At 31.6% G+C, this 133,603-nt stretch overlaps 10 protein-coding genes, 1 long non-coding RNA gene and 1 pseudogene across 21 annotated transcripts; 4 read left to right on the forward strand and 8 right to left on the reverse strand.

Moving 5' to 3' along the window:
- Positions 1-1,481, reverse strand: part of LOC100776398 (bifunctional dTDP-4-dehydrorhamnose 3,5-epimerase/dTDP-4-dehydrorhamnose reductase-like) — a 1,700-nt pseudogene extending 219 nt beyond the window's left edge.
- Positions 1,269-1,794, reverse strand: LOC106798762 (trifunctional UDP-glucose 4,6-dehydratase/UDP-4-keto-6-deoxy-D-glucose 3,5-epimerase/UDP-4-keto-L-rhamnose-reductase RHM3-like). The gene is made up of 2 exons (XM_014775931.1): positions 1,667-1,794; positions 1,269-1,527 (listed from the first exon to the last, which is right to left on the reverse strand). Exons 1-2 carry the CDS (start codon positions 1,792-1,794, stop codon positions 1,269-1,271), a joined length of 387 nt encoding a protein of 128 aa, XP_014631417.1.
- A 7,877-nt stretch (positions 1,795-9,671) lies between these two features.
- LOC102665571 (uncharacterized) lies at positions 9,672-10,079 on the reverse strand. The gene has a single exon (XM_006580593.1). It carries the CDS (start codon positions 10,077-10,079, stop codon positions 9,672-9,674), a length of 408 nt encoding a protein of 135 aa, XP_006580656.1.
- Positions 10,080-19,768: 9,689 nt separating this feature from the next.
- On the forward strand, positions 19,769-20,359 carry LOC100527130 (uncharacterized). The gene is made up of 2 exons (XM_006579576.4): positions 19,769-19,923; positions 20,096-20,359. Exons 1-2 carry the CDS (start codon positions 19,769-19,771, stop codon positions 20,112-20,114), a joined length of 174 nt encoding a protein of 57 aa, XP_006579639.1. The 3' UTR covers positions 20,115-20,359.
- A 4,569-nt stretch (positions 20,360-24,928) lies between these two features.
- Positions 24,929-29,357, forward strand: LOC100791851 (inositol 2-dehydrogenase 2). 3 transcript variants are annotated; one of them, XR_001388262.2, is made up of 8 exons: positions 24,931-25,240; positions 25,760-25,930; positions 26,814-26,978; positions 27,061-27,225; positions 27,848-27,982; positions 28,227-28,324; positions 28,469-28,775; positions 29,221-29,357. XR_001388262.2 is itself a non-coding variant. In XM_003525830.4 (7 exons), exons 1-7 carry the CDS (start codon positions 25,061-25,063, stop codon positions 28,668-28,670), a joined length of 1,116 nt encoding a protein of 371 aa, XP_003525878.1. In that variant the 5' UTR covers positions 24,929-25,060; the 3' UTR covers positions 28,671-28,912. The 3 variants fall into 3 exon arrangements, 2 of the variants coding, with proteins under 2 accessions (XP_003525878.1, XP_006579641.1); XM_003525830.4 differs by lacking the exon at positions 29,221-29,357 and having other exon boundaries at positions 24,929-25,240; positions 28,469-28,912; XM_006579578.4 differs by lacking the exon at positions 29,221-29,357 and having other exon boundaries at positions 24,929-25,240; positions 28,260-28,324; positions 28,469-28,912.
- Positions 29,358-30,677: 1,320 nt separating this feature from the next.
- Positions 30,678-33,239, reverse strand: LOC100306052 (putative 60S ribosomal protein L15). Its single transcript, NM_001249875.2, has 4 exons — positions 33,182-33,239; positions 32,459-32,625; positions 31,285-31,482; positions 30,678-31,197 (listed from the first exon to the last, which is right to left on the reverse strand). Exons 1-4 carry the CDS (start codon positions 33,183-33,185, stop codon positions 30,952-30,954), a joined length of 615 nt encoding a protein of 204 aa, NP_001236804.2. The 5' UTR covers positions 33,186-33,239; the 3' UTR covers positions 30,678-30,951.
- Positions 33,240-34,836: 1,597 nt separating this feature from the next.
- LOC106794965 (uncharacterized) lies at positions 34,837-37,766 on the forward strand. Its single transcript, XM_041015805.1, has 4 exons — positions 34,837-34,857; positions 35,452-35,709; positions 35,853-35,908; positions 37,733-37,766. Exons 1-4 carry the CDS (start codon positions 34,837-34,839, stop codon positions 37,764-37,766), a joined length of 369 nt encoding a protein of 122 aa, XP_040871739.1.
- Positions 37,767-40,017: 2,251 nt separating this feature from the next.
- LOC106798763 (uncharacterized) lies at positions 40,018-40,534 on the forward strand. Its single transcript, XR_005891749.1, has 3 exons — positions 40,018-40,080; positions 40,168-40,406; positions 40,489-40,534. It is a non-coding gene; the product is annotated as an uncharacterized lncRNA (long non-coding RNA).
- Positions 40,535-50,075: 9,541 nt separating this feature from the next.
- LOC100798536 (E3 ubiquitin ligase PQT3-like) lies at positions 50,076-58,245 on the reverse strand. Of its 3 annotated transcripts, none has more exons than XM_003525837.5 (16): positions 57,418-58,245; positions 57,096-57,280; positions 56,559-56,655; positions 56,283-56,364; positions 56,033-56,199; positions 55,284-55,360; positions 55,131-55,187; positions 54,874-55,030; positions 54,646-54,794; positions 54,271-54,435; positions 53,877-54,176; positions 53,686-53,727; positions 53,281-53,524; positions 52,899-53,018; positions 52,345-52,420; positions 50,076-50,976 (listed from the first exon to the last, which is right to left on the reverse strand). In XM_003525837.5, exons 2-16 carry the CDS (start codon positions 57,259-57,261, stop codon positions 50,338-50,340), a joined length of 2,538 nt encoding a protein of 845 aa, XP_003525885.1. In that variant the 5' UTR covers positions 57,262-57,280; positions 57,418-58,245; the 3' UTR covers positions 50,076-50,337. The 3 variants fall into 3 exon arrangements, with proteins under 3 accessions (XP_003525885.1, XP_006579642.1, XP_014630991.1); XM_006579579.4 differs by having other exon boundaries at positions 57,455-58,185; XM_014775505.3 differs by lacking the exon at positions 57,096-57,280 and having other exon boundaries at positions 57,455-58,185.
- A 4,788-nt stretch (positions 58,246-63,033) lies between these two features.
- On the reverse strand, positions 63,034-69,744 carry LOC100799063 (AIM24 domain-containing protein). 7 transcript variants are annotated; one of them, XM_041015213.1, is made up of 13 exons: positions 69,598-69,744; positions 69,357-69,405; positions 68,251-69,206; positions 67,498-67,587; positions 66,633-66,692; positions 66,487-66,526; positions 65,473-65,651; positions 65,280-65,318; positions 65,051-65,137; positions 64,813-64,873; positions 64,504-64,628; positions 63,473-63,564; positions 63,034-63,331 (listed from the first exon to the last, which is right to left on the reverse strand). In XM_041015213.1, exons 4-13 carry the CDS (start codon positions 67,543-67,545, stop codon positions 63,217-63,219), a joined length of 846 nt encoding a protein of 281 aa, XP_040871147.1. In that variant the 5' UTR covers positions 67,546-67,587; positions 68,251-69,206; positions 69,357-69,405; positions 69,598-69,744; the 3' UTR covers positions 63,034-63,216. The 7 variants fall into 7 exon arrangements, with proteins under 7 accessions (XP_040871147.1, XP_014630827.1, XP_040871146.1 ...); XM_014775341.3 differs by lacking the exon at positions 68,251-69,206 and having other exon boundaries at positions 67,498-67,583; XM_041015212.1 differs by having other exon boundaries at positions 67,498-69,206.
- A 12,652-nt stretch (positions 69,745-82,396) lies between these two features.
- MYB58 (transcription factor MYB58) lies at positions 82,397-84,825 on the reverse strand. Its single transcript, XM_003525839.5, has 3 exons — positions 84,618-84,825; positions 84,380-84,509; positions 82,397-82,929 (listed from the first exon to the last, which is right to left on the reverse strand). Exons 1-3 carry the CDS (start codon positions 84,760-84,762, stop codon positions 82,599-82,601), a joined length of 606 nt encoding a protein of 201 aa, XP_003525887.1. The 5' UTR covers positions 84,763-84,825; the 3' UTR covers positions 82,397-82,598.
- Positions 84,826-88,375: 3,550 nt separating this feature from the next.
- Positions 88,376-93,727, reverse strand: LOC100778532 (uncharacterized). The gene is made up of 4 exons (XM_003525528.5): positions 92,173-93,727; positions 90,424-90,570; positions 89,652-89,768; positions 88,376-89,364 (listed from the first exon to the last, which is right to left on the reverse strand). The coding sequence occupies exons 1-4, from the start codon at positions 93,610-93,612 to the stop codon at positions 88,738-88,740; spliced, it is 2,331 nt and encodes a 776-aa protein (XP_003525576.1). The 5' UTR covers positions 93,613-93,727; the 3' UTR covers positions 88,376-88,737.
- Positions 93,728-133,603: the final 39,876 nt, after the last annotated feature.

Below are 133,603 nucleotides of genomic sequence, written 5' to 3' on the forward strand. Positions count from 1 at the left end.
ATTCCTTGATGGAAAGCAATTCTGGGAATTCTGTCTTCAATTTTGATGCGTCTATCTCATTGTTGCTTCGAGGAGCAACAACCAACTTCGCTTGCTCTTCGAGGGTGAAGTTAGATCACTTGAAGTTGGGGTCAATGTAATCCCTGTACATCTCAAGGATCTCATTGTGGCTCACAACCCCTGGATTTGTGAAGTTCCAGATTCCCTTCAAGTTCCTCTTTGCCATCTCAATTGAGATAGGCAGAAGTTCATCCAAAATAGTCATACTGTTTGGAATGTTGACTACTTTGTTATAACGAGAAATCTTTGTTATGAAGTTGCGCGGGTTGCTCAGGTCCGACGAAATTGGCATGCAAACCCTGAGTGTGCATACATTGTCATAGTCTTTCAAGAGCTCCTCAACCTGTCAATGTTCACATAAAAATTATTATGATAATTCAATAATTCATTATGAACAGATATAATTAATCCATAACATGTAAGAAACTTACCATAGCTTTAGTTTTGGAATAGAAAGAGCCAATGAAATTGGGCTTGCTTCCTCCTTAAAACCAATGCCAGAGCCCTCAGGATGTGTTGCATTATACTCGAATATGCACCCAGTAGCATAATTTATCATCAAGATCCCATGCTCTCTGCAGACATCAGCCATTGTTAAGGTACCAGCAACATTGGTGCGGATGGTTTCTGTTTTATGGGATTCACACCAATCAACATTGGGTCTGCCGGTCACTCCTGCAGCATTAATAACATGTGTAGGCTTCACATTCTGAAGATTAGCCAAGAGTGAGGAGCGGTCCTCCAGGCGACCCTTTCCATATTCATACGGAATTCCTTGCTTTTCACACAATTTCCCCAGCAAACCCCCAATCCACCCTGTTCTACCATAGATCAAGAACATAAAAGGATGTTTCTGTTGAGAGCTGGTGTTCTTGGATGATGGAACCACCATCCTGGTATTACTTGAGCCAAAAGATGCAGGTTTTTCCTCTTCAGATCCCTCGAAATGACTCTCCAACCCGCCAGGCATCATCAGCATCCTAGGATGAGGAAGCAATGCCCCAGTGACATCACCCCACCAATTAGGGTTGTTGATATACCAATCCATGGTTTTCTTCAATCCTTCTTCCCAAGTGGTCCTCTCAGACCAACCAAGTCCTTCAGCTTTTGATCATCAAGAAAGTATCTTTGGTCGTTAAATGGTCTGTTCTCTACAAATTTTATACAAGTTTCTGGGTCCATTGAGAAAAGTCTGCATATATCTTTGGCTACACCGACAACTCTCCTTTCCTTCTTTGTCCCGATATTGTAAACATGGCCAACCTCACCTTGTGCATGACAACTTCAAAAGCCTCAGCAACATCTTCACAATATAAATAACTCCTCACATTTGAACCATCCCCATGAATTGGAAGATTCTTTCCCTGCATAGCCAGGAGGATGAACTTTGGAATTAACTTCTCAGGAAACTGGTTGGGCCCATAAACATTGTTTCCACGAGTTGTAATAACAGGTAGCCCATATGACCTACTGATGTAAGCACAAGCAATTAACTCTAGGATTATGAGGCCTAGAACCTCTAGAGCAACGTAAAAGAAGAAAAGGAAATTGTATTATTGTCTGTCATTTGAATTACATCATATCCTATTTATAGATATTCTCATACATTTCTGGATGAAATTCTCTAACAGATTTTGGCAGCTTGTGCCTTGGAGGAAAATCTAATAAGAATGCTATTAAGGGAACAATATCTAACGGCCCCTTGATTCTGCTTCTAGAAGACTGCCAGCGCATCCTTAATTCATTGTGTAATCCTTCAGGTACTGAGGCTTGTTCAATTCTCTTTTTGTCCTTCTACGTTCTTCCTTGTTTGGTCCTTTTACTTGCTCTGTCTTTGCTGCTGCTTCTGCATCTTTTAATTATGTTGCTGCATAATGCTCCCTGTTCTGTTCTTCTTCCATATCATCCCCACAAGCTTCCAAAACAACCTTGTCCTCAAGGTTGTAGTTCTGCCTTAGCTCATCCCACTTCTCCCATGAGCTATCTTCAAGAAATAGTCCTCTCCACTGAACCAGTACTAATAATTGCTTTCTCGAGGCTGTCGTCTCCCACTTAGAATCGAGGATAGTGAGTGGTGTAATGAGTTGTTGATTATCTTTAGATGAAGCTGGTAGTTCCAATGGAATGGCTGTCGTGTCTAAACGAAATGGCTTTAATAAGGAGCAATGGAATACTGGGTGAATCTTCGAGGTTGCTGGTAAGTCTAGCTTATAAGCAACTTCGCCTATACATTGGGTCACTTGAAAGGGACCATAAAATCGCTTTGCCAACTTCGAGTAGCTACTGTTGGTAGCTGTTATCTGCCGTCGAGGACGTAACTTGACCAGCACTATGTCTCCAACTTCAAAACTCACATCGCGACGCTTCTGATCTGCGAGTTCCTTCATTCGTTGTTAAGCCTTGTTCAATTTTCTTGCTAAACTAGCGAAAACTTGATCGCGATTGGTTAAGCATTCTTCCACGGCCTCTATCGTCGAAGTTCCAGCTAGATACTGGGGTAAGCTTGGAGGTTTCTTGCCAAAAGTGACTTCGTATGGTGACATTCCAGTGGCGTAATGCACCAAGGTATTGTATGACCATTCTGCCCAAATCAGATGATGTCCCCATGTCAACAGTCGTTGATGAACGAATGCCCTGAGGTACTGTTCAATTACGTGATTCATGACTTCGGTTTGACCATCTGTTTGGGGATGGTAAGCCGAACTCATGCAAAGCTTTGTACCACTTAGCTTGAATAGTTCCTGCCAGAATCGGCTGATAAAGAGAGGATCTCTACCTGAAACCAGACTTTGAGGTATGTCGTGAAGCTTGCCGGCGATCTCCATGAACGTTGTTACGACATTGGCAGCTGTGTAATGAGTTGACAACATTCCGAGATGAACCCCTTTGGAGAAACGGTCCACCACTACAAGGATAACCGAGTGCCCTCTGAAGTTTGATAGACCCACAATAAAGTCGAGAGAAAGGTCCTCCCAGGGTCGCGCCGGAATAGGCAAAGGACAGAGGAGGCCTGATTGACACCGGTGATCATATTTAGTTTGTTGACAAGGAACGCAGTTAGCAATATACTTGTGGACATCTTGTTGCATATTGGCCCAGGTGAAGTTGTCGCGAACTCTGGCTAAGGTCTTTGTCATCCCCATGTGGCCTCCTGTTGGCGTAGAATGAAATTCAGCAAGGATTGTTGGGATTGACGGTGCATTCCGGGGTAGCCAAATGCAATCAGGATGAGTTTGGGGATCATCCAGAATGCGCTGTTTGAAATTAAAAAAATCTTGATTTGCTCTCAGCTCGTCCTTCAAGTCCTGCAAAAAAATACAACTAGGAATTGTTAGCATTAAAAGTTCGCCGGAAAGAGCATCAGCTGCTGAATTCGCTGTGCCGGCGTGATATTGGATGTTGAAATCATAGCCCAATAAACGTGCGAGATAAGTCTGTTGCTCTGGGGTTTGGATTGCTTGTGCCATAAGTTCTTTAAGGCTTTGATGGTCTGTTAAGATGGTGAAAGGGTGGCCCAACAAGTATTAACGCCACTTCTTCACTGCCACCGTGATTGCTGCCAGCTCACGGACGTATGTGGAGGCGCGAAGCAACTTCGGGCAGAAGGACTTGCTAAAAAATGCAATTGGATGGTGTTGTTGGGAGAGGACAACGCCCATACCAGTCCCTAATGCATCTGTTTCAAGTACAAAGGGTAAGGAAAAATCTGGCAGCCTCAAGACTAGTGTTGTGCAAAAAGCTTCCTTAAGTTTGCGGAAAGCCTGGTCCGCCGCTTGCGTCCAGTGGAATGAATCCTTGGCCAACAGGGCAATGAGTGGTGCAATGAGTGTAGCATAGCCTTTAATAAAACGGTGATAAAACCCGGAGAGTCCCAGAAAGCCGCGTAAAGCTCTGACAGACATTGGTGGCGGCCATTGATGCACTGATGTTACTTTGGTTGGGACAGGTTCGACCCCCTGTTCTGAAACAATATGTCCTAAATATTCAACTTGTTGGGTTGCAAAGGAACATTTGGGTAATTTAAGGAAGAAGCTATGGTCTTTCAAAGTCTGAAAAGCAATTTGCAGGTGCTTGATATGCTCCGAAAAGGTCTTGTTGTAGATCAAAATATCGTCGAAGAAGACGATGATGAACTTTCGCAAAATGGGACCGAAAGTCAAATTCATAGTAGCCTGGAAGGACAATGGCACGTTATAGAGGCCAAATGGCATCACCAAGAATTCATAGTGGCCATGGTGGGTTCTAAACGCCGTTTTGCTTACATCCTCCGTAGCCATTCGAATTTGGTGATACCCCTGTAGCAAGTCTAACTTGGAAAACCAGCGTGCACCCCCCAGCTCGTCTAACAACTCATCAATTGTGGGGATTGGAAAACGATCTTTAATGGTGATCACATTCAAGGCCCTGTAATCAACGCAAAATCGTCATGTTCCATCACGTTTTTTGACCAATAGCACTGGTGAGGAAAATGGGCTAGTGCTTGGCCGGATAATGCCATCTTGAGAATTGAGTGGTTGGTGGGTCTGGAAAGAGGAAGGGATGTCGGTGTTTGGAAGAGGGAGGAAAATTGGTTGGTCAATTGGAGAATATTTGGGTGGGTAGGCGTTGGGTGTGTGTCTTGGGAGCAAACTCGAATGTGAAAATACTCACTGGCGCCCCGTGTTTAGGTTAAACGGTGAAGCTGAGGCGGGGAGATGGCTGTGAGGGGAACATCAGAGTCACCTTTTAGTTCAATTAAGGTGCCATCGTAAATGAACTTCATGGTCAAAATGTTGTAATTAGTCAGCACGGGGCCAAGGGATTTAAACCATTGAACCCCTAAGACCACGTCAGCGCCGCAAAGAGGAAGTACGTGAAGGTCCACCATGAAAACTCTGCCCTGAACCTGCACCACGACATCGCGACAAACATGAGAACTTTGAACTTCTTTACCATTACCAACGAGGACACGCAAGGTTGGGGTGTCTTGAGCTAACAGGCCAAAGGATTTAACCAAATGTTGCTGCACGAAGTTATGCATGCTTCCACCATCGACGAGGATTACGACAGGATGATAAGCAATCCGGCCAACCATACGCAGGGTCTCGGGTGCTGTCTGGCCAAAGAGGGCGTGAAAACTGATTTGGGCCGGAAGTGGGTCGGGTTGTGTTTAGGTATTGTTTAGATTAATTAATGGGTCCGTGTGGGTCGGGTCAGCTGAAAGTGGGTATCGTGTGGCTATTTTAGGGTTTGGGGAATCACTTGGTTGTTCTTCATCGGCGATGAGGAGAGAAAATCACGAAGCACAGTGATGGCCTCGTGTAAATCTCTCGTCACAGTAGAAGCATAAGCCTCGTTCACGACGGCTTGCAAGTTCTTCTGGGGTGAGGCGCCGTACTGGGAGGGGTGAGGGTTTAGGTGGAGAGGGTGAAAGAGAAAGATTAGGGCTGGGTAAGGGCACAGGGGTGGGTGAGGGTGAGTAAGGGTTGAGCACCGGAGAGACTCGATTGCGCGGAGCTCTACGACCCTCCAAGAGCTTTTCCTCCTACAAGCGAGCCAGCCCCGCGGCGTGCACCAGTGACATGGGCTGAAGCGCTTTCACTTCACGATGGATATCGAGATCAAGACCTGAGACAAAGCAGCTCAAAAGGAAGGAAGGAGGCAACCCTACGACACAGTTGGCGAGGGCTTCAAATTGGTTCAGGTAATCTCTGACAGACCCTGTCTGTGTGAGTTTGCAGAGGAGTCTTATAGGATCCTCGTATGGGGAGTGGGTGAAACGAGCCTCTATGGCTTGTAGGAAACCAGGCCAAGTGGTGAGTTGGTGATTTCGCATCATCCATTGAAACCACGCCAAGGCCGGCCCCTCCATGTAAAACGAGGCGATGGTAAGCCTTTCAGGTTTAGGTGTAGCATGATATTCGAAAAATTGGGTAATCTTGAATACCCAACCTGAAGGGTCTGAACCATCAAATCGTGGGACATCAAGCTTCATTTGAGAATGGCTAAGTGTGTGTGGGTTTGGTACAGGTATGGCTGAGGAAGATGACGGAGATGGTGAATGCTGAGCATGGGTTTCAGGGCAGCAACATGAAGGAGCAAGTCATCAATTTTCTGAGTAACATGTGAAGCTAATTTGGTAAAAGCTTCCTCCAAACAGTCCATGGCTGATTTGGAACAAATGGAGTCGGCCATTAATTCAATGAAAGCACCAGTTAATGTAAGCACAAGTGAGGGGGTGTTGCTAGGTGCACCCAGCAACATTGCTGGTGCACCCAACAATTAGGGTGAATGGACAAAATTGTCCTTGGCTTTATTTTAAATAAAAAAAAGGCACACCAGCACCCCACTTCTTCCATTTCCTCTTCTTCTCGTTTCTCCTTCTTCCACGAGCTCCTCCTTCAGGCTCCTTCTTCCTCGCGTAGCTTCTTCTTTCACCTCCTCCCGCAGCTCCTTCTTCTGCCATTTTGTTCGTCGCGTAGCTCTTTCTTTTGCCATTTCCTTTGAGGTTAGTTCACTTCGAGGTTAGCTCCTTCTTCCGCCATTTCCTTGGTTGTAGGGTAGACGACATTTTTGAGGTTCTGTTGAATATGAAAAGCCTCAACACATACGGAAGAACTTCTTCCGTATGTGTTACTAAGTTTTTAACGTGAATACGGAAGAAGTTCTTCCGTATGAACATTTGATTTTTTTTAATTAATTTAGTTTATTTTTTAAAATTTAATTGTATTTGTTTGATTTGTATTAAAAATAGGTATGTTTTGTTTTTTAATGAAAAAAATATGTATCATTGCAAGGTGTATGAATTAAATTTTGATGTTTAATATAATTCCATGAAAATAGTATATATTAGGTAACATTTATGTTTTTGATGTTTAAATATTTGCATCAAAATAGAAATTAGGGTTAGTGGCTAGGGTTTGGTTAAGGGCCTAAGACTAACTATGTGGTTAGGGCATAGGGGGTACATGAGTGTTTATGTTAGGGGTAGGGTCTAGCGTAGGGGTTAGTTGAGATGTTAGGGATTAATATATTTGATAGTATGTAGTTAGGGTTGGGTGTTAGGGTTTAGTTTAGCGGTTAGGGGTGGCATTAGGGTTTGGTGTGGGGCTTAGGGTTTAATATATGTTGGTAGGTAGTTTTAAAAATGATAGATATGTAAAAGGGTAGGGTTGGTGGTTAGGGTTTATTCTAGTGCCAAGGGTTAAGGTTGGGGTTAGGGTTAGGGTTGAGGATTTATTAAAAAGTGGTTATGGTTAAGCTAATGGTTTAGTTTAGTCGTTAGGGTTTAATATTTATGTTGGTATGTTATTGAGTGTTTTAGAAATGGTAGATATGTATTGGTAGGGATAGTGGTTAGGGTTTATTGTAGTGGCTAGGGTTGAGCTTTGGGCTTATCTTAGTTGTTAGGTTGTATTTTATTTGTTAGGGTTTAGGTTATGGTTTAGGTGTAGGGTTAGGTTTTCATATATATATATATATATATATATATATGGTGGTTAGGGTTAGTTTTAGAAATGGTAGATATGTATTGGTTAGGGTTGAGGTTTGGGTTTAGTTTAGTTGGTTGGGATTTATTTAGTTGATAGGGTTGGGCTTAGGGTTAGTTTCGTGATTAGGATTTAGGTTAGGGATTAGGTGCACCTTTAGTGTTTCATCGGTTTATAAATATATGAATATTGAATTTGACCCAAAAAAATACGTGTTTATCATGATTTGTAGATCATGATTAGAACCAGAGGTTTTGGGCGTGCATTAGGTAGGGGTATAGGCAGAGGCTTGGTTAGAAAGGATGAGTATCATGCAGATGATGTTCCCCGGCGGCGTAGGCCTACCGCATCTGCCCGTAGGCAAAGGGTACATGTTACAGTTGCTGAGGATGTTCCTCATATGGCTGAGGATGCACCTCAGATGACCACCGAGGATGTAGCTGCGGCTGTTGCTGAAGGCTTGGCTGGTGATGGTGCTGAGGGGTCACCTGCTGATGATGCTGAGGGATTTCCTGGTGAGCCAAAATTGTTTCCAATAGTTAGACTGTATTAAGACCTTTAGCACGTCATCATTAGTTTTCAGCTCAATAATTTCAAATTTGATAATTTTGTCTGAATACTCAAAATGACCTAGTTGTCGAAAAAACAATCGCCTTACCGCTTGTGATTAATGAATTCCATGAGGGGGAATCCCTTAAGGTGGAACTTGTTTTATCAAATCCTTTAGTTCATTGATGGTACATCCTGAAGGAATGTCAAATTTTTTTTTGGATTTTTTCCTGTGAACGCGTAACCTACAAAGTTGTTTTGGTGTGGCATGTTCCACCTCCTGTTGTAATACAGAAGCGCATCATGAGTACGGGTCATAGTGCCTTCAAGTAAGTTTAATATTCTATCTGGTGTTCTACCAATGTTGCATAATAACTCAATCGGACCAACACACAAAAATTTATGATTACACATTAACATTGTGTTGACATCGTCATCATTTTTCAATTGCATACATTGAAAGCGAATTTGGTTACCTATATCTGTGAATGACTGCCGGTAGTAAATTTCATCCAAGAATTGTTTGTCGTTTAATTGAAGGGTATTGTGTATTCTGGTTTTTAGCGTTGCAAAATCACAAGTGTTTGATACTCGAATGGGTACTAGAGTGGAAGTATTAAAGTAAACACCACTATCATCGTGAATAATCAATCCATTTGGAAAAATGAAACCCGAACTTGAGTTCACAATTGTCTGACTGCTAGTTTCTCCTAAAAATGTCATACTTTCTTATAAGAATTATGAGAGAATGTCTGATTTTTTAGTGTGTTGTCCTATCTCATATATATAGATGGTTTTCACCCATGTTGCTTCACTTTTAAAAAAAACGTGTGCAAATGTTTCGTGTTTGTGATTCCAACTAAACCAATGTGTTATCATGTCAAGCTGTCAATGTGTTGTCAAGTCATTCAATGTCGTGTCACACTCAAACTTGAATACGCATGCATTTGACTATGTGTTGTCAATTCTGACAACGATGTATCGCATAATGAATAAAATTATATAAACAAGTGTCACGATCCATAACAACCATGCATGCTCAGTCTTCATTTAGGTCGACATACTCTCTTTTGAACACCATGAAGCTACTGTACTACTGCATTCTACTAATATATGGAGTTGCCTGGGGATGACAATTCCTAGACCACAACAATGCTAGAGGCGGTAAAGGACAACGGTCTTGCAAATAAACTTGTTGTACGTGAACAAACATTATTAACTCAAATGAACACAAATGATTGCATAAATCTAAAAATCAGACTAACTATATTCAATGTACCTGAACAAAATGATTTTCAAACACATGGCCAACACATATCATGCGGTGCACAGAACAATCTCGTGATGGTTGACCTCTAAGAGGAAAAAAAATGTCATGCTTTGTTGTCGGGACAACGATACAAGGATTACATTATACATTGATGCAATGGCATATCCCATCTTCATTATATCCATCCACTTATCCATACTAACCTGAATCAAACAAACATACACATGTAAGTTATTTAAAGTTTGTTCTTAAAAATAATTACCTAAACAACATACCATGGAAAACCCATCAACAAGTAGGGACAGCCTTAATTCTTCAAATTTCTATGTGCCACCGAAGAGCTTGATGTAGTCATCCGACCATTTGCCAAGTTCTTTCATCAATTCGTGGCGCACCAACGACCAAGAATCTTCACCCATACCTAATAAACCGGCAATGGACTGATATCCACATTTACCGTCCACTTTGACATCCACAATGTCGTCAATGAAACCCTGTATAAATGACTCAAATTGATCCAACATCGGGATGATCCTTGTTGGCTTCGGTGGCTTTGGCGAGTCAGGAAAAGATGATGCACTATGTTTCACTGAAGAGTTGCTGCTCTGAACAGAATGAAAAGTATCAACATACTCCCAATAAGACAGATCACGCTTCGTGGATCTTTGGCTTCTGTGCATTGGTTTCTTCGGTGCACCTTTAGTGTTGACGTTTGACGGAGGAGGACACATAGAGTTTTGATCAGGGTATGCAAATTCTCGAAGTTTACTCTTGAAAGTAACTTTACCAAAAACATCAAGTTCCTCAAATCTTTTACATATGGTCTCGATCTCTTCCTTGATGGTGACTTCAGCCTCACATAACCCTTGGTCTGAAAAACTAAGTCTCCTCCAAAACATATGAATTGAATCCAGTAGGATGTTGCCAGTTGTATACCTAGATAGCTCACATGCACACGAAAGACCGTGCGTGACTTTCATCGCACAATCACAAGAAGAGAGATTATTGCTAACATAACATACACGCTCAAACTCAGCAGCAATCTCATTTAAAGCGTACCTTGAAACCATTCCAAGAAGTCTCTTGTATATGATTTTTTTAAATACATGTCCAACCACATGTGTACTTGTTTCAAAGGATGTTTTAATTTCGATGTGTTGTAGCATGACCATGTTGTTCATCGCATCCCAAACACTACACAGGTCTTCAAGGCTATTATGTAACACTCTTTTTAAAGCCCAACTAGCCAGTTAGCCCGTGCCAATGCACGGGCTGATACTCCTATTTGAGTATTGAAAAGTTAGAATAATTAATGTTATGATTTTAAGGTAACGTGTTAATATTATATATTGTTTGATATTGTTTGGAATAAAAGAAAGGATGTACAATAAAAATATGTGAATCAAACGATTACATGATTGGATAATATGTACCTCACTAAGTCATGAAACATCAAGAGGCAGAAAAAAGATATGAGAAAAATATAAGTCAACGAATTAAGTTCATAATTAATCAAAACAAACCATAAACTATTCAGTCAAAATTAAAAAAAAATTGAAAAATTGTTTGATACCCAAAGGTATTGAACTTACAACATTAATAAAAATATGAGAAGAAGACACATGAAAGAATCTTTGGGATGCACATAACTAAAATCAGATATTAGTAGTGTTAGTTCGTGCCTTCAAATTTTTGGCTGCATTTTTTTTTCTTTTTTTTGATTGAAGAACCTTTGAAATGCACATGACTAAAATTAGATATTAGTGGTGTTAGTCCGTGCCTTTAAATTGTTGACTACATTTTTTTATTGAAGAACCTTTGGGATGTACATGACTAAAATCAGATATTATTAGTGTTAGCCCGTGCCTTCAAATTGTTGACTGCATTTTTTTTCTTCTTTTTGATTGAAAAACCTTTGGGATGCACATGACTAAAATCAGTTATTAGTAGTGTTAACTCATGCCTTTAAATTATTGATTGCATTTTTTTCTTCTTTTTGATTGAATCCCCTCCACCATAAATTAAAGAAAACAATACACACAAAAATTATAGGGCATAACCCTTTCGTCCACGATTAATCTATAATTAAAATTTATAGAACATTACAGATGGTAACCGAAATAAGGTTGCACAAAGAAAAGAATGGAGATCTTAGCAGAAAATACGACAGAAAAATCAAGAACACTAAGTCATGAAACATCAAGAGGCGGAAAAAAATAACTACATAATTGATTTGTTAACAAACAAATATTAGGAATAGATATTAGTGTTAGTTCGTGCTTTCAAATAACCTAAGTACAAAGTCTAACAAAATATAATATTTAAACCCTCTGCTCACGATTACCTCTAATCTCCTTTTTTGTCTTCATTAGAAAAGAGCAATAAACAAAATTTGTTGGTGATCTTCTGCGTTGAGTGTGTGAGTTTCAAAAGGCATAAGCAACTGGGTATAAATATTTCTTACTCATGGCAGAGTAATTCACTAATTATTTCGATATCCTAACAGAATATGCTTATTAATTCGAAAATTATGATAATTTTTATATCCTAACAAAATATTTAAAATTCATTGTTTAGTACCTATTAATTTGGAATGAAAACTAACAAAAATACAAATAAAATATGCTTATTAATTAAACGTTAATGAATTAACAATGATTACGGTAAAAACAAATACAAAATTGAAGCTGATTTGAATAATAAGTTAAAATTGATAGTGTAATATTTAAAATTGATTGTCAAGTACCTACTAATTAGGAATAAGTCAACGTCTAAATTATGATTATTTTGATATATGATTATTAATTTGAAAATTATGATTATTTGTTGTTAAGTACCTATTAATTTAAAATGAAAACTAACAAAAATATGAATAAATATGCTAATTAATTAAACGTTAATAAATTGACAATCATTACGACAAAAACAAATACAAAATTGAAGTTGATTTGAATAATATGTTAAAATTGATAGTGTAATATTTAAAATTGATTGTTAAGTACCTACTAATTAGGAATAAGTCAACGTTTAAATTGTCATCATTTTGATATCCTAACCGAATATTCTTATTAATTTTAAAATTATGATTATTTTCATATCCTAACAGAATATTTAAAATTAATTGTTAAGTACCTATCAATTTGAAATGAAAACTAACAAAAATACGAATAAAACATGTTTATTAATTAAATGTTAATAAATCAGTGTAAAATTCATATTGAGCTACATATAAGTAATAAAGTATGATTTTAAGGTTGTCATGGAATTTGAGATAAAAATCACATGTACCTAATTTTATTATTATTTATTACTCCTCTATTCGTTTACTCCTTTTGAAAATCACATGCACCTAATGTTGAGCCTTTTTTTATTTTAAAAAAATTAGTTTCTTATTCTTTAAAATTATTATAAAGTCTCCTAAAATATTAGGATTAATGAAAATATTTCAAACAAACATTCTCTAAAAAATACTATTTGTAACTAAAATTATTAAAATTAATTTAGAGAGTATGCATGGATTAATAATAGAATTTTCTTTTAATTAGAGGATGAAGAGTTTGTTTGTTTAGTATTTGTATATATTTCTATTAAAGTTTATAAACTTACGTCTAACTTTTTGGAAAAGCAATCGAAGTCTTGTTTATATAAAATTAAAATTTCATGTGCAAATGAATTTTTAGAGGTGATCAAACATTTTGTTAGAAGGATGAATGATGTTTTTTATTTTTTTTAATCTGACTATTTATCTTTTTTAAATAATTTATTTTATTTGAAAGTTTCAAAATCATTCATCTTTAAAAGATTCATATTGGTAACTCATTTTATTTAAAGTATTTAAAATAATCATTTAATTATTTGAATATATTTAAAATGGTCTTTAATTCAAGTGTTATTCAAAATATAAAATTAAATATATTTAAATAATTGAAGGATCATTTTAAAAATAAAATAAGATATCAAAACCAATTTTTGAAAAGATGATAAATTATTTAAAAACTTTTAAATAAGATGAAGTTAATTTCTTAACTGAATCTGAAACTCTCCAAATAAAGTAAAGATCATAGTTTAATGATTTTTCACTTGTCAGTATGTCGAATGAAAATCTTACCCACAATTGATTCTAACTTTGAAGAGGGAAAACTGTTAGAAGTAGATAAAATGAGAGAGTTTATAATATTGGAATCAATTTTTGTAACTTCGATATTATCAAAACGAAAAAATCATATCATAGTTTTAATGGAAAAAATATTTGTATACGAAAGTGAAATGAATAAAATTATTAATATTAAATAAGTCAGTGTAACTATTATCAAAAATGTGTTTTCAATTTACGTTTTTCAGCAAATTGTAAACAATAAAATACATTGTCTAGAAACCATAATTATTAAATTACAACTTTAAACTGTTAAAATAAAGTAACATAAAAATTTCTCCATCAATTAAAATGGGGTCATCACCATTTTAATTTTCTCAAAACATGGTAACTCTTTTTCACCTTCTCAGTTGCAGTTTCATCATCTTGTCAAAACAAAAATACTGAATGATATAAGAAACAAAAATCCAAATCCAAATTCCCCACAAACTATCACACTGTAGAATCTAGAATCTGAAACAGAACCAAAAATCCAACCCTCTCAAAAAATTCTTGTTAAATTCACAACCAACAATATCTACCTCATGAAACAAAAAAAAGGGGTCACAAATCACAAAAACTAACCAATTCAAAACACTACAACTATGACAGCAACATTAACAAATTCACAAAGGCATAGAATAGAGTGTAAGAAAGAAGGTACCGCTAAAGGTTATGCCAGAGGATGCCACAACACAGGTTTGGATGATAGTGTTCTCTTACCTTGTGAAGGGTTGCCTCAACATGTTAGATTTCTCCAAATACCCTCCCAAGATTTTAAGGTAACCATGCTGATAAAAGAATCACATGCCAAAGCACAGGAAGTTTTTTTTTATTTTTTTTATGAGCAAATCAAAAAGTGTTAATTATATAAATATATATATATATATATATATATATATATATATATATATATATATATATTTATAGACAATGTATTTTACATGCGATAACACTAAGTATAAATATTTCTTAATCATGGCATAGTAATTCACTAAAGGTATGATAGTTGCATAACTATAATAAATTAATTATGTAAAACCAATCTTGAAACTTACTTCAGGAAAGAATATGATAATTTTCCATACACGATAAGCTGGCAAAACATACAGAACATAAACTAAATATTTAGGGACTTGAAGAGAAACTAAAAATCAGTGGAAGAAGAAGAATATGACTACACAAATATTTAAACCTGAAAAATGAATAGCCATCCTTAGGGGTGGAAAAAAAACATTTTTTTCTCATAGACGTTTTCAAACCAAATAATCTTTTTCAGAACAATTCGAAACAATTTAGAATGGTTCAAAGCAGTTCAAAATAATTTAGAATAATTTGAAACAATTCAAAGAAGTTCAAAAAACAATTCAATTTTAATCAGTTCAGTTTCTTTCAAACTATCTCTAAAATAGTTCAATTCATTTCACTCGAGCAGAGACATTGAATGAAGGAATAATACCAGTGGTGAGGTTGAGCTTCATCACAATGAAGTTGAAGAGTATGTTGAGTGCAAAGTTGACCACAAAGGCTCTTATTGTCACCAGCATAGTAGTTAAAACAACCAATAACATCATCCTACATGATAAAGTCAAAGATAAAAATAAGCAAAAAAAGCTAATGGTAACATCAGTAGTTGTTTTGCCAAAATTAAATGTCACCACTCACCATGTTTGTTAGTGCTTCATCTTTTTTCTTTGTTAGCTATGATAAAGAAAAGCACAATAAGGTCAAAAAGCATGGATAACACCTTGGTAACAAAAGTCATTAGCACAAAGAAATAATAGCCGCTTAATTTAAACCCGATAGAAATGGGAACACCACAAAGGTTAGCAGAACCTAAGAAAAAGGAAGTAAAAAAAACGCAGATATAAAGTAATAGTCACTATCTTCATTTCTTTTTAAAATGAAAAACAACGTATCAAGAATGTATAGAAGAGGGTCATTATATGCAGCCATGCACTTGAATATGTAAAGATATTGTTTTTGCATTCGAACCAAAAAAAGGACAAAAACACAAAAAGGTGGAGATGGCTGAGGAGCACAAAAAAATTTAAGATTTTGTGTTGCGAGAACTCAGAAAACAAAATAAAGGCAAAATACCCCAAAAAATTGAAGCTTTTGGGTTGCGAAAAATCAAAAAACAAAAAAAAAGTTACCCAATGATACACATATAAACCCAAAATGCAACGCAAGGTGTAGAAGGCTCAGGAACACAAAAAAATTTAAACTTTTTGTAGTGCGAGAACTCAGAAAACAAAAAATAAGTCCTTTTAAAAAAATCAACAACAACTCTTGTAGCAAAAATGGCAAAAGATAATTTAAAAAAGAAACGAAAAAGAACAGAGCAGTAACCTCAAGTCGGCATCGACGGATGAGCCCCCGAAGATGATCACCGCGAAAATCTTGATTTCTGATATGGAAAACATCAAGACAACAAAAAATCAGACAAAAAAAAAGGAAAGAAAAGATAAAAATGACACCTTTATTCTTCAACACTGCTCTGTGAATCCTATTGTTGCAACCCTTGCATGGGCAAAACGTCGTAACCTTCAGCAGCGCCGTTAGCCTGTCCCAAAAATCAAACCACAAAAAATTAGACAAAAAAAGGGAAAATAGATAAAAAAAAAATATCACCTTTACGATTAGATTTCGGGAAAAATAGAAAAAATAGTGTGCTTGGAATAGATTCATGGTGGAAGATAAAAATGGCACCTTTATTCTTCTAGAAAAGAAGAGTTTCCGGGAAAAAAAGAAAAATCACAAATTTTCTCAGAAATAAAGAACAAATCCATACCTACAATGAACCTAACAAAGTGAAAACGACCCAAAATAAATTGCTTGTTCTTCGAACCTCTGCCATAGAATATATCAGTACATCGTCTGAGGAAATCAATTAGGATTTTGAGCATGTGAGTAGAAGAGAAGAAAAAAGAATGAGAGAGATACATACCTGCGGCGGGGTCGAGTGGAGAAACCAGAGAAGAAAAGAGGAGAAGTTGAGGAAGAGGGAGAAACAGATAGAGACACAAAAGAAATGGAGGAGAGAGAAGAAAGTGAGAAACAGACGGACGCAAAAGAAATGGAGGAGAGAGAAGAAAGTTCTGGAATCAAGTGGAATTAAATGGGAAGTTGAAATTCGTCATTCAGGGAGTGACACATGGCGAGGGCAATAAATGTAGTTGGAAACGTAAATGTAGTAATAAATAAAATATTTTTAAAAACGCACCTGTGAGTAAAATTTTTTGGGTGGGAAGAAGGATTGCTGGTAGGACGACACGTGGCAAAAAAAGTTTGTCAGGGGCCTTGTTTGTATATATATAATAGATGAGCAGATTCAACACTACATTTGAAATACACAAAAAACAATAAACATATACAACAATTAAATTCCACGAATTAATAGACATTACTATAAAAAATGAAACATTTTAATACTTGTTTGTTGTTGTGTTGCCTAGGTGCATGACTTTATTCGTCCAAGCTGTAATAAATTTTTCCTTGTGTGGGATAACTCATGTTTCGTTAACATAGTCAACGAACATTGGCCAAGGTGAACAAGTCATTTCAAACTTCTAAAGGCACACAGGGAACTCCTGTTCAGAAGGACAATCAACCAGATAACCCCAGTTATCCATGGCATACTCCCAAGCATTTTTTTGACTGATTAAAGATTTGTATTTGGCCTTGACGTTCTTGTTGATGTGAAACCTGCACAACAAATTTGTACACTCGGGAAATACAATTTTTACTGCATTCATCAATGCTAGGTCTCTGTCAGTAACAATAACTACAAGGAGGCGACCACGTCTTAAAAATAGACCTCGAAACCGTTCCAAAGCCCACACAACATTATTAACACGTTCACTCTCCAAATATGCAAATCCAGCAAAGAATGTCATCCCCGTTGGTGTCACCCCAACAAAGTTAAGTAGTGGAAGTCTGTACCTATTTGTTTTGTAGGTACTATTTATGAAAAATACCAAATGACATGCATTGCATAACTTCACTGTATCAGGGTGACACCAAAACAGATCACGTACCACAACTTCATCCTTCAATCTATGCCTATGAATATATTGATCATGTTCAAAAAGCTTCATTAGATGTTACATATGAGTATCACTTCCTCTGACTGAAGAACGATATGCACTTCTTGCATTGTAAATTTATTTGATTGTGGTGCAACTGTTGGCATTGTGCTCCTTCAACGTTAGCAGAATGTTTCTTGGTTTCACCATCGACTTTATCATATCAACAATAATATTCTTCTCATCCTTAGTCAATCGCCCAACATATGGATGTCCAACTAAGGACTTGGCCAATTCATGATTGTGAATCCCCCATATCAACTTCACCATCCAACCTTCCCCTCCATGCATTGGTTTCCCATGAAGCCTAAAAGGACAACCACATTTCCTACTCCCAGTGTCTCTTCTAACAAATTCTTTCTTCCTACACTTATACTGACCGCTCCTTTCACATCCAATTAACACAAATGAACTTCTTCCTCTACTACCAGTATGTGTGTCAGACCTCATAATGATTGCAACAAATCCATTTTCATGAGCAACCGATCGAGCCCACAACAAAACATCATCTCGGGTACCAAAGACCTACAACGCAACCCCAACATATTAATTTTTATACAAAACATACATTCAACCAAATGATTCAACCTATATGAACATCATTACCTGTGAAGTATTAAAAGCATCCGAACAATCAACATGCGATTCATTCACACCACATTCTTGTTCATTTTCTTAATCCATATCAACTTCTTCAAATATCTTATTGTCATACGTCCATTGATCTTCGTTCATCTTAACGACAAATAAATAAATTATACATCATTAGCAAGTACATTCAAAATTTACAACTACATATGAATTACCATATTAGCAAAACTAAAAATAGACTAAATAATAACTACATACATATTAACAACTAATACAACTACATTCAAAATTTAAAACTAAATAATTGACTTAAACTAAATACAAATTTTGGACCTAAATAATTTCAATTTTGACTTATCATATATTAAATTTGTAATAACTAACTAATTTTAAATTTCTACAACAAATTACCCAATACGTACTACAAAAACACAATAATAATAAATTTTACGAAACATCTAATTCAAAAAAAAAATACTTCAAAAAAATACAAAATCTAGTCTATTACAATAAATTTTACAAAACATCTCATTTCACCCTAATTAACAATTACAATATATAAAACTATAACTAACAACTAATTAAACGTTTTACTACTACAACAAAACACAATTTTTTATACCTAACTTATTTAATATTATACCTAAATTAATATACCTAATTATGAAATACAAAAATTAAAATATTAATAATATTCATAAATATTAATTTTTAAAAAAAACAAAAATAGCAAGCCTATTACGAAAGAACTTCTTTCGTAAGCTTCTTACGGAAGAAGTTCTTCCGTCAAAAGCATTTTACAATTAAGGAAGAGGTTCTTCCATAAAAAGGTTAACCAAGACCTTCTTTCATAACTCGACAAATATCTACTAGTTACCCAGAAAAGCAATAAAATGTGTACCTCCGCCGGAAAAAAAAACCATAGGTACGAGTTTCGTCTTCACCCAACCGCTACCTCTCTCAACACTTATAAAAACAATCACCAACGATAGCAACCGGACCACAATGAAAAAAACACAGGTTGAAACATAAAAGAAAAAGCAAAGCACTGGCAATTTAAAGAAAAAACAGGCAGGGGCAGAATTGCCATTTTCAAAAAGTATTGGGTGCACCTAACAATTCCCCATGAACGACCATGATGCAAGGCTTCTACTTCCTGTATTTTATGTTTTGCTTCCTGCACCATTCAGGTCTTTATGGGGGTTCAGGAAGGAAAAAGGCGTGTAGGAAGTAAAAACTATGATGCTATAGAATTGGGTTAGAGAAAGCAAGGCCCACACATGAGTATGTATTCGAATCCGTATCCGTATACGTATTTGGCGTAGGGAGTTTCGAAGCCAAGGTTAATAATATACGGAAAATGCGCGTGTAAAATAAAATAAAATCGATGATGATTCATTTATTCCATTACAGAAGAAGAAGAAGAAGAAAAGAGAAGAAGCTTCTTCTTGGTTACCTTGACAGACAGAGAGTGGAGCAAACGACAAATCAGCGAGTTGGAACATTTTGTGTTTGGTGGAGATGCCTGTAAGTAGATCATGTAAATGTTATTTTTTAGGGTTTTCAATTTCAATTTTGGATCTCTCTCTCTAATCATAACGTTGTTGCGATGCAGATTCGGAGCTTGGTAGAAGTGGAGCCACCAAGCCCACTGAGATACTTGATCGGCGCCGCCGTTATGATGATCGGAGTTGTGTTACCAGTCGGTTACATGATGTTCCGTAACAAGCGCGTCCCCTCCTCTTCCTCCTACTCCAAACAGACGTAGGTGTGCCTGCCCTTTTTTTTTCAATTTTATATTCTTATTTCATGAAAACCACTGAATCCATTGTAATTTGGATAATTGAAATGAAAAAAAAGAAGTGGAGTTGAACTTGTTTTTAAATTAGAGTTTGTAGATCCAATTGGGTGCGACTAATCTTGATTGCTATTTCAGGAACAAGGTTTTGATTTGATATAGAGAATTGGAGATGTGCTGCTGATGGTGGTGGTGGTTATGATGTGAGAAGCCTCTGGTTTAGTGGATTTGGATTGATTAGCTTAGAGGCCTCAACAGATCTACCATTATTTGTTCAATTGTAAATGCATTTTGACATCCCAAATCTGAACTCCTATACATGCTGCTTGTCTTTCCATTAAGATACTCCTGACTCAATATTGTGTAGCACAACAAATTTTCAATGCACGTTATTTGCTTTTATTTATTTATTCCCTTTAAGCAAGAAGAAAAATCTGACTGTTGCTGCTTGCCTTGACTTTTTGATCTCTTGGTTTTGTTCTATGAGAATACTGGTGTCGTGAATTTATATTGGTTTTTGGAATTAGGAACTTGAAGTTGCCCAGTATTCTTTCAAATATATAAATCCTCTAGTAACTGCCCTGTTAGCTGAAAGATTTATGGGTGAAAAGTAATATGTTTAGTTTGATAAGGCTAGTAACTATTTTTCATTCATGTAGAGACTGTTATAGTGGTGTATGGCATACAAGAATAGTTATGATAATTTTAGTAGAATCATGTGCGTATGGGTTATGCATCACCCATCTAAATTGATCAGATCTTGTCCCTATAAACTTTTACATTGAGGTGTTGGGGGAAAAACTGTGGAAGGCATAATAGTGGGAAGCAATGTAGTTGTTGGTTTTCGAGATGATGAAAGAGTACGTTTGGTGATAAAATGACTTAAGAGGTTTGACCCTTTAGTGATTAGCTCAATAATATTTTGCCTTTGAGCTTCATTTAAGTACAGCATGTGAATATGTTAGCTGCTGTTATAGAGAAACCACTGCTGCTCATGCTGGACCTCTAAGGCATGACCCCTCCTCTCCCCCAACAAAATATATTGCTGTGTGCATATGGTCTCTATCAAGCATTGGTACATTTTTGGTTGTAGGTAGTTCTTGGTTATCAGCATTAACCAAGTCAAGATTTTTTATTTATTAATAAAAACATTATGAAAGTTTAGGCAAAAATACCGGATGCACTTATGTGGAAGAATTCATGACAAAGAAATGAATCATATGGGCTGTTACTATCATGTATCATTTATGAACTTTTGATCTGCTAAATACTCAAACCCTTAACGAGCAATCACTGAGAAGTGAGAAGCATTAAGGCCTAGTTAACGAAACCAGACACGGTTTGTAAAGAACTAAGTTTTGTTTCTTCATGTCTTAATTTTGAACCCAAATTTGACTAGAGCTCCTTTAAATTCTTCATGGTAGAATATTGTTATTTTTATTGGAAATAGAATAAAGCTTTTTCCCTGTATAAGTCAGCATGACATCATCTGCCCCATTTACTAGTTAGTGAAATGGATTTAATTTAGTGCCGGTTTATAAGATCTCACGTTTATATAATTTCGAATGGATGTTTTTGGTGCAATCTGGAATAATTTTAAGCCATTCAAGGCCACCTTAAATATTCAAATGATGGTAAATATCGATTATATCATATGTTCGTGGATATTGACTTAAACATGGGAAAGCAGTTGCATTGCCGACTCTATTTCTATTTTAGATCCGTTTATTAATTTTATAAAAATAGTGCCGCATAATTATTTTCTTTTAACTATTGTTTATAATGTAATCAATATTATTGTGTATAGTGATTATTTCCTTAATATTTTTACTACATGTTTTTTCAATGAAAAATGAGTATTTACAATATATAATCTTTCTATAATTTATTGAAAAATGAAATAATAAAAAACCATAATAAATAAGATAATCTTGTCTTGATGCAAAATATTTTTTTCTTAAAAAAAAATCCTTAGTTGTTAAAGGTGTTGCAATTGGACGGAATCATTATAGAAGAAACCCAACATTTATAAGGTAAATATTTTGATCATTTAGGCTCAAAGTTGGCTTAGCCTAGGTGCTCAGTGAATTACTTTGCCCACCTGCCCACCTAGCAAATTTCTTATGCACCCAGTAATTTTTCATTTTTTTCTAAAATTATATCCAGCAAACTTACAGATTCGTAATCTATAAACTTGCGAATTCGTAATCCGAAGGCTTACGGATTGGTACAAAATTTATTATGTAAATTTACATGTATATTAATATACATTAAAAATTTTAGTATTATATATAACGACATTAATTATTCTATAACATAATTGTTTATTAACTCAGTTGGTTAGAACATCGTGTTAATATCGTTCAAATCCATGAAAATCTTAAACCTACAAGAGTTAAGGTGTCTTCAACTAGAATATAATTCAAAGACTCCTACTATTTGGCGAGAAGATAATCACTTTGTCTTAACCTATCTTATATCTTATCAAGAGAGGTTTATAAAAGTCAATAATATTATATATTTGGGGTACATGTAATCCTTAGTTAGTAATTCTCTTACCTTTATGGCTTATTCTTGTTTAAGCATCAAAGTCTTTTTAGTCGTAAGCGATCTCGTTGACTGGGAATAAAAACATAAAAATAAAAGTATCAAATCGAAAGCAAACTAATCTCAACAACTTGCTCAATGGTCTGTGTGAGGAGCATGTGAAAGCTCCCTTTGTTCACATTGGAATAAATCCCAAAATAAGAAGGAAGAACTATTGTTATTTATAGGCTATTATCAAAAATAGTTTGTATAGAATAATTTATAGGCTATCATCAAAATGCATGAATCAATTAGGATGAAATTATTTTAACTTAACGAATGATAAGTCAAAATCATATGTGTATAATTGCATTAAATTAAATACTCGGAGAGAAAATTAATTGTCCATAGTATTTCTATAAGAATTACAGAATAGTTTTAGTTAAAGTCCCATTTTTTCGATGAACTAGAGGTTAAAACCAAAAAAAGAAAAAATAATAATAATGTATATAAGTTCAAATTATTCATACCTCTAATATAGTATTTTTAATATTAGTGGTTTCAGATTTTAAAAAAAATACCACATTATGCATTATTTCCCTTACCCGAAAAAAATTAAAAATTAAAAAAAAATCTGAAAACTCAATAACTTCATTTTGTTTTTTTTTTAAAGAAACAAAATATTTTTAAATTATAAAATACGTATGTCATAAATTGTAATAACTTAAAATATATTTAAATTTATGTTAAATATTATGGATGTGACACTTATATGTGAAAAAAATATATAAAAAATTAAATATATTTTTCATACTTGTACTTTTTTTTATTAATTTATTGGTTTAATTATCCATTTAGTCTCTATAGTTTATAAACTTATCTATTTTAATCCCTATAGTTAATAAGTGATTTTTTAGTCTCTCTAGTTTATCTTTTAATTTTCAATAGGTCTCTACTGGTACTTGTCCAGACCTTTTTGTTACTCTTCTCGCATTGCACCACTGATGACAAGTGTGTTTGCTCTTCTCGCACCACACCGCAAAACTTCCTTTGCATTTTCAATTAGAAAATCCTGTTGTCAGCTTGCTTGTCATACCTCGAAAGAATTTGGTCATGAGCAGAAGTGGGTCTTCATTTCTTTAAACGAAAGAAAATCAATCGAGTTGTAGCAAAAATCAGCGACAACTTACTTTCCTGAACTGCTGACAGAAAGAATTGAATACGAATCATGTGGAACAGGAGTACTAATGTGCTTCTTCCCTTGCTTGACAGGTAATGGTTCAAAAAAATCTCTCTTGGGTCTTCTTGTTTTTGACAAGGAGTTGTTATTTCCAAGAGATGGATTTGCAGAGTTGTTTAATTGAAAATTTAATAGCTTCAATTCCCTTTCAATTACAAATATGGCAAAATGCTCTCTACTGTCTAATGGAGTTGGTAGAGGAACAACAAAAGGAAAAGATCTAGCATCAAACTCACAGATAATAACACTATTGTTGGTTCCAACAGCTACAAGATATGGCTGCAAAGTATGTACAACCATACAATACACCTGCCCCAAAAGTTAGAGGCAAAATTAAGTTTGACCAAACTCATTACTAGGTAGAGTCAACAAAAAGAATGGGAAATTGGGCATGGAATAATAAGGGCTGGGCTCAAAATTCAGCTTCTTCTTTGTTAAAGAGGATTTATTGGGCTGAGGAATGATAAGCATATTATACAACATACAAAAACTGATTGAAGTAAAGTTTTCCACACATTTTCTTATAGGATTTTCTAATTGAAAATGAAGAGGGAGTTTTGCGGTGTCGTGCGAGAAGAACAAATACACTTATCATTGATGCAGTGCAAAAAGAGCAACGAAAAGGTCCTGAGAAATATTATTTAACGGTATTCAACAATTTAACGGTAAGGACCTATTGGAAATTAAAAGATAAACGACACGGACGAAGATTAAAATGGATAAGTTTAAAAACTATAGGAACTAAATGAATAATAAAACCTAATTTGTTTTATTTAACTACCAAAATTTGAAATTTGTTAATGTTTAACTTTTTACCCTCGCATGTGTCAAAAGATAACATGAGAGTCTAATATAGTGTCACACTTACAAAGTATAAACTTAAAACAAACAACAGTGAAAAAAGAAACTATTTTAAATTCATATCATTCAATAATTTTTTTTTTCAAAAACATTAGTTCATTTTTTTAATTAATTTATTATTTTTTTATTACAATAAGTAATATTATAAATTAAATGATGATAATAAAACATATTTTAAATATTGTTATCATAAAATTCAATAAATTTCTCATTCATGAAAAGATGAACTTGCATTTTGTCACTGTATTCTAAACTTCTAACTAATTTCTTTTCAAAAACAGATCAAATTAAATAAATAAATTAAAAACAAATAAAGAGAACACAATGTCAGATAGATGCGAACTGACATGGGTGATTTTGTTGGATAAGGAATAACCATTGGATGAAATAAGATCTCTTCTATAACTCTAATTAGCACATTTTGTACTAACGAAAAACAAACCCAAGAGTTGAAGAAGAATCAGAGTTCAGAATCCATGGCAGGTGCTATAGTAAAGTACGGAATCATAGGAGTAGGAATGATGGGTAGAGAGCATCTTGTGAATTTGTACCATCTTCGCACCCAAGGCGTGGCAGTTGTTGCTATTGCTGACCCTCATCTTCCCTCTCAACAACTCGCTCTTGACTTAGCACACTCCTTTACTTGGCCTCTCAAGGTATTATGTCTTTTCTTTTATTAATATAACAAATTCATCTCTTGATTAAATTTCTCTGGATATATTATATTATTATTATTATTATTTTGACTTGGATATAGAGATACTATTGATGAGGTTTCATTTATAAACATCTAAGTTCTATCTGCAGTTATCTGGGCAGTATTTGTAGTTTGCTGATAGTTTAATTAAAAATTAACCATCAATTTAGTCCCTCGAGTATTACCCTCTCTCCTTAGTAATCCTTAAAGTAATAAAAACTATATAAGTAATCCTTCAAGTATTACATATCTTTCAGTTTAGTCCCCAATTTGAAGGGTTTTTCAATATTTAGGGGGACTACTAGGCATTATTTCTAATACTTGGGAGATTACTTATTAAAATTATTTTAAGAACCATTCAGGAGAGAGGGTAGTGCTTCAAGGATGAAATTTAAGTTTATTACGTTTAATTAAGCGGACAGTGCTACATAGTTAGGTGAATGAATGAATAAATGACCTTGAGTTGAAAGTTGTGAAGGTTTTCTCAGGTCACCAGGAGCTGTTGGACAGTGGACTATGTGATGTTTTGGTGGTATCCACTCCTAACATGACCCATCATAGGATTCTTATGGACATTATCAATCATTCCAAACCCCATCATGTACTGGTAGAGAAGCCCTTGTGCACCACAATCTCACACTGCAAAGAGGTTTGTCATTCCTTCCATGAAATTGGCCTAACTGTTAGAATGTAATTTTATAAGGGTTTGTAAATATTTAATTCTCTTTCTTTGCGCTCTCTATCAGGATGGAGGTACCAACTATACTTGTGTCATTTCCTTTACTGTTATCATGTGAAAGCGCAATTTTGATATTAGATGTATTACTTCATAAACAAGTAATGTGTGCTTGGCATAAACTGTTTTTCCTTTGACAAATGAGTATTGTTATAGTTGGATGCCTTACAATTAGCTGGGGAAGGTAATGAGTGCCCTTCTGTTAGGAACCAAGAATTGAAATAAGAAAAGAAAGGATTTTATTGACCAGTAAGAAAAGAACCCAAAATAAGAGAGAAAACTCTACTTCAACCCTTCACAAAGGATCACAAAGTGCTAATGCTCAATCTACAAATGATCAGATCTCCCTCTCTCCTATCCTTCTTCCCCTATTTATATCTAATAAACCCCTCTAACTAACTAACTAGCTCATTAACAAACTAACTTTCCCTTCTCCTTATATCCTAACACCTTCAGTAGCTTGTACTCTTTCTGCACTGAAGAAGAAATAGAAGAAAGAATAAATAGTGATAGTTTGGTTCTTTGTTGTCATGGTAAATACTAAAGAAAATAGAATTTGCTTCTTGATCTTTACAAAAAAAGGAGTAACTAACTGATTGTATTGTGTTGTGTGCAGTGTGTGTGTTTTTCATTTAGTTAAGGTAGACTGGATTAAATGTGTTGTAAATTATTTTGGAAAATATATAATTGGAAATCTTGATTAGGTAGCAGGGTATTGAATTATGCCAATTTTTATCCTCTAATGAGTATTTGATAGTGCACTAATTTATTGTCCTTGTGTGTTACTTTGGATTAGGTTGTCAATGCTGCTAGAAAGAGACCTGATATATTGGTACAAGTTGGACTGGAATATAGATACATGCCACCTGTTGCAAAGCTGATAGAAATAGTTAAGGGAGGAAACCTTGGACATGTCAAAATGGTAGCAATTCGGGAGCATCGGTTTCCTTTTCTGGTTAAGGTTAGATTTTATACAAACTGAAACTACATTACATGTTTTTTTGTTCTCATAGTGAGAAGCTGAAAAGTGATACTCGTTATAGGTGAACAATTGGAACCGGTTCAATATTAACTCAGGGGGCACTCTGGTAGAGAAGTGTTGCCACTTCTTTGATCTGATGAGACTGTTTGTTGGTGCAAATCCTGTTCGTGTGATGGCTTCTGGAGCTATTGATGTTAATCACAAGGATGAAGTATATGATGGAAAGGTAGATTAGATGCTGCACTTGAGTTACAATAATTCAATGACCAAGCTTCAAACATTAATCTTTCTATTAATCTGTATGATGCCTTGACTAGTTGATTAGTACTGATTATAATCTCTGTATAATGTTCTTCAATCCTAAAAAGGAAATATGCACTGAGTTTGGTTTCATTTGTTCTATAAAATGCATTTAAAACCAGATAGTCTTCTTGAATAGTGAATGTAATAATCCTGAAGAACCATTAAATTAAAATCTGAACATGTTTTGGGGGAAAAATATATATTATGTATCTTTGTGCACCCATCACTCACAGGCTAGGGAGAATTTTAGAACTTGATATGCGATTATTTGAAAGATTTGGTTAGAGAGAATTGAGGTTCCGTGTTATTTGTCCTTTGTTGGTGAGGATATAGAGATTATGACTTTTTCCTATATGAAGATTAAGGTATATTCTGTTTTACAATGTTCACAATTAAGGACTTCAGTTCTTAAATTGTCACAGTTCTAAGTGGAATATATATCATCATATATGAGCTTCTGTGCGACAATAGTAATTAGCATGGGGTTTTCTCTAAACATTGTTGTTTCATATTATTATTCCTATTCAGTAGTTTGCTTTGGGCAGGTGCCAGATATCATTGACAATGCATATGTTATAGTTGAATTTGACAATGGTTCTCGAGGAATGCTTGACCTTTGTATGTTTGCTGAAGGGAGTAAAAATGAGCAAGAAATATCTGTTGTCGGTGATATTGGAAAGGTAAAATTCTCTCCCTATAATCCATTCACTGTTATCTTCAATTGTATTTCTTGTGGTAAGTTCTTGATTAAGATACAATTAAGCTTGATGAATTATGCTTCAGTGCAACTTTTCAATGATAGGGTGCATGATTTAAAACTATAATAAACAGACAACCAGTCTTTCTTGCACGAGTTTCTTTCATACGTAAATGTTATCAAGATGTTATCATGCTTTGCATCTCAGCTTAAACCATTCATAACAGGGAGAAGCCTTTGTTCCTGAGAGTGTTGTGCAGTTTGGTACCCGAGAGGCGGGGCGAGATGGTGTCCAGACTTTGAAAGCTGAGGATCACAGGATAAAGTGGGTAGCTTCTCTGTTAAATATTTCATCAATTAACTAAGCTTTGAGATGGTGAAATGAAATTAAAATGGTTCTTAATTCTTATTATTATGAAAAAAAACTTTTGTTGTCTGGATTTTCATTTTGTTCTTTTGGTTGCTACAGATATGATGGGTTACACCATGGGTCTAGCTATCTGGAACACCTTAACTTCTTGTCTGCAATCAGAGCAAAAGGAGAAAAGGCTCCTAGTGTAGATCTCCAAGATGGATTAATATCTGTTGCTATGGGAGTTGCAGCACAGCTCTCTATAGAATATGGTCGATTTGTTTCTATTCAGGAAGTTATGAATGAGTGCAAAATTTGAGTGTTGCAACTTGGAAGTGAGAGTAATGGTTGTCTCTGCTGTTATGTGTTCTTTGACAAAGGGATGCTGTATTGTTGCTATCACTGCCTCAAGAAAAAGTGCAAAATGATTTGTGAAATTTACATTTCTTCCACCTAAACTTTAGTCAATTGGTAACTTTAGCTCCTATGTTTTCTGCAACTCATTTTCTGTAAACTGAAACAGTGGAATGTTAGGAATCAGAGCTGAAAATTTTAGCCAAATACACGAGCTAGAATCTTTTCTTGGGAAGATGTGATGCATATACATGTTTAAACCGTTGCCTTGATGTTTTAGCCACACAAAAAAAATGCTAGAATGTTTCAGCAAACGAAGTTAAATCCATTCTTCTGTAATGTATGGTATCGGTATGATGAAAAAAGAGAATTAAATCCATTCTATGGTAATGTTCATTTCATTATCCATGAAATAAAGGAAAAGTTCATCTTTGATTGTCACCCTCTGCTGTTATGTGTTCTTTGACAAAGGGATGCTGTATTGTTGCTATCACTGCCTCAAGAAAAAGTGCAAAATGATTTGTGAAATTTACATTTCTTCCACCTAAACTTTAGTCAATTGGTAACTTTAGCTCCTATGTTTTCTGCAACTCATTTTCTGTAAACTGAAACAGTGGAATGTTAGGAATCAGAGCTGAAAATTTTAGCCAAATACACGAGCTAGAATCTTTTCTTGGGAAGATGTGATGCATATACATGTTTAAACCGTTGCCCTGATGTTTTAGCCACACAAAAAATGCTAGAATGTTTCAGCAAACGAAGTTAAATCCATTCTTCTGTAATGTATGGTATCGGTATGATGAAAAAAGAGAAATTAAATCCATTCTATGGTAATGTTCATTTCATTATCCATGAAATAAAGGAAAAGTTCATCTTTGATTGTCACCCTCTCTTTCAGCAAAATATAGCATCTAAATCTTCCGTGTCAGTTTTTTTAGAATGTGTGTTATGGAGAGCTGATGGAAGTCAAAGCTTTCTACAAATTTATGAACTAAAATAAAAAGGTTTATAACTTTTCACATAATAGCTTTAAACTCTTCGTAATAACCTCTATATACATGGAATGTATGGATATACCACGTGTGTTGTGCAAGCAATTAACATGTAATATAGGAATGTAGGATGCTTCGTGATTTAACGAAAGGACTAACATGAATGACGAATTACTAATTTAGGAACTAATATTTTCATTTCGTTAAATTTACGAAATAAAGTGACAATGCTTGTCAAATTCAAGGACCAAGAAGGAGGTTTATTCATTTAATTGATAGCCCTATTAATAATGACCTCCACCTAAAGCTTGCCATTGGAACCGTGAATAGCACACGCAATGAAGAGCACATGAAATCTAGGTCAAATTTGATAGCCTAAAACAAAATTACCCTCGACCATATTCTTGAATACATGTCCTAATCTACACCCAAGTAGAAAAATAAAAGAAAATGTAAAAAGTATTTGATGTAACAAGAAAAAAAAAACAAATAAAAGTTGTTAATGAAGCACTTAAAAACGCTAGGGTGTTGACATATCATTATTCTTGAAAAAAAGTTTACCACACTTAAATTTTTCTGAGTGATTCTATATTTCAAAATACACAATAACCTTGATTAATATAGAGAGAGCATATGTGAGAACATGTTTTCATTATAGAGAATAATTAATCATACTTTCAAGATGATTTGACAAGATATCGTTGGCCAAATCATCGCCACTCAATTAAGGAAATACCAGCACATTAATTCATTATGAAATCAAACATCCAAAATGACACATTAAGAAAATAGTTAAAATTTTATGAAAACTACAAAAACATTTTAAAACATGCATTACGATTTTCAACTTATTTATTATACTATACCATTTACCACTTAAATAAAATAGGAACGAAAAAAAAAATCATGCTCATGGTTTTCTTTAATTTTTCATCTCGCTCAAAGCTCATGGTCAAATTACCCACACCAACGCAGGGAGATTGCCAAACAACAGACCAGAACATAAACGGATTCTAAAATAATAATAGCACGATATTTGCCGTGATGAAAAAGTCGACGAAAAAAATAAATAACAATTCCGGCACATAGTAAAAAAACTCACATCATTAATCTCAGCTGTTCTTAGTACTAAGACAAGATTTGGGGGGAAAAAGCATGATTCAGGCGTTCAAAACTGACGATTTTCCTAAAGTCTACATATAATGCACTCCAAATACTTGGAAAATGAAGCAACATACGATAACTGCAACAAAATCAACGGTAGCGACGAAGGGAAAGAGTGTTGTTTCTCTTCCAGGTTGCCCTGCGGGATGGACGATTTTTGTGGTAGAGATGTCCTCTGCCCCGTAAACCCCTGTTACTTTTCCCAGCAGAAGTGAGGCCACGCAGTTCCCTGTGTTTATGGACTGGGTTGCAGAGCCAGTTGATTCTTGGATCATTTCTAACAGCGCTGTGGGCAACATCCACCAGAATGACCTCAAAATATTTGTAAGTCGAGTCCTGTAACAACACATAACAATAGAATCAGTCCAACCAGTCAGCAATTCATATCCAGGTTTCACTTTCAACAATGCAAAGATAACATACCTCATTCACCCAGTATGAATTGAGAACCCTGAGGCCACCCAACTTCCTTCCAGCTCGCTCCTCGGCAACAGACCTCTTGCTGCGCTGAAATTTCAGTTGAGTAACACCTTGGTTGGTGGGCTTACCATAAACAATACCTTTTGGAACTGGTCTCTTCCGGCCACCCCTTCGTACACGAACACGGTAAATCACATAACCCTGGAATGTTACAAGATCATAATCAAAATCAAGATTCAAATGAAGCAAGGTGCAAATACTCTACCAGGACTGGCCCAGTTGATAGTAATGGACAAAGGCATAAGCAAGGTGCAACTCAACCATGCATTACTTACAAGGTTTCTGCCTGTTACAGGAGCAAATTTGATAAAAAGAAAACTTGCTTGATCTAATGATGTACAGCTCATTCTACTGTGGCTGGTCTCAGGAAGCATCCAATCATTTGTACATATGCAATTTCCAAAAGACAAAATACACATGCCTCTGTAAACCGCTTAACCAGCACTCTAGTGTCTTCCACTAAATTATAAATATTATTTTACCAAACTCAACTATGCATTACTGACAAGGTTTGTTTTTTCATAATTCCAATAGAGCTAAGCAGTCATGTCACATTTTCACAAACAATTTAAACAGGATAGGAACTACATACAATTCTTGCTGCTTTGGTGAAAAACTGTACCAATTGTTACATAATTTTTTTAATAAGGAAATTTGCTTAGTCTAATGATGGGCAGCTTGTTCTACTGCAGCTGGTCTCAGGAAGCATCCAATCATTTATACACATGCAATTTCCAAATGAGAAAATACATATGCTTCTGGCCACCACTTGACCAGCACGCTATTATCTTCCAGTCTCAGAAATTTACCTAACTCAATTATGCATTATTCAAATGATTTGTTTACCCTGAATACTAATGTCACAATTTCACAAACAATTAGAAAAAATAAAAAATGAATTACACGCAACTCCCACTGCTTCGGCTGTTGGAGGATTGGGGCAAAACCATCCAGCTAAGAATGAAATTTATTTATAGGTAAACACTTCCAACAAATTTCCACCAGGATTTTTTTACAGAAAACAGTTTAAATATTACTCTCGCAAAACCAAATGGAAATAAATTTATCAGGTGAATAAACCCCAAAAATCATGTCAAACAAATAAAAATTTCTTCACCTGCTTAGCCTTGAAACCCAAGCGGCGAGCCTTGTCTGGGCGAGTAGACCTTGTCAAACGGACAATAGAAGGTTGCTGGCGGTACTCCCAGCACCTCACCCGCTGCAAGAATCTCATAACATCAGACTGCTTCTTGCGCCATAGCTCCGAAACATACTTGTAAGCACCTATTGCAACATATTCCAATAAAATAATCAATTTTCACTCATTCCAAAACAAACAATGCCTAATTTCACTTGAATAGCAAAAATGCTATGAAAGAAAGGCTCAACCAGCATAACCAATAGAAATCAGCCTTACAAAAAACTAAATAGGAACAGGTGACAACGCCTCCACACAAAACATGAACCTTACATATATCATTAACCATTAATTCCATTTAGATTGATAGAGAAAAAGTTAAGGCTAAACTTGACGCAAGCACTATAAAATTGCATAGTAATTTAAATCTCGTAAGTGCAATCAACCAAAATGATATGAACACCAAAACCAAATATGAAAAGGAAACACTAAATTCATGAATAAATCTCACATTCCATAGACAGATTTTCAACTACTTAACGTTCCTCACTATCAAATTATAAGCATCCAAAATGAAACGAAAGGAGTGCATCTTAGCATGCACAACTTGACCGTGAATACTACGAACAAAAGATCGAAGCAACACATTGATCAGAAAACCAATATAAAAGAAAGTAATGAAGGGATGTGGAGAGGAAATACCCATCGTGAAGCGCAGTCGCAGTAGCGAAAAACTAGGGTTTTGATAAAGTGTTGCTCTAAGTTTTATAGACGCCACCCCTTGCTTAACCCTAGATCAATAGATCTGAGCCGTCCGTGAAATTTGCATAACCTAAGTGCGTTAGAACCGGGTCGAGCCCGTTAGTTTTGCATGACCTAAGATCCGTAAGAAGCGGGTTGAACGTATTGGGTCGACCCATTTAACTGCATGAGTGTCATTTGTTAGTTTACTTATTGTATTTTCATAATTTTAATTTTGAATATTTTTTAAATGTATATTTTAACTAATCATAAATTCAAATTCAGGTTATGGCACATTTTTTTAAATATATATCTTAACTAATCATTTTGAATATTTTTTAATGTATATCTTAAGTTTCTTTTGACAAACTTTTAAGAAAAAAAGTGAAAGCTTCTTTCTAAACTAAAATTAATTCTCCCATAACTAATCATTAGTTAGTTGGTGAATACTCTCATACAATTTTTCTAAAAGATAAGAAGACATCTACAAATTTAACCGTGATTAATTAATAAAAATTATTTTTAATTTATGAAGAAGCTTATTTTATTTTATTTTTCTTCTTATTTTTTCCTTCTAAAAGTATTCTAGAAAAATTTACCCAAACAGACTTAAAATAAATTTTAGATGATAAATAAATAAACACTAACTCATAAACAAGGGTTAAATGAGATAATAATGAATTATTTAGACTCAATTTCAACAGTGGCTCATTTTTGTTTAAATTTTAGATGAGTCCAAATTATATTGGATTGATTGATGTGAATGCCATGAAGAGACAAACACTACTAAAAAAATGAGTTTTAACATCGTCCTATTAACATCGGTTATTTGAAAACCGATGTCGTTAAGCACTTACAACATCGGTTTTCAAATAACTGATGTTAATATAATTTTTTAAATTATTTATATATTTTAAAAAAAATCATATATTGCGTTATTAATTATATTTTAATTAAAAAAATATAATAATTAATAAACAATAATAAATTCAAAAGGTAAACATTTAAAAATTAAACTAAATTTTTAAAATGAATTTCGTAATTTTAATTTTATTATTTCATGATTATCATTTAAATATAACACATATTTATATAAATTATTTGATATTAGTTAATTTGAAAAAAAAAATGTTTTTAATAATAGAGTTTAACTTTTATAGAATTTTTATAGAATGTTAGTAAAAATAATTATATAGTAAAAAAATTAAAATTTATTATTAATATATTATTATTTAATTATTATATTTGAAAAAAATGATATTTTTATTATTTTTAAACAAATTTTTCAGAACAAAAATAAAATTATTTTCATGAGACATGGAAATTATGTTTTAAGTCTTTAAATATAGAGTTAATTATAATCCACATGTAATTTATTTTTATTATATTTGTCATTTTTTTATTATTTTTAACTTCATTTGTTAATTATGTGATTTTTTTGTTAATAAATTTTATAAAAAAATTATTTAGGAAAGAAGAAACAAAGAAAAAAAAATTATATTTAAATAGTGATGAATATTTTTGTCAAAAGTTATTTTAATACTCAATTAAATATTTTTTTTTTAGATTTACTTAATAAAACTTTAAATTTTAATTCACGAACTAAGTTTGAAAACATGAATAACATATTTGGTCTGGTATGAATTTTATTAAACTTGGGGAATATACTATTGGGATTTGAAATGTTAAAAATGCTTATTTGATATTTGAAATTAATCATAAAATTGAAATTAGATTTATTAATTTAAATTTATATAGTTGAAACTTGAAAGTCTTTAAAAATCAAAATTATAATTTAATATCACGATTTTATCAATTAATAAAAAAATATTAATTTTAATTATCTAGCTGAAAGTCTTTAAAATCAAAGTTATAATTTAATATCATGATTTATCAAATAATAAAATAATTTTTTCACGTTCTTTCTAATTCTTACTTATGTTTGTTTCAGATTATCAAGAATTGATTTTGAAGAAATATATATTACATTAAAAATTCTTGTAAACATTTTACTAATTTTTAAAAAGTTTTTAAAATTTAAAAAAGGTTATCCTATATTAGGTTCAGTTGGGTCTACGTTAAATAAGACCCGAAACCAATTATAAAAATCATGGTGTCCAATTTTTGTCAAACCAAATTCTTAAATTGGGCCTATACGTCATTTCTCCTGTAAAACCCTAAACCCTCAAATTGGTCCCACAATTACTCCCACAATTACTGCAAGAACTCAGGTGTGTATTCGCTGCTCTCTCACAATTGCCGCCATAGAACAACCTTCTTCAAGCCAACATTCCATTTCCAAGAAAAGAAAAACCACCGCTTCCTTCCAGTTACGCTCTTCCGATACGCAGTTTCCCGACACTACCGTCTCGCCGGAAGCTTCCGTCAGTTCTACCGGCACGGTTGTTTCCGGCGATTTTTGCTCCGATCGCTCTTGCTGCAGCTCCAGCCACTTTAAGGACCTCCACTCCGTGCCGTCAGATCTGCAGGTTCGCTCCTCGAAATTCTGAATTATTATTATGAATTGTTAATTTACTTTCGTAATTTTCCGAGTTATAACCTGTCCAAATTTTCCTGTGTTTAATTTCTTTATATCTATTTATTTATTGATATTCCTCGCCGATTAATGCAGACCAAGGGTTTCCAAACGGTAGAGGACTCAACCAACCGCTACTTCAAACCGTTCAGGTTTTTATTCTACTTATTTTTTGTTCGAGTTCTTTCTCATGTACGCGCACACGATCAATCTTCTAACGAAACGTTGCCACCGAAACACTGCGTATACATACATTTATTTTATTTTATTTTATTTATTTATTTGCTTCGGTTTTGGTTGTTCAGTGAAAGTAGAGTAAATAATGTCATTTGTAGATAGAAAAAAAAGGTCAATATCCTATTATAATTATAATTTGACATATACGTGATATGGTGCAGTAAAAAAATTTTCCCCATTTTTTTTTTTTTGGTGCTGATATATATGATGCTGATATATTCTTTAGTTCTTTGAAAAAGTGTGGCACTTGCGTACATATTTACAAAATCTTTTATGGAAGTCTATCCTGTAAAAATCACATCTTGAGTTTTTTATTGCTTAATTAATGTAAAAAGTCACATCTTTAGTTTTCTTTATTTAATAAAATCTATTTGACTTAACTATCAAGCACGATCAACTAGCATGACACATAATTTCTCATTTTAACGAGTGATTTCAAGCAAAATTATCTTCCAAAGATACACGTAGGAAAATTATATTTAACTCTGACAAAAAATAATTTACTTAGAATTACATTAATATTTAAATTATTAATGAAAATAAACTTCTTTAATTTATTGTTATAACAATTTAAATAAAAAAATTTCTTGCTTGTTAACATGAGATTAAGTAATTTATTGAATATGTTATTTTATTTATCACGAAATAAATATTTTCTTATGAAATAAAATAAGAATTTTTTTCTTCTTCTTAATTTCTTCAAAAGAATGGTCAACCATCAATCTCAGCCAAAGATGTGTGGGATTTTATAGTTCTTGGACACTAATCGAAATATTATGTTAGCCACGTAAGTAAGAGTTTGGGTGCAAACAACACTGTATCATTTCCGCCATATTATCCTTTATTCTTCTTCAAAGTTTGAGTGTAGCATTCATATTGATATCTGTTTTTCGGAATGATGATTGATGTAGGTGTTCATTCAGTTATTTATTTGATTCTTGCTTTCATTTTGGATCGTGCTGCTCATCATCACAGGTACAAATGTTTGTTACCAATGAATATTTTTATTACGTGTTCACTGCCATTAATGACAATTGATATATGCTATATAAATTGTGTTCATGATGAGTGAACCTTAGATTCCCGTTTGAGATTGGATGCAATGATTCTTGCGGATAGTTTGCATTAATCATTGTATTTAATCTTGAATTGTCCGTTTGGACAGTTTGGGGAGACTGATATTTTTATGGTAGATTCATGTGTTAAGGTTAAAATTATTTTGTTTAATTTGATGAAATTTCGGTAATGCATTTCTAGTTGTTCTCTGGGTGCATACTTGATTATCGGAAAATTAATTTCACCGATTTCATGTTGTGTACTTGGAGACCAATGCGAAATGCTGCCAAAATTTTGTCAAATTTAACAAAATAGAATTAACCCTGATGTATGAAGCTACCATAAAAGACGGTCTTCCCAAATGGGATAGGGCCACACCTATAATAAAAAAGTGAGATTTTCATGCATCGAATAACTTTGAGAGTATGACCGAGTTATTACTTAGATGGATCGAAGTTGGATGAATGAAAGTCGCATCAGCCCAGAATATGAGGAAGGCGTCGAGCAATTCTTACAATTTGCTTCAGAAAGAGGTCAACCGGATGAAGATGGAAAATATTATTGTCCTTGCATCAATTGTTTGAATGGAAGACGACAAATACTGGATGACATACGAGAGCATCTGTTGTGTGATGGAATTAAGAGGAATTATACGACGTGGATATGGCATGGTGAAATGACAGACATGCAGAGTGGGCAACAATCCGAACCGTTTGATGTAGAAATGGGAGATCGCTTGGAGGATATGATTCGTGACCTTGGACAAGAGTCTTTTCAGCAAGCACATGCCCCTATGTATGATACATTACAAACTGATTCAAAGAAACCTTTGTATCCGGGGTGCAAGAATTCGTTGACGCTGTTGTCGACAGTTTTAAGTCTGGTTAATATCAAACCCAGATATGGGTGGAGTGACAAAAGCTTTAGTTCACTGCTTCAAGTAGTGCACGACATGCTTCCAGAGGAAAACACATTGCCTAAAAGTTACTATCAAGCAAAGAAAATATTGTGTCCCATGGGTATGGAGTATCAGAAGATTCATGCTTGCCCGAATGATTGCATATTATACAGACATCAATTTCAAGAAATGTCGAAATGCCCTAGGTGTAGGGTATCACGGTACAAACTCAAGGATGATGAGGAGTGTAGTAGTGATGAAAACTCAAACAAGGGCCCCCCAGCGAAGGTGTTGTGGTATCTTCCGATCATTCCAAGGTTTAAGCGTATGTTTGCTAATGGAGACGACGCAAAAGACCTTACATGACATGCAAATGAGAGAAACTGTGATGGAATGCTTCGTCATCCGGCTGATTCCTTGCAATGGAAGAAGATAGACCGTTTGTATCCGGATTTTGGCAAAGAGGCAAGAAATCTTAGGCTTGGACTAGCCACTGATGGAATGAATCCATATGGCAGTTTAAGCACGCAACACAGTTCGTGGCCAGTTTTGCTAGTGATTTACAATTTGCCTCCTTGGTTGTGTATGAAACGAAAATACATGATGTTGTCTATGATGATAACGGGCCCAAGACAGCCAGGAAATGACATCGATGTTTATCTCAATCCCTTGATTGAAGACCTTACAAAGTTGTGGGACGAAGGAGTTTTAGTGTTTGATGGGTTTCGAAATGAGACATTTAATTTACGTGCAATGCTTTTTTGTACCATTAATGATTTTCCAGCATATGGGAATTTGAGCGGTTACAGTGTTAAAGGCCATCGTGCATGCCCCATCTGTGAAGAAGACACAAGCTACATACAACTGAAACATGGAAGAAAAACAGTTTACACTAGGCATCGACGTTTTCTTAAACCTCATCATCCTTACCGACGATTGAAAAAAGCATTTAATGGAAGTCAAGAGCATGAAAATGCACCGGTACCGTTGACTGGTGACCAGATTTTCCAGCGGGTTCAACACCTAAATACAATATTTGGAAAGGTCCAAAAGAAAGACAAAAATAAGACTTGCATATGGAAGAAAAGGTCGATTTTGTTTGATCTTCCGTACTGGGTTGATCTAGATGTTAGACATTGTATTGATGTTATGCATGTGGAGAAAAATGTATGTGATAGTCTCATTGGGACGCTCCTTAACATTCACGGCAAGACAAAAGATGGTTTGAATACTCGTCAAGATCTAGCTGAGATGGGTATTCGAGCGTCGTTACATCCAAGGTCTGATGGTAGAAAAATATACTTGCCTCCAGCTTGTCATACTTTGTCCAGAAAGGAAAAGTTCAGTTTTTGTCAATGCCTACGACGGGTCAAAGTTCCACAAGGATACTCTTCAAATATTAAGAGCCTTGTGCATTTGAAGGATCTTAAGTTGGTAGGCTTAAAGTCTCATGATTGTCACGTCTTGATGCAACAATTGTTATCGGTGGCCATACGAGAAATTTTGCCTAACAAAGTCAGGCTTGCCATAACTCGGCTGTGCTTTTTCTTCAATTCTATATGTAGCAAAGTTCTTGATCCTGTGAAGTTAGACGAACTGGAAAATGAGGCTGCTATTATATTGTGTGAGTTGGAGATGTATTTTCCGCCTGCATTTTTTGACATCATGGTTCACTTAATTATTCATCTAGTCAGAGAAATCAAGGACCAACTAGAGGATTCAATCACAGAAAAAGTCACTCGACGGCTAATGTTATCCCTCAGCCAAATGCAATCACAGGGACTCGCACTGCCTCCTGAACCTGATGTTGGTCCTTCAGCTGCTCGTGTCAGCACAAAGGAGAGTTGTGTTGATCCCTCAGGGAACGATCTAGACACCGGTGACTCATACAAATGTGGGTTGTATATTGAAGAATATCCTTCTCGCCTGGTTGCCCTGGGAAGAGTTTATGAGGGATCTACAACAATTCACAACATTCCTTTGCTGCATGATCAAGTTAAGGTTGGTGTTGAGGAGATTAGAGATGTAGATGCTCCCATTCCTGTACCCACTAAAGAGGTTAAGGTCGTGGGACAGACTCTTAACACATTCCTTGCTTGGCCGACACATCTAGTCAAGCGTTTATCAGAACAGGTATTTTAGTGTCATTAAATGCTTATTTTTCCAATTAAAATGTTTACTGTGATTAAATTATGTCAATTAATTATGTTGGATAAACAGGGAGCTGTGAGACCCGCGAAACCTGCAGATAGGCCGGATGATGAGGTCGATGATCCGCTATATCTAATGACATTGACCATTCCACAGCTTTTTCTGAAGCCATTGCAGGTTATGTGGGATGCTACCTTGTTTGGCCTATTTAATGAAAACTTTCCCTTGTACATAAAGCATGAAGATCTGTCTGAAATTGCACATGGTGGTCAATGTCTCAGCATATCTGTTATACAGTTGTGGATTCTGTAAGTCAATTTAGATTATTGTTAGTTACCTAATTTATTGTTTTACCTTCATGCATAATTTACTTTGTGTTAACAATAATAGGCATATGACTGAGACAAGTATGCGAGCTGGGAATATCGATGTGTATGGATTCCTCGAGCCACAGTCTATCCAGAGATCTGGCCAATCACAATTTGAATCAGAAAATTACATTAAGAACTGGATGCAAAATTCAAAACGAGATGTGTACCTAGGAGCCTACTTGAATGGGTAACTTAAACTCAACAAATGAATTTAAATAATGTATAATAGTATAATAACATATATTGGTCTCCACTGCAGTGCACATTGGCAAATGGTCGTCATTTTGCCTAAGGAAAATGTTGTCATTTGGTTTTGTTCGTTGCATAATAAGCCAGACAACTACCTCAAAGGCATAATTAATAGGTCAGTGTTGTTTTTTAATATATTTGCATTAGCATTAGTCAGGTAAATCAAAATTTTAAATGTACAATAAGAATCTATGTTTGTATTCAATAGTGCTTTGAAAGGACTTGACGATACTCAACAAAGTAAATCCAAGACTCCTGCTAGGTGGATTGTTGTTAAAGTAAGTTATTTAAACAATATGTTTTCACTTATATTTTAGTATTGTGTAGACTAATTTGTACTGAACGTTGCATATCTAAATTTCATAATGTATTTAGTGTAATAGACAAAAAGGAAGCACTGAGTGTGGGTATTACGTCATGCATTGGATGTCAACTATAATCTTAGGAAATTTCCAGAATAATTGGGAAATGGTAATTTTTAATTCACCAAATTTCATATTATTATGATTGCTAATATATTATTAACTTATGTTTTATTATATCATGCAGTATTTCACTGATCCTAGACCATTGGAACCAGAAAGATTGAAGGCGCTTCGCAACCAGTGGGCAAAGTACTATTTGAAAGTGAAAAATGAAACTTAGGACGTTTAGACAATCTTGTAATTGTAGTTTATATTTACTTACTTAATTTACAATTCATGTCTCAACATTAAATATGTTTTAAATTCATAGTAATTAGTAAATTTCTTATTGAATTTTCTGGTAAAAACTGTTTCAAAACAGAATGAAAATTATATGTTGTGTGGTCTGATTTTAAAATTTGCAGGTTATTTTTGGGATTTATTGAAAAAACAGACATCATGTTAAAAATAAATTTCTAAAACAACATCGGTCTTTAAAAAAACTGATGTGAAATGTTACTTACAACATCAGTTTTTTTAAAAACTGATGTTAAATGTCACTTACCTCAACATTTTTTAACATCGGTTTTTAAAAAAACTGATGTTGTAAGTAACATTTCACATCAGTTTTTTTAAAAACCGATGTGAAATGTCACCTACAACATCAGTTTTTTAAAAATCGATGTCAAATATCACATTTAACATCGGTTATTTTAAAAACCGATGTTACATGTCACTAACAACATCAATTTTTTTAAAAATCGATGTTGATTTATAGATTTATAACTTTTTTTTCTTCATAATTCATATCATATAACATCGCCTATTTAAATAACCGATGTTAAATATCACTTACAACATCAGATTTTTAAAAAACTGATGTGAAATGTTACTTACAACATCAGTTTTTAAAAAACCGATGTCACATGTCACATTTAACATTGGTTATTTAAAAAACCGATGTTAAATGTCACTTACAACATCAGTTTTTTAAAAAACCGATGTTGATTTATAGATTTGTAATTTTTTTTCCATAATTCGTATCATATAACATCGCCTATTTAAAAAACCGATGTTAAATGTCACTTACAACATCAGTTTTTTAAAAAACCGATGTTAATTTATAGATTTATAATTTTTTTTTTCATAATTCGTATCATATAACATCGCTTATTTAAATAACCGATGTTGTATTTATTAGTTAACATCGGTTTTGAAAAACCGATGTTAATGATACTACTTTCCACATCGGTACTTTCAACATCAACTAATAACCGATGTTGAAAGTCTTAAATAACCGATGTTAAAACCTTATTTTCTAGTAGTGAAAATTCCTAAAGTATATTTCTACAAAGTGAAATATATATTTGTCTAAAAGTAAAGTTACCAAATCGTTATACTAGAATATCATAACAATACATCTAAAAAATCTTGAGTTTTGTGTAAAGCAATCATCCAATCCATCTTAGAATCTAATGAATACAATCAACGTCTTTATGATAAGTGAACATCATTTACATATTGTGCCCGTTTGTTTAAGTTAAAAAAAAATACTTTTAATAAAATAATATTTTTTTATGTATTTGTCTAAATTATTTTTTCTTTAAAACGAAACAACTTTGTATTTTTCTCAAGAAGAAAAACTTATTTACTTTTTAAAAAACATTTTTAAAAAAAAAAGAATTATTTACAAAAATATTTTTTAAAATTTAAACAAACTCGTTTGATTATCAATTAGGTGCAATCATTACTTATTTAAGTGTTAGAATGCCTTTTACGGATTTATTGGCAATGCATTTGCCGTTCTAGAGAGTTATGCCACTCTCAATAGATCTCGGACCTCAATCCACAAAAAGTGCACTTTGGTCTACAATACTTGAAGTTGGATATAAGTCAACTGTCTTCCTTCAAACGCATCATTGGTGTCATATGTGAGAATATGATAAATTTAATTCCAACTTTGCAGGGTCAATTCTCAACTTAAGGCCACTTTGGATGAACATTTGTAGGAAGTGAAATTACCTCACAATATCCATGTTGCTCTTGCTCCATCGTGGCCTCCACCACTAGTTGTACGTACAACTTGTGAAGCCATAGTCAAGAATGGGGTCTCACTGGTTGATCCCAAGGACAAACTCACACACTAGCTTCAAGAGCATATAGTTGACTTACAACAACCTCCAAAATCACCTGAACTACTTGGGAATGAAATTGAGCGACGTATGAGGAAGTTAGAGCATACAATGTCCCATAATCAAATGCCTCATCCACAATATTGGCCACATTGTGAGTTATCTTATAGTATAATGTTGCAGCTCTCAATTAGCACACATTAGTTTTGTCTAGATGGAAGATGGAAGATTAAAAATAAAAAATAAAAAAACTAACTAGAAGCTACTATTAAGGGATTCTCAAAGATTATAACTTGTTGTTGGGTGGAATACTACCACACTCTTAATTTTACAAGGAGAGCATGAAACAATGTTGCACATGCACTAACATCTTTAGCTTTCGTTTATAATGTGATATGTACTTGATAAAAGAAATCCTATACCTGGTGGACCATTTAGCGCAAATGATGTAGAGTGTTTAATTTCATTTCTTGAACCACTTGACATGCATCCATCCTAAGCTACAATGAGTAGCTTTCACGTTACTTTGTTACAATAATATGTATTGAATTGAAGAGATCCCATATAAATGGACCTTTTAGTGACAAATGATGTTAGTATTTCACTTCTTCAACCACATGATGCACATCCATCCAAAACTACAAAGAATAGTTTCCACATTATGACATTATTTAGCCATTTGACGTGACAATCTGAGAAAAATGTATGTAATTGATGACAAAACAAATACGTTGGTCGAATTTGTATTAAAACTTTATTAGAATAAAATAATCCAATATTCTCCCAAAAAGACTGCACGAGAATAATAAAATAGTTGTTGATTTTGAAACCGTGATAAGGGGTAGAGAAAAGAGAGGAAAAAAGAGCCAATAACACCGTATTTGTTTGGATGATTGTTATATTTGAATATTTTTATTTTAAATAAATTGATAGAAAAATTAGCTATAAATTTTAATCAACACAAGAATTATTTAAAATTGCTTCTAAATCAATTCTTCAACATAAAATTAAATCTATTCAAAATTTATTTTTTTCATAAGCAAATATGTAAATATTTTTATTTGAAATCTCATCAATTGATATTTTTAAGTGATTATTTAAAAGACTTAATGACACTTGGTACATTAAATTTTACTTTAGTTTCAATTTAATATATTGAGTTTAAAAATTTTCATTTTAATTATTTATATTTTTTAATTGTATTATTTTAATACTTTCTAAGTTTTCATTTAAAAAATTAATATTATATTAACATTTAAATTTTGAAATAACTTTTAATATTGCGGTGATTTTTAATATTCATTATTTTATTTTTTTTGCACACAAAATATTGATATTGATAAAGATATGAGTTTGACACACAAGTTGTGAGCTAACACCCCCACATCATATGTAATACAATAAACCCATTTGCCACCAGCAAACACAAAGAACCCCAAGCTTACAAGAATCGTGGCCAAGATGAAGCAACACGCGCAAGATCTGAGCATTTTTTTTTCAAATCTGAGTTTTTTTGTTTCAGATCTGAGCTTTTCTCCCACGCACATCCCCATTTGAACTTCAACCGCTCATCCTTCCGCAACTTTGATGTTGTGTTCATTGTTGTTCTTGTTGGCGAAAATTGCAGCGAAAACGAAAAACAGAGTTTCAGGAGTTAGTTCAGAAGTTAGTCTATTTCATTGAGATTATTGAAAACAATGATTACAACAAGTATTTATAGCCTAAAGTTAAGTAACTAACTTTCCTAACTTCTAGGCCAAGTAACTAACAAACTAGTTACTCTAACAAACTTGTCCTAACTATACGGTTAAGACTAACACATGAGTAATTATGGATTAATCTCAACACACCTCCCTAATCCATAATCTCTACACCAGTCAGACCCAGCTTCCTTCTGAGTTCTTCAAATCTGTCCAGCTTCAGAGCTTTTGTAAAACCATCTGCAAGCTGATCCTGAGTAGGGCAATACACCAATTCAATCCTCCCACTCATCACCTGTTCTCTTATGAAATGAAACCTTGTTTCAATATGTTTTGACCTTCCATGTGACACTGGATTCTTGGCTAGATTGATTGCAGATCTGTTATCAATTAACAACTTCTGAGGCTTCTGCAACTTACACTTCAACTCCAAGCATAATGATTCTAACCATACCAGCTGACAAGCTGCATAAGTTCCTGCAATGTACTCAGCCTCACATGATGATAATGCTGTCACTGGTTGCTTCTTTGATGACCAACATATGGCTACACCATTAAGCATGAACACATATCCAGATGTGCTTCTTCTGTCTACTCTGTCACCACACCAATCAGAGTCTGAGTAACCAATGAGATCCAGCTGATCCTCACCTCTGTTTGCAGGAAATACCAAACCATAGTTTGCAGTGCCCTTCACATATCTCAATATCCTCTTGGCAGCTATCAGATGTGATTTTCTAGGCTCATTCATAAATCTACTGATGACACCTACTGCATAGCAAATGTCAGGTCTGCTATTGCATAAGTATCTGAGTGAACCTACCAGTTGTTTGTACATGGTTGCATCAACTTTCTCCTCTTCACTACATTCTTCCAGTTTTGAACTAGTTTCACAAGGATTTGAGATTGACTTACACTCCATCAACCCAAATCTGTCCAGTATCTCAAGCACATACTTCTGTTGATGCATGATCATCCCTTTCTCTGTCTTCACAAACTCCAGACCCAAGAAGTATGACAATTCACCTAGATCAGTCATCTCAAATTCTTGGTTTAGGGTAAGCTTGAATTCCTTTATTTCTTCAGGATCACTTCCTGTTATCAGCAAATCATCTACATACAAACAGATGATCAACATTCCTGAATCCTTTGAATTCATCACATATACACCATATTCAACTGTACACTTCTTAAACCCCAGTTGAATTAGGAATTCATCAATCCTCTTATTCCAGGCTCTGGGTGCCTGCTTCAAACCATATAAGGCCTTATGCAACCTGTACACCATACCCTCCTTTCCAGCTATCTCAAACCCTGGTGGTTGAGTTACAAACACTGTTTCTTCTAAAGGACCATTTAGGAATGCAGATTTCACATCTAAATGGTATAAAGGCCAATTCCTCAAGTTTGCTAGTGCCATTACTAGCCTCACTGTCTCATGTCTGGCTACAGGTGCAAATACTTCGTTATAATCAATTCCTTGCTTCTGAAGAAACCCTCTTGCAACCAGCCTTGCCTTGTGCTTTGACACACTTCCATCTGGATTCAATTTGGTTTTGAACACCCACTTTAGATCAATTGTTTTCTTATTCTCTGGTAGTTTTACTAGCTCCCAGGTCTGATTCTTCTCAATTGAACTGAGTTCTTCCATCATTGCCTTCTTCCAGACTTTGTTCTTCAAAGCATCTCTGTACTCAACAGGCTCAGCATCTGCTAACAATGCAAAATGAATGAGATCACCCTCATCACTCACTGTATTTTCCAGTGCTCTTTCACAATCATCCAGCCTCCTAGGAACTTGTCTAATCCTCTGAGGCCTCACAGAAGCTTCATTCTCCTGTGGTACATTACCATCCACTTCATTATCACCTTCATCTTCTGATTCATCACTCGAATCAGGGTATATGAAGCCTTGTTGAATCTCACTGCTGTACACTGGTGTCACCTGCCATTTCCAGCTTTCAGATTCATTCACTATCACATCTCTGCTAATATGCACCTTCTGAGTTGTAGGATCATATAGCTTATAAGCACCAGTTGGGTGGTAACCTATAAGTATCATGATCTCACTCTTATCCTACTCGTCTGAGCCGGTCATCAACTTGAACCATTGGCTCTGCAGAAGAAATTGCCACATCAGTTTTGGGGTGAAGCAGTTTCCACACCAAGCTTCCTCTGGAACCTTCTCCAGCTTCTTTGTGGGACACTTATTGAGGATGTATGCAGCTGTGGTAACTGCTTCACCCCAAAACTGATGTGGCAATTTCTTCTGCTTGATCATGCTTTTGGCCATGTCAAGTAAAGTTCTGTTTCTTCTCTCAGCAAGCCCATTATGCTGTGTTGTATATGGAGCTGTCACCTCATGCACAATACCCTGACTTGTGCAGAATGCTTCAAAATCTTTTGAGGTATATTCACCTCCACCATCTGTTCTTAAGATTTTAATTGACTTATCACTCTCCTTCTCAATTAAAACCTTAAACCTCTTGAACACATCCAAAGCTTCACTCTTCAGCTTTAGAGTATACAACCACAACATCCGAGTAAACTCATCTACAAAAGTGATAAAGTACTTGCTGCCACCTAAGGAGGGCACTTCAAATGGACCACAGATGTCAGAGTGTACCACTTGTAATGCAACACTGGCTCTCTTAGGTGCTTCAGTCACAAATGGTAGCCTACTCTGCTTGCTCTTCACACAAATTTCACAAATTTCCCTTCTAGCGTTCAACTTAGGCAGGCCATAAACTAAATCTTTAGAATTCAATTCACTCAGACTTCTAAAGTTTAGATGACCATACCTCATATGCCACAAAGCCTCAGTTTCTTCGCTTGTAACTCCAGACATGCACATCATCTTATCACTGGAGATGCTGCACTTGTAGGTCCTGTTATTTGACAGATTAGACTTCAGCACCAGATTCTTCTCTGCATCAAACAGTTTCAGTGAATCACCATCCATGGTTACTGAAAAACCCTTCTCCACCAGCTGACCTATGCTCATCAAGTTGCAATTCATTTCTGGAACATACAAGACTTTTTCAATTATCACCCTCTTCCCATCATTCCCTCTGATGACAATATTTCCAATTCCTTCAGCTGCAAGCTTTCTATTGTCAGCAAGCTTGATACTGGTTTTCTTGCTATTATCAAAGCTTGTTAACCATTCTCTATGTGCAGTCATATGATTGGAACATCCAGAATCAAGATACCATTCTTCATTCTGCACCTTATCTTCACAAGTTGTAGCCATCATCAACACAGTATGAGGATCTTTGCCCTGAGCCACATTAGCTTCTTCATTATTCTGTTGATCCTTCTTGAACCAACACTCATCAGCAAAATGTCCAGACTTCTCACAGTTGTAGCACTGCACTTTACTCTTATCAAACTCCTTCTTCTTGTTATGACCTCTGTCAGAGCCTCCTCTTTTAGAAGATTCAGCTTTGTCATCAGTCTTGGCCTTCCCATTATTAGACCAATTTCCTTTGCCTTTTCCCTTCTTCTTGGAGTTCTTTGAATTTCCTTCCTTCTTTGAAATTTGTGCTTGCAGTGCTTGTTGTACTGATCTCTCAGTACCTCTATCAATTACCATGAGCTCATGTGCTTCTAATGAACTCTGCAGCTCCTCAATCTTCATGGCTTTCACATCTTTTGCTTCTTGAATAGCTACAACTATGAAATCAAATTTAGAGGTCAAGGATCTTAATACCTTTTCCACCACCATTTGATCAGTAATGACTTCACCACAAGTCTGCATCTGGTTCACTAAAGATGTCAGTTTTGAGAAATAATCCCCAATTTTCTGACCTTCCTCCATCTGCATCATCTCATACTTCCTTCTGAATGACTGAAGCTTCACTTGCTTCACCTTTTCACCACCATCATGATATTTTTCAAGAATATCCCACGCTTCTTTGGATCTTGTGGCCTTTGCAATCTTCTCAAAATGATAAGAATCTACATTCTGCTGAATGTAAAACAGAGCCTTACAATCTTTCTTCTTTGCTTCTTTGAACACCAGTCTTTGTGCTTCAGTAGGATTCGCACCCAAATCCTCATAGCTATTCTGCACAAGATCACTCACTTCTTGCGCACCAAAGAGAGACTTCATCAAAGCACTCCACCTATCCCAGTTCTTTCCATCAAGAACCAAGATATTGGATGAAAAACCACCGTTGTTGTTCATTTTACTCGCCAAAGGTCAAATCACACCTCACTCAGTGTTTCCCAATGTGTTTTCCCTTCACAAATTCACTCGTGTTTCCCTAGATTTCAACCCAACGCTCTGGATACCAATTGTTGGCGAAAATTGCAGCGAAAACGAAAAACAGAGTTTCAGGAGTTAGTTCAAAAGTTAGTCTATTTCATTGAGATTATTGAAAACAATGATTACAACAAGTATTTATAGCCTAAAGTTAAGTAACTAACTTTCCTAACTTCTAGGCCAAGTAACTAACAAACTAGTTACTCTAACAAACTTGTCCTAACTATACGATTAAGACTAACACATGAGTAATTATGGATTAATCTCAACAGTTCTTGTGTTCATAGCTGTTGGTGAGTATAGGGGGTTAGGTAGCTGTGAACTGTGGTGGGGATCATGATTAGGGTGTGGCTGTTGGTGTTCAAGGAAGGAGAAAGATTAGGGATCATGATTTTTAAATAAAATAAAGATAATGATAATTTTTATTTTTAGTATGTCATTATATTAAATTAATTATTTTAAAATTTAAAAAACTAACAGAGTTAAATATCTTAAATGAAAAAATATTAAAATAATACATTTTGAAAACATAAAAAATTAAAATAAAACTAAAGTTAAAGAAAAAATTAATAAATTAAAAGTGACATTAAGTGATTTAAAAAATGTATCCAGTGTTAATTGCTTCAATATGTTGTTAAAAACGTGATTTAGATATATTAAATGACATTATGTGGTTGGAGAAAGTCTTCTATACTATAGACAGGACCAACATGTCATATTTTGTTGATAATGTAGAATTAATAGTGCAGCCAAATTTTGAAATTCTTATCCGTCTTAATCACTAGACAAGGAGAAAAAAGAAACATAAAACATGCATATGCATTCCCAAAGTAATTAACCAACCAAAAATCATAGAAACAAAAAGGAATTCATTAGATTTGAATAAAAGTTATAATTTTACATGGCGAAATTATTGAAAATTGAGGGGATTGAGTGACAGCAGCAAAGTTACATTCCAAGAAGGTCGGTTGGGAAGAGAGAGCAATGTAATAAAGACCATCATAGCATCGTCTCTCTGAGCAAAGTAAGCACAGCAGCACCGCTTAGCAGTTACAGTGTCCGTTCCCTTCGTCGTTGGCAAAATGGCTGCCGGCACAACTCTATCAAAATTGCAAGTCACCTATGCTTCCGCTCCCTCGTTCCTCTCGAATGCCTCCCTTCCTCCTCCCACTCCGCCGGCTGCGGCGGGGGCGACGGCTCGTACCTCGACGGCCTCCGTTTGAAGTGCCGCTCGTCGTCGCTAGATTCGTAGTCCGCGACGGCGCTGCTGCTCTTCCTCCCTTCGTAGTACCCGTTCGACATTGTCTTCAGGTGTGCCGAAGAGGCAGTGGGAGCGGCGGCGGCAGCGGCAGCGGCAGCGGCAGGTTCTGTTGTGGAAGAAGCGGTGACTTTTCTCTTCTTAGGAAGTTCCTCTTCAGCGGGGAAGCTTATGCGGGAGAACACGCTGGCCTTCTGCTTGCGATCCGCGGCGGCGGCTGCGGCAGCGGCTGATGCGGTGGATGAAGCTTTGGCGACCGGTTCCGATGACCTTCTGGATGAGGATTCTGATCGTTGATGGCGGTTGTGGTGGTGACGCTCGTGCTCGTAGTCGCGATCTCTGTCTTCGCGTTCGCGATCGGAGTTGTGGTCGGACTTTCTCTTGGTAGGGCGTGGAGGTGGAGGCTCCACCTCGCGCGGAGATCTATCAGGCGAGTGCCGCTCCGAACGGAAACGGGGGTGATGGTAATCGCTACCCGAGGACGGTGGAATTGACCTCTGCACCAAAATCAATGTTAGGACCATTTTTTTTTAAAACAAAAGAAAACTACTGTTAAATATATTTGACTCATTAAAATAAATAAAAATACTATCATAGCGAGCAGCAATTGGACCCAAATAAAATGCATTTCTTTGGAAGGGACAACTTTGAAATTACTAAGTAGACCTTTTATTTTCAAGAGCTAATGCATGCCTTTCATAGATTTTGTTGCTATGACGACAATTTTTTCAAGATTACCCTTTTTTGGAACTTCAATTCATTTGGGAAAATCATATGAGCAACCAAACAAAATAATCAAGGTGTAACCATAATAGATAACCAAGACAACGCCAAGTACAACCCCTACGATTCGTTCGTTTTATCAGTTACATAGATAAAAAATAAACATTACAACCGTAATTATTTAGGGTTCATTTTATTTTTGAGCATGATGGTAAATGGCCCAACCGAAGCCCACTCTTTCACCATAGCCAATTATACCAATCGGGCTAAAGAATCATCAGCATAACACTTGTCCAGTTTCCAGACCGAACCAAAAATAACTTCGGTTTTTCTCTTTCAAAAATTATAATTAACTTCAGTTTTTTTCTTTAAAAAAACCGAACCAAAAAAAGTTTGTTTTAAAAAAGGAAAATAAAAAAGGTTCTTCTACCAAATATTACGACCATTCTTTGCCCAAAAAAGGAGGATTTATGATGTGTTATGAATTATGCACATCTAAAAATTCGCAGGGCAACCTGAATCCATGCCAAGGGAATAAAGGAACCCCACTTGAATTATTCACCCACGGTAAGCCCATTAAATATTAATGACAAGACATAATAGTTGACACTCCATACATTAATAGACACATGCTACACAACTTTTACGTTCAAAATAAATGAATAATACATCCAAAATATAGGAATCTCAACTTGATATATGAACCAATTTATTCCATCCTCATCAGTAAACACTGATTACCAACAGGAAAGCCAGATGCAGAAAAATCAGCCATTACTTTGCATGAATCAAGAAAAACTTGACAGCCCACCCAATCACAGCCTAAAGAAAAGCTTCACATTGCAAAAATAAAATTAAAAATTAAGGTTTTAAATTATGTCCATAAGTCTGGATAAAATGACCGCGAGAGATGCTCTGACACTGTGATCATGAAAATTTAATAACACCAATGCACCATTATCATGTAGTGCAAAAGATTACTATGATTTATGGAACATAAATAACAAGTGGGATTATCTTGTGCAATCAGTGCTCTTTTGCAGGCTTGAGGTTTCTGGCCAAAGTTCCGGTAGAAAAACCCAAAAAATTGAATGGCACATAAAACTCCAAGGAAAAAGAGAGCAAAATAAAAAAGCACATACAGTTTTTGATTTCATTGAAGAAACATCCCCAACACTGCTCACTTCCCTACCAAAGTCTCGATCTTTAGAGAAGTCCCTGTTCAGAGAAGAAAATAAACTCATTAAAAACAATGAGAAACAAAATTAGGGGATAAGTCCAGACTCCAGAAAACTACATTAAAAAATTTGGCAACTAAATTCATGAAACAATGACCAGTATATATCCCATGCAAGGTTTTTGCCAATTATTTTAGCAAAGCATAGCGACCCCTGTTCTTTATTTTGGAGGCCAGACAGTAATAATAAATTCACTCCGGAATAAAAAAAATGTCTAAAAAAATCTTTGTTTCTTTGGTCAAGAATCAATATGAAAAATGTTAATGTGAAACACTGATGAAATATTAAATATATGCAGGAGGTTGAATTTTCTTATGAAAAAATAACCAGGATTTGATGATAATGTCTTAAACTTGCTATGTCAAGTGGTTGACTTATAAGTTAAATGTGAATATCAAACTTCTCAACCACATATATCAGAACATGACAGCCAGCCATCAAAGAGAGATTCTGTGTACCTTTCAGGACGTCTATCATTTTCACGCTTCCTCCTCATATCAGCTTTACGGGCTTCAAACTCCTCTCTACTCATTACTGGGGCTGGAGCATTCATTCCCATACTGAAGTCAGCAAGATCCCTGAACATGGTCGTAACACTATCTATTTATCTTACAATTAGACATTCTAAAAAACAATGTATCGACATAGGGTCAGACAAACATGCAACCAAATTCACCAGAAGAGTTCAATCTGCAACTCTCAAATCCCTCCTCCTTCAGCATCAACAAGACAAAGTGTCCATCATATGTGTTGTGTGTGTAAGAGGGGGCAGCAGGAAAGCACTGAATTTCAATCTTAAAAGAACATACTAATTTCCAAAAAAAAAAAAAAAAAATGTACCTATGAGGTGGGAAACCAGGCATCATGTAACCTTGCATGCCAAATGGGTCTTGTGGCATACCACCAAATGGCATGTCCAAGGGGCCCAGGCCGTAACCCATCATTTGCATTGGATTACCATACGGTGCCATAAATCCATCCATGGGTTGCATGCCATTCCAGTACGAATTATAGCCAGCAGGTGGAACCATTGGCATCATATAGTTCTCTGCCCCGAAGTCATGTGGGGTTTTCCACTGCAAATCTGCAACATAAATTAAAAAATATATATATTTCAAATTATTAAAAACAGGCAAAAGCCTCAGTATGCCCCCTCAAGCTCGACCACTAAATGTTATCATGATACTGAATCTAAAAGAAAAATTTACAAATACTAATATTCATGTCATAGAACTGCAGATTTACCATTTGGCAGCAAACGGACTTTCTTCTTTTTCTTTTTCTTTCCTACAAAGTTTAAAAAACAAATGAGATCACCCTCAACAGAATCAACAAAAAAGAGAGATTTTTGCAGGTCCGAGCAATGTTGCGCCATTATCTCCCAATTTTATGACAAATCATATTCAAGAAAAATAGTGTGTATGAATCCATATTACCAGCCTCAGTAGGAACCAACTTTTGCTGCACTTCTTCCTCAACCTGCTGAGCACTCCATTGTGAGGCTGGCTCCTTCACACTCATAGACTCGTGAGTAGCTTCAGATATATCAGCAGCTCTGGGGTTCCTTACTTGCTCGGATGTCTGCTGTGGAGCAGAAACAGCCTTTCTATCATCAGTTGTTTCCTGTATATTTGTTGTTTTTTCATTAACAGGTGAAACCTTTAGTTCTCCCTTGGATGCAGCAGATGAGGTTGGGGATGGAATCTTAGGCTGCGGACAGCGAGCAGACTCCATATCTGAAAACTCAAAATCAGAAGTAAAAAAATGTAAACATTGACAAAAATGATAATCAATAATAGCCAAGTAAGAGACATCAATAGTTTCAATAACCTTGAGCTTGGAAAGTGCTCCCAGCATTTTCAGCACTGCTATTGCCCGACTCCAATATACGATTAATGGTATCTCGTAATGTCTTATTCGGTAAGAGATCATCTGCAAGAATATTTGTTGCACCACATACACAGATAGACTTGGAGATAATATAGTCCCTAATACCTGAAGAATTTTTTAAATAACAATACATGGCTTCAAGAAAGGATTTTTACACAATAGATCAGAGCAAGAACAAGCAGAGAAGTATAAAACATCTAAACTGTTCTTTGCTTGCATAATGAGGAAGAACTACAAACCAGATCGACATTAGCATAAATGCATAATATTCAAATTCTGAAAACCCTAAATACAACATATGAATGAAAAACATACATCTGTCACAAAAGCTTTTAAAGCAACACTTGCTTGTCAGTACAGCATCTTTCATAACATCATTACACAAGGGACAGCGGAGCTCAGGTGGTAGGTCCCCAACGGAACGTGTTGATGGCATCCCTTCTATTTCTTTCTCAAAAGCGGCCCTGTTTGCAAGGAAAAGATTAAATTCAACTTCATGCCTACATATGACCAAATGGACAAGCATAAGCAAGGTGAACTCACTCATTTGGCTTCAAGACAGCTACTGAACCATTTGGTAAAGCATAGGAACCTTGTGGATTTACCATCAGCATGGATCTTGGAATACCGGTGGGTTGCTTGACTTTTCTCATGTCAAAATTCGGGTCACCATTTGTAGGACAGTGCTGAATAAAATGTCCTAGACAAAAGTGGGGGGGATGTAAGCAGAGAAAACTCACATTGCTATGCAGCAATTTGCAAGCAGAGGGTGATTAGAAAGTTCAGAAACATCAACATACCAGGCACCTTGCATCTGTGACATACATAGCCTTGTGGGGGTGTTTTCCGCTCCATCCCTGCCAGACCTCAGCATCAGTTGTGATCAACATATTTGTATTAAAAACAGCAATTAACTAAAAATATATAGATATAGAATAGACAAAGAAAATCACCAAAACCACGTCCACCACCCATCCGTCCCCCTGTACCCCTTCCAAAGCCTCTACCAGTGCCAAAGTCTGAACCTTGACTGCATGCCAAAATTGAAAATAAAATAATATCATAAATATCATGAATCCAAAATGAGAATGTTTTCACCAAAACAAGAACACATCTGGCTGCGTGGAAAGAAATCTTCGATAGAAATGGGGATGCCTTAGGCTACGTAGGAATTTATGGAATGGTGGGAAACGGAATGGCATTATTTGCCATTGATTTGTTTTTAAAAGGGGTGAAATGGAATGGAACCTGATGGGGTTTATTCCATCCCATTCCATTGGATACCTTTATTTTTCTCTTCCCTCACCTAATCTTTCTTACAATTCCATTCACTTTTGATTCCTCAAATGATAAATAAAAACTTTCTTGATTCCATCTTAAAATATCCATACATTGATATGGTAATGTTATTCCATTATAAGTTTATAACCATTCCAATCTCATCCCATTCCACCCATCATTAGATCTCCTAACATAGTATTAGTCTAGTAGTAAAAAAACTTAGAATAACTATTCCAATACAGGTTTTTCTGAGTTAAGGAATCACCATTCCCTGTTGAAGAGATGGAAACACCCTTTCTTGCAGGTGGGAAAGAATTAGTAATTTCTGTTTAATTGTTTATTATCATTATACTTATTTCCATTCTGTGATGACTCCATGCACCAAACACCACAACTAAGGAAAGGAGGATACTTCACCCACCGTTGCCAATCCAAGGCTGGAGTATCAAGAAAGGCTTTAATCTTACTGTCTTCATCAGCTTTGCTAGGAGGAGGAGCCTCTGGAATTAAGTTGCTTGATTGAACAGGCACTTGATCAGGAATTGAATACAAATCATTGCCAAATTCATCCCAATCTGAATCTTCAGGCTGTCAAGTGGTATGAAGAGCTCAATTTCCAAGGGTTTGCATCTCAATTGTTCATAAAAGACAGAAAAAGAAAAGAGACTCACATATTTCATGGCAGATGTATCTTCAGCTGGTAGGCTTCCATTTTCAGGTTCAGATTCCACCACCTTATTTTCCACCTTTTGTCTGCAAAAAAACAAAAGACAGTTGCAACTCAAGAACAGAATTCATCTAAAAAACAAACATTGCAGTTTCTGGTTGTGGCCTTATACACAAATTGGTGACTGCCCATTTTAAAAAAAAAAAAATCCAAAACACAATACATGATTAATTCTGAAATTTTCAACTGCAGTAATGAGATTAAAGGTTTGAGATAGTACTCTATTTCAGTAACAATTGGTAAACGTGGCCTTCCTGGAACCCGACGAATTAACACTGAGGTATTTTTAGGAATCAACATTTCTTCATCAAGATATTCTGAAATTCCAAACAGACAACTATAAAATAATGTAAATATGCTATTCATCAAAAGCCTACCATATGAACTACCATACTAATTTTGCAAAGTTGGCACTTGTAATTGCAGCCAAACTTCATCTTACTTAATACCCAGGTCAACAGTCTATGCTCTTTTAATTTTAAGCATTTTCTTTTTATTTATTATTATCTTTTGTAGGGGGAGTGAGAGGTAAAATTCAACTCAAACTTATAATAACAGATAGACTCATAGTAGTAAAAAAACTGTACTTAGAGAGGTACAGGATAAACACCGTGAGTTTATCCAAGGAAACCCCTCCTTAAAGCTAAAGAAGAATATTGCAGAAGGTTCATTGTTTAAATTTAAAATTAAGCCCCGAATTAAAAGCCTAAAACCCAGTCATTAAAAACAATAGTTTAATCAAAAAATCAGAACCAACCTTCATTGGTCTGGGCGTTGGTGACCACAAGGTCGAAATCAGTACCCCTCCCTAAATGCTTGGATTCAAATATTTTTTCTTTCAATGTACCAACAGAGATGAAAGGACCGTCCATGGGAATTGAATCATAATCTCTTGCACTCTTAAATTTATAATACACCGCCATGGTATATTTCTCTTTCTATCTATAAAAAAAAAGGTTTTTTTTTTATCTTAGAACCAATAATAACAAAGGACGATGATGATAACCAAAGGGCCTCTGAAATAATATAAAAAAAAAAGGGCCCTGTTATTAAAACTAAAAAAAGAAATCAAACAGTACAATATATCAAATCTCTTTTTCTTTCTCTTCTCTTTACTTTTTCTGATGTTTTTTCCCCTCAACTTGCAGATTACTAAGGTTAAGATCGAACAAATCGAACCGCCGCGATGACAACGAGATTTCACTTCCAGAATTCTTCTTCACAAGCAACCTGATGCCGAATCTTCTTCAATTCGTCGCAAAAAATTTGAGCGCAGTCAGAATCCAGAGAAAATAGAGATTCCTTCCAGAGACTTTGTAAATCAAAGCAACAAGATCGTTATCAGACGATTGACGATGATGAAAATGCGACGAATCCGAATCAAGCGCAGCAAAGCCCTCTCAAATCAGAAATCCGAAGAAGCCACAGCAACAGTTAGGGCAAAACAGAGCAATCCAATCGAATCGAAGAAGAACAACAACAGGATTTGTTACTTCGGCGAAAAACTTGACGGCAGGGCGTTGGGATTCGGAGCGAATCTCTTCGATCGGCGGCAACGGAAGCTTCGAGCGCGAATCGCGAAAAACTCCTCCTCCTGGTGGAAGCAGCGGAGAATCTGAAGCGATTCAAAGGAACGGCGGTGCGGATCGAAGATCGGTGATGGAGAGAGGGAGTTAGGGTTAGAGCGATTGGAACCGCATGGTGAAAGCTAGGGTTTGGGGGGGAGAGAGTGAGAAAAAGAGAAAGATGGGTTGGGATTGGATGTTTTAGGGGATTCTCCCAGACAAACCTAGATTGAAATAATGCCTAGTTTTTATAACTTGAATGAATGAATGGCTCGCTTTGCTTGCTCTTCACGAGTCATGTTTTTATTTTTTGCGCGATTGGGTTTGGAAATTACACGCTGTTACCGCCTTTTTTTACAATAATTTCCTTCTGGTGTATTATTCCCTTCCCACCAAAACAAGTTTAATCTTAAGTAACAAAAGAAAAATTAAATAGAAAAACGAATGTAATAATTTTATAAAATTAATCTTATTAACTAAATAAAATAATAATAAAAATATTAAATTCAAAATTTAAAATAATATTTATTAAGAATAATAATAAAAATAATTAATATTACATTAAAAAATTAAATATTGTATTTATTTTAAAATAATTTTTTTCTCAAATATAACATTTATTTTAAGATGAAAAAATATCAGATTTTCATAATTATTCGTAATCTTATATCAGTAATAAGATATTTTAATTGGTCCAAAATCTTCTGAATCATGGACATTAATTAAAAGATATTTTCTTGGTTCAACAAAGCAGATTCACTAAGGAAAGGATTTTATGTGGGTGTATTAACCTTATCAAATCTTCTTACTTACTTATTTCAAATAAATTTTCAAATTTAAATATTAGTATTTTTTGTCTAGAACACGTATAAAATTATTATGAGCAATAAATTTAAGTCAAATTCTTATTCACATGTTGGATGGTTTTCGAATTTAAATATATATATAAAAGATCCATACTTTATATGAAAAATAAATCGTAAAAAAGTGCGTTCCTTCGCATTAAGATATTTGGTTTATTGTATAGTTTCTTTTTCATTGGTATTTTTCTTAGTTTTTTTTTTTCTTTTAGCCGGTTTTTTTTTTTTTTACTTTGATATATTTGGTTATTCAATTCATTTTTTTTTAAGAAACCATCTTTTTAATTTCTTTTATCATTATTCACTAAGTTAAGTTTATTACTTTTTCATTGTCATTCAATTGTTTTCTAACATTCAACATTGAAAATTTGTTTGCACCATTATCGTTTAATTAGTGTCTACCTTGCAAGCAGAATTTGGAACTTATTAATTAGCTCCCAAAATTCAGAATGCAGATGGAACCAATGAGCTTATTTTTTATATGCTTACTACAATGCCAAACCACATTAAACAAAAATTTGCAGTTACTCTATGGTGCATTTGGAGATGTAGGAACGAAATGATATGGGAAGATAAGGAAGTGAATCCGATAACTGCATTTTCCTTGGCATATCAATACTTTGCAGAATGGTGTATAGAGTGCGTTAGTGCAACAATCATCCTCATGATCAACATCACTCAACTCAGCAGGTTCGTTCTTGGAAGAAACCTGAAGCTGTCAGGTTAAAATGCAATGTTGATGCCGTCATTTTCAACGATCATCAAAGCTTCGGGTTGGGTGTGGTGCTACGAGATGAGCATGGGAGTTTCATATCAGTAAAAACGAGTGCACATACAGGCATTCTAGAACCCATAGTAGTCGAGGCATGAGGTCTCCTTCAAGCAATTAGTTGGGCAACAGAAATGAATCTTTAAAATGCCACGTTTGAATTGGATTGCAAGACAGTAATAGATGACATTTTAAACTTCTCTAATGGTGTATCAGATTTTCATGTCATTTTAGGAAAATGTAGAGAAGCTTTAAGATTAGTTACAAATTAATTCTATGGTGAGTTTTGTGGGAGACAAGCCAAATCATATTGCTCACACCTTGGCTAGGGCAACAAGATTGAATGCTAGCTCCAAAGTTCTCAATCATATTCCTTATTGTATTCAAACTGTTATCTTGAATGAAATGAGTTAATTTTGTGTTTTTAAAAAAATGATAAATAGTCATTTTTATTTCTAAATGTGTAGAATGCTTATAAATTTGTTTCCAAAAGATAAAAATTCAAATTTTAATCTCCAAAAGTGAAAAAAAAAATACGACAAATTCATTCATCCATTAACTTTCGTCTGTTACCGTTAATAAAAGAGTCTACTTGGCATAAAGAAACGAAAATGTCACAAAAATCATTGCCCAACATAGTTGCTGAGTAGATTGGACCAAAATATCAGTAAGTTTTCATTAAACCAAAATGTCAAACCCCAAATTTTATTTCATTTAAGGGTAAAATATAACTTAATATTCATCTTCACTCTCCTTTTTTTTATCATTATAAGTATAAAATTATAATAAACATTAAAAAAATAAGAAAGCAAGTAATAAGTTAAAACAAACATAATAATAAGTATAATATTAATTAATAAACATAATCTATCTGTTGTTCTAAAATTTCTAAAATGACAATACCTTACCCAAAATATGAGACTTAAACAAAAATACACAATCATTAAGTTAATTTTTTAAAAAAATGAGACTCAACTTGATTTTATTACTACCTAATACTGTCACAATAGAAATTTTAGAACAACAGATAGATTATACTTATTAATCAATATTATATTTATTATTATGTTTGTTCTAACTTATGTTTGATTTTCTATTTTTTTAATTATTTATTGTAATGTTATGCTTGCAACGATAAAAAAAAAAGAAAAAAAATTATATTATATTTTATCCTTAAATGAAATGAAATTTGGGGTCTAACAAATTAGTCCAATGGAAACCCATTGACATTTTGGTCAAATCTATTCAACAACCATGTTGGCAATCATTTGTGTGACATTTATGTCCCTTTGTATCACGTAAGCTCTTTCATTAACGATAATAAATGAAAGTTAATGGATGAATAAATTTGTTCTATTTTTCTTTTACTTTTGAAGACTAAAATTTGAATTTTTTTTTTGGGAAAGAATTAGTTAATACTTTATACATTTAAAGACGAAAATGACTATTTATCCTAAAAAAACTACTATTATGTTTAGGATATTGTTTATATGTTATACTGATCATTTCAACCATCACACACCAATAAAAATTGGTCCAATTGGAAACAAACTCATGATTCTCATAAGAACGTGGGTTTGCTTTTGCTTCTAATGAGAAAACCTTGTTAGTAATTTATAAATACATAGGTAAGGGTTCATTGAGTCTTGTAAGACATGCCCTAATCCTAATAACTCTTTGAGACTTAACTCACATGATTATTTTTCATAAAAAAAATAGTCATCGCACTAGTTTATCATAATATATATATATTTTTTAAATTACTCCCTGTAGTCCTTTTTATAAAAAATAAATAAATATATTGTTTTGGTTCTAATTATAAGAAACTTTAACTCACTATAAGATGTATAAATTGCTAAATTTCTTTCATACCCTTAATTTGTTGTGCAAGATGTTTATTCATTTTCCATGCAAGTGAATACATTTATTGACCTATTACCAATATAAGTACATTAATTGGTGGGAAAAACATCACAGTATCATTAAATATTATCACTTTTTTCTATGAGTATTTTTGAAATAAGATTTAAATTTATGATATTATTAATTAAATTAATTAACTTACCTATTCTTATAAATTTTGATGAAATAGTTATTTGTTTCTTATGTAAAATAACAAAAGGAATAACATGCAGTGATATTTAAAAATACACAATAATATCACTAACCCAATCAATAGTATAATAAAAGTATGATATTTAGTTAAGAAGATAGTTTTATTTTATTTCATACTTGATTACAAGCATTTTAAGATTTAATAAGAGATTAATAGTTGAATACATAATATATGAAAAAATAAATAAACAATCAAAATTAAATATCTGGTTTCAGCTTAAATAATGTATATTTAACCACCAAGCACATGGATCAAGCAGGTTGTTTCAGCTTAATTAGAAGTGTTGGATTTAAGTTTTAGATATGAAGTTATGTAAATACTTGGAAGAAGAAGTATGCCACCAATAAAGATTCAGATTGCTCCTCTGATCCAAGTAACATATCTAAAAGTTTTTTTTTTTTTTTTTAATCAAGAGCGAAAGAGAACAAATTGATCTAGTTGAAAAAACCCCGTTTTCTATGACCCAAGTGTAACATAACCCCTCAATTTATTTTTTTATTTGTTGCAAAATTAAAGACCTTTTAATTGGAATGTATCAATCTACAAAAGTCTTTCATCAATTTTTTATAGAACTTCGTAATCAATTCTAAGATTCATGCAGCCATATGAAAGAAAATTGAGCACACAAATTTTAACATTGTTTGCAAAGGGAGTTTTAATATTTATAACTTTTAAACATTATTGTAACAATTAAAAATTCTCATTTTGTTCATTACATGAATAAGGAAAACGTTTAGGTCCATAATTTTGTGATAATTAAGTGTCATTATATTAAAATTATTAGCATCATTATTTCTAAATTGACAGAGAATCAAATTGAACCAATAAATAAATTATTCTTTTAAAAATATAAAGAACCAAATTTACAGGTTGCAGTGCTTTAACAATGCTTTTTCATAAAAGAAACAATTCTAAATTTCTAATTCTTTGTCTGGGATCTCTTAGTCACTTGTTACCATTCTCCATGACCATGACTAAAATATAAATGCCTGTGAAATATTTTCTTTGTATAAAGGAAGAATTATATGAATAATATATTTTTAGAAACTAATTTAATTGCAGTATTTCCAATCTTAAGAAAAACAGTTGTCTTATAGTAACTTTGAAAAGTTTTATGATCACCACCTTAAAATATTATAGTGATCTTTAATTAATTAACAGTATAAAATTTGACAATACATTGATATTAAACTCTTCAAAGAATGTTTTTTTGTTTACGGAATTAAAAGAATGTAGTTGTTTTGTTATCGTGTGATGCAATATATTTCAATTTTATACATCCACCAGATTGTGTTTTTTAATTCTTCCAAATAATAAAATTAAAAAGCTGAAAATAATCCACAACGTCATAAGAACGACAAAGTTGTTCAAATCGACTAGTCTACTAAAAAAATCAAATAAATCCTATTTTATTGATAGACATAATGACATTACTAGGATGTTTTTTTAATTGGCATAAAGATCTGCCAACAAAAAATCTGAACCCCACCCCCTCTCCCTCATTCCTGTACTACATATGGTAAGATAAGAGAAAAGTAAAAACTACTAAAGAAAAACCAAACTGAATTTCATACATCTGTTAATATTAACGAAGATACAATGACAACATACGCCAGAAAAAAGAAAACTGCAATCTGTATGAAAAACTTGGGATTTTCCCTCATGTTGGGTGATGTCACCGCCCTGAAAAGCAGAAAATGAACTATGTTACAAAATCGCTTGAAAATTCAAAAGGGGGTAAAAATGAAAGCATGCAAGCAGAAGAGGAGGAAGAGAAAGTCCATGACAGTTATTCAACTGATATTGTAACTTTCGCTTTGTTACCTAGCAATTCGTTGAGAGAATCGATGAAAAGGTAAACTTTGTATGAACACAATGCCTGGTCCTGTTAGAACGGCTGTGACAGCATTGTCACCCTGCAATTTCGAGATAGTAATCACATATACCACATTCTAGAGAAAATTATGGGTGTTGGAAGATGCATGTTAGGAGAAAGCTATGCACGAAGATCAAGGGTTGCATGGTGGTCCCCATATGGAAAATGCTAGTACAGTGTATGATAAAAGGGGGCTATAGCCTGTATCATCATTATTATTATAGCATATAATTTGCCAACTACCGAGGATCTAGTTGATCCATGTGGATTAGAATTTTTATAGACGGGTTGGATTCATTGTGTGGCCAAGGAAGGGCATAAAAAAGGGTAGTATAGTGCTACAAAGCTCCTAGAATGCTCGGAGTCCAAGGAAGGGTTGGATCCATTGTGTTTCCTATAAAAAAACTTCGTACCCCATTGCCCAGAGACTCTTCGCTATGCGAAGGTATGGGGGAGGGATATTGTGTTTCCTATATGGTAACAAATTATGATTATGAAAAAGTTACTCCCTTGATTTTCTCTAAAGTGAGCAGGTGTAACTACACCCCAATCTAGAAGCTGTGAATCCATGGTTGGTTTAGAAATGTAAACAGTAAACTCTCAATTTTTGTCAGCTAACATGCTCAAATGATTAAGGAGGCTTGCAGGGAGAAAGAGATAGGAAGAGGTCATGGTTTCGAATCCTCCCACTAACAAACACTAGCAATTAGCATTTGTCGGGAAAAAAAATGCTCAAATGATTATTACTAAGTTTACTACTGAAGTTGTCAGCAGGTAAAGTCTTTAGCAATGAGCGTAGAAGACTTGAAAATTGGAAGCAAATCCTGCCATTATCAGGGGAGAAGGGAGACACCAAACATGAATACTTCATGAGCCATCACAACCAAAAAAATACCAAAGAAAAATCTTCAAGATAACAGAGTGTTGATTGGGAACATAAAATTATAATAAAAAGGCTTGAGACACAGAAGCTACTTACCCCAAACATTGTCCTTCTTGCAGGACCATTATATTTTATTTGGATATTGACTGCACTTGTCACAGCAACAATGGAAGAAACATCAACAGCTAGAACTTCACCGATCTCAAGATTTTTCTGTACAACTAACAATAAACAGAATCCAATAGAGCACCCCAGTGAGAAATAACAAAGGAATATGGTGGAAAAGAAAATAGAAAATACTCGCAAGATCTTAATCAAGTTGACATAAAATGAATTCAGGAGGTATAAGTTGAAATGGAAAAAAAAAACTTTATTAGCATGTATCAATCTAGAAGAAAAGAATACCAGATCCCCCAGCTAATATGAATGCAAGCCCTTGGCCAGATAGCTTTTGCCTCAAGAATCCCTACAAAAAGAACATGGTCTTAGACAAATGATATGGAGATATGCATGACAAGGAGATCTGCGGATCTGGTTTGAGAAAACATTGCAAAAAATGTTTTCTCAAGCTAAAGGAACCCCTAACTTCCCAAGTTAGTAACAAAGACAATACTAATAATGGGAAACATCCCAATTATCTCACCTCAGCACTAGCAACAGCATTCCGTCCCCTTTGATCAACTATGTTGCTAACCTTCACATCATTGACAGAGCAAAGAAAAGCATCTGGCTACAAAAAATTCAAAACGAGGTTATTTTGTATTTTCTGTTTCAGATATAAAAGAAAATTGAAGAAAACAGTAAACCTATAGAAATCTATTTTTAATATTTAAAATCAAATCAAACAACAATTGCAAACAAATTAGTTATACCTGACACAAAATCTCTCCATTGAACATTGCCAAATCAATCTGTATTTGAATAAGTAACAGACACATAACCAAATATGAAGAGAAATTCAGTCAGATGGATACAAATATGTGTTTCAGATGATGAATTTTGAGAATTAAAACAAGAGTAACAATGAATTATTTAACTAATTTGGAGAGGCATGTCAGTACAAACCGGAAGAATTCTTGCAAAATAAGGTGCAGCAATTCCAACAAATCCATCACTTGGTCCAGAATTGCGAAGTACAATGCTAGTTATAGTTTTGCCAAATAACCACTGCCATATGCCTACTTCATTTTCTGGAAGGTAGGCATTTTCCATTTCAACGGATCCAGACATAAAGCACATAGAACCTACAATTAAATAGCACAGAGATTCCATTAAAATATTGATAGGTGTGATTAACAAATACCAACTTGTACAAGTTATGTATGCATAGACACAGATGTGGGTGAATTTATTGGTATCAATATACATCAAAAGATATCACAATGAGGACTACTAGGAAAAGAAAATAAATTATCAGCACAGCTCCACTCCAACTAAAATTTACTTCCAGGTAACTCATACCTTATGATACTTCCCCATTTAAGAATTAGGGAGAGATAAAAAAGTCACAAACATGCTTTTCGGCAACCAACAGGTCATAAATCAATTTAAGAACTAGGGACTCATTATCCATTTTTCTATACACCTTTCGACCTTACAAAATTGTGCGGGTCTCACTCGTGATTTTGTAGTTTTCAGCACTTACTCATTATTTATTCTCTTTATATCAGGTACTTCTCAAACTATTTTAGAGAAATGCTAACAACATACTCTCTTCTATCAACTGGAATTTATTGGAAATAACAAAAAATTTGGGTTTCATGCCTTATTTAATGACCACTGGGGTGGGGATAAATATAGGAAGCCTTATCCCCACAATCAAAGAGGTTGTTTCCAGGATTTGAATCCATGACCTCCAAGTCAAAAGGCAGCAACCTTACTGTTACGCCAAGGCTCACCCTCCATGGCAATGTTCATTATTATCTATAAAATATTTTTGGATCAGTTTCATATTCAAGCATGCACTTGATATTTAAAATTCAAAATGACAGCACAAAATTTTCATTTGAAACTTTGTGAAGAAAGATCATCAAGGAAAAAATTCAAGAACCATGAATTAAAAAGTGCACAACAACTTACCAGGCTTTGCGATGATTTTTTCTTGTGGCTTCAACATTATCTGTGTCGCAAGAACCAAATGAAGAATGATATTACTGTCATAGAGACAATATAAAAGAAAAAGTTACAAAAAATTGACATTTTAAACTTAAGATGATCACACATACCTGAACCACTTGAGCTTCACCCCCTAAAATCTGAAAAGGTATAATTGCATCTTGCGGACTCTAAACAGCATAACATGAAAAAATCACCGAAAGATTATAAGGATAATAGGTATAATGTTAGGCATTTCCTTTTATGATAGAAATACTACTCCATAATAAGTTGAGGGGCATTGAAACACCCTTGATAGTTGATAAATAATGCTTACAAGCAAAGATATGAACAAACACACTGAGAAACTTTCCTTTTTCTTAAATTTGTGTGTTAGGATATCTAGTCAGCTTTTTCCATTTTCTAGCATCTGCCATGCAGGCTTTTTGTGAGGTTAACTTCTCCTTACCTCTTATCCAGTTACCCCCCCCCCCCTCCCATCAAGATTCACAGCTATCTTACCGAGAACAGTATGCGTGAATCATGATAATAAAAGCATACCAAATTATCAATTTTAACATTTCTTAAAACTGCACCAAACATTAAAAAAAAAAAGTTTTTTATTACACAATATCACTTTGCACATTCCAGAGGAGATATGTAAGTTTCATGAAGGCATGGGACAAAGGAGCAAATTATCATGATCCTGAACTCAAGTAAATTTTGTCAATCATACAATGAAGCCATCCTGTCAAATCATTGAAATCAACAAAACAGCAACTTCAATTGCAAAAACTTAGCAATATTTAAAAGAAACACAAATTGATCTTCTGGAGTACTTCAATTTCACAAATTACAATCCTAGCTGAGAAGCCATCGATGCATCTAACATATTCTAGAATCAAGATTAACAGAAAGCAATTGATTGGAGCCAAGACAAGCTCAAAAAAGGAAGAAAAAGAAATTGCTGTTAAGGGTGAGAATTGATGCAAGTACCTGATAAACATAAGGCTGAAAGGGCGTTGAGAAAAACGGTGCAGCCATGGCTGGGGCACAGGGATTACTTTTACGTTACTGACAGCCTATCTGGAGCCATATACATGAAGAAATTAATTGAGTTATTATTGAAGAATTTATTTGATTTCTATCATGTAATAAATTCTCATGTCTAGATGTTACAAGTTTATGACTGACAATTAATACAAGGATTCAACCCATCACTCAAAAATTCAATATTATTAACTGGGCATTCGTCTCACCATTATTTTATAAATGAGTAGACAGATTTAATTGTAAAGACCAAGGCTGTCAAACTCAAGTTTATGTAAATTTGACTCACAAACTTAACTTGAGTAAAGTTTACCTATTATAAAAATAATATAAAAAAACTATAAATAACATATTACTCCTAAAATAATAACAATTAGCATTAGAAAAATATATTATAATAGAACAAAATAATATAGTTCTAACAGCCAACAAAATAAAATTATAACAGAAAGAAGCCATAATATACTATAACAGAGAACACAGACAAAACAGAGAAAAGCCACTCAATCGTCAACGAGTCAACATGGGTGGAAGAGAAAGATGGACTCAAAAATGAAGTAGTCAACTGGGGGATAAGGGAGACGATTTTGAAATTGTGAACAGGAGCATGAAATTCTGAATGGATGATCTTGACGAACTTTTTACAAGAATGGGTGAAATCATGCGAGATAAAATTCAACCCATTGTGCTGCACCTTGCCTTCTAATTCAATTTGCGACTGGGTCGTCGTCTTCAACTTCGTGTCTGATAATGGGTGCTCTTGATTGAAGACATGGGTGACTTCTAGAGAAAATTGCAAGCCTAAGTTTCTGATTTAGTGTTGCCTTAAAACAGAGCCACAACAAGTGTTGTTTGGGACAAATCAAATGGTGCCCAAATGAAATCATGAAATCACCCCTGAACTGCGAGCTTGAGCAAGTCTGAGCGAGCCTGCACATAAAGAATTCTGGAAGCATGTTGGCTAAATGGAGGCTGCTTGGATCATAAACTCGTACAGTTCTGGAGTTAACACTCAATTTTGATAACCTTGATAATGACAGTCATCATCTTTCTATTAACAATATTTAGAGCAATAAAGAGGTAAAACTTATCCTCCTCATTATCATTCCCTGTGCATCAGGAGCTTTTGCACACAAACAAACATCTTACAGTTTCTTATTTTTGAACACTAAACAAAGCAAAAAAGGCTCTCGTTTTTTTTAATCTCCGAACAACTCCAAAGGTGAAATCTTCACAAATTAATTTTGAGCTATTGATATCTTGAAAGATTAAGCTACCCAATGGAATCAGAAATATGAAGTAAATTATAGCTTCAATAGCAAAGCATCGTGCTGATGACCTCGGAAGATAAGAAGCACAAAAGGAAACATAACCAAGATTCATTCAAATTCAAAATCCCATGCAAGATTTTTGCAGACGACATCACGTGATGTGGCCACCATAATGGTGGCCACTGCAACCACATCAAGCTATTATTGCATCACGTGATAACATATACAAGCCCAGCCTGCTAGGTTGTGAACTAACACAAACAGTTCCGTATTCGAGTGAAAACCCTAGATCCCCAAAAATACTTCCCTGCATTCGTATTTTTAATATATGATGATCTAGTCCACTGATCCACCCACTTGAGCATTTTCATCTCACTCTCCTTTCTGTTAATTCATGTTCAGAACCAACAAACAAACCCATAAGAATTAAGAAGTACCCATTAACATACAGCACACGAACCCACACTTATCCTTTGTGGTGGAAAAAAAAATTAAACCCTGATACACAACAAAAATAATATGCTGAAAACAAACCTGATTCAACTAAAAGCTTAATGTTGTGCCACAGTAGTAGCTGCAGCACCTTCAAATGAAAAAACCCACTCTAAATTAAATCCTTGAGAAAAAAATCGTAAAAGTATAAAACAAAACGCCCATTGAAATTTGTTGTTAATGGAGGGTCACGGGCAACTAAAAAATTGAAGAAATTAATATATGCAATTGAATATTGCAGAGATAAATCTCAAATTGCAAATTCGATTGCGAGGGGACTTACTGAATAATAGTTGGTACCCAATCGAACACAGTCACAGATCTGGTTGATGCTGGTCAATAAATTCCCATGTGCGAGCGAGTTGAATTCAGAGGATGATGATACATTGGGTTATTCGGTTTCGTTTTCGTTATGATTTTATTTTCTGTATTTTTTTTAACTAAAAAAAACTTTTCAAACCCATGCTTGTGACTGTTGTTGCAATATGTGGGGTACACGTGTCTTCCATTCTGATATGGCTTGTTTCTATTGGCTAAAGTGGTCAATCTTGATGTATGGTCAATTCCTATTGGCTAGCGTGATCAACATCTCACACGGTGCATCGCATGTTTTTACTTTTTATGGGGTAATTATGATTACGGATAATTATAAGTAGGGATGTTAAAAAAATTGATTTTGATTGAATTGCATTGTAATAGAATTTAATTTAAATTGGTTTTTTTCTCGAATTGATTTGAGAAAAAATAGTATACTATCTTATAAAATCAAGTCGGTTAATCCAATTGTTTTATAAAATCGATTATTTGAAAAAAAATAATTTAAAATTGATTTGATTTTTAAAATCAGTTAATTTTAAATTAGTTTCTAAATCAGTTTAAATATTTAGATATAAAATCAAACCGATTAAAATAATTCATAATCAATTTGGTTTGATTTTTTTTTTACTAAACTAATTTTTTAGCACCCCTAATCTTAAGGAGATAAGAAGATGATTTTGGTTTTTTTTTTCTTATTTTGAACGAGGTCCAAAGGCCTGAAAATAAAAAATAAAAATAAAATAAAATGACTACAAACTATCGTAAGAGTAGAAACTCCTACAAGATCAGCTAGAAGCAATGGGGACGACTATTTTAGTATGTATCGTGTTAGATTAGTATAAATAGCCTTGGATTGGATATTGTAAAGGAACTCCATTCGATCGATCAATCAAACAGATTTATTATCTTTCAGCATTTTTATGTTTTTAGTTTATCTTTTCATCCATTGTTCTTTTGATATTTTCGTTTTCATCTTATCTAGATGTCAAACCCTCTTTAGATTGTAAACAAAAATTAATCCAATTAGTAAAAAACAAACTCATGTTCCAAGAGGATGTGGGTTCCTAATATAATGACCTTTATTTTTAACTTGTTTTATTTTTTTTAAAACCATTTTTAACTTATTTTATATTTTTTTATTCTACTAAATATACTCTTCTATTATATGAGATGACAATTTTTAAATAAATTTAAAACTTTTACTAAACAAATTCTAACTTTAAAAAAATTAAGTTAATGACAAAATAAAAGATTTTAAACATTTTATATGTTGTACTTAATATTTAAATTTCTTCAATTAATATTATTATGATAAACTATTTTCAAGTCGTCGTTACAATATTTTTTTTATTAATTAGAGTATTTTTACATTTTAAAAATTAAAAGTTTTAACTATCTATTTTAATATATTTACTATCATTAAAATAATTTTATATAAATAAACTTAATTTTCCATTATTTAATTTTATAAATATACTTCTCATTACACAATTTTTTTTTTTATTTTTTAAATAGTCGGGTCAAATTTAAGTTGTCAATTTTATGATTACAATCATTTGTCATAAAAAGACAAAAAATAAATTAATAATATATATGTATTTTGTATCAAAAGTAGTAGTATATATTACATGTCTTTGATAAAATTTAATACTTTATTTATTGAAAAACGATAAATATTTATAAATCAAAGAAAAATAGTTGTCATCTTCATGATAAGAGAAGGAATAATCATAAATTATTATTCTGAAATAATTAATAATAATACATTTCATAAATCTAAGATGAGAGGGGTAAGATAATTTAAATAAATTAGTGATGAAGAAATATGACATCATAGACTAATTCTATGGTACTTTAGAAAGATAAAAAACAATGAGATGATTTTCTAAAATATTAGTGTAATAACTTGTGTATTGTACCAGCGTTAAATTTATAATTTATACTTTTAATGTATTTTTTAATTATTTTAAAATTTATATATAGATATATTAGTATATGTGTATATAAACATTTAAAAGATATATTGACATAGTAAAAAATGTTCATATACATTATTTTGATTTATATAAATATTTATTTTTAAAAATGTTATCTTTATAAAATGTATTTGCATTTGTATCTAATTTAATTAGATATATACAAAGTTCTAAAAATAAATTTTAATAACAAAAATATATACTATATTTTATAATTATTAGTTTATAAAAAATATGTTTTAATTATATATAAAAAATGATTAATATGAGTAAATCATAAAATAGTTATTTCTTTCTTATGTCGTTACCTTTTGTGATGTTTATTCAAGTAATAACAGAAAGTACAAATATCATTACTTCTCGAAACCTACAAAAATCCTTGACAACCATAGTCCTTGTCACCAAAATCGCACCTTTGCACTAGGCCCCCACCTCGTCCCCCCACCTTTTGTTGTAGTAAGGATTTCTCTCTTTTCCTTTTCTCCTATTCTTCAATTCTTTAGGTTTTTGTTTCTTTAATTTGGCTTATGTAAATTTATGATCGTTTATGGTTCTAACCTAAATTTATGTTAGTTTTATTAAATTTATGGTACAACGCATGCTCGATCTCTCACTCATATATCTCTCTCTTAGTCTCATGCTTAATAAATTTCTACTTATTTCTATTTTCAACATATTTTAATAGGATTGCACTGATATTTAAATCTCCTAAAAAAATGAAAACTTGACTAATAATTTTCACATTAATTAATATGAATTAGAGTCGAGAAATATAAAATTTGACATTCATCTATTTTTGACATATTTTAATATGATTACAATGATATTACATTTTTTATGCTAATATATTTTTTTATCCTTAGGAATCAACGACAAAGTCAGAAACTCACATTCTGTTCAACCAATTGAACTAGACCCCTTTTATATTTATTATGATAATATGCTTTCATGTTAGTGTTGGGTAATCAACACTTCCTCAAATAAAATTACCAACACCCAAAAAGGATTGTGAGAACACACACAAAGATTGCACCATAGAAAAATAATAACAAACACAAGAATTTAACGTGGTTCGACACCTTTTGCCTACGTCCACGAAATTGTCTCAAAAAGTATTTCACTATCACAAAAATGATTACAAGATTGTAACTCACCCCAAATAGTGTATCACTCTACAAACCCGAGTAACTCACTCAATGGTTACAAGAAATAATAACACTCTCACACTAAGACATTTTTCCCTCAACAAAGTGACTTTGTTTCCCAATCTCTCTTCTCACACACTTTCTTCATGTGTTGTGTTTCTCCATTAATTCTTTTCTCTATTTATAGTGAAGATTGCTACCAACTATAATAAATAAACTCTCTTGAAAATTGAAACAAAAACAACTTTCAATGCATCCATTAACCTAAAGTTCATCTAGTAAAATGCAATCTTCCACTTTGCATTTAAGCCACCTACATCTTAGTGATAAAAATTCAATTTCCAATGTGCATGCACCTTATATTTTGGCTTGAAACTCTACAATTCTCCCCCTCAAGCCAAAAAAGAAACATCCTTCAATTAATTTTAGAGTGAACAAACTCCCCCTCTAACGGAAGTATCTCCCAACACTTCTACAACATTAAAAAACTTCACTTTCTTCTTCACTTTTCTATCATGGTTCCTCTTCAAGACTTGACCATCCAAATAGCAAAGATTATCTTCATTTTTTTGTCATCACAACACAAAGTATCCCCTTGTACACTTTGCATCCCGACTTTGAACCAACATATTTGTACCCTTGTGATGTCATCTCCCCCATAAAAATCATATTGACAACAACAAAAGGTACAAACCTCACATTTGAGAAAGTTTGAATAACACCATCATGGAGCTTCATCTTCACGCTCCCTATGCCTTCAACCTTCATTTTTTCACCATTCCCTAACTTGAAATGGTTGAATTCTCCATCGGTTTTTAAAGTATCAAACATCTCTCGATTTTTGCAAATGTGTTTTAAGGCAGCAAAATCCATCTCCCATTTTATTTTAGCAACCTCATCATTTGTTGCCAAAAACACATCATCTTCATCTTTAACACTTTTTACTACATTAGCTTGAGAGTTGGCGCCATCTTTATTCATATCTCTTAATTTCTTCAAGTCCTTCTTCATTTGTTTACACTTCACTTGTGCATGACCATTCTCACCATAATAGTAACATTGAATGTTACTCATATCTCGTTGTGGACGCGATAGCGATTTTGATCTTCCTCTTGGACCATCATGTCTCCTTGAATGATTCCTCTCTCGCTCAGATTCCACCACAGCTATTGCATTATTTTCATCATCAACATTTTCAGTTCTCGTCATTCTTTCATTTTCTCTAAGAGCGACAGTTACATCATCCAAATTCAAAGTTGATCTTCCCACAAGCAACATTTGAATCAAAGCTTTGAAGGACCTTGGTAGTGAGGCAAACAACAACAGTGTCTGCTCCTCATTAGAGAGTTTATCCTCTGCATTCAACAGTTGACTTACTAGCTGATTGAAATTGTTGTGTGGTCATGGAGATCTCCTCCTATCTCCATTTTGAGTTGATACAACTTTATCTTCAAATAAAGGCGATTGGTTAGCGACTTTGACGCATAGATATTCTCGAGCTTGTCCCACAAGGACTTCGGTGTTGTCTCCTTCAACACGTGTTTTATCTCAGGAGAAAGGGCTAAACGAATCGTGCTAACAACCCTCCTTTGAATCTTAGTCCACTCGGTTTCATTTGTAGAAGCCGACCTTTCATCTTCTAACGCTTGATCAAGACCTTACTGCACCAAAAGGTTTTGAATAGTACTCAGCCAAATCATAAATTTTTTTTTTCCGTCAAACAACGGTATCTCGAACCTTTGTGTGTTCCCGACCATAGCTCTAATACCATTATTGGGTAATCAATGCTTCCTCAAATAAAATTACCCACACCCACAAAGAATTGTAAGAACACACACAAAGATTACTCCGTAGAAAAATAATAACCAACACAAGAATTTAACGTGGTTCGACATCTCTTGCCTGCGTCCACAGAATCGTCTCAAAAAGTATTTCACAATCACAAAAATGATTACAAGATTGTAACTCACCTCAAATAGTGTATCACTCTACAAACCCGAGTACCCCACTCAATGGTTACAAGAAATGATAACACTCTCACACAAAGACATTTTTCTCTCAACAAAGTGACTTTGTTTCGCAATCTCTCTTCTCACACACTCTCTCTTCATGTGTTGTGTTTCTTCACTAATTCTTTTTTCTATTTATAGTGAAGATTACTATCCGCTATAATAAATAAGTTCTCTTGAAAGTTGAAACAAAAACAATTTCTAATATATCCATTCAACTAAGGCTCATCTAGTAAAATACAATCTTTTACTTTAGATTTAAGCCACCTAAACCTTAGTGATAAAAATTCAATTTCCAATGTGCATGCACCTTATCTTTTGGCTTGAAACTCTACAGTTAGATCATGTGTTTTTTTTAATTAATTGCCTAATACAGTGTTGGAAGTAGTTTTTTTCTTTTATAGCTAGTTCCCTGTAATAGTTCATTTGCAAACTATATTGAAAATGTTTCCATGTTAAGACCATTAAAATAGACACTCAATATTTAGTTTCCATGCACCTTTGGACATATATTATTTATATGCATAGGATAATTGTTTGTTTATTTGTGCTTGTTGCTATTGCCTGTAACAGTTGGTTATTGTGTTAGTATCTTATGTAGTTGTAAATTTTAGCGGAACATTTCAAATTGACTTCTGGTTGTAGGGGAAATTATTTTAAAGTATATACAAAATTATATTATTTTAAAAAAATTATATTATTGAAAAAAATCTAAAATCAATTCAAATGTCCACAATATAGAACTTAATTTAACATCCTATAAAATAAATATTGAAAACAAAATTAAGTGAATTAATTGAAAAAATGTAAAATTTCTTAAACTATTAAAAGTCAAAATATGATATTATATTCATGTTGATTTATGTTAAATTTGATTATATATCACTTTCAATATTTAATAAAAAAATCAAAGAATTTTTTTAACATTTTTTAAACAATGATAGTTGGTAAATATTAATTTATTCATTTAATTTCACATGTTCTCAATTTAAATTAAGCATTTATAACATTTTTTAAAAGTTTATAACAATTTTCTATTAATTAGAATTACTTAATTTCAAATTACTGCATGCAACTATTCTGAGTATTGGAAATTTATCTATAATAGTTCTAAAAGTTAAAATTTTAAGAAAGCATTTATAATAATTTTTAGATAATTAAAATTATTAATTTGAATATAATTACTTAATCCTAACTATTCTCAATTGGAAGCATTTTCTAAAAGTAACATTTATCTATAAATTCACTTTTATAAATATGTAAATTGTTGAGTATGCATATTTGTGATTGCATAAAGTGTTATATAAATTGTTAAAGAATTTTCACAAGAATATAAATGTTAAGTTTATTCATACCCAAATTGATTTTTTTTTTCTCAATGAAATGAAAAAAAACTCAAAAGAACAAACAGACTACATAGGATCATCTATAGGCGATAACATAGTCACCACAAAGTTGATTTTATCCCTCAATAAATTTAAATTTATATGAAAAAAATCTCCCAATTTTGTTGAAAAAAATATTAAAAAATTGTAAGGACTATTTTTAAAATAATATATGCAAAATGATGATCCACAAATAAATAAATTTATCTCTTTTAATGTCATTGTAATATCGTAAAAAAATTAATAAATTTTAATAACCACACTAAATCAACATGTTATCAAATAAGGGTAAATCATCTCTGAGAGTTCTAATAAGTTATTTATTTTGAGACTAGATGTTGTTGTTGCTGTTGTTATTATTGTTAAACTTTGTTGAGAATATAATCCAATTCTTACAACATAGTTTTCTCTTCTACGTTGAGGGAGGCTAAGTCTTTCTTATTTCCTTTAAATCTCCTTAAATTCTACTTTGTGGATTGATGATTGTTTTTGTTTAAGCATAGACACCATTGAAGACCATTCATTAAATTATTCAATCGAAGCAAAAAAGAAACTGTCAGTTTGTATAGAATCTTTTTCCATGAATATCACCTTGTTTGTGTTAGAGAACTGCTTGACTTGGAGTGTTTGATTTATTGTTTCCCACTTAAAGGGATGTTCCCTGCATCCAAATGCAAGTATGGTTTTGCTTAAATGAATTATTGTTGGCTTACCCTTAACTTGATTCATGTGTCTAATGTGGTTGGGGTTGAAGCAAGAAATTCTTGCTTTCTTGTTTCTAGTGTGAATGTTGGTCTTTTCAAGCTTTATGTGTGGTACTATTACTTTCACTTTTCGAAGCTCATTCATTTTTTTTATTGTTACTTATTGCTTTGATGGTGTTTCCATTTTTTGTTGCCTTTAAGTTTTTAATTACCGCTCTGATGATATCCTAGCCAGTTGTTTGTTTTTATTATAGTGGGGCATCTTTTTTTTTTTTGCATTATTTGGATGGCAATATATCCCAGTGATGATCATCCTACCCAGTCAATTTGTTGGTGGCAATTTTTTTTTTGTTATATTGCGTAGCAATACTAATGGGTTGAGTTTCAGAAGAAAAAGAGAAGGCTTTGCTTTGTCATCACTCATAAATGTCGTTGATGTTTTGTTCATGGTTGACAAAGTTAACAAGGAAAGAGAGAAATTGTGATTTATAACCAAAAAATCGTAGTTCTTTTCATTGGTTTTGAAATATTGATCTTTTATAGTTTGATTATGATTTTAATAATTTGATAATATTTGAAATAAGTTTAAAGTAGAAAATTATAATATTTCTTTTGTAATAGAACAATGAGTAACAAGAGGAAAGACATTGTAGATGCCCCTTTAATAAAAAGTGAAGCTCATAAGCCAAAGGCACCGCAACACGGGATTTGAAGATACCTGAGCTTTTTATCTAAGCATGTTTTGATGAGGTTATAAAGCAGAATGCAATAGAACCTCTCTTTCAAAGAAATAGTGAAATTCTATTATATCCCAATTTAACAAGAAAATTAGAAGTAAATATGACAAGGATTGGTTCAAAAAATAAGTAAAATAACTTTAAAAAAGAATGAGAAATATAAATTGTTTGCTGCAGAGACAAATTTGGGATGGGATAGTGCAAAAATGTTGTATATGCACCAAATGAATGGTGGGAGAAAAAGCAAATGGTATGATTTTTTTAATGTGAATTTGTAAGTTTTATATTCCTTTGATGTAATATGTTGCGTTGATAGGTTATATCTGCATGCAGGAAGTCCTCTCTATATGGAAAATTCAGGCATAAAGGACTTTGTTTTGCTTATGAATTAGCAACATTATTAAGGATGTGGTAGTTAATGAAAAATTTGAGTGGTTGTCATTTTTGTAGAGTTTCAAGCCAAAAGATAAGGTGCATGCACATTGGGAATTAGATTTTATCACTAAGGTTTAGGTGGCTTAAATGCAAAGCGAAAGATTGCATTTTACTAGATGAATCTTAGTTGAATGGATGCATTTGAAGTTGTTTTTATTTCAACTTTCAAGAGAGCTTATTTATTATAGTTGGTGAGAATCTTCACTAGAAATAGAGAAGAGAATTAGTGGAGAAACACAACACATGAAGAGAGAGTGTGTGAGAAGAGAGATTGTGAAACAAAGTCACTTTGTTGAGAGAAAATTGTCTTTGTATGAGAGTGTTATCATTTTTTGTAATCATTGAGTGAGGTACTTAAGTTTGGAGAGCGATACACTATTTGGGGTGAGTTACAATCTTGTAATCATTCTTGTGATAGTGAAAATATTTTTGAGGCGGTTTCGTGGACGTAGGTAAGAGGTGCCAAACCATGTTAAATTCTTGTGTTTGTTATTATTTTTCCTACAATATAATCTTTGTGTGTGTTCTCACGATCCTTTGTAGGTGTGAGTTATTTTGTTTCTGGAAGCATTGATTACCCAACACTTTTATGAGTATTGTCAAATCCAAATGGCATAGATGAAAATAATGACAGGTATTATCCATGATTTGAAAGTCATTGTATAGATTTAGTGGAAGGTCTTAGAATTATTTATTATTGTGTCATGCGTGTATCTCTGTCCATTCAAAATACTTAGTTATAGTGAATGGGGTTTACAAAATAAGAAAACAAAATAATAAATAATAATGGATATAATCTCATACTAATTGTAATTAAAATATATCAAATCATATATTTGACATTTCCCTCAAGTTGAAGAATATATGTCATATGAATTAAGCTTGTTACAAATGTGGTAAACCAACAAAAATGAAAGATGGTTCAGTTGTGTTGTTGTGCTAGATAAACATGGCTCAACAATAGCTAATGAAGGCTCGTAGTGGTGACAGGTACTGTTCACCTGTGAACAAAGCGCGCCTTGAAGTGGAAGGAAAAAGGAAAGGTCGAGACTATAATTACAAAACATCCTTAAGAGGACTGGGCTTTATGAGCCTTAGTTTGGTGAACTTGGCGCTGCAAATGGCGGTCGAACACACTGCCATGCACTGGGAACAGGGGATGTTTGATGTGACAAAAGGATGCACACTGGTGGTTCTTTCAAGATGTCATCAATGGCTCGATGTAGATCAACCAAAGAAGGACGACAAATAAAGAGGTCCACCAGAATTTGGAAATAGGTCACCAGAAGTAGGACGACAAGCAAAGAGGTTCACCTACTATTCCCGGTGGAGCATGATTTTCGATATTCCTCAGTTAAGAATAACCTGCTCTAATATCATGTAAGAATTATTTGTTGTTGTGTGTATCGGATCACACGAAATTCTCTTATTTATAATGAATGAGGTTTACAAAATATGAAAACAAAATAATGAGTAATAATGGGCATAATTCCATACTAATTTGTTATAATTAAAAAATATCAAATCATATATTTTTCGGAAGGTTTAGAGAATTGTGAAGAATCTTTAGGTGGGTTACTAGTAATACTGTTGGAATAAGTATTGGGTTTGAGCAAAATTTCAACATATTAAGTACTTCCTAGGAAAACAAATGTCAACTAACAACAGGAAGAAGAAGAAGGCCAAACCTCATCAAAGAGTTGAAAGGAAAATAAGACTGAATTTCTAGTTGATGCAGTACGTAGAATTGCATCCATCTTTGAGTTCCATTTAGTTGTACACATTTTAGTACCTGGTCATGAGAGTTCAAGTACTCATGATAAGAATAACAACAAGTTTTACATTGGTTGCCAAAGGCCTAACCCAACCCTTCTCCTTAACTTGGACTTGGGACTGGCTATGAAAAGACATAGGCGGAGTTATGAGAGTTCAAGTATTGATTGAGACAAAATAAAAATGAAGGGGATTTACTAAAAAGGTTAAGGTTATATTGATATATTTGAGTGGATGTTACCAATTTTTCCATTAATTATTGGATGGCTGTGAAAATATGGAGAATTCAACCATGTCAAGTATTAACAACCATGTCTTTAACTTACATGACCATTTCTTCATGACATTTTTAGCAAATCCCTTTTACTTTTAGCCTATAAAAATTAGGTCTACCGAAGCTATGGTGAAGAGTTAAAGACAAGCATATGGATATGATACTTGACATACGGTCAATGACATAATGGTATCTAAAGTAAAGTATATTGTGCTAATGGTTGTGGTCAGAAAATAAAAGAGGAACTGTACACATCATATGTTTTCTATCAATTAGAAGTTACATAGATACAATCAATGCTTGAATTTCCATGTGAGAATATTTTGCATGCATATACAACTTATCAACACAAATATTACACCAAAGGAAAATAAAGCTTACAACTTCACATTAACAACATCATATCAATTGCTTTTCCTCCCACTATTCATCTAGTTCATCTATAATATTCTTTCCAGCATCTCATCACAAACGCGTCTATTTGACAACATGTACTATATTTCTCATTCTTTCTTAAAGTTATCACACTTATTTTTCAGTTGACTGTTGTCATATTGCTTTTCACATTTCCCATGAAATTGGGATATAATAACTTTCCACCCTTTCTTTGAGGGCGGTTCCATTGTATTCTCCTTTATAGACTTCATCCAAGCATGGTTGGATATAATGCTCAATTGTCTTCAAATTTCATGTAGTCTTTGGCTTATGAACTTTAATATATATTAAAGGGGTATCTACTAGGTCTTTTCTCTTCTTTTTATCCATTGTTCTATTACAAAAGGAATATCATAATTCTAACATATTAAAAAGTAATTAGACTCTTAAAAACGTAATTGAATTACAAAGACCAATATTTCAAAAAAAAATTAAAACAACAACGTTTTGTATGGTTATAAATCACCATTTTTTAGGTTAAATTCTAATTTTGATCCTCCTAGTTTCCTGAATCCATGATTTTGGTCCCCCTGATTTTTAATTGTAACATTTGGTTACTCTAATTTTATAAATTGAAAATTTTGGTTCCTTGGTAGATTATTAACTAATAATTGTGAATAATGAAGTTATTACGTTAATTAAAAATTAAATAAAACTATTAATCATTAAAAATCTTCAATAAAAAAATTATTAATCCTAATGTGGTATTGTTGTCAGTAGAGTCGTGTGTGACAATGGAGATAGAAGAGGTGTTTGCGGAGGAGCATAGTGCTCTGGTGGATTAAGTAGCAATGGGAGGCAGCAGCAATGCTCCGCGAGTTCCGTATTATATTTGATGAGAAGTTGAGAACCAAAGTTCCTTAAATATTTTCTTTAATAGTTTTTCTTTGTGAATTTTCTATTTAATAGTTTAATTTATATACAACCAGTCTAAAATATGCATCTGATAAGAATTTATTTTATTATCACATTATATTAATGAATAAAGTAACATAAAATTGTAGTCAAATGATATGTATACAATTATTTTGTACTTAGTTTAAGAGTAACAACCACTATTTTAAAATTATAAAACAAATAACCAGTTTCAATAGAAGCCATGGAGTTATGGGTGACAATGAATTGAATCAACTCGAAAATAATTTGAAACTTATTTTGATAATCAACTTATTGAATTTTATTTATGAATCAAATGCGTTGATCTTGAATTAAAAATTGAGTTCATTAAATATATGAGTCAAACTTGAATTGTGTATAGTTCGATTTATTTGATTTATGAATTAACTCGATATAATAAACTTTCTATTATTTATATATCTAGGGTGGGGTAACTTTTTTTCATTGACCATGGTATTGGTACAAGGTAACTCTTGCTAGAAGCATTGACTAATATTCATTGGGGATCGTGAGTACACATAAGGTGATATTCTTCTTCCAACACAATTTATTGCATATTCAAGGGCAACTAAGGATTTGAATCTTGTATCATTTAGTTAAGAAATGCAAGTCATTATCACTTGTGTCAACCATTGTTAGTGGGTGGGATATTTTTTTATGCAGGTTGTAATTATGTTTTTTTTGTCATACTTGTGGTCCTACAAACCTAATAGAATAAATTCAACTTTTTTCTTTTTAAAAAAATTAAACAATCATTTTATCTAAAATTCATTGATAAATTGAAAATTTAAAATATATAATATTTAAAAATTTTAACTTTTGGTTTATATGATTCGATCTAACAAGCTAAACCAAACTATTTCTGAGGTTGAAGTTCAAACGAAAAAAATAAGTTAATCTTAAATTCAAATTAAGTTAAATATAAACGAATCGAGTCGAATTCAACTAAACTCATTTTAGGTGGAGTGATGGAGCAATCTTACTTGGGAGCATATTTTTAGATTAATTTATTTCCAAAAAGAATATTCTTTTATCAGATTTCTCATCAAATTTACGTAAGGTTTAACCAAACGGGCTTAGAAACACAGACAATGTAACAACTAACAACAACTCTGCTACATGATCAGTTAGAACGCAGAACAACTACTTTCACACAGAATATGCAACTTTATTGCAGCCAATGATGTACAAAATGCTCATTCAGATCTTTCTGTGCTCTCAGGAATCTGGTCAAGTTCTAAGTACTTGTTCAGCCAATCAAACCCAAAGGATTCCTCAGAGAAGTTGAAAAATTCGTTCACGTCCAAACTAACATCTAAGTTACCACTTTCATTAATTTCAACCTCGTTCTCTGACATTGCACGGTTATCCCCAGCATTCTGATCATTCTGGCCAATAATTTCGTGTCTCGTGGAACTTTCTGGTTTCTCCACTTTCTGATTCACTTTTTTGCACAAATGAGAATTCCAATAATTCTTAATTTCATTATCTGTTCGTCCTGGAAGCCTCCCAGCTATCAAAGACCACCTAGACAAAAAAAAAAACTCCTTTATCTCATTATAATCTTCATGAGGATTATGATACAGAAATGTACAAAATAATTACGATAAAATCCATTGCCATGTTGCATAAGTATGGATATAAAACATGAATATGGAGCATTTTTGAGCCACCATCAACAATATTAGTATTTGTTAACCGTTGGAGGACTGACTAATATCTTCAGTAAAGTTTCATCATTAATACATACATAAGATAATTTTTAAAAATAAAATGAAATCCATATACGACAATATATGTTAAATGAAACATAATTATAAATAAATTACTTATATTTTTTGTTTCTTTATTTTTCGTAGTATAATTGATGTGTATAGTGGTTTGTTATCATCGTCATGTCATATTATTGTTAGTTTTTAATTTCTTGAAAGTTTTGTTGAAAAAGAATTATCATATTTTAATTTAAATAAAATTGTTGTAGTCAAGTTACAATAATTTTCTTTTATTAGTTATCTAAAGAGTAAAGAAAGAATAGTACGTTTTCTTTTTGAAGGAATAGAAAGAATAGTACGTTACATGGATGATTCAATGCTAGAGAAAGAAAGAAATATGCACCCAAAAAAAAAGTCTTAAATCTTAATGCACCAAAAAAGAAAGAAAGAAATAGAAGTGAAAAAACGTAATACAATAAGTGATATATTATCATAAAAATAAAAACAAATAATAATGAAACATTTGTAAATAGGATATAAAAATATATTACTCAGACCGTCAAACTTTGATATGGAGGCAGTTGTATAACGTGGGTCTCCACTCTCCACACATATACTCTAATTAGGCTACTATATTAAGTATGACTCATTAATTTCATGCATTTTCCCTTATATTTTGTTGGTGTACATTTTCTCTTATATTATTAATGAATGATTTTAAATTCTTTACATTATTTTGAATTTCATTTATATAAGAATGTATTTTATATTTTTAAGATATTAAATATATTTAATTTTATAATAATAATTTTTACAAAATAATAATTAAGAAGATTTTACATTTTACATTTTATTGATAAAAAAATATTTCTCGAAAAATTTGCAAAAAGATATGACATTTCTCATTATTTATACTATACTTTTTGTGACATTATTTATTTTATCTCTTCATATGATATTTCATTTTACATTTCTTTTTTTAATTTCTTCTTTGGTTAATAACATGCACGAGTTGGATTTCTCTTTTTGTATCTGTCTTCATAAGATTACATTATTTACAAGGATCACGGGTACCTAGCTACATTATTCCATTTTAGAGTGTGTGGAGTAGATAAAAGAGAGACAGAGAAAAAAAAAATAAAGAGAAAGTAATCGATGTAGTAATAATAAGTAATATGATAGATGTAAATAATAACTCTACTTACAGATAAGAGAATGAGTTTCACTTTAATTCTTATCACTAGAATTGTATGATGATGACAAACCTGTTTCCCAAAAGTCTGTGAAGCCTAAGTATCAAATCCTCTTCTTCATCTGATATATTTCCCCTCTTGATATTGGGTCTCAGATAATTCAACCATCTCAGCCTGCAACTCTTCCCACATCTATTTAAACCTGCCAAAGCATCATGCAAAAGCAGGTTAAAAATTGCAGCTATATATATAGCACTTGCTTTGATGTTTCAACTTTTAAGCTATATATTTCAAAACTTTTCAAGTTAACCTGATTTGATTGCAACAGTCTTCCACCTCTTTGGACCATGAATTTCAATGCACTGGGCTAGCTTTCTGTCCTCCTCTGGGGTCCATGCTCCTCTGTTCATTGCTCTCTTGCTTGTTATTGTTCCATCATTAACCCTTGGTGCCATGATGATGATAATAATAATAATAATAATAATATTAACTTAATAATAAGGCTTTTTGGGGTTGTTGAGTTGAGACTTGAGAGTATGATCGATGAAAATGTTGGGTTGGCCTATTTATATTAGGAAGCTGTTAAAAACATGAAATAATTAAGGTGAATAGGACGTGTTGAGGTTGAAGTGTCGGTGAGTGATTCACGTATCTACCCTTCGTGTTATAGCATAACGGAATGGTCAGAGAAAATTGGAAGCTCCAACCACCAGTTACAGTAACTGATATTCCAGACTAGAAAGTAGAATAATATTCTTTGTGAATTTTGTTTTATGCATGTGAATCAAAGACAGTATCATTTAAAATAATTCTCTTATCTTATTCAATCGACCGAGTTAAATGCTTGATGATTGGCTTATGATTTGATTTTAAAGTTTATGCATATTGATTTCTTTTACTATATGAAAGAAGAATGTGTTACAGCGACGTTGGAACGTCTTTTGATTATTTGGTGAGTTATTGTTAGTCTCACTCGATAATGAGTATCTTACGTACTTGGTTTTTTTATTTTTATTTTTCTTTTTGAAGGCTATCACATATACCTATTTATTTGGTTGTTCACTTTCACAAGATTTTATATATGCACGGTTAAAAATGATTTGAAAACAAAAATGTGTTAAGAATAATAAAGAATGAGTTTAATAAATACGTATTGATTTATTCATTAATGATGAATCAACGATAAATGGAAGAGATTACGTCGTTAATATATAAATACATATCATATAAAAGGACTAGATAATAGAAACATTGATTTTAAAAATATCTAATTAATATTAATAGAAAACTAAAAAGTTGACTTCAATAAGTGTTCTCTTTTCTTCTTTCCTCAGGTTCTATCTTCGCGTGTTTTTCCCTCTACTTAATTTTCATAGTGCTTATTTGAATTACCATTTGTGATTCACTTCACCTCTTAGCTAATTATCACGTCAGAACATACCAAAAACAACTAATAGTGCACATCAGACATGTATGAATAAAGATTTCAAACACAAAAGCTCGTAACATCGAAGAAGAAAAGTGCAAGATAAACTGTATTCTGTATGCTAATAGAGTAGAAAGCATCATATATGATACGGTTTGTAGTAAACCAAATTTGGCACATAACGTTAGTCGATTTTATACCGAATATGAGTCAAGCTCATGTGGATACTAGGAAATCTATAGGTTATGTGTTTTCCTTGTATGGAACCACTATTTATTGAAAAGCAAACTTATAAAGTTATAACATGTGATAGGTCTATCTACAAATGAAGTAGATTATATTGTTTTGCAAAAGGAATACTTAAGGTCTTAAGGAAGCTATTTAGCTAAAAGAGAATGATTGGCGAATTAAAAATTTCTTAAAATTGTAAAACTAGTCATCGTGTTAACCAAAGTGTTATACATTTGATAAATCATCATGTGTACCATGAAAATATCAAACACATTGATATCAGATATTACTTTATTAGAGATGTAATAGAATTTAAAGAAGTTCAAATTGAAAAGATTGCTTCAAAAGATAATCCAATAAATATGTTTCATTTTCGATCACTTGACGAGTTTTAATATGTTCAAGTAAATATCTCTTGTAAAATATGCGCAACACTAAATCTTTCCAAGCCTCAAACCTTAATTTCACCTGCCCATTGTCCTTCCTCTAAGTGATTGTTGTGTAACAAATGCATAATAGATCAAAAAGTTCAATAATTGCTTGGATTTAACTTTTTTTTTTTTACCAATTTGGATAAATGAGTTAGGGTTTTAGACTTTTAGTTGTGACTTTGTGAACATTTCTCTAGTGAGATTCCTTGTTCCTCAGTCGTCCGCAATTCACGAGGTTGTCACAACATTATTATTATGGTCCATATTTGAGTTAATGAGAAATCAGTGTTTGGTCCCTATTAGGTGTTGGCAGTTTCTAGCAGATTCTCATTGCACGGCCTGCCAGCACCTGCTTGCTTATGTAACTCAAACAGTTCACTGTGTTGTGCGTGATGGATGCTCCACCTGCCACGGTTAGAAACAACTTAAAAGAAATGATAAAGATGATAACCATAATATAGTACACGAATGGATTAGAGTTTTCAATTATAAGTTTGAATGAATTTCATTTAATAAGTTGAGTTTGCAAGATTAATCTTCTGCTTCCTTTCCTTTCAAATTGAGTTTTAAGATATAACTAAAACAAAACCCAGGCTGAACAAAAAAAATAAACTTAAACAAAACCCAGTTTACAATTAGATCCAGCAGGAAATTAAACAAGAGACTCTATTTCTATTTATTTTTTAAACATACATTTGGAACTACTCGGTTGAAAACTAAACATGCTCGTAATCTCTAACATTTTTTTTTTTTTGACATATTTTGCTTTGTTGAGTGAATCATAATTATTTAATAAAATTATATATTGAAGTAGCTAATAAATAATAAATGTATATTGATATAAAGTAACATGCTAATAAATATAAATATATATATATATAATAGTTTTATAAAAAAAATTGTTTTATTGATAAAAATATATTTTGATATATTTATAATTTTAGTTTATTTTAATTAATGTTAAACTCTTGTGATTTTTTTTATGGATCAATTATTTTGATTACATTGTTTTGTTTCAATTTTATATATTTTTTCATATTATGCATCCTATTATTATTCTTATACTGTATCTTTAAATATTTTTAATCAAATTTTAAATAAGATAAAAATAATATACTCTTCAGTAGATAATTAATGTAATGGTTAAAACATATTGAAATATAATGTTAATATACTAGAATAAATCATGTAAATAGTATAATGGTAAAAATAAACAGTGTAATATGAAAATTATTTACAAATAATAGAAAATAAGTTATTATCTATCATGATCAACATTTGATTATTCATTGAATTCATTTTTCATGCTATTTTCATAATATTCATATAATTTTCAAAATATACTAGAAGCTTATCATGTAAATAGTACAATGATTTAAATATCAATTGGATTATATAATTTTCACATGTACATGAATGAATCTAATGGGATCAAGTTTTACATCTAGAATTAAAAATAAAATAAAATTGTGTTAAAATTATGTTTCAAATAAATGACCATTGTTTCAAAATGATCATTTTGACTAACTTTTAAAACATAAAAGACTTAATTAAATTTTTCTAAAGATAAAAGTGCAAATTGGATATAATAAATTTTAACATATATACAATTACAACCATTCGCTTAATTTTTTTATTTATATACTCTTATTTTAAATTTAAAAAAAGGTGAGCTACGACAATTACAATATTTGAGTATTATTGTTATGGTTACTATTATTATTAAATACTTTTATAGAATCTTCAATAAAATAATTGGTCATATTATTATTATAGCGTATATATATAACTGAGGTTTCACAAAGGCATCGAGAAAGGACGTGATTTCTTGAACGAGAAATATCACAATGTCAATTTTATAGTATCCTGATGTTATTACATAAAAAAATAAATTATAATTTTGTTTTTGTTAACATTTTGTGCGGACACCATGGTAAACTGAAACTTAAAATAGACACTAAATAATTTTACACAGGTTCATTTCCTATTCAGTTCTTTCATTCAAATAGCCCACCAACAAAGGTCTTTACAAGTCATAGGGAATTACATCCTGCACCTCCTTTTTTGCTTCACGCACCCCATCTCACCCAACTAAATTTCTTACATTAGCTGAGCTGAGTTTAGACCTTGTCGAACGAGATAACTAGTACAGAGCGGCTGCAATAAACTATTTCCATTACTGCACTCCCAGTGAGCAAAATGGGGTGGACTAGCAATTTTTTGTTGGTTACCACAACACTGCTAATTACACAACAGAATCACCCTGCGCACAATACCTTGATAGGAACAAAATTCTCTTTGTAATTTCCAAATCTCTATACACTTTGTATATTCTATTCAATCTATATTCTTCCCCACATGCCACTGACTGATCGAATGAGTTTTTTCAATATGCTAAAAACAATATATAAAACAAAAACCATCACAACCTTCTTGGAGGCCAGTATCCTTAAGTTCACCCTCAGACCATATTTTCGCATGCAACCCAGAGAAGCAGCACCCAGGAAGAGAAACCAAGAACCAATGGTACATAAGAAGAACTTCAGGGCTTCGGAAGGTCCACATATATGGGCAACATCAGCCGATACCTCCACGTAAGAAACTGCAGAGCTTACTTGACTGCTCTCTGCCTGATTTAGTCCAAGACTCTCATTCAACCAATCAGACAACCGAATGAGCATTTTTGCAAGCCATGCAATTTCATCATTGGAAATGGGACGTCTCATCCAGTCACCTTTGTATTTAACATCTGCAAATGCATGATTGCCAGCTCTTCTAGGTTTGAATATCTCATCACGAGATTGTTGATGTGGCACTGAATCAGGACAAGTTGATGATGACTTTATAACAGTGTTTCCATCAAATAAACACCCCAATTTTGCCTTCAATGAATCTAAGCATTGAAGGCTGGGTACAAGATTATCACCAGATATAGCTTGTAATTCAGCTTCAGCACGCAGTATAAATAACTGCAGTGACAAAAAAAATGAAATGAGAAGATAATAATCTATACATTATATATTATATAATGATCACTATAGTTAGAAAGACAACTCTGCCTATGTAGTGCTCTGTCACCAATCTTTACATAGTTGGCCCAAACTAAAAAGCACAAAATACCAAACAAGACATGAATATGATATCATTGATATGGTATGAAAACATCGCTATGGCTATGCCAAATGATTGATTGTGTAGTTATACCATAGTTAGAATTTAGAAACACAAATTACAGTAACATGAAAAGATATAAGACCTGAAGGAGCTGTTGTCCACCATCCTCCCCATCAGCAAAAAGTCGCAAATCTTTGTTCCAATTCTCGTGCAAAAAAGAGCCGTCAGCATCAGTCTCACATAAGCCATCCTCCCAGTCCTGAAACAACCAGTAGTTTTAATAAAAAAAAAAATATAGATATTAGGTCATGCCAAGTACATGTTTGGTGCAAAAGCATTTAATCAATCACCTAAACCCGCTATGGAACAAAATAACAAATTGACCAACAAGTGTAAAGAATAGAGTCATGAAACATCAATACATATAACATACAACCAACAAAAAGTGTTGACTTATGAACAAATAGCCACAAAAACATATGTTATTATGTTTGGTGCAGTCACATAAATGGTTGGTTACATAATAATCTCTAACACACTCCATTCAAGAGCCTTTTAGACTTGAAGCATGGATACTGCACAAGTCCACCTACATTGTGCTAAAATTCAACTTTTTTACTGACAGAATGATGGGCTGCAAATATTGAACTGTAGACCACACCATCATAGAGGCTATAATACCACATTCTAAACCAAATATCTCAAAAGCTTAAGTCAGTAGGTGAAGGCACATGAATGATTTTACACTCATCTCTAACAAAAATGAGAAAGATAAAGAAAATGGATAACTAGTATTTGGTATAGAATCAACTTTGAGGATGCAAAGATATATTATAATGCAAAATTGCTAATAATAACAATTAAATCCAAAGAGCAATGAAATTGGGAAAACTGTAAAATCAGAAGAGAATTACCTGCAACTGTTCACAAATAATAGGAACATATCTGTACAAGTTATTCAGCATTGGTTTGCCTGACCCTGCTTGTTTGGAATGAAAAAGGGAATCCACAGTCTTCAAAAGGTCAATGATCTCTTTAGATGATGTCAAGGTGTCTAACACCTGGTAAATACAGGTTAAAAGGTAAGAAGTCTATTAAGCTAAACCTCAAAAGGTCTCTTATAGTTATAAGATCCCTCAGAAAGTTACAACCACAAGAACATAATATTTATAACAGGAATGACAAATGAGTCATTACAAAGAATTGATTTTTTATTAAACAAAAAGGCATACAGATAGGTCTATAACATGAACAGCAAATAACAATGTAAAATTTGTCCTAGCATGCAAGGAAAATAATGTGCCTAAGGTGAATTTGAGGTTTCAATGTGGATAAAATCTAAAACTAAAAAAAAATAAAAAATTAAAACATGTGAAGTACAGTTCTACAAAGATCAAACTAATTAAATCAAGTATCCTTTCAAGAATAATCTCTTTTTCCCCCAAGTCAGTATTGGAACATAACGGGACTACCTGGCAGCATTGGGTGAATGAAGTGCACAGAACAGAATACAACGGACTGATTCTGTCGTGAGCTATGGTTCCACACTCTTTAATGAAACCACTATGCACAACTTTTTAAGTTCATGTACTGCTTTACACTACGTTGTAGTTTTGAAATGCACCATGCAAAATATTCATATGTTATGTTCCCTGTCATTCTAACTCGTCTACAAAATATTACCTAAAATCCTTTTCAGCAGTTAACCAATCAGTGGATATTATTGCAAACTATTAAACAAACCCAATAAAATGTATATATGTGAATGTGGTTTGAAATGTGCAGGATAATGCATCACAGGCAGATGATCAAATTATGCCCAACAAATTCCATGGATACATATATGAATAATTCATGTTTTATAGATAGACTGAAAGACAAGTGATCCTTTGGAAGCAAAAATTGCAGGAAGGCACCCACACAAGTATCCTCCTTTTCTTTCAAGAATGAATTCCCAGGTCATATGGCTGGGTTTTCCCAATGCATGTCACTGCTAGTCAGTGACACCATTGAAACAATAGAGAAAGACAACTGAAATCCACATTGACATCATCCAATAGCCACATTTAAATGCCCACAGTATTCCTACGCTTTTCACAATCTTTGTGTACACAAATTAAGAGAATAACATTCATGTTCAGTTCCAGTTTCAACAACACATTCTAAGTAAAACAAAACATCTTAAGTGACAATCTAAGGGTACATTTGGAAATCTGCTGGGAAGGCTGCAAAAGGACATTCGCCAACAGATCCTCCCCTGCTTCTGCGAACGACTGTTGGATTTCCTCATAATGTGCGCTATGCAGCAGCAAACCCAACGGGAAAACAAACATGCACCAAATGATTTGACTCTTCTAAAGTAAATAGTGGTAAAGCAATATTAGTTGTTGATGAGACAAACAACAATTGATATTTTGTCACACCGATGATTTATTATATAGGGACACACAATATCAACATCTATTTCCTTATCAATGACTAAGATCACTTACTTAATCATGTAAAATGAGTTGCTCACTTTAGAAGAGCCAAATCCCATACTAATATCCACCATAAAGCAGTCCCCAACATACATTTAGCAAGTAAAACAGGTAAATTACCTACATTTAAAAACAGTGTACAAAAGAGGGTAATAAAAGTAAAACCATGGTTAAGAAACATACCTTGAGCACCATCTGGACTACTATTTCAACATCACTGTGAAGAAACCTGTGAGCAAACCCAATGAAATGCATGACCAAGGAACTGTAGTAGAGATAATTAGAGAGAACATAATCCTGCCACCGCGGCGAAAACCCATCTCCCGTACTTGCAGGCACAGAATTTTCCTTCTTCTCGCCATTAACTTCATCCATATTCGAAAACTCGTCCACGTTCATGGTCCAAGGCTCCAAGTAACCAACCCAAACCGACAACACCTGAGACACATTCTTAACCGAAGCCGCCATAGGGCAAAACAAGAACGTCCTCAACAGATACCTATACAGAGGCCTCTGCACACAGAAGTTCCAACACCCAAGCGAACGAACAGAGCCTAAAGACCCCAAATCCTTGCTCTTTGCACCCTCCACAGCCCTCCACCTCGGACTCCAACACTCACCACCACCATTCTCGCGAAACGCGGCGACGGTGCTCAAATTCAAGTACCTCACAAACAGCCTCACCACCTCCCCCAGCCCCGGCGGCGGAGGCGCCTCCCCCACCGCAAACGAAACCCCGAGGCTCCGGCAAACACTCGCCGGCAGCGGCGAGAAATCGTTGTCCACGAGCCAGAAGTGGATAAGCGCGTTGACCACGAACTCGGCCCGCGCCGCAACAGAACCGTCGTAGCCGGAGCCGTAGTGGAGAATCGAAGTCCGGTAGGGCTGGTGCGCGATAAGATCATAAGAGGGAACAAAAGCGCGTAGGTACGCGCAGAGGAGGCGCGTGTACAAGTCGTAGTGAGGCTGCTTTCCCTCGGAGGAACAGCAGCGCTTGGAGGCGGTGGCGGAGAAGCCGGGAATGGAGGAGGTCCAAGTATTAGTCCAATCTAACCTAAATTTCATAACTCTTTTGTTAACCGAAACGCAGTCGGAGTTGTCGTTTTTGGCTTTCGAGACGGGGTAGTAGGCGAACCAGAAGAAAAAGTATTCAAAAACGTTGAGTTGGATTTGAGAAGGGGAAGGTGAGGGTTTGAAGAGGGAGGGGCAGAGATCGGAGAGGGAGCGAGAATCGGTGTCGGAGAGGAAGGAGCGGGTCCAGTGAGGGAGGCGTTCGGCGGGGAAGACGTATTTGATAAGGGAGAGGCGGTCGACGGCGGCGATGGCGGCGGCGAGGTTGCCGGCGGGGGAGAGGAGGGAGAATAGGGTTTGGGCGAGGTCGCCGGAGTGGCGGTGGTGGATCCAGGCATTGGAGGGGTCGTCGAAGCCGAAGAGCTTGGAGATTAGGGTTGGGAAGGCGAGGGAGAAGAAGTGGCGGGACTGATCCGGTGAGTGCGAGTGCAGGAAGGAGTCGATGGAGGCGCACGCGGATGCGATTTGGGAGGGGGTGGTGGCGGATTGGATGGCGGAGGATAGGTCCTGGGATTTGGAGAGGGAATCGAAGGAGGAGGAATGAAGGGGCATGGCGCGGTTTAGGGTTTTAGGGTTGCGGAGAAAATGAAATGTTTGGTTTTTGAATGAATCAAGTGTTGTTAGTGAGTGATAGTGTGTTGGAAAAGTTTTTTCAAATGATAAAGATAAAGGCAAATGGCGCCCTTTTAAGAGGAGAGGGTGTCTTCGTGGCGACGAAATAGGCGTCTTTGTGTGCATCGGTGGGGCCGTTTTCTGTTTACATAAAAGAAAGCTACCGCGTCGACTACTAATGCTGCTACTGTGTTTCTTTATCTTGCTTAATTGTTTGTTGATTAAACTTGTCTTGTAAGAAAGAAAAAAAATATATAGTTAGTTGTCTTTTATCTATAATTATAAAAATATTGTGTATAAAAGGGAGTAGGGATAAGGATATTGTTCATGTCTAGATCGGTCCTTGCGTTAGGAGACCTAAACCAGAAGCATTTAAGTGTGTATGTGTTATTTATCTATTTCAAAGTCAAATGTTGGATTATATTGTTATAAGCCTTTAATGATGTGTTGAGTTGATCCCTATATCCTTGGACCCATAATATTTATCTTGATTCAATTGTTGTCATAGATTTCTGAATTTCTGAATTCATATCCTGAAGAGACTCAATCCACTAGAAGGATTAAGATATAAATGTATGATAAGATTAGTATAGTTATTTTTGTTATTGAATCAAATTAGTGGTTATTGTTTGTTAGGTGAATTGAAAGAAGAAATCATTTTGTGTCATTCGTTATTATTTCAGAACAATTAATGGTATGTGCTATCTTGCCTATTGTTGCATTAATGTTGTACATATCCCATACCAATTAAAGAATATGTTTTGACTCAAATTAAAGAAATATGTTGTATTAATGTTTTGACTAAGACGAAGTGATGAGATTGTTTCATTTGTTATTATTTTAAAACAATTTTTTTATCCGATACAAAGACGCTAACTCCTAACAAAAGCTAACTACATGGCATTATCAGCAACAAAGAAGATATAGTCATGGGACAAGAATCTAAAACAACTAAGCAAACATCATTGGAGGCTCCTTGCTTTACCAACCAATTCACGCATTGATTTCCCTATCTCAAAGTGTGCTTGAATGAAAATTGACATTTATTTCTGAACAATTAATAGTATGGATTATCTTGCCTAGTGTTATATTGTTGTACGTATCCCCCGACTAATTAAAGAATGTGTTTTGACTCAAATTAAAGAATATGTTGTATTAATGTTTTGACTCAAAAGAAGTGGCATGATTGTTTCATTTGTTATTATTTCATAACAATTAATAGTATATGTTATCTTGCCTAATGTTGTATTAATGTTCTACCTATCAATAATACATTAATGTTGTATCTTATTTTAGTAGAGTAATGTATCATCTATCATGATATCGTCTCATTCTAAATTCTTAACTATTTATATGTATATCTACATAAAGTTGATGTAGATATTGTAGCCTATTAATATTGTATTTTCATTCATGCTAATATTTAGGATAATGATATTTTGGAACTTTTCTTTAGTACCATAATAGTCAAGGCTTTTGTGGAATTTCTTTACCTGCAAAACAATGTTGATGTTACCATTTTTAGTGGGGATTAAGACCTTAGAATCTCAATAGTAAGTCTCAAGTGTTTGATGGGTGTGGAAGTAAGAATATGTGAATATATTAGGCATCCACAAAGGTTAGTTTTCTTCAAAATCAAAATGGAGCTATATGAATTGTGGAGGCAAGAGGGAAAATTATAGAGTTGGTGATCAAGACTCAAATGGTCGAAATGAGATAGTAAAAAAAACATCAAGTTTTGTCATGCAACCATTCAATAAAGAGAAAGAAACAAAATTTAGTGCACAATGCTTGTGGTGATTTGTGGATAAAGGATATGGAAGAAGTCACGAGGACTCAAGGAATTTGGTGGGTTGCTTTCAACGGGTTTATGCTTGTGTGAGCTAAATAAAGTGGCCCAGGAAATCAAAGTCCCCCCCCCCCCCCAAGTTGGTAATAGAAGAAATAAGTCGAAAATGTAGAAGCAAAACTTCCAAGATTATTTTGATGATATCAAAGATTTTTAAAAGATTAAAGAAATCAAAAAGATTCAAGAAAAGACTCAAGATATGCAAGAACCTCAAGAAAAGCATCACGATAAGTATAAAAAGAATTTTTCAAAGAAAAGATTGAATAACACAATTTGTCCAAAAGAATTTTTCAAAGAAAAATCTTTACTAAAGTTTTTACTCTCTGGTAATTGATTACCATAAGACAGTAAATCAATTACGAGAAACCCAAAACAGTTTTATAACTGTTTTACAAAGTAGTAATCGATTGTCATAGACATGTAATCGATTACCAATGTTCTTTAACGTTGAATTTCAAATCTCAAGAATCACAACTAGTGACAAAATATTTTTAAAATAGTGTAATCGATTACACAATATTTGTAATCGATTACCAGTGGTTTTTGAATGTTGGATTTCAAACCTCAACATGAAGAGTCACAACTTTTGATAAAATAAACTGTGTAATCGATTACACCATTATGATAATCGATTACTAGTAACTGGTTTTGAAAAATTGCCAAGAGTCACAACTTTTAAAGTGACTGGTTTTTAAAAAAATTGCCAAGAGTCACAACTTTTTTAAAAGTGATTAGTTTTGAAAAAATACCAAAAGTCACAACTTTTAACATGGTTTCTTCAAGAGCCATCAAATGGCTATAAATATGTGACCATGACACGGATTTCAAGATGATCATTCTAAACATCTTTCTAAAAGTTTTTGTTCAATACTTGCTTTGTCAAGAAAAGCTCATTGGGCAAAAACTTGTGCTATTCTATTTTCTTCCTCTCCTCCATTCTTACAAAAAGCTTTTTAAGAAACCTATTTTTGTTGACTGTTTTCAAGAGAAGGTCTTCTTGGTTGCAAACACTGAACACAAGGGACCAACGTTCCTTGGGTTTATTGCAAGAAGCGAGATTTGCTTCTTGGTTGATCACTAGACACAAAAGACTAATGTCTTTTGTGTTCATTGCAAGAAGTGGGTATAACTTCTTGGTTGTTATCACTGGACACAAGGGACCAACGTTCCTTGGGGTTCATTGCAAGAAGTAAGAATAACTTCTTGGTTATAATCACTGAACACAAAGGAGGGAAGTCCTTTGTGGTTCATTGATTGTAAAGGATTTTACAAGGATAATGGAAATCTCAAGTGGGTTGCTTGGAATTGGACGTAGGCACGAGTTGTGGCCGAACCAGTATAAATCTTGTTTTGCATTCTTTCTTTCCTTAATCTCTTTTACTTTCTGTTATGTTTATATTTCTTTAAGTTTACTTCTCCTTATTTGTTATTCAAGTAACTTACAATTAAAGAAATAATTGAATCTAGGAAATATCTAAGAAAGGAAAATTTTCAATTAGGAATAGTCAACAAAATCTTAATTCAACCCTCCTTCTTAAAATTTCTAAGACCAGTTGTCCAATAGAAAATCATGGGAATCACTTTTAGTAGCAAAAAATAACTGTATTATTTTCAAATGAACAAGAATAACCAAATTTGTTCAAAATAGAAATTAAATATCATCTAATAGACAACGCAACATATGCCTCAACCAAATCCAAATAAAAATTAGTCTTCAAAAGCAATCTAAAAGCTCCTACAAACCTTAACTATATCTTTATTATCATCGCCCACATAGATGAATCTTTCAACATCACTTGGTGGATGGCTCCATATGCAAACTTTTCTACACACACCAAGTGGCATACTTGAGAGAATCATTCTTCATATGCCTTACCTTCTTGCACAAGTACCAAGTGAATTCCTTATATTGATCTTATGTTTTATTTTTTTTATTCAGTATAACTTTATGCAATATCCTCAACTTTGTTCCTTTTCTTATTCTAAGAATGATCTGGTTTGATTTGAAGTCATGATAAATAAAGCCTAATTGGAATTAGAATGGTTCAAATAGTCTGATTCCATGTAGTTGAGACTTTCAAACTTTGAAGTTTGCATCATGCAACTTTGGGATTTAAAAAAAAATGAGTAGTGAAATTAGGAGCAATAGCAACAATAACTGGAGAGAGAACAATAAACACAAAGCACAATTAATCTTTTTGATAAATTTAAAGATCCAAGCAAGATATCTACCACACCATTAATCCCTAATTATTTGATTTAAATGACTAACTACAAGTACTCTCAACGAAATGATCAAACAATAGTGATAAATCATGTCAAACAATAATTGTCTTTAGACACTCCATTATTCATATGGAAAATAATTTTTATAATCACCACACATTTATCATTGTAGGCATGTAATTATTTAGCCAAATTGTATCTTCCTTTAGGAAGGACACAATTTTCGTGAATAGTTTCAAGCAACATTTATGTAAATTTAATTAAATTAACCTATGCAACAAATGTTACTTTTGCAACATATTATTTCAATTAATCCAATAAAAAATACTAGATCATTTAATCAGAATGGGAGGTCTTAAATTTATAATTGTCTCACATATAAACCCTTTGCATCATTGCTTGGCAGTCCAATGATCACCCTTAGACGAGAAAAAAGTTATTGCAAACCCTCACCCAACAATGTACGTTCTTGATGGACTAAAACAAAGAAAAGAAAAAAATATTGTTATCCTTACCGAACACTTCCCCACCCCTTACTTTTTCAAAAACCATAAAATTTTCATTTTTACTTCTTAGTTATTTCACTACAACCCATTCCCCTCCGGCTTTATTTTCTTTCTTTCCCTAATTACATTTTCATTGCATCCATCCCTATTTTTCCCTTTTCTCCAATCTCCACACCTTATTTTTATAACTTTTAAATTTAACGAAATCATGATTCCATTATGTAAATCATACACAAAGAATTCACAATTTCTTTATGTATCTTTATTTTAGTTTTGATTTAATTATTTAATTACAATATAAGTTACCTTTTTAATATAAATCAAATTTATTATGATTCAAATTTTCTTCACAATGACACATTATCTTTTTTAATAGTAATAGAATTAATTGTGGTGTAAATGACATTTTTAATTAAAATTTGAATTAATGACAACACAAGTTACCATTTTTTGTAATTGAATTAATTGTGATACAAATTTGTATAATAATTAATTATTGTTAAGTAAAAATTTAGATGAGTTGAGTCTCGAAACCAGGATAAAGGCAAACCTCAAGGTTAAAAGAACACTTACAAAAGTAATTACAAATTATCCGCAATAAGGTCCTCACAATGATTACTATTAACTAATGTAACTCATATAATAATTAATTTGATTACTTTTTATAAATGATAAAAAGTATTGGAATTAATTCAATTCCAATTAAATGTAATCTATATAGCACTAACTAAGTGCTATTATAAAGGGTAAATTGTATTTCAATTTAACAAAGATAATTTATATTACCAAATTAATTACTTTAAAAAGTAACTTATATTTATAATTAATTACAAAATCTTTTCATAAAAAAATAACATAATAGAAACACATTTCTGTTGTGTATTTAGATCAACTGAAATATATTTTCATTGTATTAGGTGGTGTAAATAACATAATAGAAACACATAATGAAATCACGTTTAGGTGAAAATAATATTTTTTGAATAAGAAAAGTACAAAAAATTGATGTGGTGAGAATAGAAAGAATGGCCTGTGAATAGTAATTCCAAAAGTAAGGATGGGCCTAGTATAAATACCAATGAAAAATTTTTGGAATAAGAAAAGTACAAAAAATTGATGTGGTGAGAATAGAAAGATGGACTGTGAATAGTAATTCCAAAAGTAAGGATGGGCCTGGTATAAATACCAATGAAAAATTTTTCAGATCAATAAAAATCTTTCAAAAAAACCCTTTATAATTAAACCCATAAAATACGAACACTGAACAGAGAAAGATCTTTCAAACAGCATATTAAACAGAGAAATTTATTTGGGACACAACAGTAAGCGGCTGCGTTACGTGTTTTACTGGATAGAAGTAATTTTCTATGTTAACACAACAATATCCAATAAATAAATTAAGGTTTATAAAAATTGGAAAAATTAACCATTCCAAAATTCTATCCAGGAATCAAACAATTTTTTTTTTAAAAAAATAAAATCTAATAATTGAGGACTCGCTCATATACCAATTATTAGAAATAATTATTTAATTAAGGGCATGCTTTGAATATTTAATTAATCTAAGAGATTTTTAGGTGGAAGCTATACACCCATAAAAGCATGCATATTTCTAGAACAACCCATTTTTTCTGTAAAAAACAAAAAAATAACCCATCTTTATGCGTACAATACCTACACCATGTTGGGTTTTTAAGAATAATATAAATACCTGGATTGTTGGTTCCAGATCAAAATTAGCAATCTTCAACACAAGAGAAGCTATGTACGACTTGGTACACTGGGACTATAACCTTTATATCTTAAAAGGTTACTTTATTGCCTATTGTGTCAATATTGACCGCTAAGGTTGATCATGAACTGATCAAATCAAATAAAATAGAAAAAGTAAAAATCGAGTAAACTAAAAACCTAACGAATCAAAATTTAGAAAAACCAAATTTTTTATTAGATTGGATCAAATCTTTCAAGACCAAACCAGTCCAATCCAAATCAAATTTATAACATGTATATATTTTTATTTCTTATATATTTGTAAAAATGTCATATAACTTATATTTAATAATAAAAATGTATTTAATTAAGAACAAATTTTTTATTAACTATTTGAGTTAAGATACATAAATAAAATTATCAAGTTATGTAAATTTATTTTTCATATAATATATATCTTAAAAAGTATATTACTATTAGTTATATAATTACATACAAATGAAATTTTGATATTTTAATTTTTAAAATTATATATCATATTGTTTGTTTAATATTTTCTCACAACAATAAAAGTAAGATTAAAACATAAAATTAATACAATCCGAACCGATTTAAATTGGATAAGATCAAATTAATATTTTAAATAAAATCGACTGAAAAATTAAAGTGACTGAATCAATTTTTTTTCCTTCAAAATCAATCCAATTGAATTTGTGAACACCTTTATTAATACTTATTTATTTAAATTCATATTATCTTATTTAGTAGTCTAAAAAAATTATTTAATTTGATCATATAAATAAAGTTATTAAAATAAATAATTAATATTTTTTTATATTAGTTCACATTAGTTATTGAAAAATTCCAACAGTATCATGATCTTAAAAAAAATTGCTTGGCAATGTATCCAATTTACCATTTAACATATTTATGAACATTGTATAACGTTAAATGGTTTAATGAATATTATAAATATCTTTTAGAATAAATTACACTCTCATATATTGAGAGATATGAGAGCATTATTATTTGCTTCACGTATATTAAAATAATTCAATTCATTAAACTTAATGAAGCAAAAGTAAATTATATTTTCCTCCATTGAGATTGTGAATATTTTATCATCTCCTTTGATGTCGAAATATACATTTTAATCAGTTTAACTTAATTAAAGCCATTAAAAATATTCTTTAAAAGATTTTGAAATTATATTTAATTTAAATTATACTAAAATATTTTTAATATATTTATCAAGTTATCTTTCACTCACTCGATGCCTCAACATTGCTTTAATTTCTATCTGAACATCAATATTGTTTTTCTTCATAAAAGGTTACAGACAAAGTAAACGCTATAGGAGTAACAAAACGACTAACCAAATTAGTTTCTTGTTAATAGTGTATAAAAAAATAGAAATAACATTCAATATATGAAAGAATTTATGGCAAAAAATGTTATAAAAAATAATTTAGTAACATATATTTTTGTGAAAAATGCACAAATATATAAACAAATGATTTTGTGGGGAAAATTATTTATAATAAAAATTATTACATTTTTATGGAAAAAATTAAGATCATAAAAATTATGGTGTAATTTCATTTATTATTGGAGAAAATAGATATGTTAAAATAAGAAAAGAGAAAAATATAGTATTGAAATACCTCTAGGTAAGGGAGAGTAACAAAATTATTTTTAATAAAATGTTTAAAATAAAAAATATAATATATTATTATATTTGCTTTTGTCAAGAGAAGAGTGTGCCGTGTGTATGTCTTAATGTAAGAGGGGAGGATAGCATATATACTTGCATCGCTTAAAGAATGATAGTGTAAAACATGTTTTGATAATATTTTTTTAACAAAAACCAATAAAACTTTAATGAAAAAATTTAAAAAATGTAATAAAACACTAAAATGTCATATTTTTGAATATGTTAGGAGAGAGAAATATGTATGTTTTAATATAGGAGAAAAAATAATATAATATTCACACTTCTGAAAAAAATAAGTATAATCTACTCTAGTATTTAATATGTTAATAGCATGAAATAAAGATAATTGAATAATAAAAATAATTATAAAAGTATTTGGGTAAATAATCGGACGAATAAAAGTTTCAACTTTTAAATGTTTATCATTTTTACCATACCAGGACTTGCACGGGGGGTGTAGAAGTAGCCAAGTAGAACTGCAGCAGTGTTATGGTGTTATAATTTTTTGAGTGATATAATATTCTTTTACAAGTATTTTTTTATTAATTCTTCCAATATTTTATAAAAACATTCAATAAAAATTACATACAATTAAAATAATTTAGTATTTTATTAAGTAGATAGAAAATAAAAATAAAATTTATTCTAATTTTTATGGCAACAAATATAATAATAAGATCAAGGTAGATTTTCCTAAAAAATAGTTTTCAAATATATTTTTACAATAATTAAAAAAGACTTTTTACTATAAGGTGTCATGTAATGGATAAAATAATGAGATGATAATTTTAAACTAAAATACAATATAGAAGTATGATCCACCTCATTTTACTATTATTTTTTTTCTTTTTCTCTTCGAAAGAACCAAGGGTAAATAAACTACAGATAATAAGTTAATAACATAACCGACCTATGTTCAGAAAAAATGACCAATAAGTCATATCATAGTCACTTTCGGACAGAGATGCAACAACGCAGCTTTGTGATCATTGCAGTGCGTTCTTGTCCGTGGCTCAGTACTGTCTCTCCACGATTGGGTTATTTTCGCGTTGACACTGTGGGAAAAATAGAAAAAAAGAATGGAGCATAATGAAAAGAAAAGTAGTAGAAACAAAAAGACAAATTATATAATTGACCACCACCTCATTTTACATAAGGTGGAAAGAAGATATGATAAGAAAATATTATATTATAACTTATTGGAGGGGGAGGGCCCACTCTTGCCTCCCTTGCATCTTTCTGTCATGATTATTAAAAATATTATTAATTTATATATAAGCTGGATATAAACTTTGTGAACTTAAATATTTTAATAATAGAATATATAATATGTAATTTTTTAGAGATTAACCATATTTTAAATCTTGTATTGCGTAACCTACTATAGCTGGTATAGTAAAAAGGTTTAGGTAATACATACTAGATTCTAGAATCCTAGCTCAATCCCGTTGTCACCATTAAAAAAAAATCTTGATTTGTAAAGGAGTAAATGCTATTAATTAGTTGGAATTTAAAACTTGTAATTAATGCTTTCAAACTGGAAAAGCTTAAATCTCATAGCTTTGAGTCAAATACAAGTTTAGAGAAAAATAACGGAACCAAATACACCCTTATGCTTAATCTTGAATTACTTTATTTTTTATTTTTTTAAATGATAATCTTGAATTACTAATCATATTTCTTTTTCTAGATTATATGACATTTCATTGCATAAATGTGATTATACTCTAAAGGCATTATATGAAATTTCTGGACCTTCCTTTATTTCAACTTCGGTTCTTACACACGTGGGAACTTTATGAGCATGCTTGTAAGTTTATGAAGATTGTCCTACGTACTTTGCACTCAGGTCCAAAGTTCAAGTCGTACATGCATGTCTTTTGTTGTCAACTTGCTCATTGGAAAAATGGATGTTGATGTAAGATAACAAAACTTGCCTTGATTTCTGGTTCTTTTATGGACCTTAATGTTAGACAGAAACAACAAAGTAGTGATAGAAAACCTTAAAAAAACTTCTACATTTATACATACATCTGCCTTATAGACAACCAAGACAATATCATAGTACCATGTCTGAAACCACAAAATCTTCACTGCAAGTAAACATCAATGGACACAATTCCATGTATTTTAGCTGGAAATGTTTTTTTTTTCATTTGCGTAGGTTAGTATTTTTATTACACTGGTTATCTGTATGCCATAATTACCATAGTAAAAAGGATGAAGTCTATGATCACAAATTCACAATTAACCTTTGGAGAAAAGGTTGATTTCTTTTTTAAAATCTGATTCAACAATAATTTTCAAGATCAACCCCTTCTCACAAGCTAATTGGAGGGCCATTAGAAGAGTATTTTATAATAATTCTGGCCAATGAAGCATGGGCTCCAACACCGGCACCAAACACAACACTGCGACATAATTAAATTCTAAATCATAAGACACGGGGACACGACAAATACGTGCCCGCTCACACACATATATAATAAGCATCAAAAAATTATATTAAGTAGCACCATTATCATTCAAAAGAAAATTTCACAAGGCAAAAACTTTGTCTCTTTAAAAAATAATTTAAAAACAAACCTGCTAATATATTTAATAAAAAATATCACCTAAAAAAGTACTAAGATAAACCATTATAATTGAAAAGATAAATAAAAAACTGTTAATCCTAATCTATCTAAGTTCTTTCTCTTCTTTCTTGATCATCATTATTGAAAAACATAATTTCTAATTCTGATTTATTAAGGAATAAATTAACAACTTTAACAATTTCATTCTAATCAAGTGATCCAAACTCATCTCTTGCAATGTTCCACATTTTAGTTTCTTCTTCATGATATTGTGAAATTTTTTTTAAAAGAAGACGAAGATTACTACCAACAAATATAGTTTCTTCTTCATGATATTATGGTGTCCAGAATTGTGTTAAAGTTTTTTTATTTATTTTAAAAAATTAGACACAACAAATGTATGTTATGGTCGTGTCAGAAATGGAGACACCACTATTTGGGGCGTGTCCATGCTTCAAAGATTCTGCCTCAATCACAGTACAATAATCTAAATTGGAAGAGAAATTAAAACCACAATGAAGGAGCCATTATCATCTCTAAGCACACCTCCACATGAAGCAGGGTTAGTGTGGTGCGACATCTCCATCATAATTGAGCTATCAGAATTGAGTGTGGAACTGCATATGTAGTAGCAGCTAGTAAGGTATATGGAGAATGGATGGCCCAGACATTATAAATATATAATATAATAATGTTTGTATCCACTTTTTTATAGACATGTACGTAACACCTCCAAGTATTAATAGTGATGTTTATGAATCGCCAATCAGGTATTGACAAAAGACAATTTGTTTTTTCTTTCTCCTGTTTCATCAATCACTGTTGGGGACCGATGATATGGAGCTGATCGATTTTGACAGATATCAATATTATAATGGTAAAGAAAATAAAAGTAGAAGCACGTTAAATAAAAACAATAAAAAGAAAGCAATCCAACATGTAATAAATGTGAAATATTAGTAGAAGGATTATAAGGGCATTTAGATAAATTATTAAAATTGGATTATTATATATATATATATATATATATATATATATATATATATATATTATTTATGAGAGAAAACATTTTATATAAGAATGAAAGTTAAAATTTAACATAAAAAAATTACATGAATTTTTAATGAAATAATCATATAACATTAAATCTTGATTGTTGATGTTTGATTTTATGATTTAAATTTAAATATTTTATTTTCATAAAAGATATATTTTTCTCACATAATATGTTCTCTATATATTGATTAAAATTAAGATATTGATTTAATAAATTACTAGTCAAATTACTAAGTTAATTAACGGTTAAATCACATGAAGCCAAAGAATAAAAAAACAAAAAGAATAAAAACAACGCATGAAGCAATGAATTGTATCATTTATTACTTCAAGTATCAAAATAATTATCTACAAAAACTAGTGATTAATCTTATAAGTACATGTAAGATGTGTATTTCTTTCACAACATTATTCATTTTATACACAAAATCAAAATCCAAGTTTTAGACTATTTGGTTAAGAGACAGAAGCTATTACCAGGATCAAGAGACTGTCGTGAGGGCTCCAGGTTTGGAGCTTATTGGCAGGGGCGGACTCAGGGTTTCATGGTTGGGGGGACCAAAATCAGCATTAAAAAACTCAAACAAAATATTTACATGTTTTTAAAATGAATTAAGAATATTTACATATTTTTAAAGACCCAAAATTACAAATGATAATTACCAATTTCACATGTCACCAACAACTTTAATGAATTTATAATAAAAAAATTGTATTTATGGTAACCATATATTTGTTACAAAAATTTCTCTGAATGATATTCTAAAAATATACCAAATTTGAATAAATTGTGTTACTCACTAAATTATCTTTTAGGATAATAGTAATCAACAACCATTACAGAATAATTAACTTTTAAATAGTTGAAAAATAGAAGAAGAAAAATATTTATGGTGACCAAGACTACAACTTTGAAAGCACAAATTATGACAAATCTTTAGTGCAACTCAATATCTAGTTTGTTTTTATCCAATTTGTTTTCCTAAGATTTATATTGAACACGGATTTATTTCTTGAGATTGATAGTACAGTGAAACCTTACAATAGTAAAAATTAATTAAGAACAAAGACGAGAAAGAGAATATAAAAAAAGATGATAGAAAGATGAAATGTTTGTTGATGTGTTTCAAAATTTAATTAAGTTGTTAATCTTGTATATAGTGTTGGTAAGTTTAACCCATTCACAAAAGTTAATAAAATCATTTGATTGCAAACTACAATTATTTATAACTTTTATAATAATAATTACAATAATAACATTATAAAAGAAAACTATTTGAAAGAAAAATAAATAATACTCAAATATTTTATCTAGAAAGAGAACTAAAATACATTTATCTCAACAATAAATATTATAGAAGAATAAAATATTTTAAAAAATTAAAAAAGATGAATAACATACAAATGATATTACTTACATATTTAATTAAATTCCTGAATAAAAATAACTACTTAATATTAATTTTTTATCATCACCTAATAAAAAAAAAGCAAACTAAAATAATTCGGGGGAGGCCCTCCAAGACATGCCGCACAGGGTTTGCTCCTGAAGATCCTTTATTTATTTTTATTTTTTTCAATGAACAATTTACCGAATTCATATCTATTGAATTGAAATGGTTGGTTCACAGTGGCTTTTGAGCTGCTGGAAGACTCATGCTTGTCCATCATGTTATTCCCCACCACAACTATGGAAAGAATCGAACCTACTACCCAAAAGATGCATATATCATCTCGCAATATGAACTTTTAAAGAGACAAAAGATAAAATTCTTGAATGCATAAGTTTATTTTATGTGGACTTTTGGTAGTGTAAGTTGATCCCTACTTGCAATAATGAGTTGCAGAAACTTTTTCTGGACATATGTTGTTTTTAATGTCCCGGATTTCAAATTCAAAACTTTTTACCTACGCGTTTTAATTATTTTACCATTTCATAATTAAATCATACTAATTACTGTCTTAATTATTTTAATTACCATCGTTTTAATTATTTAATGCCTCAACAGTAATTTGTTTACTTGCTCTATATATAGAGTTCTCTTCAAACTCTTCTAGACGCACTACAAAAAGCTCTCTCTTCCATTTCTCTAAATTGCTCTCTATTCCTAGGTTTGATTTTTGTCGTGCTAGTTTCGTGGTCTCAGCATATCTGAGAAGTTTTTTTGTATCCTCATAAATTTGTGTGGAAAATTACAAATAAATCCTTTAAGACAGTAAATACACGTCTTAGGATGTTTGGCTCATTCGTCATCTTTGGCAACGTTTCCAAAAGTCTTGTTACATTTATAGTCCAACCATTATGTATTGGATTTTCGCAAGACAGGACAAGAACACACTCCCCTAGCTTCAATATGAATTTAATTTTCAGAACATTCATAAACAGCTAGATCATAAACTTCCTAAACTCAAATATTTATCACAGAATACATAATATGTGATTTTTATTAGAGTTCAATCATGCTCCAAATCTTTGATTGTAACTTGTCAGGGGTAATAGTTTCTACATAGGTTGTTTTAAAACTACTAATTAATGCTTACAGTTTTGTTACGTTCAGAAAAAGACGTGAATCTCGTGGCTTTGGGACAATTAAAACAGACGTAAAGAGGAAAATGACATTGAAGTAGACGGGAGTAGTGATCAATCATATGCAGGTACAATATTCAATAAGGAACGAGTATTGTATTGTTTTGGTGCCAAACGAAAACTGCACATCCTTATCCTTAATCCTGAATTACTAATTAACTATAGATTTTTTTTTTTCTAGACCACAACATTTCATTGCTTAACTGTGATCATATTCTAAAGGCATTATACGAAATTTCTGGACCTTCCCTTATTTCAATTTATGTTCTTACATACAAAGGAACTGTTATAAAATTGACTTGATAATTGAAGAAAGAAAAAAAATATCGTAAGTTTAAATTACTCCCACCATCTAAAATTAATCGATTAATCAATAATTAATACTTGTTAATAAAAAAAAATCATGAAAACTTTATGAGCAAATTAATGGAATTGCTAATGCTGATAGATATATCACTCTAATTAGCAAGGGTGATTTGACGCTGGGAAGCTTCTAAGTTTATGAAGACTTCCCTTCTTTGCATTCGATCAGTATCCAAAGTTTTCAGTCATACATGTCATGTTCTCAACATGACAACATGCTCATTGCCTCATTGGAAAAGTGGATGTTGATGACAGTAAGATATAACCAAACGCGCCTTAATTTCTAATTAGTTTATGAACCTTAACGTTAGAACTTGTGAGAAAACAAGAAAGTAGACAAGACGACTTCTGCATATTATACATCTTCCTTTAGACACCCAAGACATGCAATACCATCAGTACCATGTCATTAGCTGAAACACTACAAAATCTTCACTGCACAATATTATCAAAGCAAGTAAACATCAATGTTCAATTAATTCCTTGTTTTAATTGAAAAATGTTCAATTATTTCATTTGCTTAAATTGCTTATATAGGCACGTATTTTTATTCCATTGATTATCTGCATGCATGCCATATGATGAAGTCATTCCCACCAATATAATAACTATACCATGCTTTGTAATACATTAACAAATATTTACAGAGTTGGATCTTATGGAATATACAGTGTGTGTGAATGGGAAGCGCAAGAAGCCCAACTAAAAGCCACAAGGAAAATGCACACTACTATAATCAGGTAACAAAGAAAAATAAAGAAAATCCAAAGCAACATACTCTATAAAAAATCTCATATTCTCTTTTTAATATAAATATATACACTAATAGAATAAAATAAAATAAAACAATTTTTTCTATAAATTAAAATTAACTTGTGCATAAATTAAAGTAATTAGTTTTTTAAAATGTTAAATAAGATAGGTTCTACAAATTAGTTTTTGTGCATAAGTTTTTTTTCAGGTAATAAGCTAATTTTAACTTATGATAAAAATTTATTTAATTTTTTTCTTTTTAATCTTTTTCTTTAAGTACTTATAAATAGGTTTATCCAAACTAGACCTTAGTCCTAAGATTGATGGAAAAATCGTGCTTTTCTAAATGCATTAGCAACTTGATTAATTAATCTCTCTTATCTCTTAGTGTGATTTTAATTGAGGAAAATCCCATTCCTTTCCCAAGCTCAAGATCCCTGATTCAACAATAGTTTTTAAGAAAGAACCCATGCATGCTCACCAGCTAATTAATTGGAGGACCATTATAATACTCCATTATTCCGCCTCAATTAATAATCACATTACAATCGTCTAAAATTGGAAAAGAAAGTCGCAACGAAGGAGCCATTATCACCTCTAAAAGAAGCACATACGGTGAGAGTGATGCTGAGTCTGCTAACATCAGAAATATGGGTGTGGAACTGCATATGTATTATAATGTCTGTGTCCACTTTTTTAAAGACAATAACATGGCTAAATATTAATGGTGATATTTATGAACCGCCAATTAGATATTGACAATACGCAATTTCTTTCTTTTTTTTCTTTGTCCTGTTTCTTCAAATCACTGTTGGGGACCCGATGATGTGGAGCTGATGAATTTGACAGATATCAATAATATTCAATGGTCAAGAAAATATATATAAGCAGAACTAATTAAGAAGCACGTTAAATAAAAACTACAAAAAGAAAGTCTGCTGCAAAAGCTATTAAACACGTAATAAATATGCGATATAAGAGAATTTAGATTAAATGTTTAAATCACTAATCATTAAATTTGATCGAGATACTGATCCAATGAACTACAGGTTGAATTAATAAGTTATTGGTTCAACTCGATGAAGTCATGGAACTGATATAAATTGTGATCTTTCTAACTGGTGTCTTAAAAAGTTAATTGATTTTATTGAAAATCATATAAAATGCGCTTAAATATTATAAGGAATTACATTTTGCACATTTTAATAAAAAAATATTTTACTTCCTTAAACCGTATTCTCATATTTATTTCAAAAAAGAAAAAACAGTATCCTCATAATTGATCAACATTTACTTATAAATTATTACTATCACATAAATAATTAAGGATATGTATTTGTAATGTTCGTTTGTAGACTAGTCCTTTAAATCAAATATTTTCGTGCTCTTACACTTGAGGTTAAGACTTGGATTGTATATCGTTTTAGTCGTAAGATTTTAGAATATGAATCATAACACTCAATGGAAAAATTAATTCCTAGATTATCGCTAGGAGTTTGATAGGGCGCGAGCATAAAAATCCTTGTAGTGACATAAGAAAGGGAACAACAGAATACATTTGTATGTTCTAGAGTAAGTCTTCTTCAAGCTAGGAAAAAACCTATCCCCAAACAGTATCCATATACGTTTCAACTGTGTAACTTTGGCATTTTAACTAGGTTGTGTTTGGAAACAAGTTCTACTCACATCTGAAAAGAAAATATATATATATATATATATATATTATAAAAACTAAAACGTCAAAGAAAGTATGTGATTACTTTTGCGCTGTGTCGAGTGCACTGGCTATATATGCATGTTAAAGAGTGTTGGAATCCTTGCTAGCTTTTACTTTTGCATTTTCGCACTTTATTCCCCAACAATGCATGACAGGAGTTGCAGTGCAATGTGACGAATTGTAGAAGCAAAAAACCAGTTCCGTAACGAGTCAAAAAGCAAAATCTGCACCTACGGACGCATAGCAGCGCATGGACAGAAGTAATTATAACTTACTATATTTTTTACCCGTGGTCTAAAAATGTGAGTATCTTTATTTAAATTTTATTTTTTTATTAAATTATGAAAATAGGCATAATTATCTGTTAAAAAATATGATAAATTTTACTGATTTTATTTTATCTGATTGATGTTGTAATTTTATCTTAAATGTGATTTGTTTTATCCAATAAGGTTGAATAATAGAATAATATTTACTAAAAATATGTTTAAAATATGAAAAATTATATTAATACTAATACATCAAGCATAGTATTTAACCGGTGCAGCATATAAACATACAAATTAAAATTGAAGTGTATATTGAACTCGTGTTATTCACTTAATGTGATTAACTCAAATGTAAAAATAAACAGACAAATATCAAAGAGTGTGATAATTAATTTTACTTGCATTTTCTTTTTTTATCCAATTGACGTCATAATTTTTTATCTTAAATGCAATTATTTTTATTTAATGAGAATGAACAATTGAGTAATACTTACTAAGAATATGTTTAAAATATGAAAATCACAACTAGATTAATGTATAAAACAGTATTTAATCGTATTATTCACCCAATGTGATTTTCCCAAATATAAAAATAAGCATAAACAAGCATGGCTATCAAAATCATGATTTAACTCGTAAAATCGCATGAGTTTACGATTCCAGAGTACCTCCACGAGTGAAATCATGAATAGAATCGCAAATCAAGTAAAATCGATAGTAAACTCAATAAAATCGGGGTAAACTCGATAGAATCGGACCAAACTCAATAGAATCAGATCAAACTCGAAATTAAGTTATAAACTTCAGTTTTCTATGTTATTTGTAGGTTCATACAAAGAAGAGTTACTGCTTGATCAAAAGAAGATGAATGACTTAGTTTATGTGATGTATAACTTGAAACTGAAAAGTAGACAAATAAAAAAAAAACTGTTGCTCGATCTTTCATTTGAAGATATGGAATCTTATGATGAGTGGATAACAAAAGAGGGAGATCATATTTTTTTATGAAGACAATGTCTGAGTTAAACAACCTCTAGGTAAAAGTGGTAGTGGAAGCAATATTAACTTGGTTGAAGGAAATTTAACTGATCTAACTTTGGATGAATTTGATATTGACAATTTGATTTTAAATGACAATATATGTTGAAGATCACTTCTCGGCCGAGGAAGAGTTTGAAGATGATAGAGATGAAGATGATGATGGTGGTGGTGGTGGTGATATTAGAAATTATTTAATTAGAGCATTGATGAACATTTGAATTATTTCTATATATTTTTAAATACTTTTATTTAAGAATTTTTATTTTCTATTGTATGAATTTACGTTTGATTGGGTGCGGACTATGTTAGTTTATTGAATTATTGTTAATGTTTATTATTTTGATTTATTTTAGGATTAAAATATTTAGTTATAATTTTATATATAGGAATATTAATATATTTTTTTATATTGAGTAAATTCTTACGAGTTTATAAATCGATTCTACGAGTCGAGTTTACACAATCTTCACAAGTTTAAATAGAATCGTGAGTTTGACAACCTTACAAATAATTATCAAAGAGTGTGACAAATTTACTTGAATTTTATTTTCACAATTGACGCCACAATTTTATCTTGAATGATTTTTTTTTTCTGATAATTTTTCATCTTGAATAATATTTTCTTTATTCAATGAAAATAAATAATTGAGTCAAATTTACTAAAAATATGTTTTAAATCTGCAAAATCATAAAAAGATTAATACATAAAGCATAATACATGTCTCATGTATGCACATAACATTCCAGCCCCGGTAATATGTCTCATGAAATGAACAATTAATCAATATTTACAAATAATGTGTTTAAAATATGCACATCAGAATTAATACATCAAAATGCAATATTTAACATTACATAAACATACATAATCACATTAATTTTTAATCCAGCGTGGTTACTCGCACATCACATGGGTGACCTTTATATATATTTCTTGTTGCAAACATATACAAAGTGCTTATAAATATTGTTACAAAGCAGTAAGAGATTATTTCTTAAAATTATAGAAGGATAACTAATTTTGAAAAAAAAAAAGTTTTTCATTAGTTAAGAAATATAAAATTGTAATAATGTTAATAAAAAATTCTTTTTAAAATAAGTGTGAAAACAACATATTGAAAAGCTTATTGTTTAAATTTATAAAAATAGTACCAATTTCTAAAATAAATTATGCATCAAGTTTCTATTTTCATAAATTTTCTTCCGTGATTTCAAAAAATAAAATATTCATCTCCATTACTTTTATTTTGTATACAATATAATTTTTTATTTTAAAATATTTACATCTAAATATTAATGTATAAGAGAAAATTTAAATTTACCTAGGTAAATGAAAGTTTTCAATAGTTTACTCGAGTGAGAAAATAATAAATAAAAATTTATTTTATATTTTATTCAAATGGAAATTCAAATAAAAATTCTATTATATTAAAATTATTATCATAACATCGAATTAAAAAATCATCACAATAAATTAGACTTAATGTTATCATCACTTCTGCTCGTTGCATGCCTTGATATTGTTCGAATAGCATCAAGCAAATTCTTGATATTGTTCGAATAGCATCAAGCAAATTGTTCATTTCTGTTAGTAAAATGTAAATTTTGTTACTGATTTCGTAAAAAAGTTCCATGATTTTCGTTTGATACATAGTTTCTATATTAATAAATCGACATATAGATATGAATTTATAATAGAAAATTAAAATTTATAAAATTTCAATAATTTACATAAGTATATAATAAATAAAAATAAATAATGATTTGTCAAAAAAAAAAACTTTAAACATCAATTTTACTATTAGTTATTATATTAATTGATAATTTTAATTTAACTCTAATAATTTATATATTAATATGTTTTTGAGTAAATTGTTCATTCCTGAATTGACTGTAAATTTATCTAATCATTTCATAAAATAAATGTTATTCGGCATGACTTTTTTTTTTACTCCTTCGTTTCCTTATTATAATACATTTTGGACATCAATTATACAAACCAATAAAAATAATTATTTAAGCTGATTTTTTCTTATAAAAATATCACCATTTTATCAATTATATCTTTATTAATAATCATTGACTTGTTATGTGTGATCTGAAAATATTAAAGTTAAAAAGTATTATGCATTACTATTAATAAAAAAACATAAATACTTAAAATATTTAATAAGTATAACTAATGAAAAAAGATTAAATATTTCATAGGGATTCTAAAATACCTTATAAAAAACCAGAGTGAGTATATAATTTCAATATTAATATGTATATGTAAAAAAAATCTTTAATAATTTACATAAAATAATAATAATAGTTTCCCTAAAAATTAATTTTAGACATTAACTTTACTTAAACTTTTTATGTTAGATAAAATAAAGAATTCAATAAATTACATTTATCTTAAAATTATTATAACAATGGATAAAAGAAGTCTAATTTCAGTCTATTTTTTTGCCCTCTATTATGTGTATAGTTTGATATTATTAATGATGATATTCTGTTTAAATTTTTTCACAATTTTTTTACAAATCTTTTTAGTAATAAATAAAAGACTAAATTATAATGTTGGTTTCCCTATAATTTAAAGTATGTGATTTTAGTCCTTATATTTTTTTAAATAAGTAATTTTAATCATTTCGTTAGTTGAAAGTCCAAAATCAAATATTGACTCTGATGTTACTGGTGTTGATGTGATACTTATGTAGGCTATTGACTTGATGTTTATCTGTCAAGATGTTAAATAAAGTGAAAAATAGTTAAACTCATGACCTAACTAGTTTTCGGTGGCAATTCCATTAGACGGTAATTTGACATGACTAACAAATTTATTCATGTAATTAAATAACAAATGAATTAAATAATTTTTGGCGCTTAAACCCCTTAAAATGAATTAAACAAAATCTTACTCTAATACCTCGATCGAATGATACCAGAATGAGAGGGATTTAGAGGCTGTACAGGTATAGGATGGTAAAGTTGAGGATGACTTAAATAAATTAATTGATAGTACTTATACCAATAAGATACATCTACTTTTGAGTAGCCTATCACTTAAGAACTCAACAATTAAGTGTGTTTGACTTGAAGTAGTTATGAGATGAGTGACCTTTCATAGTTAAGCGTACTTGACTTAAAGCTTTCCAAAAAGCGTGTGAGTGAGGATAAAACACGATGAAAAGTCTCGTGTTGGTTTATGGGAATAATCATTGATCCTGGAAGCGTATGAGAGCCATTGAGAAGTTGAAAATCAGGGATGTTACGCGAGTGGCTAAACACCCCCAAAAAATTGTAATTTTTCGTCACTTCCTCGACAATTTTCTCGCACTATATGATGAGATTAGAAGGGAGGATGAAACAACACTGGATTTTGACGTCTTTTGAGTGTACTTGAGAAGGTAGAGAGAAAAAGTAATTAAGTCTGTTAGTCACGCCGAAATTGTCTAATAGAGTTACCTTTGAGGACCAACAAAAATATGTTTTATTTTTACAAAGATTAAATTAATAGGAAAAATTTAATGAGGAAAAAAATATTACTTTTTAAATTTTAGACGGATCCTAAACCTATTTTGTCATATAAAATATTTAAGAGACTCGTAACATAAAAAAATCAATAATTATAAAAAAATTAATGATTCCAAAGAATTTGTCATATTACAAGTACCTTTAAGACCAATTGATATAAATATGGGTTAGCAAAATATAAATAGAATATGTAGTAGTTAATTTTTTTATATACTTTCAAATTCAAAAATTAAGGATATTTTGATATAAAAATAAATTAAAACATTATTTATATGAAAACTATATATATTAAATTAAAATATAAATATTTAAGAGTCTTTTAACATAAAAGAACCAATGATTATAAAAAATATTTATCCTAATATGGATACTTGTGTGATTGATGGATGTAAATATGGATTAACGCAATATAAATAGAATATGTAATAATTTTAAAAAAATATAATTTTTATAATTAAATTAATTTTGATATAAATAAAGAAATTTAAAAATTATTCATATAGAAATTGTATTCATTAAATTTAAATATAAATATGTAAGAGTTTTTTAACATAAAAGATCAATTATTAAAAAAATATTGCCCAATAAATTTGTCCTAATATAAATACATGTATGATATATGAATATAAATATAAATTAACATAACATAAATATATTAATTTTGAAAATATAACTATTTAGAATATATGATATTCTTAAGTAAATCACAAATTTAAAAATAAATGTACTTAATTTTATATGTGCACTTTACAAATAAAAATATCTTAAAGAATTATTTTTCATCTTATAATCAATGGCATGTATGCTCTTTATCTTATTCCATGGCCGATAAGACGTACACTTTTCTGTATGTTGATTTTTCTTACAAAAATAGATTAAAAACACATTTGATTAAATTGATTTTTCCTTTAGATTTTGACCATTTTAAAAAAAAACATTTTATATGAAATGATAAAACTAAACGTGCATAAAAAAATGTGGATCCATACATAGAATCATGGATGACAAACAACTGCAATATTCTGCAGTTCAAATTTATACTGCAGGTCTCGTGTATAGGTGTCAATAGCTTCCTGAAGGTTGCATTTACTTCATGATCATAAAAATATATAGACTAATCCTCCGTTTGGCATGAATTCAAGAAAACGAGAAAGAAAAAAAATTAATTAAGGGGAAAATATATTTTTTTTCTTTAAATCAATTTTTATCTCTATTTTTTTTTATCATTTTTCATTTCAACCAAACACAAAAAATATATCGTTATTTTCTATGTTTTTATTTTTTTTTAAATGACGATGTTGATCGATAAGCGTGTCACTATACACTTACTGCATGCAATGACGATGCGCACGTGCACATAGTGTTAAGGTCAGCTCAAAGAGTCACAACAATTCCCTGCAATTTGGAGATCACACGATGGATTTTGACCTTGTATATGAAGATATACCCTACGTTTGTTTGCAAATTAAATAATTGCGTTAGTGACATATAAAATAAGTTGAAGGGTAAAGGGAGAAAAAAAGAAAAAAATAATTTTTTTCCTGGTAACAAAATTAATATTCATTAATTTAAAAAAATATATATGCGTCCAATAAGATTTTCATGTCTCATTTGAGTCGGTCGATTCACTGGTTGAAGATCGAGATAATTACGTGCGAATTTATTATTTGCAAATGTTTTGAAAATTGATTTTAGATAAAATGAGATAATTACATGATGATTCTCTCATACATTTTTTTTAAAAAAAAACTCAGTTTTTCTTACAATTTTTTCTATAAAAAAATACAGATAGATTTTCTATTTTTATTTATTTAGTAGAAAACGAAGGTATCAAAATTGTAAAAAAAATGGTGTTATTAATATAGTAGAAAATATTTCCATACCACAAAAGACAATTGATTAAAAATAGTTAATATTTGAATAATATGATTAAATGCTCACAATCATTCATATTAAAATGAAAAAGAGTATTACATTTTATTTATATGTTATAATCGTAATTATTTTCGTCACTTCAACATTTTTTTTTTTCAAATTCTGTCACTGCCTACGGATAAAAAAAACATGAATGCAAACACATTCTTTAAGTTTGTTTTGTTATGCGGCTGCAACATGTAAATCACGTTTAAGGATAGAGACGTTCGCAATTGACTGAACAATATATATGTTTTATTGTTTAGAAGTAAATGGCTTTTCTGGGTGATGATGATAAAAAATTGACATTATTTTATATTCTCACATTTAAATTATATATGTTTTTTTGGAGTGGGTTGCATTGGGTTATCTACTTATCTCATACTATAAAGTTTGTTTTTTTGGAAACAGCATACTAGAAAGTTTTATTCCCCTAAATGACGAGTATTGTTCGAAGTTAACGGCCGGGTGTGAGATGCATTAGATATCTAACTAAAAGTAATATTATTTACAATAGATTCCACTAAATTCAGCCTATTTGTTTTTAATTTATAGTATATATATCACCAATGTTATTGAAATTTCATCACTGTAATTGAATTTTTACTGACTCGAATATTTTTTTTTTTATGTTATTAGTAGGAGTATGTACCAATTTTTTTTTTTGGTACTAAATAATTTCTTTCGAAAAAGGTAAATTCTTTTCTTTTAATTATATATTTTTTTTCATTTATAAGACTTAAATTTAAAATTTTATTTAAAAGAAACAAATTCAGTATTGAACTAATTACTTGTTGATTACTAACTTAAATTTGAGAATAGCTTTAACACTTCCCAAAAAAATAGCAGTTTTTGCATGTATCCATATTCATATCTCATAGCATCTCGGTCACACTGCAACTTCGGTTGACATCAAGAGAACTCAGACCCCAAACCATTAAAGTACATCAGTCGATCAGCAACAATTTACACTACTACAAAAATATATCAATAATTTGATTTAAATATATTCTTAATTCCTTAAATTTGAGTTATTTTTTCTTTTGGTTTTTCAAATTTAGATTTATCTTTTTAGTCCTTCAATTTTTAAAATGTTCTTTTTAGTTTTTCCTAATTATTTTTTGGAGGTTTAGATGCATATAATTTATGACGGTTTATGACCATAGAGGGAACTAAAAAGAGTGTTTCAAAATTGGAGACTAAAAGATGCAAACATAAATTTGGAGGAAAAAAATTAAAAGTGAACTAAATTCTTGGGAAAAAAACATATTTAAGTTTTTTAATTTTAATTATTCATATTTAGTTATGTAGTTTTTAAATGAGTTAATGGTGTTTTTTATTCCTATAAATTAAAATTGGCAATCGATTGTTTTTATGTCCCGACTTTTAATAATCGTAATAAAGTATAATTTTTTCAAACAAAGTATAATTTTATATTTTTTATTATTATATATGTAGTAGATAATAATAATTGAATAATTGTAATAAAAAATAACTGAATAATTTTAAAATTTTTCTATAAAAATCTTAAATTATACATATAGACATCCCGAAGTAAATGAAGATTTATTTACATATAGGCCAGTCAATTTCCCTATCTTTATCACAAAGTTAAAGCACAATAGTTAGCCAATTTTAACTCCACCATATGTTCAGTACAAAGAGAATAAAACTATGCTTTGCCAAGTCACGCTAACAATGCCTTTAGGCCTACTTTGAAAATTCATATCTCCTTTAACTTGCATCTTTAGGAAAGTCAAGCGGAAAAAGAGGAAAGAAAGAGAGAATATGTAACATTACATTGACAAAGATACGTAGAAAGAAGAGAAGGGAGTGGTTTCTATTTTCTGGCTTCCTATATTTCACTTCTCCATATATAATTGAACATGCACATAAAATAATAAAAAGGCAAAAGTAATGGCCCAACTGGGATTTTTCTTAGTGGAGGCTTTAGGAATTATCTGACATTCTAGAATGATTATCATGCTGATCGATGTCCGAAAATAAGTATATTTAATTTTAAAAATATTTTTAGATACTTAATTTTTAATCAATACTTAAGCCTTTTAATCAACATATGTAAATATCCGTAAAAAAACCAACATATGTAAGTAAACTATACTGTATAATTATATAAATAATATGTTTTTGGTATTTTGTATAAATTGAAAGTGATTTATAAAACACTGATTACTTTAATTAGTGTCCAGCAGTTTAGGCATAGAAATTCAAAATATATGAAATTTTAGAGCTTTTAGGTAAGGTTATGGAGAGTTTACGTAGACTCATGACAGTTCTATTGACTCAACTCGTAGACTCATAAGAGTCTATCTCATATAAAAATAATAACAAAATATTTATAAATAACATACTAATTAAACATTTCAACAATATAATAAAGTAAATCAGTAAATCATAAAGTTTAGAATATTTAAAAAACTAAGTTTAATAATAATACATCACTAGTATGCAATAACTTGTAGAGGTTATAGTAGTAGTAGATTATTCTCATTGAGGGTTTGATGTTATTAGAGAAGAAGTGTTTGATATTATTAAATGTGAGAATTTTGTATTTGAGAATGACACGCTAAATGAAAATATGTTAATGCTAAACACACAGAAAACAATAAAAAATGACTTACATTTTGGTCTAATTTTTTTAATTTGCTAACTCATTGACTTGGTGGTAAACTTGAGATTCTACCGAGTTTACTTAGAGTTTATAGAGTTTACTCAGAGTCTACTAAAAAAAGAGTTTACTTAAGAGTTAACTCGCAGAGGACAAGTTGACTCGTAAACTCCTAAGAATTAGCGAGTTAACTCAAGAGTTTGATAACCCTGCTTTTAGGGTTGATCGAGAGATTTTGATTTATAAATGTAATTTTTGATTCTTTTTATAAATGTGAAGTTAAAATGATTTTTAACTCAATTTTAAAATATTATTTTTTGTATTTTTAAAATCAAGAAAAATAAGTTATGAATTAAATTTTAGTTTGAAAAAAGTACAATCTCCTACATTTGATAATTATATTTCCACCATATTACTACTATTACTATTGTTATCAACATTCACACAACCACAAACATCATGATTATAGACACCACCATTAATAATATTGTATTGTCATTATCACTCCTAACACTATTGTTGTCATCATAAACATTATCACCATCATCACTACTTCCAACAACATTACATTGTTATCATCATTGTCATTATCACTATTATTAATGTTGTCGTCATCATCACAACCAACATAATCATTATCGATATTGGTACTACTACCATCAACACCATTATCGTCATCATTGGCATAGACAATGTTAATGTCATTATTACAAAAACGCACCCTTAAACTAATTTTAATAGGATGATAAACTTTTAGAATAAAATTATAAATGTTATATAAAAATAATATATCTTTTTTTTACAACATATAAATAATATATATTTTGAGAAAAAAGTCTCCACCAAGAGTAAAATGGATATTGATAGAAAATTATATTTATAACTAGATTTTTGTTTAGATGTATTTCTTTATGATTTTCATTTTTTAGAATGTAGTAGTTACGTATTATGAATGTAAAAACTTTTACCTTATCAATTATCATAAATCCAATATTTATAATCACTTTTAAAATAGTTATTATTAAAATCAATAAATTTATTATATATGATAATTTTTTTATCTAAAAATATTAATTGTTTGTATTGTTAATTGATTTATGATTGAATGATAATAAAAAATTATTTTACATTATCAATACATATTTTATATCCTAATTGTTTAAGTTTAATGATTGCACACTACATATGTTGTCAACCAATAAAAAATCACAAGTGTTATAATTTTTAAAATAATTATTATAAAATTTAACAAACTTATTATCATACATGATTAATTGAATTGAATGACAATATAAAACTTGTTTTGTCAACATATCTTATTTATATTTTTTTGTTTAGAGTTTAATGAGTATACATCGTTAGTACAAAAAATTTTACATTAAGAAGTAATAATTTTAGGAGTTTTTAACAAAAAAATCAAACAAATGTAAATAATAATAATAATAATTCAAACACATTTATGACAAATATGTTAGAATGGGACAAAATAAAATATGTATTTTATTTTATATTTATACATTTTAAAAGAAATAGAATATGGGATTAAAAAATAATATATTTTGGTTCCAGCAGATGAAATAAAAAAATACTACAAATTATTATTTTCTAGATTATTCGTGCACTAAATGTTAACTAAAATATAATACATCAATTCTTATAGACCTTACATATATTAGAACAGAGTGAGTAACATATATTAAAAGTAATTTATTATCAACTAATTTTTTTGTTAATTACATTATAAGTTATAAATTTATCTTAAATATTTTTATTATAAAATTTTAAATTATAAAATTTACTGATAATATAAAAAATAGTAGAAGTAATTTACTAACAAATAAAGTTTTTGTTAATTTTTTATTTTACAATTCTATATTAAATGATTTTTTTATAAATTTATAAATTATAAAATTACTAATAATATAAAAAATATACTTCTAGCCTTTTAAGATATCCTTTTAGTTTGAAGAATAAGACAATTAATAGTGAGTGGTGAGATTAAAGGTGTGTTTAGAAACTTGTTGGCACCCTTTCAAACAAAAGTCTCCACTTGTAAATTTCACAGGCAATCCACACTGAAACAACCTCTTCCAAAGTTAGGGAAGAAGGAGCCAAACCGAACAGTATGAGATTGCGACTTTGCCAGGTGCCTACTTTGTGATGGTTCGAATTTATGGCTTGCCATGCGAGCAATAACTGAAGAGCCATAAAGTTTATTGTGGCCAAAGAAGGAAGTGACCCATGCACTGCTGACATGACATGATGAAACTATAATTTCCTAATGAGGTTAGTCAAGTTGCTTTTAGAATTTTTATCATCATTAATCGCAACTTTGTCCACGAATTTAACAATAGTCATTTTTTTTTTCATTCCAAAATAATTTCGTTCCCCTTTTTTCGTGACAACAAATTAAAAAAAATAAGAATAAATTTTATGCCATAAAGATCATAAGATTGATATAGCAAGATTTTATTGCGTTCATGAGAAATAATCTATCTAATAAAAAATTAATATTTAATTTTTTCTGTATATAAAATTATCTTGAATCATCCATAATTATCTATTGTGAGCGAGAATATTAAATATAAATAAGTATATACTGATATACTTTTAGAGAAATATAAACACATTAAAAAAGATTAATTGAAAATATATTATTTAAATATAAATTTTTAGTAAAATATAGAAAAAATAATATACCAATAATAATATATTATTTCAATCACTAAAATATGCAAAGAAAAAAAAAACTAACACAACACAATTTTATAAAAAAAAAAACCTAAAACAAAGTGTTTTTGTTGCCATTAAGAGACATGGTACCTGAATATATAATTTTTTGTTAGTTTGATTTTATAATATTTTTTTTGTAGTGATATACATATATTCAATTTTAGTCCCTGTTATATGTATTATAATTTTCATTTGTACAACAAATAAACATATTAATTCTTATTGTTGTGTTTGGAGTTTGAGGGGATTGGAACCCCACCTCCTACCAGGAAAGTTGGAAATTCGAGGGATCAAAGTCACACAATCATGATCCTCAACAAATTAAAAATATAATTAAGTTAAAATGAATTTAATTTATCAAAAGTAAAAGATAATATTTTAGAGGATATATTAAAGTTACAGATGTTACACTACAATATTTTTTGGTTTTAGCGTCGTCTTAAAACTCAAAGGTGAAACTAACAAGTTGTAAAAGAAAAATGCACTACTAAAAAAAAAAAGTTTTTTACATCGATTATTAATTTTTTTAACATTAGTTATTAACTAATGTTGAAATTATCAACATTAACATTAATTATTTAAAAATCAATATTTTTCTTCACTAACAATCTTAATTTTTTAAAAATTGATATTTTTAGATTTTTTTAATATCATATATGTTTTTTAATTACTAACCTATAATTATTCATATGATAACTTATTATTTAAAATTGTATAAAACTCATAAAATAAACTAAATTTATAAAAAAATATACGACCAAGACTTATAAACAAAAATTTATATAAATTACTATATTACTAAGAGTTTTAAACAAAATATATCATGCACCAAGAGTACTTACAAACAAAAATTTCTCACAAATATACTACAAAAACTTATAAACAAAAATTTATAGATCGATAATAGTATAATATAATGTACTTTAATTACAAATAAATTTAAACTAAAACAAAGTTAGAAGTTGCATCTCGGAAGCTTGCAAATTTTGTGATTATTCAAAAGTCTTCCATCAATTTTCAATTTTTGCAGTCTTTCTCCAATGATTATAAACAATCCTACACTTTGTAATCCCTTTCAAGTTCAAATGGGTGAATCCTACAACTTTCATAAATGAGTACATGGTACTCGATACATTCTGAAATTAACATTAAATTCATATTAGATATGTATATGAGGATTTTAAAATTTGACAGACAAATGAGTGCTTAATTACTTATCAAATTGTTGCAAGTCACTTTGTACTTACTCAGCAGGACTTTAAAAGTGACTCAGTTGGGAACTTGGTGGTACAAGGAGTGTCATTTAAGATAAGCTTTTGGTTCAGAGCTGAAGACGGTGAGGAAGAAAAAACTCTGTCCTAAATGGGTCATGGTCACTTGATGATTTCCAGTGAGTTCATAGAAATCTCTGAGTTCTATTCATTCAGCCAGTAGAGTTAGACTCATGAGATCTTGATTGTATGTAATAGAGGGCATGTTGTCATTACTGTCTAGTAGATGTCAAATATGCTCTAGTTCATGATTTCATCTTACAACAAATGACCTATTGACTTTACCATAATGCTACATTTAACAAGCAAACTAATACAAGCAAATGTGTTATATCATGTCATATTTATTTGAGAATAGTCTTGAAATTTCTAACCTGATTCATAATATGAACTATATTGATATTTCTTTTGGTTTTTTGTTCATTTTTATCATTGGCTTAGCCATTTCCTTCCAGTTTTGTTGATCTTCATCCATCGTTTCTAAACTTCATTTACAATATTAAAGTTACTATTAAAAATAAATATGCATGTCTACCTACTAGTAGTAAACCAAGACATATGAGTTTGGTTGAGTACATGCCACGAAGTTGAAGGACACAGTGGTGCATATACCCAATTTTGAAAACCAAGAATGATATTTCTATCACGAAAAAAATTGGGGACCTAAGGTTGTGGCATAATTCTCACACCAGTACAAAGTCTCATTATCAAGCATTTTCATGAACATACACAGAAACACAGATATAACAAATCACATAAACAACCAAACACATAAATAAAACTAATCTTTCATGATCGAGATGGAGAACCAGAGTGATAGCGAGAACGAGAAGGCGAGAGTAAGAGCAAGAACGCGGAGGGCAAGAGTGATAGCGAGAGTAAGAGCGAGAACGAGAGTCATAGAGTGAGAACATGGTGGTGGCACAACGGGCACGTTGCACTGTGAGAAGTTGAGTCATAATGAGAGAGCGAAAGCGAGAGTCACAAAGGGACAATGAGAGTTGCAACACTGTGAGGAGGAGTAGGAAAGTGAGAATGCGAGAACTGAAACGAGACAAAAAGGGTTTGGACGCTAGAACCCTTCTTTTATAAAAAAAAATCCCAACAATATTGATTTTTTTAAAATTGATATTGTATAAGCAAAGACAACACCGGTTTTTAAAAAAATGATATTAATGATAACATTTTAGTTAAAAAATGTCATTTGGTGTTTTTTAACATCGATTTTAATCATAACCAATATTAATATGACAATATTAAAAGTCAATTTTCTAATAGTGATGATTGATGAAACTTAGTTTTACCCACAAAATTAACAAATAAATTTACCCACAATATCAACCGTAAAACCAATGCTAACGTCAACATTGACTAAAAAAAGAACATTTCTGTACATATTGATGGAAAAAGTTGAGGCTAGTAGCGTCTGTCACTAGCCGATACAAAGTAGCATCCATCACTAGCTGACACAAACGAAGCATTGGTATTGGTTGACACTACTCATTGAAACCATTCAAATCATCACTCAACCCAGATTGTCCCTACAACTTGAATCTGTCATTTGTGTTCACCGTTCTAGAATTACTGCTTTTGAAAGTATAAATAATGGGGATGAATGATATAGTTATGGTCGAAGGAAAAGGAAAAAAACAAAGTAATCAATCTTTGTGGTAATTTTGCTTTTGTTAATCCAATAAAGTCAACTTAAATCCCAAAAATATTTCCTAAAACATGAAGTGCATAAACTCCTTTGATTTCTCTAAGTTGATGTATTACAGTTAAGAAAAAATACTTTTTAAAATGACTTTATGTGGTCTAACAAGGAAAATAAACTTGAAAACCTCACTGACACCAATGTTTTAGGAAATGTTATATCCATGAATTATGAACTTCCCTTTGGGTAAAATAAATGAAATAATATGAACAACGTAATTAGTTTTCATTTTATATTATTATTTTTATACAAAAACATATGCTCTCATTTTAATTGACTAAATCCCAAAATTAATTTAACCGAACTCTTAAATACTTCATCAACTACCAATAAATCATTAGTCCAAGTGATAGTAGGTTCGATTCCTTTAAGTAAGATTTCGGATTTGAGTTTTGTAGATAAAAAAATGTAATTGATAAAAGAGATTCTACTAAATATGATCAATCAGATTCCCCACCATAGATTAATTATTGATGAAGTTGATAGATATTTCACATCAATGTCATGATAAAAAAAAATATACTTTATCATCTTTAACAATTATTTTGTCATTGTTGGGGTTAAAAGTCAACCACTAGCAAATCCTTTGACTAAAATTGTTGTTACCAAAATTGGAATTGAAGCCATTTTAAAGATGTTAAAATCTATTCAAATATTTAATATCTTAAATATCCTTTAAATCTTTAAGATGTTTTGTAAAAGAGGTAAAATTTAAGGATTAATTGATTTGAATATCTTGGTTTATATTTACAAAACAGGTAAATTTTAAATATCAAGTAAGATCAATTAAGGTTTAGAATATTTATTTGCAAAAAGGTAAAATTAAGGGTATTTGAGTACTATTGCCCCAAACAAACAATATAAAAATGTTAAAAAAACATTAAAAAATTAAAAGTTAATAGGTGTAACGTTTGGAGCATGTGAAAAACTATGATTGTTATTGCTTACCAAAATTTGAAAAAAAAAACCCAAACCTTGAGTGTTATATATAAATATATATATATATATATATATATATATATATATATATATATATATAATATTTTAGGAATGATTTTATTAAATAAAATTAATTAAAATTTCTTTATATTTAAGTTCAAAACTTAAGATTTTTTTTACTAATTATATTTAATACCAGAAGGAATATTGTATACCATATTTACTTTGCTTTATACAGTAAGTGTCTCTTTAAATAAGTTGCAAGACATAAATTGTGAATATGCCAGTTTCATAACTTGCAATTACAATATAATTATAATAAAATATGAATTAGTAGTAGTCTTCCACCTTGTATTTTTTTAATAAAAAATCATTAGGTACTTATTGAGTCGATCAATCTAAGATTCATTGACTCAAATGTTAAACAACTTGATCTAAATATGACATTACTATATAATTTATACTAAACCTACAAAACCTACAAATGCTCATGCACTATGTCTCTTTTTTTTCAAGACATACTTAGTTATAGAAATATTTTGGCACCCATCTTGGAACTCGATGAAACTTTTCCGACAACCTTGTTTCTTGTTCAAAAGATGAGCTCAGCAACATTCTAGATTCTAGTAAAAATCTCTCTTTACAATGACTATTAGAGGCAATAGTGGAGAAAAAGAAACAAAATAAGTAGTACAAAGTGATGCTAGACAAATGAGTTTTTTTGGTGATGAAACTTCCCAAAATTGGAATTAAATATCAGACGTGGAGACATACATTAAGAGAAGATAGAAAAGAAAGTAGGCAATATACATCGACACAATTGACATGGATATTAAAGCCGTCATTTATACATGATTGGTATCGACACAATTGACATGGATACTAAAATCATCATTTATATATGATTAGGATTGACATGAACAATACGACTATTAAAGCCACCATTTATAAATGGTTGATATCAACACAAATATTAAAACTGTCATATACATGATTGAAATCAACACGAACGACACCACTATTAAAGCCGCCATTTATAAATGGTCGATATCGACACGATCGACACAAATATTAAAGCCTCCATTTATACATGGTCAGTATCAACACGATCGACACAAATATTAAAACAATCATTTATAAATGGTCAAAATCAACACAACTATTAAAGCCGCCATTTATACATGGTCAGTATCGACCCGATCAACACATATATTAAAATCACCATATATACATGATTAGCATTGACACCATTGACACAACTAAAATTGTCCATGGTATTGAGAGTACGCATGTTAGGCATCGGCATGTTTAAATCCGTCCATGATATAAACATTACTTTTGAACAATGATCAGTTACCAAATTAACGATAAAATTACAACTTTGAGAATTTTAAACAATTTGTATTTCTTCCAATAGGGAATGCATGAAAGTATATTCCGATATAATCAGACTTAATTGATTATTTATTAACTTAGTCAATTTATCATATTTGTCTAAACTTGAAAATCAACCAAATGATAAGGAATGCATGAAAGTATGTTTCGATGTGATCAGGCTTAACTTATATTTGTCAAAGCTCATAAACCAACCAAATATTCATTCAAGGATTAATTTGTCTGGTAAGTTTCATATTCTCATGATGAGTGATCGAATATAGAAAGACCGAATACTATAGTTTTAACTTAATTAATTTTACATTCCTTTTGATGAATCATCAACCATAGTACGAATTAATACCTATGGTCATAACTTAGCAAAGTTTATATTCTATTCATGTTAGATTGATATATGTATGAACAACCAATTGCTCTCTTAATTTAACCAATTTTATGTTTTATTTGTGCTTCAAGCCTCTCGTGCTTATGCACTCGAGGTTGAGGGACCATGTAATTCTTTGATGGAATATTAACCTTATTACTTTTGTATTTACACACTTGAAGCTAATTAAGGGGTTGTGTACCATTAGGTTCTTATTGGGTCAACAAGCCTAAGACTATGTGGGACGACCAAATCCAAATATGTTGTTACTATATAGCCTATACTAGACCTAGAAAAAAAGAGAATTACACTTTCACACTTATATGATTCTGGACTAGGTTTTATTTTTCGAGACACAACTTAGTTATAGGAACAAAACTCTATTGTGTTAAAATAAAATATGCTGATAAAAACTAATTTAATATTTGAAATTAAAAAAAATAAAGCAACTCTACTTAAACAAAAAGGAAAATTAGAGCCTTAACAGCGACTTCCCTGGTACTCTAATCCTTCTCGGACATTCAAAACTTTGAAATATCCTCCGCAGTGAGTCGTCATTATGTTTTGTCATACGTAAACACTTTGGAGGCGATAGGAGTTGTTGGTCTGGCGCGCTATTAAGTAAAAGATTAAGTGTCTAATATGTAATTAAGTATGTGACTTTTTTTATCTTAACTTGGATTACTTGAACAATGCATCCGAATTTGTTTTGGACTTTTGAGTATCCAAGGGGATATATCATAAGTCAGAACTGTGAACATATTCACCACATATGTAATTGATTGCATTCAATATACATGCATGCACAAATATAATAATAGTAATTTAAAGAAAAATGTTAGCTATACTTTTTCTTACACATTTTTAATTTTTTTTATTAATTAAAATTTATTTGAAACCATCAATTTTGATGAATTTTATTTATCATTTAATTTAATGATTGTCTCTCTATTTAACCGTGAGATTAATCAAAATTAATAATTTTTAATAAATTTTAACTAATTAAAAAGAAAATGTCATTCACACATTGTCAAATTTAAATTTCAGAAATGTAAATAACATACATTGTCAAATTCCAAGCATTCTTTTTAACATATTTTATTGTTAGATAATATTTATATGGTGATAGAATTTGTGGTAAAATATTACTTTCATTTTTTAAAATAGTATCACTGATTAATTTAATCCTTCATATCTTTATATTAATAAAAGTAAAGAAGTCTCGGAGGAAATTCTTATACATTTGAGTGAAAAAAAATATTTTTTTAGATATAATTAGTAAATAAGATTTGGTGGAAATTCTTCTACATTTGGGTGGGTAATTTTATATAATTTATTTGAAGACAATTTTTTATATTTATAAATTAATTATTTTTAAGTAATTATGATAAATATTTAAAATTTTGAATAATCAGATTAATTATTATGGATTTGAAATTTGGAATAATTAAATTAATTATTATCAATCTGATTTAAAATTGTGAGCAATTAAATTTATGATAACTAATAATAGTTTTGGAGGGAATTTTTATACATTTGAGCGGAAAATCTTTAGTTAATTTTTTGTAATTATGCATTAATTGTTATTAAGTAATTATGATAAGTATTTGAAATCTTCATCTTTATTATATTATATAATTATATAATTATCATATATTATATAATATAATAAAAGTATACCTTCTAGGTTTGAGAGGGAAAATTATACCATTGTGCGGCAAAATTTTAGAGATTTTTATTTTATTTTTTAATTCATAAAACTGTATAAAATAATAATTTAGGTAATCAGAGTAAGTATACCTTCTATTTTGAAACAGTTAAATTAATAATTATCCTCACATGGGTATGTTTTAATTAAGATTATTTAAAAATCTTTATTATAATAAAAGTCAACAAATCTCGTAAAAGAAAAAAAAGTAAACAAGCTTGATAGAAAAATCTTTAGTAATTGAGAAGAAAAATTTAAAATATTTTTTTTATTGAAACCAGAACAACTTTTCTTTGAAAACAATAATAAGAAAAAAACACAACCATTTTCAACTCCCCTTTTTTTTCTTTTGTTCTTACGTATTCTTTTTCATTGTTCTTATCTTTTCTTGGAGCGTTTATTCCTTTCTGTAGAGCTTGACTGCAAATGGTGTTCTTATGCTTCATTCCTTTCACGAATTTAATTCTGAATTTCGAAAACCGATTAAAAATAAGGCAATATTGGTAAAGAAAGTTTAGATACAACCAAGACAAAAATATAACTAGGTTAGTAGGTTACAATCTATGAAGGTTTTCATTTTTTTTGTCATGCCTAAAAACTTAATAATTTTTAGGAATGATTGTTTGGACCTGGGGTAATAGAGGAGATAACAAAGAAGTTTGTTTATATTCTCAAGTTAAGTCATAGTTATATTTTTAACTGTTGTTGATAATGAAAAGACCAAGAGCTCAATTTTCCTAGGACATTGCCTAGGATGCTTCAGTCGGAGTAGCAACGGTCAAGTTCATGAGACATAACGTGTTTCTACTTTTGTAGGACAAATTTGCCCTTATTCTTTTGAGCCTGAAAAATGAATCTAGGTGGAAAATCTTCCGTATCTTTCTTCATGATGCCTCAATGAATTGTGGGGGACAGTATATGTATCAAAGTGTAGACAATGAAACCAATAATTGGAACCCATTTTTAAATAATATTTTGCCCTCTCCCCCAATCAATACGGGCTTTTTAGTTAATATAGGTCAACAATGTATACGTGTCATCACAACCTACTTTTTTTTTCTCAGACCATCTGTGGGAAATGCCGAAACCCCCCATGCTGCAAATATGTCCCTGTTGTGTGCATAAATAAAATAATAATTGCCATAAATACGAAAGTGATAGGAGTATTTAATATTGATTTGAGACTTTCTCCCTTGGTTCCTCCTTTTCTTGTGATTAGAGGTAACCTCATTGAGTCATTCTAAGCATGAGTATTGGAACTTGAAAGTTTATCCGTACGGTTTTAAGTACCAAAACCAGTGGGATTCAATTGTTTTCTTTGGTTTTAGTGTTTCACATATTATTTAATTTTATTATGTGAACTTTATTTTTATATAGATTTTATGTCAGGATTTATTTTTATAGAATCATATTTTCAAAAATGTTAATTTTTATAAATTAAGTCACAATTAATATACATATTTAGTGCTCAGAATTAATATTTTAGTTACGTTCTTCTGAATATTCAATACATACCTTATATTTTTTTGAGGAGTGCATACCTTATATTTATGCGTGACTTATTTATATTTTCTTGTTTTTATGTTTTTTTTATAATTACCTCACAAGTTAAAAATACAAAAAAACATTTTTTAATATAAGAATAAATAGTAGTCCCACCCAACTCAGTGTTTAATGAAAGACACTTAGTTTATATAAAAATAATAGTATTTTATTGGCTGAAATACATGTTTTTAATTATATTTAATTTGGTCCCTTATTTTTTTTAAGGCAAATGATAATCAGTATCCTAGTTAAAAAATTAAAAAGATCGAAAAATGTTTTTAATGAAAGATGAAAAATTGTGTTGTTCATCATTTTTTTATATTGACCTATGATTTACAGAATAAATACTTTCTCTTTTTAGTTTCTTAACCAATGTCTTATAAACACTAATTAACAAGACTCTTTTTTAAAAGTTTAATTTAGTCATTTATATATTTTTGGTCTAGAACACTTGTATCCTTTGTTGGAGGCAATGTTGTTTATTATGACGATAAAATTCTTCTTTCAACTATTTAATGCAAATATATAGTCAAGACTTGAACCCCGTTAAGCAAGAACAATCTCATGTTAGTTGATTCATGCACTTGGTGGTAGTCATTTATATTTTTAAAGCTAGTTAAAATGGTCCTTTAAAAATGATTTTTTATATTATTTTGAAATATGATTTTGAATTTTTTTTTTTTACTAATTCAAGACATGAAAAATTTATGTACAGAACCAAATTGATGTTTGAATAAAAGATGACCATAAACATGATAAAAATAACATGAAAAGTGACTCTTACCAGCAACAAAAAAAATTTAATATAAAATTCTTTTCATGTGATTTTTTTATCATGTCTATGACCCTTTTTGGTTTCAACATAAGTTGAATTTTATAATTTTAATATAATTAAGTGAATCTAATAGAACACATTTCATGTCTTAAATTTGTTAAAAAAATAATTCAAAATCATATTTCAAAATTGAAAACTATCCTTATTTTAGAAGGATCTTTTTAACTCACTTTAAAACATAAATCATTAAATTAAATTTTTTAAAAGATGAGAGACCAAGTTAACTATAATCAAGACACTCAAAGTATACTTTAGCTTATTTTAATTCTTTTTGTAGCAATGTATTTTGTATGTTCGCGCGTTTATTATGTAACCTAATTCGTTTATATATATATATTAGTATAAAAAATTAGAATGAAGAGTTTTTGACAATTGACTAAGTGGAACAAAACGTATATTCACGCTTTAAAATATAGTTTTAAGTACACATATAATGACAATTTGATATTAGGAGTGCGAATTTACGTTGTTTTTCAATTGGTTACAGTGTGAATTTACTTTACATCAAGATTAAAAAAAGATAGAAATAGAACATCTACCCCAAAATGAAACCATGAACACCTTAATTTACTTTGTTTGTCTAATAAGTTTTTCATTGAACTTCACGGCACTTTATAGATATTTAAGTTTTTCTTAACTTCTCAACGTAATGTTTATTCATAATCATTTTTTCAAAAAATAAAACCATAATTTTTTTTATCTTTTTGATCCATACACTAGTAATATATATATATTTATAAATTTTGTTGTTATTTTTTTTTTGCTGAGAAAACTTTTTAGTTAAACCAACTTATTTCAGCAATTAATACTCGAAAGAAAAAAGCGTGTAATGTTACCCATTTTGCAAGAAAACGTACATATGCTTTTTGTGTGCGGTATTACAGTGTTAGAAACCTAATTTATGTCATCGGTATCTTTATTCTGATTCAAAGAAAAAGTTATTCTGCCGGCCAAACCATGCTCCTTCATGTGCAACATCAGCTTTGGTCAAT

This window comes from Glycine max, chromosome 5 (genome assembly GCF_000004515.6).
Source record: "Glycine max cultivar Williams 82 chromosome 5, Glycine_max_v4.0, whole genome shotgun sequence".
NCBI classification, from domain to species: domain Eukaryota; kingdom Viridiplantae; phylum Streptophyta; class Magnoliopsida; order Fabales; family Fabaceae; genus Glycine; species Glycine max.

Excerpts from the sequence above, each read along its gene's own strand:
- LOC106798762 (XM_014775931.1), bottom strand. The coding sequence starts at position 1,794 with ATGCGCTGGCAGTCTTCTAGAAGCAGAATCAAGGGGCCGTTAGATATT. Across the intron at positions 1,528-1,666 it reads AGAGAATTTCATCCAGAAAT|GTCATATGGGCTACCTGTTA; the intron begins GTATGAGAATAT and ends TTACATCAGTAG.
- LOC102665571 (XM_006580593.1), bottom strand. The coding sequence starts at position 10,079 with ATGTGTCCTCCTCCGTCAAACGTCAACACTAAAGGTGCACCGAAGAAA.
- LOC100527130 (XM_006579576.4), top strand. The coding sequence starts at position 19,769 with ATGCAGATTCGGAGCTTGGTAGAAGTGGAGCCACCAAGCCCACTGAGA.
- LOC100791851 (XM_003525830.4), top strand. The coding sequence starts at position 25,061 with ATGGCAGGTGCTATAGTAAAGTACGGAATCATAGGAGTAGGAATGATG. Across the intron at positions 25,241-25,759 it reads CCTTTACTTGGCCTCTCAAG|GTTTTCTCAGGTCACCAGGA; the intron begins GTATTATGTCTT and ends AAAGTTGTGAAG. Across the intron at positions 27,226-27,847 it reads ATGAAGTATATGATGGAAAG|GTGCCAGATATCATTGACAA; the intron begins GTAGATTAGATG and ends TGCTTTGGGCAG.
- LOC100306052 (NM_001249875.2), bottom strand. Across the intron at positions 31,483-32,458 it reads TGGGTTTCAAGGCTAAGCAG|GGTTATGTGATTTACCGTGT; the intron begins GTGAAGAAATTT and ends GTAACATTCCAG. Across the intron at positions 31,198-31,284 it reads ATTCATACTGGGTGAATGAG|GACTCGACTTACAAATATTT; the intron begins GTATGTTATCTT and ends GTGTTGTTACAG.
- LOC106794965 (XM_041015805.1), top strand. The coding sequence starts at position 34,837 with ATGAATAACATATTTGGTCTG. Across the intron at positions 34,858-35,451 it reads TGAATAACATATTTGGTCTG|GTGTGTATTCGCTGCTCTCT; the intron begins GTATGAATTTTA and ends GCAAGAACTCAG. Across the intron at positions 35,710-35,852 it reads CCGTGCCGTCAGATCTGCAG|ACCAAGGGTTTCCAAACGGT; the intron begins GTTCGCTCCTCG and ends CGATTAATGCAG.
- LOC100798536 (XM_003525837.5), bottom strand. The coding sequence starts at position 57,261 with ATGGCGGTGTATTATAAATTTAAGAGTGCAAGAGATTATGATTCAATT. Across the intron at positions 56,656-57,095 it reads CAACGCCCAGACCAATGAAG|AATATCTTGATGAAGAAATG; the intron begins GTTGGTTCTGAT and ends TTGGAATTTCAG. Across the intron at positions 56,365-56,558 it reads CCAATTGTTACTGAAATAGA|ACAAAAGGTGGAAAATAAGG; the intron begins GTACTATCTCAA and ends GTTTTTTTGCAG.
- LOC100799063 (XM_014775341.3), bottom strand. The coding sequence starts at position 67,545 with ATGGCTGCACCGTTTTTCTCAACGCCCTTTCAGCCTTATGTTTATCAG. Across the intron at positions 65,319-65,472 it reads ATTTTGCAAGAATTCTTCCG|ATTGATTTGGCAATGTTCAA; the intron begins GTTTGTACTGAC and ends ATTCAAATACAG. Across the intron at positions 65,138-65,279 it reads ATGGAGAGATTTTGTGTCAG|CCAGATGCTTTTCTTTGCTC; the intron begins GTATAACTAATT and ends AATTTTTTGTAG.
- MYB58 (XM_003525839.5), bottom strand. The coding sequence starts at position 84,762 with ATGGCACCAAGGGTTAATGATGGAACAATAACAAGCAAGAGAGCAATG. Across the intron at positions 84,510-84,617 it reads GACTGTTGCAATCAAATCAG|GTTTAAATAGATGTGGGAAG; the intron begins GTTAACTTGAAA and ends ATGCTTTGGCAG. Across the intron at positions 82,930-84,379 it reads CACAGACTTTTGGGAAACAG|GTGGTCTTTGATAGCTGGGA; the intron begins GTTTGTCATCAT and ends TTTTTTGTCTAG.
- LOC100778532 (XM_003525528.5), bottom strand. The coding sequence starts at position 93,612 with ATGCCCCTTCATTCCTCCTCCTTCGATTCCCTCTCCAAATCCCAGGAC. Across the intron at positions 90,571-92,172 it reads TAGTCCAGATGGTGCTCAAG|GTGTTAGACACCTTGACATC; the intron begins GTATGTTTCTTA and ends TGTATTTACCAG. Across the intron at positions 89,769-90,423 it reads TTATTTGTGAACAGTTGCAG|GACTGGGAGGATGGCTTATG; the intron begins GTAATTCTCTTC and ends TGGTTGTTTCAG.